The sequence below is a fragment of the Mobula hypostoma genome, chromosome 7 (genome assembly GCF_963921235.1).
Source record: "Mobula hypostoma chromosome 7, sMobHyp1.1, whole genome shotgun sequence".
Classification (NCBI taxonomy): Eukaryota; Metazoa; Chordata; class Chondrichthyes; order Myliobatiformes; family Myliobatidae; genus Mobula; species Mobula hypostoma.
Genome location: NC_086103.1, coordinates 41,465,439 through 41,609,617, shown reverse-complemented (window position 1 = coordinate 41,609,617; position 144,179 = coordinate 41,465,439). Strand labels below are relative to the sequence as shown.

At 40.1% G+C, this 144,179-nt stretch overlaps 1 protein-coding gene across 1 annotated transcript; it reads right to left on the bottom strand.

Moving 5' to 3' along the window:
* Positions 1-27,735: 27,735 nt before the first annotated feature.
* tgfbi (transforming growth factor, beta-induced) lies at positions 27,736-98,692 on the bottom strand. The gene is made up of 17 exons (XM_063053319.1): positions 98,481-98,692; positions 97,916-98,014; positions 69,039-69,103; positions 68,612-68,769; positions 66,666-66,830; positions 66,377-66,523; positions 63,223-63,364; positions 61,356-61,568; positions 49,447-49,584; positions 40,650-40,795; positions 38,054-38,190; positions 37,588-37,718; positions 34,755-34,870; positions 34,562-34,664; positions 32,455-32,537; positions 31,920-31,944; positions 27,736-31,803 (listed from the first exon to the last, which is right to left on the bottom strand). Exons 1-17 carry the CDS (start codon positions 98,597-98,599, stop codon positions 31,769-31,771), a joined length of 2,022 nt encoding a protein of 673 aa, XP_062909389.1. The 5' UTR covers positions 98,600-98,692; the 3' UTR covers positions 27,736-31,768.
* Between the last annotated feature and the right edge of the window lie 45,487 nt (positions 98,693-144,179).

Genomic DNA, 144,179 nt, shown 5'->3' with positions numbered 1-144,179 from the left:
CTCTCCCTAGTAGCTGAAAAGCAAGTAACCACGCACTCTGAGGCCTGAGTCTATCGAGTGCCACCAAAAAAATATGCAGTCAACCACAGCAGAGTTTGCCTAATGCCAAGCAAAACCCTGAAAGGGCAGCACCAACTCAGTTCTGGATGCCACGCCACACCGCACCACACCTGCTGAAGTGCAATGACTTCGTCTTCTCACCCAACGACTGCAAGCAGGTGACACCAAGACTTCAAGCCTAGTTCTTACTATGACCAAGGCCAGGGAGACCCTACTCCATTCACCCTGCTCTCATCCAATAAATCAGCGAATCAAACTTGCGGCGCACCAGATTAACGATGTCCAAAGGGGTCCAGCGATCAGAAGAAAAGCGACCATGACAGCCACTCACCATTTGACTATAAGCCTCCATCGGCTCAGGCAGCAGCATGTTGTGCAGCTCCTTCATTATTTCTACCAGCAAGCAACTCGCTGATGGTGTAGATCCATAGTACTTGAAGTTCTTAATGTATACCGGGATCTTGCAATCATTAGCAGTACATTTTTGTAGAATAGCAGCACCTTTTGTTGATGCTATAGAAACCGCTGTGACCAATTGTGCCACCATCTTGCCAGAAGGCTTTCCCAGGAACTTCCTCAAAAAAAATCTGTAAGAGTGGTTAGACACAACCTACCGAGCAAAAAAGCCCAGGTTCTTGCCTAACCAAATACTTATGTATCCAGTCCCTTACAATACTTTCCAATAACTTAGCCACTACTGATGTCAGGCTCACCAGCCTATAATTTCCTGGCTTATTCTTAATAGAACATTAGCCATCCTCCAGTCCACCGACACTTCACTCACTGCCAAGGTTGTTTTAAATATCTTTGCTAGGGCCACTGCAATTTCTGCAGGAGCATTCCACAGGGTCTAAGGGGACATCTCATCAGGCGCTGGGGATTTATCCACCCAAATTTGCCTCAAGACAGCAAACACCTCCTTTTTAATCTGTATACGGTTACTGCTGCTGCTTTGCCTCATTCCTACAGACTGTGTCCTTCTCCTGGGTAAATACAGATGGAAAATATCTATTTAAGACCTTCCCCATCTCTTTCAGCTTCATGCATAGATGACCACTCTCATCTTCTAATTTTGTCCTTTGCTATCCTTTTGCTCTTAATGTATCTGTAGAAGTCTTTGTAATTCACCTTCACCCTAACCTCATACACTTTAGTCCTCCTGACTTCCTTCTTAAGAGTTATCTGCACGAGTACCTCATTTGTGCGAGTCCAAGACTAGAAGCAGCTGCAGAATATCGTGAACACAGCGCGGCACATCACACAAACCAATCTTCCATCCTTGGACTCACTTTACACCACACGCTGTCAGAGCAGTGCTGCCAGGATAATCAAGGACACGACCCACCCAGCCAACACACTTTTCGTCCCTCTTCCCTCCGGGAGAAGGCTCAGGAGCTTGAAGACTCGTACGGCCAGATCTGGGAACAGCTTCTTTCCAACTGTGATAAAACTGCTGAACAGATCCTGACCCGGATCTGGGCCGTACCCGCCAAATATCCAGACCTGCCTCTTGGTTGTTTTGCACTACCTTACTTTCCATTTTTCTATTTTCTATTTATGATTTATAATTTAAATTTTTAATATTTACTATCGATTTGTGCTCCAGGGAGCAGGAAGCGCAGAATCAAATATCACTATGATGATTGTACATTCTAGTATCAATTGTTTGGCGACAATGAAGTATAAAGAATTTGCTCTTTTCTCTTGCCTATATCTACTATATACCTCCTTTTTATTCAACTTGAAAACCAAGGATCCGAAACCTGTTATCCTTGACCTTTATTCTGACAGGAACATACAAACTCTGTTATCTAAATATCACTTATGAAGGCCTCCAACTTACCAACTACACCTTAGTCAGAAAACAACCTACCCAATTGGCCTTCCTCCAATTTAGAATCTCAACTTGAGGATCAGACCTATCCACTGTTATTATCCTGAAATTATTGGCGTTATTTTGGGAGAACACATTCCATGGAAATCTTTATTTTACATTTACTCCTCCTGAACTTGCCTGCCTTCGTTTAGTACTGGTTGCTGTTGTATATTCCACAACAGTGGAACACTAGGAAGCACATTGTCATAATGGGGTGCTGGGGACGGACCCAAATGCAAGACACAGACACTGAAGTACAAGGAACAGGACTTGACTAAAGTAGGGACGTAACAGGATTCAGACCAGGAGCAGGGACAAGAAAGCAGACCTGGGCTAGGGAAAGCAGGACCAGAACTAGAAACCATGGACTAGGAGGCAAGGCTTCGACTCTGAGCCCAAGACTGGACAAGGACCCAGAACCTGGGTCTTGCCTCAGGCTCAGACCCCAGAACCAGGCGAGGACATGACTTGGCTTAGGCTGGGGTCCTGTGGGGTCCTCGGAGCTTGGCTGCGGGGTCCTCGGAGTTCAGACAGACTGGGAACCAAACATCAACACAGAGCCAGGACTTATCCTAAGACAAGCTGGGACTCATCTTTAACATGACACTAACCTGAGACAGGACAGAACATAGACATAGAGCCAGGACTTATCCAAAGACAAGCCAGGACTCAGCTTCATCTCCACACCAAGGTGGCACAGGTCCCTCCATCAGGTAACAGCAGAACAGCCAGACTTACCCAACAGAGGCAAAGACAAGTCAGATATCCCCCACAGGGCAACAGCAAAACAGCCTGACTTACCCCACAGAGGCCAGGACAAGAAGAGACAACACCAAAGAACAACAGACAGTTCCATCTCCGCTCCGGGGTAGCTCCAAGTCTCAGTTTGGCCAGCAACCTCAGCTGGCTACAGAAACAACCAGATCCCTACCTAGCTCAGAGTAGCTGGCAGCTACTCAGCTGGCCCAGGAAACAGCCAAATCCATACTGCAAAGACAGCTCCTACTACCAACAGCAAGGCTCCATGAGGGTATGATTCCCCAACACGGCATAAAGATGGCAATTGGTTGCTCTAGCCTTACACCAGCAGGTTGCTCCCAGGGGATCTTGACAAGACAAACTAGCAGCCCATACGCAACCCCAAGGCTACTTATATTCAAAGCCCCAAGATGGGAATCAGGTGCCTATGCTTAACTCAATCAAACGAGGGACAGCTGGAATACCCGGAGTCCTGAGTCCTGAGTTCATGGACCGGACCGTGAACCGGAATGCGGACTTCAGGGACCGGACCGTGACACATATTCTGCATCTCCACAGTGTATATTACAAGAGTTCCACTAAACTAAGGAAGATAATGGAATCTCATCTTTTGAGGCACATTAATGTTCTTCGTGATGACACTGATACCTGTATGAGTCTGCTGTCAGATTCTCTCAGTTCAGGTTCCTCAGAAAGAAGGAGCCATCCACAAGAGGATACTTATTATCAGGAAGTTTTCCACAATCAGCTCAATTATCATGACCAGATTCTCTTTTTGATCATTTAAAAAATCTGGGTTATTAATGAAAGCTGCTTTAATCAGTTGCAGCTTCCTGTAACAATCCAGTTTTCAGCAAATTGAGAGCTACTGCCATCTTGACCTTTAGTGATCTGGAAGCAGAAGAGTACCTAAAAGTTGTCCTGTGATATTTCATGTATCTCATAATGACAGCCTTGGAAAAACTGAGTCTCTGGATATGTTGCTCATCAGTCAAGTCCAAATATGACATGTCTCTGAAGATTCTTTGCTGTTGGACCTTTGTAGATGAGCATGTCAGTATTTTAGGATCCAATAACTACTAGTAACTTACTAGGTGCACAGAATACACTGTTTTGCACTCTTTGGAGTCCACCCGTCTTGAGGTACATTAGCACTTTCAAATCCTCTTATCCTTCCCCATAAAGCATCATGTCAATAGACCTTAGGTCGTGACAGTTAACAGTGCAGAAACAAATTGTAGACCTTCAAATCATAGTCAGTAGCATGTAGAATCAGGAGACATGTCTCCGGTGATTCAGCCATAGGCAGATTCATTTAGAATTTAACAATATATGTCCATTAATGACTATGGAGTTATGTCAGAATTAGCTTAATTGTTCCCCTTTGATGAACTCATTTCTATTAAATCATTCTTTCCACTTCAGTGAATGGAAGTGTCCCAGTTTTTACTGATTTAGTTTTGTTCAAAATTTCCAATATCTGTTATATTAATTTTAATCAGTAACAAGACTCTTGAGGCTTAGTCAGTTGCTTTGAAAATGAATGTTGGCATAAATATAATGTTTCATTATTCATTTACCTTACAGTTGCCATGTTTCAAAACTGTCATTAATGCAAAAAGAAACGGCAACAGTCCAGGCTGAATCTTTTGCATTTTATTGTTTTGGCACTTTTATTTAAATATTAAAGACCTGCACATTAAGAAATATTTTAGGTGACCCTAAAAGCAAGTAAAGTACACCCTATTGTGCAAAGCATGAACCCATTTGTAAGTGAACAATATTGTTATCTTTCTAAATCAAGCTTTCATAAGCATCTGCAGTTATAAGATTTGGGGAAGTTTTCCTTACAGAAATTTAAAATTAAATCTACGGATAGTTTTATTCTTTTCAAATGCAATGGTATGTGTAGAAATGCCATAGCAAATAGTCTTTGTGTGTAGCTTTCATAGTGAGTTCATAAAATTTTATATATAATCATTATCGATACTCTTCTATCTTGAACTTGGTTAATTCCCACAGCAGTTTACCATATAATCCCTAAAAACATTTGAATAATCCTTGCATCATTAATAAAATTCATTATTCATCCAATATAGATTTATCGGGTTCTCAGACATAAATCCCAAACTCACTTTCAGGATGTGTATTTGATACTCTGCTTAAACCATTCAGTCTGACTATGTCATTAGCACATAGGAGTAGGTCACTCTGTTCCATCATTCAATAAGATCATGGCCAACTTGTATTTGTTCTCCATCCTTCTGCCACAAACTCATATTCCTTAATACCCTTATCTAGGTGATCTCAAATTTAAAACTATTAATGAAATAACATTTGTTTTCTGGGAGAGAATGCCACATCTTTATCATCCTTTACGTGCAAAGGTGCTTCCAGTCTTTTCTTTGAATTTGATCCTTGCACTGGAGTCAACATTAATTTAAAGATTTTCTTTCAACTAAGTCATTAGTTCCTTTCGAAACCCTAGAAACCAGCAATATTTCTAAGAATACAAACTGTTTAAGTTATCAAATTTCAGGATCCATTCCTTGGAACCCTGATAATACTCTGCTTCATCTGCACTCCACTTCCATGTTTTCCAAGAAATTCTGCCAAGAATCGTACATGATATTCCAGATGTGGTTTGATCAGAGTTTTGTAAGGAATCCATAAGGAAAAGATCCCACTTCTACATTGTAACTTCTTTGTACTCCTGCTTTTTCCTAGTCCATCTCCAACTTGCCCTATCATTTAATTATTCATTTTATTATTAATTTTATTTATGGCCCAATGATCCTGTGCTGCCCAATTCCACCCTCGTGGCCAGTTAACCTATTAACCTATATATTTTTCGCATGTGTGCGGAAACCGGAGTACCTGGAGGAAATACAGACAGTCACAGGTAGAATGTACAAGCTTCTTATAGATAGCACTGTGAATTGATCCCAGGTCGCTGGCGCTGTAAAAGCATACGCTAACCATTATGCTACCATGCCGCTCCCATATAACTGCTACTTGGTCACTGGGATGGAGGAATGTACATTCACACCGTCAGCAGCACGTCTGCTGGCTCGATTGGGCCAATCAACCTTTCCCAGTTGGTCAGTGATTGAAAATATACTTCTGATGGCAATGCCATGATTTCGACTTCATCTCCTCTGACAGCTTTTTCCTATTTCATGCTGATACCTCTGGTGTGCTTAAAGCGTCTATCATTTTCTTTGTCCGCAACTTTCCAAAACATCATTTGGAGGCATAGGTTCATTTAACCCATGCATAAACATAGAACAGCGATTATCAGAGTACAGCACAGGAAGAGCCCATTTGACCCACCATACATGCACCAAGCATGATGCCTGTCTAACTAATCCCATCTGCCAGTACATAGTGAGATCCCTCTATACTCTGCCTGTCCATTGTTTGTCCAAAATTTTCTTAAAGGTATTGTACCTGCTTCACCCATCTCTCTGAAGGCACATTTTCCATTCTCCGTGTAAAATCTGGTCTCACAAATCTCCTTTACGTCGTTCCCTATAGATTGACGTGGGCTGTTTCTATGTTGTACAACTCTGCAAACGCAAAACAAAAATACACGTTCATCTTTCTGCTTGCGTATATCAATTAATCTTTGTTCACTGTTTGTCTGGTAACAAGACCTGGATGAGTCTGAATTTGATTAAGTTTAATATCCATGATATAAAACATTTGTTCCGAGATTGTGTTTGAACTACTTCATTGTTCATAAGGCCATTATCTCAAGAGCACCAGGAGATTCTTGGAATTTAAAGTAAAACACATTTTGTGTGACATCAAAGGAAGGGACATAGAGAATGGCAATAGGTTACTCTGGGCTATGCAGGTATTCTAGAAAACAGCAAAGAACAATTAAACCTTGATAAAATTGGAGAAAATAGAATATGAGAACATTCTAATGAGTTTTAAAGACAGATTCTAAGAGCTTTTGCAACTACATACAAAAGGTTGAGAATAGACGAAGTAAACTCTGGTCCTTTAGAAGTTGAGAATAGGGAATTAATAATGTGAGGGCATTAATAATGTGATCAAGGAGATGGCAGAGACAGGAAACAGGACATTAAGCTTTAACAAACAAAGTGAGATACAGTCTGCCAAAAATATTAGGACTTACTAAAGTACAAGAAAGGAACCAATATAATTCAAGGAAAATACCATGTAAAGAGTAAAGGTTGACAAATCCTCTCGGCCTGATGGCCTGCATCCTGAGGCGTTAATAGTGACTGCAGAATGAAAGCTATTTATTTATTTATTTTATATTTACTTACAGATACAGCCCAGACTTTCAAGTCTGCACCACCCAATTACACCCATGTGAGGAATAAGCCTACCAAGCCGTAGTCTCTGAAATGTGGGAGGAAACCAGAGCACCTGGAGGATTGGAGTGATCTTTTATCATTCCTATAATTGCGGAAAGAACCTAGTCTATAATTGGACGATGAAGCATATCTACAATCCTGGCCTGTGCTCGACACTCAAAGGCTAGTGACAAGGAGAGCATGCAAGCAGGAGGCACGAGGAGGCATGGGGACAGCAATTGGTGCACCTGGATTTTGAGTCTGGAGTTTGGGCTCCCATCATTGGCATCAGTGTCAAAGACTGGAGCCCAAAGCTTGATCAGAAGTCTGGAAGTCAAAGCCTGATGGTTGAAGCTTGGAGATTGGAGGCTGGAAGACTTCCCTGGAGTTGGGGGGAACTGTCTGTGTGTGTGTGGGTGGGTGGGTGGGTGGAAGGAAAGGGACTTATTTTGGTGTTGTTGTTTTGTTATTAGTTGTGTTCTGTGTTGTTCTGTCCAGCAATGTGGTCATGTTATGTTGGTGCCGGAATATATGACAAGACTTGAGGGCTGCCCCCAGCACATCCCTGGGTTGTGTTGATTTTAACACAAATTACACACTTCACTGTATGGTTTGATGTACATGTGATAAATAAATCTCAATCTCATTATTGGAGTTTACTACTTGGAAATAATAAAACAATACTTACAATATCATATAATTGGCCAGGGAAGCTCTGTTGTCTGTTGCTTTGGATGTAACGAATATGGTGTTGTGTTCTTGGAATTGAAACATTTGACAAGGTGCCACATTAAAGGCCATTATTCAAGGTAAGAACCCAGGATACTCAAAGTAATATATTAGCATCGATAGTGGTTTGATCACTGTAGCTGACAGAGAAAAGAGAGTGTGTAAGTAGGTCAATTACAAGTTGGCCAGCTGTAACTAATGAGGTATCACAAAGATCAATAGTCGTCCTTAAACATTTACAATATCTATTAGGGCCTTAGAGTGCATTGTTACTATTTACCGATATAAAGACAGTTGTTGGAAATAAAAATTGAATTGAATTGACTTCATTTCTTACACCCTTCACATACATGAAGAGTAAAAATCTTCATGTTACATCTCCATCTAAATGTGCCATGTGCAATCATAGTAATTTATAATAACTTATAATAAATAGAACAGTCAATGTAATATAAAGTACACTCAAATCAGTGTGAGTTCATCATTCTGATGGCCTGGTGGAAGAAGCTGTCCCGGAGCCTGTAGGTCCTGGTTTTTATGCTGCAGTACCACTTCCCAGATGGGAGCAGCTGGAATAGATTGTGGTTGGGATGTCTTGGGTCCCCATTGATCCTACAGGCCTTTTTACACACCTGTCCTTGTAAGTATCCTGAATTATGGGAAGTTCACAACTACAGGTGTGCTGGGCTATGAACAGCTGGCAAGAAGTGCTGAAATAGAAATGGACAAATTATGTGAGTGAACAAAAAGATGGGAAATGAAGTATAATATTTAGAAATGAGGCTGTACACTTAGTGAGAAGTATAGAAAAATAGAATATTAATTAGATGTTGCGAAACCCATGGATGCTGGTCTTTAGAAATGAGGCTGTGCTTTCAGTGAGAAGAATAGCAAAATAGAATATTAAGTAGATGATGCGAAACCGATGGATTCTGGTCTTTAAAGAGATTGTGTCTCTAGAGATTTAAAACAGAGAAAATTAGCATGCAGGTAAAGTAAACAGGAAACCAAATGATATGTTTAATTTGTCTCAGGAGATTGAAGTGTAGCACAGTAGAAATACGACAGCTCAGTTTTGTTCTCCTTATTAAAGGAAGACTATATGGACTACACTGATACAGGAGTTGCAAGGAATCAGACGGCAAGACCCTACAAAGAACAGTATAATCCACCAAGAGGATCATCAGGGCATCCCTCTCCCCTCTTTGTGACATTTACCAGCACCATTGCAGACAAGGGCCCAAAGTATTGCTGAAAATCACTACCACCCGTTGCACAACGTCTTTGACCCACTACTGTCAGAAAGGAGATACAGAGGCATTGGGACTAGAACTGCCAGAGCAACAGCTTCTTTCCTCAGGCTGTGAGACGAATGAATATCCCACCACCACCGATGTCTTGTTACTAGGGCAGCAAGCTGTTACTGTACTGTTTACTGCTTACTGCTTACTGTTTACATGTGCTGCCCTTTACACATGCACTTTGAATTATATTTTACTAACTTAATATTTTGGTTTACGTGCTATGTGTGGTATATGTCGTGTGGGTGCACCATGGTCTGGAGGAACGTTATTTCATTTGGTTTTATACATATTTACAGTCAGATGACAGATGAACTTGAACTATACTTGCAAAGCAGATTATGCAGAGAAGGTTTACTGAGTTAATTCCTGAGGTAAAAGGATTATTTGATGAGGAATGATGAAGCAGGTTGGACCTATAACTCACTAGGGTTTGGAAGTTGAGAAAAATGACTATATGGAATCATACTGGTTTCTCGATTGCCAGTTTCATGATGAAGGATCGCCTTTTCTGGGTAAAAGGGGAATTTCTTCTCTCAGAGTACCGTGAATCCTTAAAATTCTTAATTTCTGTGATCTGCGGGTGCTGAGTAGTTCAAGAGTGAGAAAAAAGATGTATGAAGAATTGAGAGTTATGAGGGTCAGGCTAGAATACAGAGCTGATATCAACAATCAGATCAGTGATGATCTTATTGAATGGTGGAACAGACTGGACTGCCACTATAGCCTACTCAGAGTCCTATAAGTTTTTTTTCTGTAACCTGTTTCCATGGCAAAACGGAGAAAAATTAGTAATGATTGGAAAATATTGATCACTTCAGATACATTGTTCCGAAGCAGAACTTCCAAACCTTGTGATTAAGGGCGATTCTATTCAATTTCCTCGCTGTGACACTCCACAGATTTTGGGAGTGACAGTAGTTTTCAGGTAATCAAGCAGTCCAATGATACACTGTGAATGTTTGTTACCAAACGTAGTTCTTGGATACAGAATTGGCTGATGCACATAGTTTTCCTATCTTCGTGGCATTGAATAATATGTCTGAACTGACTTTCTGCGGGTGGATAGGTTGCTTCCATGTGGGTAGTCTGTTTTATCGTTCAGGTTAGCTGCCAACAAAAGTCTTGGCTTAGGCCTCCTTTCAGTCTGCACAATAAACTGAACTTGGCTAAACTAATGCAAATGAATGCGGAAAACACAAGGGATTTCTGCAGATGCTGGATATCTTGAGCAAAACACACAAAATGCTAAAGAACTCAGCAAGTCAGGCAGCATCTATGGAGGAAATAAACATTTGATGTCTCAGCCCAAAAACGTCGACTGTTTATTCCCCTCCATAGACAATAGACAGTAGGTGCAGAAGTAGACCATTTGGCCCTTCGAGCCTACACCGTCATTCTGAGATCATGGCTGATCATCTATTATCGATACCCGGTTCCTGCCTTGTCCCCATAACCCTTGATTCCCCTAGCCATAAGATACCTATCTAGCTCCTTCTTGAAGCATCCAGAGAATTGGCCTCCGCTGCCTTCTGAGGCAGCGCGTTCCACACTTCCACAACTCTCTGGGAGAAGAAGTTCCTCCTCAACTCTGTTCTAAATGACCTACCCCTTATTCTTAAACCATGCCCTCTGATACTGGACTCTCCCAGCATCTGGAACATATTTCCTGTCTCTATCTTGCCCAATCCCTTAATAATCTTATATGTCTCAATCAGATCCCCCCTCAATCTCCTTAATTCCAGCGTGTACAAACCCAGTCTCTCTAACCTCTCTGCATAAGACAGTCCGGACATCCCAGGAATTAACCTAGTGAACCTACGCTGCACCTCCTCCACAGCCAGGATGTCCTTCCTTAACCTTGGAGACCAAAACTGCACACAATACTCCAGGTGTGGTCTCACCAGGGCCCTGTACAAATGCAAAAGGATTTCCTTGCTTTTGTACTCAATTCCCTTCGTAATAAAGGCCAACATTCCATTAGCCTTCTTCACTGCCTGCTGCACTTGCTCATTCACCTTCAGAGACTGATGAACAAGTACTCCTAGATCTCTTTGTATTTCTCCCTTACCTAACTCCACACCATTCAGATAATAATCTGCCTTCCTGTTCTTGCTCCCAAAGTGAATAACCTCACACTTATTCACATTAAACGCCATCTGCCAAGTTTCTGCCCATTCACCCAGCCTATCCAAGTCACCTTGAATTCTCCTAACATCCTCATCACATGTCACACTGCCACCCAGCTTAGTATCATCAGCAAACTTGCTGATGTTATTCACAATGCCTTCCTCTAAATCATTGACGTAAATCGTAAACAGCTGTGGTCCCAATACCGAGCCCTGTGGCACCCCACTAGTCACCACCTGCCATTCTGAGAAACACCCATTCACTGCTACCCTTTGCTTTCTATCTGCCAACCAGCTTTCTATCCATGTCAATATCCTCCCCCCAATGCCATGAGCTCTGATTTTACCCATCAATCTCCTATGTGGTACCTTATCAAATGCCTTCTGAAAGTCAAGGTACACCACATCCACTGGATCTCCCACGTCTATCTTCCTGGTTACATCCTCAAAAAACTCCAATAGATTAGTCAAGCATGATTTGACCTTGGTAAATCCATGCTGGCTCGGCCCAATCCTATCACTGTTATCAAGATATGCCGCTATTTCATCTTTAATAATGGACTCTAGCATCTTCCCCACTACTGATGTTAGGCTAACAGGGTGATAGTTCCCTGTTTTCTTCCTCCCTCCTTTCTTAAAAAGTGGGATAACATTAACCATTCACCAATCCTCAGGAACTGATCCTGAATCTAAGGAACATTGGAAAATGATCACCAATGCATCTGTAATTTCCAGAGCTACCTCCTTTAGTACCCTAGGATGCAGACCATCTGGACCTGGGGATTTGTTAGCCTTCAGTCCCATCAGTCTACTCATCACCATTTCCTTCCTAATGTCAATCTGTTTCAGTTCCTAGGTTCATAGGTGCTGCCTAACTTGCTGAGTTCCTCCTGCATTTTGCATGTGTTACTGTGGAACTAAGTATAAGCTACATTGAGCAATAAGTCAGATAACTGTGACCTTAAATTGTTTTCAACTAAAATTTTCTAATTGCTGATGAAAAAGGAGTGTTATTTTTGCCAACGTGCAACTACTCAAGAAGGATTTTCAGACTGAACCCATGTCCTTAGGTACACAGGCGCGAGTAGGCATATTTGTGAAGTTATCAAATGTAACAAAAACAATTTACAATGAAATTAATTACTGTATATTAAAGAAAATATGAATAGTGTAAATTGAAGTCTAGATTTTTTCATATTTTTTCAAAGTTCCTTTTAAATTAGGCCAATTACAGGAGGCAAAGTTGGCATATTAAAATGTTTATCTTTGTGTTAAAGTTATTGTTACTACTCATATACATGTTTGTTTGTTTGTTTGTTTATTTATTTAAAGATACATCACGGAACAAGCCCTTCCAGCCCTTTGAGCCGCACCATCCAGCAATCCACCAATTTAACCCTACCTAATCATGGGACAATTTATAATGATCAATTAACCTACTAACCTGTACGTCCTTGGACTATGGGAGGAAACCGGAGTACCTAGAGGAAACCCACGTATGTGCACACGGGAAGGAACATACAAGCTTGCTTGCAGAGGAAGCCGGAATTAAACTCTGAACTCCAATGCCCCGAGGTGTAATAGACCCGCACTTACTGCTACACTAACATGGCATATACATGGGATATCAATTTTTAATGTAATTTTAACTTTTAATGCACTAAGAGGAAAATATACTCTTGTAAATTGTTTTACCATTGAATTGATTTGGGTCATTCATGGAAGGTGTTAATCTTGAAGAAGGATTGCATTGTGCTGGACAATTGGCTTTCTCTGGAATAGACTGCAATTGACACCATTTACAGATTGTTTTCCACCAAAAAGGAAATGCGGCTATCATCAGATTCCTGCCATCAGTCACCCTGCAACCTTGACCTGACTTTCACATGAGAGACATATGGGATGACGTAGTAATTCCCTTCGCAATGTTCCTTTGCACCTGGACCATATCGCTGTGTCAGCCGCTGTTTGGTATTTCCACGATAACAGGGACCATCAGTGTTGTGTCAATTTGAAAATAAATTACATACCCACTGCATGAAACTTCTCCTCCCCTCCCCCTACTTCAACTCCTGCTACCCCCACTGCACTGAAATGAGCCTACACCCCACTATTCAATGACTCAAAATCCGAGATCCCCTAGTCCCAACAATAAGTCTCTGCTCGTGTTTAGTAAGATATGAATTCCCCCTTCCCTCTCAACTCCTAATTACCCTTTTAAACATATCCAGACTTCTCAACATAGAACTTCCTAGTCTCCTGCTCCCAACCATGATGCCAGCCTCCCACGTACCTCCACATACAGTACTCCTGGATTCCCCTCCCTGAGTCCACTCCTTCTCATTTCCCAACAAACACAATGTGGTTTTGCCATATTGACCCCTCCCCCCAACAACAATCTTCATCCTCCCAGTTTCACTTGTCAGAAACATGAGTGATGATAGCATCATTGAATAGGTGTAGCATTAAATCTCCAGCATCTTTGGAGGTGTGGTTTCAAGTCCCACCACTACCACTGGGTGCATACATATCCTTTTTCACTTGGGGTGGTACGAGAATGGAACGAGCTGTCAGCAAAATTGGTGGATGTAGATTAAATTCTAATATTTAAGGAAAGTTTGAGTAGGTACTGTACATGTGTACATGGATAAGGGGAGTTTAGAGGGCTATGGTCTGGGTGCAGGTAGATGGAACAAGCAGAAAAACAAGTTAGCATAGACTAGATGGGCTGAAGGGTGTGTTTCTGTGCTGTAGTGCTCTATGACTCTATGACAATCCCCATACACCCTGGTTCTTTCTCTCCCAGGCACAATTCATGTCCTTGCCTCTCTTTCCCCAGGGCTTTTGTGCCTTGGCCCCAACCCTCAACCATATGATCTCAAAATATGATCTCAAACCTAGGCTTGGGATAGATGGACTGAATAGTACATTTTCAGCTTTCGGCCTTGAGGAGCACTGATGTTTATTGCAGGAGTTGGTGTGGTAATGACCAAAAGAGTTATTGCCACTCTGTTGGAAAATCTAATGGGCACATTTGAACCATTTTTCATTCGTATCTATGATTATGCAAATTCTATAGTACAGAAACTTGAAATGTAAAATCGCTCTTGAAAATTAGCATAATTTCAAGTATCATTTGCAGACAATTTACTGATTGCACCCATTGCAGAAATCATCCTTCAAATTGTCTTAAGATTGTGTTATAATAACGTGCTTGTCGCGGAGATGTAATATTTGCCATTAACTCTTTAAGAATGTCTGAGTTGTCAGTGCCTCACTGGAAAGAGAAGCATTTAAAAGGAATCAATGGCTTCAAGGATTGCAATGAAAAGACTTATTCTAACCCATGGGTACATGTAAATAGGACTGCACTATAATCTCATGCCTATGAAAATAATTTATACCACAACCAATGCTAGAGAAGTGCAGCTAGAAGAAGAGTGCCAGTATCAGGAATGGGTTGTATGAGGAACATGGAGTATGGAGCAGGCCATTCGGCCCACAATGTTATACTCAACCAGCTAAAAAGCAAATCAAAAACACCCAAATTAATCCCTCCTACCTACATAATATCCATATCCCTCCATTTACCTCACATTCATGTGGCTATCTAAACGGCTCTCAAAAGTCTCTGATGTACTTGCCTCTACCACCATACCAGGCAGCGCATTCCGGGCATCCACCACACTCTGAGTGAAAAACTTACCCCTCATATCCCCTCTGAGCCTATGCCCTGTCATCTTCAATGCACACCCTCTGATGTTAGGCATTTCTACCCTGAGAAACAGATACTCCATGTCTACTCAATCTATGCCTCTCACAACCGTGTAAGCCTCTATCAGATCTCCACTCAGCATCTACTGCTCCAGAGAAAACAGCCCAAGTTTATCCAGCCTCCCATGATGGCAGATGCCTTCTAAACCTGGCAGCATCCTGGTAAACCTTTTCTGCACCCTCTCCAAAGCCTCAACATCCTTCCAATGGTGGAGCGACTAGAATTGTTTCTAATACAATATCCACTGCGTGCGCGGCCCTCCGGTGAAAATGATATCGTATCCGTTAAATAGGGGCCATGGACAATTCTGATTTGATGGAGACAGATGTGAAAGCACAGAGGAACACCTGGAGAAATTTCTGAAACGCAAGTTCGCTGCTGTTGTTACTACGCGATCAAGAATCTTCCGGAGGAAAGGCCTCAAAATCCCTGGCTTTGCCTACTTTTGGCAACCGAGATTGAGGTCGAATCATTCGGATAGAGATGGTGCTCAGTACTCGGTGTCGGAGAGCTGATCGGAGGCTCAAAGTTTTCGGATGACTCAGAATCGGACTGTGGTCGGGCATGGCAGGGAGAGTTTTTCTTCCTTCTCCCGTCTGCGTGAGATGTGGGACAGTTGAGAGACTTTGAACTTTTTACTGTGCTCATGGACTGTTCTTCATCAAGTCATGGTATTGTTGCACTGTTGTAACTATATGTTATAATTATGTGGTTTTGTTAGTTTTTTTCAGTCTTGGTCAGTCCTGTGTTTGTGATATCGACCGGAGGAAATATTGTATCATTTCTTAATGCATGCATTACTAAATGACAATAAAGGAGGACTGCGTGTCTTCATAATCATAATCTAAATACTCCACATGTGGCCTAACCAGAGTTTTATAAAGTTGCAAGGCGGAAAAAGGGAAGCAAGACTCAAGCAGGCAAAGAACAGATGCACTTTCATACAGCTCCCAATCATAATTTACCTCCCTGAAAGAAGCTGATGTGATGAGAAAGTTCCAGTCACCTTTGCCTTTAAACACACGAGTAAACCCATACTGAGTTTTAGTAAAAGGATTAATGACTTCCTCTTTCTTTTAGTAGACAGGGATCACACAGAATGAAGCAAAAGCAACATAATGATTTGTGAAAACAAGAGGAATTCTAAGTTCTTGAAAGCAAAATGAATAACTGAAGGAAGTGAATTCTGATGGGGATTTGGACCAGCTGTAACTGTGGTGTGTTACAGAACCTTTTAAAATGAAGAGTAACTGCTAATTCAGAACAGATGGTAGAGTTCAAAGCTCTAGCTCACAGAGGTGCAGTGCTACAACCTACTGTGTAACATTTTTAACAGTCTTATACGAACTTAAACCTCCTGCACAATATGTTGGTATATGTATCTGAATTGTTATATTATATTTATTCACCTCAAGTACTTATTGAGTATCTGTTAATCTCAGCTGACAGTGCATGAGTCAGGTGACCCAGTTCACTTCACCATTACTCTGTTAGTTCAGGAGATCTTGTGTTGCAGTGATGTGATGCAAAGTGAAATTGCAAATCCGGGAATAGCTCTTACTTTTTAAAAATTAATGGAATGGAATTTAAATTACCATATGACTTATTCTACCAGAAGGAAAATTTGAGTGGATCAAGAGTTGTTGAAATTTACAATCTGGTCCATTCTTCATGACTAATTGCTAACAAAAGCTTCTTCATCTAGATTAGGCAAATGGAGTAATAATTTTTTTTACACACAGCTTTCATTATGTTTAATAAAAGAGAATATATAGTGGGTGTGGAATCAGAAGCGGAAACAATAAGCCCACATTTCTCAGTGTGAACTGGAGCGTAAAAAACCATATGGATAACCGTGAAAACTGCACCACAACATGCATCCAATTCACTCAGTCAGCATCCCTTCCTCATCCTTAAACATTCACCCCCTTTATCTTTGAGCTGTCATGGCTGCAGTGTGCATCATCCACAAGAGGAGAAGCAGAATCGTGTTTAATATCAGTGGCAAGTCATGAAGTTTGTTATTTGTGGCAGCATTACAGTGCAATACATAACAAAAAAAACTATAAATATGTGTGCCCAAGACCTTTGCACAGTACTGTGTATATATACTGTTTATAATTAAATTAAATTAAATATGTAGTGCAAAAAATACTGAGGTAATGTACATGGGTTCATTGTCCATTCAGAGATCTGATGGCGGATGGGACGAAACTGTTCCAAAGATGTTGAGTGTGTGTCTTTAGGCTCCTGTACCTTTTCTTTGATGGTAGCAGTGAGAAGAGGGCACATCCTGGATGATAGATGCCATCTTTTTAAGGCATTGCATTTTGAAGATGTTCTCGATACTGAGGATAGTTTCAATGATCTGAGTTTGCAAACTTCTGCAGCTTTTTCCATTCCCATGCAGTGGTCCTCTATACTATACAGTGATGCTTTCCAATGTGCATCTGTAGAAATTTGCTAGTCTTTGGTGACATACCAACCTGTTCAAACTCCTAATGAAATATAGCTGCTGTTGTGCCTTCTTTGTAATCACATCAACATATTGAGCCCAACATAAATCTTCAGAGCTGTTGACGCCCAGGAACTTGAATCTGCTCACCATTTCCACTGCTGGTCTTTCAATCAGGACTAGTGTGTGTTCCCTCAACATTCCCTTCCTGAAGTATTCCTTAACTTTATTGACATTCAGTGCAAGATTTTTGTCGTGACACCACTCTACTAACTGATCTATCTCACTCCTGTACACCTCCTCGTCACCATCTGAAATTTTGCCAACAATAGTTGTGTCAACAGCATATTTATAGATGGCATTTGAACTGTGCCTGGTTGCACAGTCATGGGTGTTGAGGGAGTAGAGCAGTGGACAAAGCACACATTCTTGATACACTGGTGTTGATTGTCAACAAGGAGGAGATGTGATTTCCAATTCACTCTGACTGGAAGTTAAGGATCCAGTTTTAGAGGGAAGTACAGAGGCCCAGGTTTTGGAGCTTATTGATTAGTACTGAGGGTATGATGGAGTTGAACACTGATCTGCAATCAATAAAGAGCAGCCTGATGTAGGTATTGCAGTTGTCTAGGTGGTCTAATGCACTGTAATGACAACTTATCAAAAATACTTCCAAGGCTTTTCCCAGACCATAACTCTACCACTTGGGCAAAGGAAACAAAAACATGGAACTGCTACCATATCCACATCCCCGTTAAGGTACCCTGAACTGGGAGGATCTTTCACCTTTATTTATTCTTGTTGATTCAAACTCCTGAAACTGCCCACAAAAAAAATCACTTCTTGTCATAAGATATGATTAAGGAAAGACAATCAAGGATGGCATTGTCAGTATGGCTGCATCCTCATGTTCTTGTTTCATTCCATATCCGATGAATGAAGAAACAAGAAATGAAACTGCCTAGCCACTCGACTCTATAGTGTCTAAGCCAACACAAGCCTTGACATCAAAATAATAATTTAAAGTGAAAGATCTGCTCCATGCTTTGCAGTTGGTGTTATGAATTCAATGACTGGATGAAAGCTGTTATGGATACTTATGAATTAGTCACTGGAAACAAAGTAATTACAGTGTGAGAAAGCATAGGCTTAAACTTTTGCTTCTGAAGACAATGTACTCAGATACATGTTTAACACAGTTTACTAGAGAATGGGCAAGGAGTTCTGTTATGGTTAAAATCTGCAATATTCGAAAGCACAGAAATGGAGTGTAACTGCTTGCAAGGTGTAACCTTTCCCACTCACCTGCTTCACTTAACACCTTCCAGCTAGCCTGCTTCCCCTCCCCCACCTGCTTATTTAGTGTCTTCCCTCCTCCCTCTTCCTTCTCCCTTCTCAGTTCTGAAGAAGGGTTTTGGCCCAAAATACCAACTGTTTATTCATTTCCATAGATACTGCATGATTTGCTGAGTTCCACCAGCATTTTGTGCGTGTGACTTTGGATTTCCAGCATCTGCAGACTTTCTTATGTTTATTGTAACAGAATCATCATTTATAAACAATAGGGTTATGACCTTATTGCAGACTTCCTGCTGAGCAATTCAAATCCAGAATATAAGAAGTAAATATTCACATTCTGCATTGATAACTAACAAAGTAAATTTATTCAAACACTGAACAAATTTTTAAATGTATTTGTGTAAAGTGGAATCCAATACTGTTCTCAGATGTTCTACAATAAGCACAGCTTGTTTGTAAATTTTTTAAAGTTTGATGTGGGTTTAGATTTTTAGGAAATTTATATTTGATACCACAGCAGACTCACAATAAATTGAAAAGCCATAATTACAGATTCTCAAGCTGTTAGCTCACAGCAAGGAAGGATGCTGTAGAATCCCCAGATGTGGGATTCTATAGAAGTTAAGCATTGATCACAAGCTAGAAAGTCCCTTGATTATTTTTGGCAAAAAATGGAAGCCCAAATGTTCTGTACATAGTACATAGAACACAAAATAACAATGCAATTTGCCTTGCTTTTCAGATTTTTTCACATATTGTTTCAAAGAGACTGAAAATTAGTTAGCTATCATCTATGTTTGCACAGATTGTAAACTAATGAACACTTGATGCACGGAATATTTTCTGGATATTGAAAGACTAAAATATAGAAACGATTCTGTTAGTTATGCACCAACATGTGTACATTATTTGCATCAAATGTTATGGTTTTTTGGTTTTCTTTTTATGTCTTTCTATCACAAGACTCATCGAAACCAGTAGTATTCAACTATTTTGCTCAAGTCTCTACTTTTTCAATGCAAAGGTAGGCAGAATGTCATCAGTGATCCTATGACAAAGAGAGCGAAGGGGTCCAGAATGGAAAACTCTAAATATATGAGTTTTATTTTTAATCGTTTCAGAAGTTGTATCATTGGACCTCAAGAAGAGAGGCTCTTTGGGTAACCACCTATTTGTGTTTAGTTGGCATAATATGGTCTTGATAGCCTTCAGAGATCCAGTCTGTGACCTGATCATTTATGCCAGAATTTGAGATCAATGCTGAGTAACTGTACTCACCACTGACCTTAGAAACAAGTTCAAGGTGGTGCTGTCTACTTAGTACCAATATAAGGGACATCATAATACATATGAGGAATATGGGAAATGTTGGGAGTAACCCCATTTGTCATGAACATAGACTAGTACAGCACAGAAACTGGCCCTTCAGCCCACAATGTTGCGCCATACCAATTAAATTATTAATCAAAAATAGCCAACCTAATTAATCCCCTCTGCCAACACACTGTCCATAATCTATTTTCCTCACATTCATGTACCAAACTAAACACCTCTTATGTTTCTGCCTCTACAAACACCCAAGAACTTCCCCCTCATATCTCCTTTGAAATTACCCCCTCTCACCTTAAATGTATGCCCTCTGGTATTAGATATTTCAACTCTGCAAACAACATACTATTTGTCTACTTGATCCTTGGCTTTCATAATCTAATAAACCTCAATCAGATCTCCCCTGAGCCTCTGCCACTCCAAAGAAAACAGCCCAAGTTTGTTCAACTTCTTGTTATAGCACATGTTCTCTAATCCAGGCAGCATCCTGGTAAACTTTTCCTGTGTCCTCCCAAAGCCTCAACATCCTCCCTGTAGTGGGGTGACCAGCTGTGGCATAACTAAAGTTTTATAAAGCAGCAACTTAATTCCCTGACTTTTGAACTTAGTGCCTTGACTAATAAAGACAAGCATGTTGTGTGCCTTCTTAACCATCACCCCATCAACCTGTGTAGCCACTTTCAAGGAGCTATGAACATTGACCCCATGATCCCTCGGCTCGTCAATACTTTAAGGGCCCTTGCCCTTAAAATAATATTGTCTCTTCACATTTGCCCTACCACGGTGCAACACTTCACATTTGGCTGGCTCCATCTGCCATTTCTCTTCCCATATCTGTTACTGAACTATATCCTGTTGCATTCTTTGCCAATCTTTTGTGCTATTCACATCACCATCAATCTTTGTATCATCTGCAAACCTGCTAAACCACCCACCTACATTAGCATTCAGGTCATTTATAAATATCACAAGTAGCAGAGGTACTAGCACAGATCCCTGTGGTTAATGCCTCAGAGACTTACAGCATGAAAGCACCATCTTCAGCCCACCAACTCTGCACTGACCATTCGTATTAATCCTACATTAATCCTATTTTCTTCTTCTCCCACATTCCCATCAGCTCCCATTGATTCCATCATTAAACTACACAGTAGCTGAAACTTACTATCGTCAATTAACCCACCAAACAATGGCTATTTAAAATGTGGGAAGAAAGCAGAACAGACTAATAGAAATCCACACAGTCACAGGGAGAAACTGCAAACTCTGCAGGGGCAGCAGCCAGGGTCATGGTATAATCTGAGTTGTTGGAACTGTGAGGCAACAGCTCTACTCGTTGTGTTGACGTGCTGGCCTAATGTTAGAAGAAATGCTGGAAGAAAAGAAATTGAGTGGGGATGGTGAAGGCTATCGAGGCTCTGATCAGGAAAATGAAAGCATGGGTCAGGTACAAGCAGCTGGGAACTTATGAATCCCTCAATGTGTATAGGGGAAGCAGGAATATCAGAAAGGGTCTACTTTGAATAATTTGGAAGAGAAATTCAAGTAGAATCCAAACATCTTTTATCAGTATATCCAGGGGGAAAAATAAAAGGGGAGAGAATAGGGTCCCTCAGAATTCAAAGGGGATATCTGTGTGTGGAGCTGCAGAAAATGGGCAAGGATCTCAATAAGTATTTTTTACTCGTCTTCTTTATACCATGGTGAAAGGCATGAAAACTTCAAAACTTGAAATAGTTTTGGGAATAATCAGCATTACAACAGAGGTGCTGAATATCTGAAAACTACTGTATGAAAGCGGAGAACATATCAAGGCATCATCACATAGATCCAAGAACACTGTGGGAGGCTAGAGAAGAAATGGTAGAGGCTCTGGTTGAGATATATGCATCATCATCAGCCACGGGTGAGGAGCCGGAGAGTAGTTAATGTTTTTCCTTTATTGAAGAAAGGCTATAAAGAGAAACCTGGGAACTAATGACAAGTAAGCAAAACCTCAGTGGTAGGTAAGTCACTGGAGAGGACTCTGAAGACTAAGATGTACCTGCATTTTGAAAGACAGGTATTGTCAGCATGCAATATGCTTTGAAGATCATGTCTCACAAGTTTGCTTTTTTTTGATGATGTAACCAAGAAGGTTGATGTGGGAACAGCAGTAGATGTACTCCATATGGACTTCAGAAGGCCTTTGATAAGGACCTACCTGGTAGAGTGCTATGAAAGTTAGATCCAGGTAGACCTAGCTAATTAGATACACAATTGACTTGATTGCAGAAGGCAGTGAGTATTGGTGGAACACGCACAAAATGTTGGAGGAACTCAGCATGCCAGGCAGCATCTATGGATAAAAGTGCAGTCAATGTTTCGGGCCAAAACCATTTTTCCATAAGTGCCGCCTGGCCTGCTGAGTTCCTCCAGCATCTTGTATGTGTTCCTTGGCTTTCCAGCATCTGCAGATTTTTTCTTGTTAGCGTTGGTGGAAGGTTGTCTTTTGAACTGGAGGCCCATAGCTAGGATTGTGTCTGAGGTGTTACTGCTCGGAACATTGCTATTTAACATCTCCGTCAGTGATCTGAATGAGAATAAACAAAGCATGTGCCCGTACCTGCCTAATTCCACATCATAAATATAGGCTGGATGAATAATTTAAGGAAATGTATTTCTGATGGGCTTAAAATTAACAATGTAGCTTCAAAAATATCTGAGGAATATAAAAAGGAATAGTTTCAATGGAATGTATCTGTGCTGTGACTGTATTTTAATGTGCACCCCTAAATAGAGTAAATTTAGTATTTTTTTAATTCTGGGAGATGTAAAGCTGATTTACATTATATAGGTTCATCTAAGAGACAATAGGAAAATTGCAGAGATAAGGTACATTTGTATTTAATACTCGATCGTAAATCGCAAAAAAGCAGCAAGTCCTAAAGGAGATAAGTGTATAAACTGAGCTGCACACATCAAAAGAACCTTTGATAAATAAGTCAGATCCCAATAGTACTGTATACTGAAAACTATAAAAAAACTTCTGCTTATGATATTTTGATATTTTGTGGGTGTAATTTCCTACAGACCAGCATGTATGTGTATAAATAACCTTTAATCTTGCCTTCCCTTTAATGTTTCCTAACCTCCTTCGTAGGCTGGGGGTTAGTTTCAATATCCTAAGTTAAGTATTCCACAGAATAAAGCTGTCAGAATGGTAATCGAAGGACTGTTCTGATCACCATGGTCTCAAGTATTTATTTTTGAGTTATTGAGATACAGCATGGAATAGGCAGTCTCAGTCCATCAAGCCGTGCTGCCCAGAAATCCCCCAATTGAATCCTAGCCTAACACAGGACAATTTGCAATGACCAATTAACTTACCAACTGGTATGTCTTTGGACTGTGGGAGGACACCGGTGCACCCAGAGGAAACCCATGCAGTCACGGGGAGAACATACAAGCTTCTTACAGGCAGCTGTGGGAATTGAACCCCCGTTGCTGGGACTGCAAAGCATTGTGCTAACCACTATGCTACTATGCCACCCTGAATTACTGTACTCACATTATGAGTGGCACCACTGTTAAGCCAATAAAAATGTACTTGCACTCAAACCTCTGGAAAGACATTTATGGGAGACTTGCTGAATTGGCCAAAAGAAGCATTCATTAAAATTAAACCTATGTAAAACAGATGTAGATTAGATTAGATTAGATTGGATTCAATTTTATTGTCATTGTGCCAAGTACAGATACAAAGCCAATGAAATGCAATTAGCATCTGACTAGAAGTGCAAAAGAATAGTATTATTTACAAAATAACTGCGAATAAAAAGTAAGTGCTACAGCATACAAATATAAAAGTACTGAGACAGTCCAATATGGGTGTAATACTGCTTAACGCTGTGATGTGAGGTTCAGCAGGGTCACAGCCTCAGGGAAGAAGCTCTTCCTGTACCTGCTGGTACGGGAGCGGAGGCTCCAGTAGCACCTACCGGATGGGAGAAGAGTAAAAATTCCATGGCTAGGGTGACATGCATCCCTGATAATGCTTTTCACCCTGCCCAGGCAGCGTTTATGGTAGATGTTTATGTAGTTATCTTATGCAGATGAAAGCAGCTATTAAATAGATAATCCTGCTTTTTTAGCTTCAAAAAGTGGCTAGCTGATAGGGAACAAAGTTTTCTTGGCTTATTTGTGTGTCTCATAAACCACTTCATCGCAGAAGAAGACACATAAGTCAACTGATTTAGACCTCAATGACTTTCAGTGAAGAGACTGAACACACAATACAAAGATTGTTGGTTGTGGAAGATCACCAAGTACAAGGCATCAGTCACCAGCTGTCTCATCATCAAGACTAGAGGGCAAAATGGAGAAAGAAATTCATGACCTTACCAAGAAAACACGTTGGATTCTCTCAGCCTTTCCTTGGCCACCTTGGAAAGCCAGCACAAACTTATTTTACGCTCAGTTAAGTAACCCTTCAAAACAATACTCACTAAGTTGTCTTCAGGATAGAGATTCATGTCTCTTATGAAAATTTCTCAAACTTTAAGTCAGTTCTTCCACATTATTATGTGAATACCACATGTGTCTTACATCAGTTCTCACTTGCTAATTGGAATATTCTTTGACTGCAAGGAAACACGACCATATGTGGAAAGTTTAATAGCATCTTATCTAATACATTGCATTGCTCGTCCCAATACTATATGAATCAGATTAATTTCACATGGGATTCATACATCCAGCAGAAAGCAAAAGATCTAATCACCAGAAAACAAAGGACAATTGTCACCAACAAATCCTCTTGAAACTTGACTGTGAATGATAAAACTACTTTATAGAGTCAATTAACATTTCCCCATTTAAAAATAAATCTTTGAAAATTATATGCAAAACTCAAATATTTACTTCATAAGAAATGACTGAATTTAAAAAAGTTCATTCAGAATAATATTCCTGCAAAGGGATAGAGTGCAGTTAAATTCCAGGAATGGTGAGCGGGGAATTGGCATGGAATGAATAGTTACTTTAAAATAGTTGAGTATTTTGGGCATTTTTCCAGGTCAGTAAGAGTTTACTGTAACTGGGCATTCAGATTGGATGGTAGAAACTGAAATTACTAACTCAGAAAAAATGACACTGTAAGTAAAATGTTGGCAGATACTTCAACTAATATTGGACATTGAAAAGTAATACCAATCTGTGAAATCATGAGTTTTAATAAACAGGTTTGTAACTTTGGATATAGTAGACCAATATTGCACTATAACAGTTCGTCAACATCAACCAAAAAGAAAATTTTTGATTTTTAAAATGGCTGGTTCTTCAATAATCTTTGGCAAATTTAAGGGAGGATCTTGGTGAGACACATTAAACCATAAAGTGTAAAAAGTAAAACAACACAATTAATAGGTTAGTCACAAGTCTGACATTCTTTCTTCTGTCTATGTTTATCTTCTGCTTTGGAAATTTTACTTCACTGAAATTGTTGAATCTCCTTGCACACACACACATCACACAGCTTCCTGCCTTTGATGGCATCCTTCCATACTATATTGCTTTAGGTTCATTTTGAAACTGTTGGCTTCCGATATAGCTCTGCAATTCTCCTTTGATGAGCACAGATCAGAATAAGGTAGTTAGATAATTATCCATGTTAGAACAATCATCTGTCCAAATTTTGTAGTGCAGTGAGAGAAGGTTTCACTGAACTCTCATTGAAGAAAAGATTTAAACTTCCTCAGGGTAGGCATCCCTCAAAGACGCTCGCTGTAGCACAGCTTTTGAAACAGTTGCTTAAGAAATAGGAAATGAATATCATATAGCAACTTACAATCACTTTAACTCCAATGCAACAAAAAGAAACCATTTTGCAGATTGTAATTTTACTTATGTTTCTTTTTAAGTTGTAGACCTTATTTTGATGTGATTGTTGCATATTTTTACATTAAAAAGCCCAAAAGTCCAACTGGCTCACCGGTTATCATTGGGACAGGTATCCAGTCAGGTTATTATAACACAGAAGTTAGTTCTGTTAGGATTCACTCTTGCCTTCACCTTTATAAAAGCACAAGTAAGATAAGAAGAGAGCAATTTTTATAATCTGTACAAAGTTTGGCTAGCCATAATTGAGTCAGGTTCGGCTAATTATAAGCAAGGTACTGGAATACTGACGAATAGTTATTATTGTACCTTTATTTGGAAGAACAGCAGGGATAAGCCAGAGAACTTCAGTTAGTAAGCTTTGCATTAGTGGCAGGAAATCTATTGAAAGGGATTTTGAGAGACAGGATTTATTTAATTTGGAAAGGCAAGGACTGATTAGGGATAGTCAACACAGCTTATGTGGGAAATTATATTTCACAATTCATACAAAATGCTGGAGGAAATCAGCAGGTCAGGCAATGTCTATGGAGAGGAATAAACATCAATGTTTCTTTTGATACCCTTTATCTGGACTGAGCTCCTCCAACAGTTTGTGTGTATTCCTTCAGATTTCCAACATCTGCAGAATTTCTTGTGTTTATATTTCACAAATAGGACTGTGTTTTTTTGATGATATGACTGATAATATTGACAAGCTCAGAGCAGTAGATATTTACTTCAGCTAAGTCTTTGACAGAGTCCAATATGGTAGGCTAGTCCAAAGGACCCAAATTGAGCTAGGTAACTGGATACAGACTGGCTTGGTGGTAGGAGGTGTAGCGTAGCGAAAGGCGGACAAGGATATTGCCTAGTTTGAAGGGCTTGGGCAATAAAGAAAGATTGAATGGACTGGCTCTAGTGTCCCAGGAGTAGAAGAATCAGAATCAGGTTTAGTATTACTGGCATATGTTGTGAGATTTGTTGTTTATGCAGTGGCAGTACAATATATAATAGTAAAAACTGTTAATTACAGTTAAGTATATACGTGTGTATATATATTAAATAGTTAAATAAGTAGTGAGGTAGTGTTCATGGGTTCAGTGTTGATTCAGAAACCTGATGGCAGAGGGGAAGAAGCTGTTCCTCTATCATTGAGTGTGTACTTCTTTCCTGATGTTATCAATGAGAAGAAGGCATGTCCTGGGTAATGGGGGTCCTTAATGAAGAACGTCGACTTTTTGAGGCATCGTTCCTTGAAGATGTCCTGTATGCTATGGAGGCTAGTGTCCATAATGGTGCTGACAGAGTTCACAACTTTGTGGAGCTTTTTTCAATCCTGTTCAGTAACCCACCATACCAGATGGTGATGCAGCCATTTAGAATGTGTTCCTTGGTACATCTGTAGATACGTGTAGTGTGTTTAGCGACATACCAATATTTTGGGCCCAGGATAGATCCTCAGAGATTTTAACACCCAGAAACTTGAAATTGCTCACTCTTTCTCCTCTGATCCCTCTAGATGACTGGTGTCTGCTTCCGCATCTTATGCTTTCTGAAGTTCACAATCAATTGAGTGCAAGATTATTGTGGCAACACCATTCAACCAGCTGATCTAACTCACTCCTGTACAGCTCCTCATCACCATCTGAAACTCTGCCAACAATAGTTTTGTCATCAGCAAATTTATAGATAGCATTTGAACAGTGCCTAGCCTCATGCTCATGGGTGTGGAGAAAGTAGAGCAGTGGGATAAGCATGCATCCTTAATATGTGCCAGTGTTGATTGTGCTACATACCCTGTAACTGGGTTGCCAAACTAGCAGAAATGGACCACTCAGCTGGAGTCTGGATTACTGGAACTAAGAAAGTTTTATTAAAGAAATAAGCAACACAGTACTCTAATAGTAAGGGTATAAATGCAACAGGTTAGCAATGAATAAACACACATGTACACAGAACTAGGATAATAGGGTCAATCAGCTCTATTGCAGTCCAGGGGTAAAATGTTCAATCACAAGTGACAGAGTTCAGTTTAGTTCAGTTCGCAGTAATCGCCATCGTGCCATTGGAGAGAGAAAGAGAATGAATGAATATGCAAATCAGATTCCAAACAGACCTTCGATATTCCTCACAGTTAGCTTTCGGGCGAGCCCTTTGTAATGTCTTCTGAGGTCACCGACTGTGACCCCTCCATTTCAGATACGATCGTTCCTCTGCAGTGAACCCGGCACCCAGGCAAGGGTGGACACACACCAGGTTCCCGCCAACTGTATCTTTCCACCCTGTGCGTCTATGGCTGGTCCCACGAACAATACTCCAAAAACTCCCACCGACTTGTGGGGGCACACCGCTTCCAGGGTCTCATTACCTTGTGGTGTCGTGTGTGGTGTCTTAGCGAACCTGCCCTTTTTTTATCCCCCTGCTGGGGTATCGCCTGCCCATCATACTTCAAAAGGAGCCGGTCTTGACGATACTCAGACCGGTGTCTCCTTCCGTTAAACTCTCTCGTCTCTTCATTAACATTTCCAAATGCTGCTCCATTGTCTTACTTATCTCTATCTCCTGAAGACAGGTGGCAGATCAACTGTTGGGATCTGTTGCAGATCCCACTGGTGCTAGCACAGGACAGTTAACATCTTAGTCTATGTGTACTTTTGTAACCATCTTTTGTCACAATTGTTAGTGGGGTAGAGATATTATTTCCAATCCTCACAGTCACCGGTCTTCTGGTGAGGAAGTCGAGGATCCAGTTGCAGAGGGAGGTACAGAGGCTTAGGTTTTGGAACTTTTTGATCAGAACTGTAGGAATGATTGTGTTAAATGCTGAGCTGTAGTCAATAAACAGCATCCTGACACAAATATTAGTATTGTTCAGGTGATCCAAGGCCGTGTGAAGAGCCAGTGAGGCTGCATGCACTGTAGACCTGTTGTAGTGATAGGCAGTTTATAGTGGGTCCAGTTTCTTGCTGAGGCAGGAGTGAATTCTAACCATAAGCAACCTCTCAAAGCATTCATCACCGTAGATGTGGGTGCTACTGGATGAGAGTCGTTAAGGTAGCTCACTCTGCTCTTCTTGGTGTGATCGTTGGCCTTTTGAAGCAGGTAGGAACTTCCGACAACAGCAATGAAAGATTGAAAAGGTCTTTGAACACACCCAACAGTTGTTTGGCACAGGTTCTCAGAGCCCTACCAGGTACTCCGTCAGGAGATGAGATGTGACATGTTTGAGATACCTAAAGTTACAAGAGGCATAGAAAGCGTAGATAGCCATGTTTCAGGGGTCTATGGCTACAGGGGTAGGTTTAAACTGAGAGGGATGAGGTTTAAAGGAGATCTAAGGATAATTTTTTTGCAGAGTTGCTGATATCTAGATTAAGCTGCAAGGGGAGGTAGTGGAGGCAGAACCATCAACAATACTTAAGAGGTGATTGGGCTGCAACTGAACAAGGCATAAAGGGACATGGAATTAATGCAGGCAAGTATGTTTAGTATAGATAGACATGATGATCAGCATAGACATGGTGAGCCAAAAAGCCTGTTTCTTTGTTGTAAAACTCTAATCCTGAAATTCCACCATAACAAATAACTGGAATTCTGTGGATGACCAAGAAAGGTCACAGCATTCTTCTACAAATAAATTAACTGGGAAGGAATCATTGCTTCACCATTATGATGTTATTATAAATTACTTCAGTTTTCAGACCAGGATGTTGCTTTGGCTGATGTGAGTGTCTAGGAGGGACCATGATAAAACCCATTAAAGATGAACTACCATCAGCTGCAAATGCAGATAGTTGTTTGGTGATGGGAAGAAGGCCTATTGATGCTCAATACAACTTTCAGTCTCGAGTGAAAATAGTTGGAGTTAATTGAGTTTCTGATTTAACCAGGTGGCAAATGCATAATCAATCTGGGAATTCCTCCCCTTCAGTCTGTCACCAACATGGTAAAAAACAAGTTTACATTTTTGTTTCCATAAGTGAAGAGTGGTAACAAGACATGAAGTACTATAATTGTCTGGAACGGAGCAGATTACAAATGGGCCTGAATGCAAAACTCACACTCAGTCCAAGTCATTGAGTATACTTAAAGCAGAGGTTGATAGGTTCTTGATTAGTCAGGGCATCAAAGGTTATGGGGAGAAGACAGGAGAATAGGGTTGAGAGGGATAATATATCAGCCATGATCGAATAGCAGAGCAGATCAGATAAACCGAATGGCTTATTTCTGTTCTTATGTCTTATGGTCTTAATATCATGCTTACTTTAAGTGGCTACAATTCCTGAGATTGTGACAGAATATTTGACCATGCTCATCATATTTAAACAGGTCTGTGATACATCTGGTGAGAGAATGAGGAATGCAGAGTGAGAAACCTATGGGGTCACACTTGGTTTAATCAAAACTTTGCTGCAGAGTGTAAAATACTTTCTAAATATGTAGGTAAATTACACAACAATGGATTTAGTTTGTAAATTGGATGATATCCTAAGCAGCTATCTTCTGTTTAGATTCATGTTGTGTGGCTGTGGATTGCAGAATATGTGATTTTATTGTTTAACTGAAATATCATTGATGTAAAATAGTGATACTTGTAGCAGCCCAGACTTTCTTAAAGCGTACAGTATTTATTTAGCCAGAGGTTGTGGATCTGTGGAATTCATTGCCACAGGCAGCTGTTGAGGCAAAACCATTGAGTATATTTAAAGTGGATATTGATAGGTTCTTGAATAGTAAGGTTGTCAAAGGTTAGGAGAGAAGACTGGAAAATGGGGTTGAGAGGGATAATAAGTCAGCCATGATGGAATGGCTGAGCAGACTCAATGGGCCTATGTCTTACGGCCTAATGGTATTGGTACTGCGTTAGATCTCAAATGATAAATTCAATGACTTTATGACACAAGTAAGAATACTGTTGCTACAAAGTTTTCCGTACATCCAAAACAGAAAAATTATCGTTAATTGACTTTAAAGAAATCAGGCAACCCAATAAATATATCAATATCATAAGACTGTAGACTCCCAAATAACAAAGATTCAAAATTGTAAAAAAAAATTGCTTTTATGATAGCTGCAAATTGCCTCAAGGAAAAAAGCATTTTAAGAACATTTTACAGAATAAATTTTAAGATAAATACATATTTAAAAATGTTTTCCAACATATTTGAAAAAATATATAGTTACCCTTACCAAAGCATTGGTGAAACAGCATTAAACTGAACTGTAGCTTGTGACATGCATAGATCTTAATACTGATCTGAAACAAACACAATCAGCACATGTATCAGAGAAAATACAAACCTAAAAATTAAAAGGAAACAATATGATGTTATACTGCAGAAAATCTTTCGACAGATTAACGTTGGCTTATTTTCAAACAATATTTTGAAACTAAGTCATTTGCAGAAACATTCTGCTGAATGGCACCTATCTAGTGAAATTAAGGTATTTGCTAACACTTAAACACAAATTGGAACATACATATATAAAGGCATGCACTTTGATGCAAAATGCAGATATGAACAATGTGCATGCACATACAAAGCAATTATACACATATGCACTAATGCATAAACTTACAAGAGCATGGAGATATCACACTTTTTGGTATTTAACTGAATTCCTTGCTAAATTGACTGTAGTTTCAAACAAGACTCCATGCCATTAATAAAGCAAAATGCAATCACAAGTGATGTAAAAAAAAAGTAACAATGTAACAAAAATGTACAAACAAGCAAGCAATATGTAATCATGAGGCAATTAAGTACTACTGTCATATAGGCATTCAGGAGAGAAAGATTGTGCCTCAGAATTCAACATTTCTGGATGAAGTTTGGATGATTTATGGTCTGCTTTTCAGTTCATATTATTTGCCTTTCTTCAGAAGAGCACCACTTAAAACTGAAATTTAATAACAAATACATTTTAACTTGCAATACGCTCAACAATGCATAATAGATACATACAATGAGACTTGAGGTCATTAAACCATAAGTACTCCGGAATGCTTGACCTACCTTTCTGAATCCTAGGGTTAGCAACCTGCAACACAAAATGGAGATTCTGATTTTCTTAAGGAATGTCCTTAAAAGAAAACGATCAGTTTCAAAAGATAATGGATCCATCACTTGTGACTTGATCACCTTCAAAGACCAACTCTTTTCAACCCCTTATATTAACATTTTCTCCACCTTTTGCATGCCTCTACATTATACATTAACTGTTGGGTTAATGAACTTATTGAAGATATTCAGTAGGATGTGGTCTAAACACACATCAGAAGCAACCCTTCAAGGCTGAGATTGCTGCCTTTTATGTGGATTTATGCTGTGACCTGACAATCTGAGGTCACTGCTTGGTTAAGAGTGGACTCTACCCAAGAGTAAAGAAATGTTTCTTACTAAAAACCCTCTGCTTTTACTTCCTGAGGCTTTGCATTGAAATAATTGGTACAATTAAACTAGCCTTGAGATTTGATAATATTTCTGCAAGGCATTGATAAAGTGCTATTTTACATAGTTTTGTTAGTGAACAATTTTAACTGAATCATACCCTGGCAGGCCGGACTCCAAAACGCAAGATATCTTCACTGCTGATCTCCATGCCATTTTGATTTTCTAGTGATTGTCTTGCATCTTGTAAATGAAACATAATATTCAATTAAGAGCCAATGTCTTTGTGTAACAGTGAATTCCCAGATAATTCACTGGCCAAAAATAAATTATCATATACCAACTCTTCTGTAATTCCAAATTAATTCCAGGTATTTAACAGTTAAGAGAAGTTGGGATAAATCCATGGATAGGAGTATAGAGGGCCATGATCAGGTGCATGTAAATGGGACTAGGCAGAATAATAGTTTGGCATAGACAAGATGGACTGAAGGGCTTATTTTTGTGCTGTGATGATCTATGATTCTGATTCTGTAACTCAATTTGCATCCATTAGCTTTTTGGTTATACTGTGCTTTATATACTTCTTAGATAAAGCACCAAGAAACTCTCCTTGGTGTCTGTTATCTTTGAGTCTTAGAGTCATACAACATCGAAACAGGATCTTTGGACCAGCAGGTTCATGTTGGCCAAGATTCCCATCTCTAAGCTAGTGTTAATTGGCTGCATTTGGCCCACATCCCTTGAAATCCTTCCAATCTATGTGCCTTTTAAATATTGTTAATCTACCTGCTTAAATCACTTCGTCTGGCTGCTTATTTCACACACAAACCATCCTCTAGGTTTCCATTAAATGTCTCCTCTTTCACAGTACGCCTATGTCCCCTAGTTCTTGGTTTCCCAACTCAGGGAAAAAGTATGAGTGCATTCATCCTATCTATACTCTATCTACTTTATACATCACTCCTCATTCTCTTCTGCTCCAATGAATAAAGTCACAACCTGCACAAACTCTCTCCATAACTCATTTGCTCAAGTCCCATCAACATCCTTGTAAATCTCCTCTGCATTCTTTCAGCTTAATGGCATCTTTCCTATAGAAGGGTGACCAAAACCAAACACAATGTTCCAAAGCAGCCTCATCAAGATCTTCTACAACTGCATCATAACATCCCAAATTCTATACCAATGTCTGACTGATGAAGGTCAACATCCTAAAAGCCTTCACCACCCTTTCTCGGCATACACATGACTGAGGAGCTCACGTGGTCTGCACATACTGGCTGTGTAATGAAAAAAATCACAACAGCATCTCTTTCACCTAAGGCAGTTGAAGAAGTTTGGCTGCTATCCCCAAATCCTAAGGACTTTCTACAGGGGCACAATTGAGAACATCCTACCTGGCTTCATCACTGCCTGGTATGAGAACTGTACTTCCCTCAGTCTCAGGACTCCACAGGGAGTGGTGCAGACAGCCCAGTGCATCTGTAGTTGTGAACTCACATCTACAGAGACAAGTGCATAAAAAGGGCCTGAGGATCACTGGGGTCCTGAATCACTCCAACCACAAACTGTTCCAGCTGCTACCATCTGGGAAACGGTACCACAGCATTAAAGCCAGGACCAACAGGTTCCAGGACAGCTTCTTCCACCAGACTGATTAATTCACATTGATACAATTGTATTCTATGCTATATTGACTCTCCTGTTGTGCATACTATTTATTACAAATTACTATAAGTTGCACATTGCACATTCAGACAGTGATGTAATGTAAAGATTTTTACTCCTCATGTGTGTGAAGCATGTAAGAAATGAAGTCAATACAATTCCTCTGTTCTATAACACACCCAGGCCCCTACCACACATTATGTAAGTCATAGTGTGATTTGTCTTCCCAAAATGCAACAGCTCGCACTTATCTGAATTAAATTCCATTTGCCATTCCTCAGGCCACATATCTGGCTGATCAAGATTAATGGATTTTGACCTTCATTAATTGTAATGTTGCATCATGTTTACAACAGGAAGCTATTAGCTGGAAAGTGTCTTACGATCAATGACCCAAGATATTTTCACATTTTATTGTTCCACAAATGCTACATGGCCTGGGGAGGATTCCTAGTATTTTCTTTTTCATTTAAGATACCCAGTATCCATGGTGCTTTTACCTTTACTTTAGCTGAAGTTTGCCCTGCACTCTAATTCATTGACACACTAGTTACATGACATAATTTGCTGTTCTTTGTAAGTATAATGTTGCTTACCAGAAGGTTGTAAGACCCTGCCAATAGCATGGATGACACCATTGGTTGCCATTATATCAGCATCTTCAACTGGAACTTTATTTACATTGATGATGAGATTTTTCTGAAAGAGAAGACATATTAATCCAACTTAATCAGTGTGTTAACTAAAGCAAAATAGTGGAAGAATTCAATGGTGTAACCAAATACTCACTGCTCCTATTTCCAAGTTAGCACCTTGTAGGGATTTCAACATCATAATCTTGCTGGCAACACCTCCACTAACCAGGATTTGTTCACCAATATGATACTTCCACAAAGTGGGATCACCTGAAGAGGTAAAGAAACCAAAACTTCAGCAACATTAAATATTTTGAAGGATTTAATAACTATATTTTCCTCAGGATAACATATTTATCCAAATGATATGAAAACAGAAAATGCTGGAGATAGCCAGTGGCTCACTCAGAGTTTCCCTCCTTCACATACAGTTTGTTTCCTGACTTTCTATCTCAAGCTTTTTCCCCTTTTTTACCTCGCATTTTCCGTATCGACTGTTTATTTTTCTTTTATCTTTATTTGAATACTTCTAGATTAGCTGAGTGTTATAATTTCAAATTCAAAAGTGACTGCTCATCTGTTTCTACATATTTAAAACATGAAAGTTGGCTTGAATTAAGACTGCCATTGATACTCGAGTGTAAATCCATGTGTTCTGAAATCTGACCATCTGTTGATCTTAGATTCTACAGAGTTTCAAAGTTCAGAAGTTCAAAGTAAATGTATTATCCGAGTACAAAAAATTTACAAAAGACTATGCATAAATAGACAAAGACTTGAAATTAAAGGCAGCCTTGTGTATTTCGTTGTGTTGAAATACTTAATGGTGTCTTGTGTTATGCATTGGAGTAAATTCAGATTACATGATTAACATTTGATAAAAGATGTTGCTTTGATAATCTGCTGGTGGTCGGAAATTCCAGACTGGCTGACGTATGTAGGCTTGGAGAGGCTATCCATCTTAAACCCAGGTTCTTCTGGTAATACTGAACCATGCACTAAGCAGCCGGAATGTACTGTATATCAATGCAATGTGTCTGGTGTAGTGTCTGGGTCAGGGCAGAACCTGGATTGGTGCAATTTATCTGACACAGTGAATCTGGCTCAAAGATTAGATCAGAACAGTCTGTCCAATATAGAATCTGATTCAATGCAGTAAATCAATCCGCTTTGGTGAGGTCACTGCAGAACCATAGATGGTAAGGTGTTCCAATGAATCCAATATGATCAGCATCCCAGGACCTTGGTGAAGCAACTTTACTTTGCACTACACAGTCGTACTATGGAGGAGGCACATTAACTATAAGAAGCCAGCACTTGAAAGTAAAGTCTCATTAACCAACCCGAGACTGACCATAAACCATAGGATATAGGAGCAGAATTAGGCCATTGAGCCCATTGAGTCTGTTCCGCCATTTCATCATGCTGATCTAATTTTACTCAGCCCCAGTCTCCTACCTTCTCCCCATATCCCTTCATGCCCTGACCAATCAAGAATCTATCAACCTCTGCCTTAAATATACATAAAGACTTGGCCTCCACAGCTGTCCGTGGCAAGGAATTTCACAGATCACCTCTCTCCATTCTAAAAGGATGCCCCTTTATTCTGAGGCTGTGTCCTCTGCTCTTAGACCTTCCCACCATAGGAAACATCTTCTCCAGGTCCATTCGATCAAGGCCTTTCACCATTCCATAGGCTTCAGTTACGTCACCCCTCACTCATGTGTTGAGGCTGCCGTTTGAACTGCCTCAGACATCACATCACAGAAAGGGCCATGGACTTGTGAGAAGTTATACCTGAGCAGACCTTGGATGCAGAGGGTGTTTTCGCAACTGAGTGAAGTGCTGATCAAATGGATTTTTATTGTCTTGAATGAAAAGGGAGTTCCTGAAATATTGCTGCAAGCAAATGGAAAAATTTCCTCATTCGTGTCTCACTGACAGGAGGAAGACGTGGAGTCAGGAAGGGATCTATTGTTGACTGTTTTATAACAGTATTCTGTGGCTGGTTCCATTGAATCTGCGGTCAATGGTGATCTCAGCCTGTGGGCAGTGAGGAGGCACTTATCTCTTGTAATATCATTGACAATCAGGGGTGGTTATTTTGATGTCTGGGAGAACTGGTATCATTACGGTGGCTAACAGTACAATAAATAACGACACATATAAGACAGCAAGGCACTGGTATAACTCACATAATTAAGCCAACCATCAAGTCAAGCTGGAATAATATTCCACATCTAAATTAGGATCATTAGGCAAAAACTGAGTTAAAGCCACAGCCAATCCCATCACTTTGTGATAGCTTCATTGGTTGGTGAAAAGATTGTGATTGTGCCAGGACTGCTGAGAGTTTCAGTGAGTCCTGCTCTCTGGAAATGTTAATCAACATAAAATGCTGGTTCACAGAATTAATCCAGAAGGGTTTAGATGGAAGGAACAGGGGATAAAATAAATTAATATTCGACAGAGGGTTTATATCACAGAAGCTACTGGTGATAAATGCTAGGCATTGGGACTACAGACTAAGAGACTCCTGGATGGCTACATGGAGCTTAGAAAAATAGGGGGCTATGGGTGAAGCCTAGGTAGTTCTAAGTTAGGGGCATATTCGGCTTTGTGGGCCGAAGGGCCTGTATTGTGCTGTAGCTTTTCTATGTTTACACCAGCCAAACAATTGAACCCAGTCATTAATGCCAGACAGAGGAGCTATGAGCCACACACACTCTATTGAACCTGGTGGAAAAAGACAAGGTAGATAGACCACACATACACACGCTAATGAAGCCTGTGAGACAATTGTGAAACTGAAGTCTTAAAGCAGTTTCTTCAGAAAATTTTTATCTGTGTTATCTTCCCCTATAGATAGCACACTGTAGATTTCCATTAGTCTCAGTAAGTCATCATCTGTGCTGTGGCATCTGAGAAACAGGGTTAGTCTCCTACAATAACTGAAAGTGACATGATGACTGCTGTCTAGTTTTTACCCATCATTCGGTTCTGTTCACTGCTGGATAGAGACAGGATAGCATCATTGGTTGGGGCAAAGACTGTGAATGTGCCAGGCCTGTTGAGAGTTTCAGTGAGTCCTGCTCTCTGGATGGCTCCCACCAGCATGCTGCAACAATAAAAAAAAAATGACACTTGAGATTTTAAAATGTTAAGTCTTTCCTTTTCCTTTGATCTTCTGAGTATTTTTCAATTCCATATGTTACTTCTGCTGAGAATTTGTGCAAGTAAATGATCGGTAGATGACTGTTAGAGGCATTCTATCATCAACCAAGTTGGTTAGTAGCATTTTTGGTATTTATTTCAAACTTTTGGCATTAACACTATTTCTTCTTGCTTCACTGCAAAATACCCTAATCTTCCATCATATTCTTACTCATAATTTTACACGTTAGAGCTAGTTCAGGCTGCTGATTGACCATTGCATTTTATGTAACTCCATACCTGAACCGATCATCAGCTTTCAGAATGTCCATGATCGTGCCTTCTGGAAGAGTCAGTATTTTGTCCATTATCATCATGGCACCATACCTTCCTCTTTTGTCATGTGCAGCAATACATATATTTTCAACACATAAAGCCTTGAACAGAACAAAGACTCTCTCAGGTAAGAAGGCATTTTCTTATATCCATTTTCAAAGACGTGACAAACCTTAACATTTTTGCTAACTTTGTACCAATATAAATATCTAGGGTTGAAACTCTGATCACCACTACTAATCAGGTGACTTCAATGGTGCAGCACAGACAATTTAAGGTCTAGCATCTACTTTGAACCTAAAATTATTAAAAAAAATTATTCACATTTGGAGAAAAAACAATTAGTATTCTAAATATTAAGGTAAACAATTTTATTTATTTATTTGTTTATTCAGCAATAGAGCATAGAGTAGGCCTTCCAGCCCTCTGAGCTCTGCCACCCCAGCAAACCCCGATTTTCCCTAACCTTATCATGGGACAATTTACAAAGGTCAATTAATCTACCTGGTAGGTCTTTGGACTGTGGGAGGGAACCAGAGGACCCAGAGAAAACCCACGCATTCCACAGGGAGGACGTACAGAGACTCCTTATAGAACAGCGGTGGAATTGAAAGTTGAACTCTGGAGAGCCCCGAGCTGTAATAACGTGCTATGTCACCATGGCAACCCCCACCCCCAGCCCTTTGAACGGTTATGTTAATGTACATTGGTAGTGGAATTTACAGATGGCAATTTGCACTGGAATAAATATTTTTAATATAATGCAGGCATTACTGGCAAGAGAAGAATTTTTTGTCCATCATCAACTGTCTTTCGGAAGTTAGTGCTGAACTGTCATCTTGATCCTCAACAGACCCGCTTCAGTGTTCCCAGGGTGCTGTTTGAGGGGAACTTCAGGATTTACACCTAGTGAGTGAAGGATTGATAATATACAAGTCAGGATGTGGAGGGTATCCTGCAGGAAATAGTGTTTCCACATACCTGCTTAATGGAGTGGGTTGCAGACAGGTGAGGGTCATTTTACTATTGGCAGTCACTGCAGGCAACATGGCACTGGTGGTGGGGAAGTAAAAAATTTGCTGAGTTTATCAGGTGGGCTAATACTTGAATATGCCCTGCTTCTTGAGCTTTGCTGGAGCTGCTTCCATCACCACAAGTGGAAAATGTTTCATTATACTCCGGCCTTGGGAGCCTTAGAAAAGTGTTTCAGGGTAAAAAGCCACATAAATTACTTCTTGCAAGAAACCTAATATCTCACTTGCCCACGTAGTCAATGTTTATAAGGCTTTTTAAAATTTCTAACCAATGATGATGGTAGGATGTTAATTAGTGATGGAATCATTGATGGCGATGTCACTGAACATCACTGGCGGGTAATTAGATGTCCTTCTGGTGGACAGAGCATCAAATAGCACTTGCCTGGTATAATGGCTGCATATTGACCGATATGCCTTTCAGCTAATAACTTTCAGTTAATTAATGGTTCAACGGTTCCATTTAATATCAGACAATGTATACAATATACAACCTGAAATTCTTACTCTTTGCAGACATCTACAAAACAGAAACCCCAAACGTCAAAGGAAACCCCAAAGGAAAATTCTCCTTGGCAGAGATCATATCTTTGATAAAGGAAGATCATTGTGGTTGTTCAAGACCAGCCATCACACCACTGTGACAACCAGAATGGAGTTCCTTGGAGTATGGTCAAAGATGGTTTTGAAATATTCAGGTTTTTCCATTGCTTTTCACAGAATGCAGTGACCATACCCACATGCAGTGAGTTTTAGACAACATTCACTCATGGCCGAATCAGAGGGAAGTTGCTAGAATGACAAAAATGCAATCCTCTAGCAGGATTTGAAATGTAATTAATGCTTTGATTTATGTGCAACTGCTTCCAAATTCCAGGTGTTGGCATGAAATTCTCATCTAGTTCAGAAATATGTGGGTTAATAATTTATATACTCCTTCCAAATTCCAGGTGTTGGCCTGAAACGCTCATCTAGTTCAGAAATATGTGGCTTAATAATTTATATACTCCTGAGTATATCTAAATGTCAATCATAATAAAAAGATGGCACTTGCGTCATGCCACAATAGAAATTGTGTTTCATTAATCAAAATTCCAATAAAATGTGTTATATTTTATTTCCAGTTGCAAATTATTTCTGTCATTTACAGGATATTTTTGGCTCATTATAAGCACACTATGTATCAGACATCTGTCCATAATACAACCACCACCAACTTTATGATCTTTAGTTGTAATTAGCACTATTACTGAGTCAGAACATTTTGTAAATAAGGGTTAAATGGAGGCTCTGTCTGCTCTGACGTTTGGATGAGAAGGACACACTTTGGAAAAAGAGCAGAGAAATTCTTTCTAACTAAAACCACAAACACAAATCTTCTGATCACTTATCCAATGCTATATTTTGGAAGTATGTTACTAGTCATAAAGCTCTTTAGGGAATTGAAAGATCATGAAAAGTCCTCTGTAATACAAATCTTCATTTTCCCACAGAAAAGTATCTAGAAATTAGGAAAAAACACATACGTTACGATAAACAAACACTCTCAGTTTCTTGCCACTCAACGTTTCAAGTATCTGCCCGTGGTATAGATATTTAGAAGAGAGCTGCTCTTTCACAATGTGGTCCAGCAGAAGTTCCTTCATCTCTTCATTAACAACCAGAGATTTTTCTATTATAAAACACAGGAGACAACTTTTGATGAAAATTTTCCCTAAGACAATTATGATTTGTGCAAAATCTAATTGAAAACCCGCTTTTGTCCCTATTTTGGTCACATCTGTAGGAAGAGCATAACCAACTGCGCCTCTATTAAAAAGGCAGCTCCACCATACAATTTCTAGAGATATCAATAACGATAAAAATAGCATGAATCATACTACAATGGTGCCTAACAAAACAGGTTAAACTAATAAAATGGGTTATGTTTTATTTCCACTTTTCAGTTTGTGATCAGCTCTGTTATAACTTTATTAACAATTTGCTGTCAGCTCACCACATGACAGAAACCAGCCTCCCCTCCTGTCTGTGCTTCTTACTGCCCCAGTGAAGTAACCAACATAATCAAGGACCCCACCCATCCTGACATTCTCTTTTCTGCCCTCTCCCATTAGGCAGAAGATACAAAAGCCTGAAAGCATTACCATAAGGCTAAAGATAGCTTTTATCCTGCTGTTATCAGACTATTGAATGATTCCCTAGGACAAGAAGTTGGACTCTTGGCCTCATAATCTACCTTATTATGATCTTTCACCTTACTGTATCTACCTGCACGGCACTTTGTAGCTGTTGCATTATATTCTGCATTCTGTTATTGTTTTACCTTGTCCGAGCTCAATGCACTGTGTAATTAACTAATCTGTATGAACAGTAAGCAGCACAAGCCTTTCAATGCAGCTTGCTACATGTGAGAATAATAAATAAATTCAAATTCCAATTCCAGATTTTCCTCCAGGCCATCCAAGAGAAGGTCACAATGGGTTAATTGGGATGATTTCCTGGGCCATCTAAGACCACGAAAAGAAAAAATCACAAACAAGGACCAAGATCTTGCTTGTCTGCTAGTAAGAGGGGCTCTTTCTGTCAGCCTTCTTGCACATTTGGGATCCCTAGACTTGAGTCAGCTACAAGGAGATGAGACAGTTGTCTACCTCTGTTTGAACTGCAGACCTGCAAAAAAGGTTCTTTACAAAGAAGACACTTTTGCCTGCCCAAAACTCATTGGTCTCCCAACACAGCAAGATGCCTTGAGTGAATGGAGCTACCTTGAACAACTCAGGCTGCAGGAGAAGATGCTATGTGGCACACTGATGATTGGTGCAACCCACACAACAGGTTGTGGGGAAGAACTTCAATCTAAGGCCCCTCAAACACTTGAAGGGTGGGTTGTTCAAAAACAGCCACATAGGCAAAACTGGTGATTTCTACATCAAGTGCATTAACTTCATGATGCTACATGTGTACAGACATGAAACTCTTTGAATGTACAGACTGGCTGACACTATGAATGTAAATAAAGCCATGTACTGTTTTGTATTTCTTGCATACATTTCTGAATTTTTGAAATAAAGAGTACAAGCTTTGAGCGAGAAAGAGACAATACGGGTAATATATATATATGATGAAATTAGGCATCTTTTTCCTTTTGTGATCCCGTATAGTTTTGACAATCTGCAAAGTTTTGTAGTTCATAAGACAGGAACAACCTCAGCTCCAAAAGCTCTGGGTTAATCTCCAAAGTCTTAGGAAATTATATTGCTCAGGTTCCTAACGTGATGAAATCTATTATACAGCTCATTAAAAAATGCTGATAAACCCAGAGGTACTTCCATCTAGTGCCATTTGTGTAATTGTGTATATCCCCAGTGTGCATTGCAGGCAGTTCACCAGGAACTGGAAGTGACTTTGGTGAACAGGGCAGTCACACACGCTCTTAGCTGGTTGGGATGTCTGGAGTAAAATGTGGTCGAGCTGAGGCCATTCTGTAAATCTGTAAATAAAATAGTTCTAGCATTTTTAACCCATGCAAGTCTGTCTTTATTAAAGGACAAACACAGCACAGCATATGATTAGTTCACCCGGAACCGAAAATGACATTGGTGAACAGGTCACACACATGCTCTTGCTGGCGGAAGGACCCGGGTAAAATGTGGTCAAACTGAAGCCATTCTGTAAATCTGTATATAAAATAGTTCTAGCGTTTGTCTTTGTTAAAGAAAAAACACAAGACTATTGAGTGAAAGGACAGGGTAATTGATGGCATTTTCACATTGACATACAGAGAAAATGCATTCAGTGCGAGATTAACCAGTCTATTGCCAGAAGATGCCGTAGGTTGATCGACAAGAGTTGGCAGTTGGAAAGAGTGATCTGATCAGTTATTAGAAATCATACCTTATCAAATTGACACCTCAAATGGTAATAAATATGAGACTCATTCCGTAACTCTGGGGAGAGAGAGTGGGGGTATCAAACATGACTCAAGTTCAACGTACTGCATTGTCACAACCTCACGGTAAATCACCAAAGAATCACAAGCTCCTTTTTTCGTTATTTGTCAAATTTCTGAGTCAGGCTCTTGTACATTAGGGGGTTAGTTCAATCCTGGGAAGTTGTAAACAGAGTAGGAATGGGGGAAACACTTGGTAACCATCAACCACTGTTGCATTACCTTGCGACATTAAACACCCTTTCCAAATGGGATGGGACCATTAGCGATTTCAGAGCTGCAAAGAATGGACTTAACGTAAAACTTCGAAAAGTACAGTTCCGTACAGAGCAAGGCATTCGGCCCACGATGTTACGCCAACCTTTTAACCTGCTCCAAAATTAACCTCACACTTCCCTCCCGCATAACGCACGATTTGTATTTCAACCATATGCCTATCTCTTAAAGATCCTTAATATAGCTACCTCTACTACCATCCCTTGCAGTATTTTCCATGCACTTACCATGCTCTGTGTTAAAAAAAACCTCTGATATTCTCCAATCACTTTAAAATTATGCCTTTTCATGTTAGCCATTTCTGTCCTGGGAAAAAGCATTGTCTATCCACAGTGTCTATGCCTTTTATCTTGTACCTCTATCATCACCTCTTATTCTTCTTCACTGCAAAGAGAATGTCCTCATAAACATGCTCTCTAGTCCAGGCAGCATCTACATTAATCTCCTCTGTGCCCTCTTTAAATCTTCCACATCTTTCCTACAATGAAGTGACCAGAACTGAATACAATATTTTTACCAAGTATGATCTTAACCATAATTTTATAGACTATAACATTATCTTGCAGCTCTCACTTACTTAAAGACACAGACCAATATACCTGCACTTCCCAATTACAACCCTATGACCAACTAGCCTATGCATTTGGAATGTGTGAGAAAACTAGCGCGCCCAGAGGAAACCCACATAGTCACAGGGCGAATGTACAAACTCCTGAAATTCATAAAATTCCTCAAATTGGTGGAATTGAACCCGGGTCACTAGCACTGCAGTGGCATTAAACTCACTGCTATGCTATCACGTTGCCTTACCGTTAGTCTTGAACTCAATCCTTCAACATGTTGAAGGCTAACACACCATACGCCTTCTTAACCACCCTATCAACTTGCACTGCAACTTTGAGGGATCTATGGCCTAGGATGCCCAAGATAATCCACCTCTCTGTGCTGCTAACAATCCTGCCAATTAACCTTGTGCTCTGCTTTCTAGTTGGACCTTCCAAGTTATATCAATTCACACTTCTCCAGGTTCAACTCGATCTACCACTTCTCAGCCCAGCTCTGCATTCTATCCATGCCCCACTGTAACGTATGACTAGGGCAGGAATGGCCTACTCTGCGATGTTATCAATAAATAAATAAATAAAATTCACAAAGAACATTGGTCCCACATCAGATTCCTGCAGATCCACAGCATTCTGCTTGAAACCTCCAGGCGGACTACACTCCACCTACTACCACCCTCTCCCTTCAATGGGCAAGCTAATTCTAAATCCACACAGCCAGGTTTCCCTAGATCCCACACCTCCTGATTTTGTGAACGAGCCTACCACGGGAACCTTGTCAAACACCTTACTAAAATCCATATATACCACATCCACTGCTCTACTTTCTCATTTCCTTGAATTCATTCAAGCTAATAGGGTACAACCTGTCACTCACATGGCTGCACTGACTATCCCTAATCTGACTCTTTCTCCAAATGCTCATAAATCCTGTCTCTAAGAATTCTCTCCAATAGTTTGCCCACCGTTGATGTAAGACTCTTGGTGTATAATTCCCAGGATTATGCCTACTACCTTTCTTGGGCAAAGGAATAACATTTATCACCCTCCAATCTTCTGGTACTACTGTGGCTAGTGAGGATGCAAAGATCATCACCAAAGCTGCAGCAATCTCTTCCTACACTTCCCATGGTAACTTAGGACCTAGGGCATATCCACTCCAGCCCTGGGGGCTTATGTATCTTAACACTTTTCTAAAGTTCCTGCACAGCTTTCTTAACTATGACATGTTCCAGCAATTAGCCTGTTCAATGCTGACGTCACATTTGTCAATGTCCCTCTTACTCGTGAATACTGACGCAAAGTATTCATTAAGGACCTCCCCTACCTCCTCGGACTCCAGGCACATTTCTGTTAATGGTCAAATATCTGCTGTGTGGTAAAACCAGCAGTTACTAAAACAAAGATACACAGTAAAGATCCCAAAAATTCTTGCTCAACTAATGCCTATTATATACAAATCAAATTGCATTTAGTAATTCTTTTACCTTGTTAAATTGTAGAAAGTGTCTCATCCAGTAATTGAACCTCAGTGTTAAAATAATATTTTCATCATTAGATTACCTTAGTTACAGAGGGGGGTTTTTGATCTTTATGTCTTCTGACAAAGCTACTAATAAATTGTGGTGTCTATTTGAAGCAAAAACAAGATGCTAGAGGAACTTAATGGGTCAGGGAGCACCTATGGAGGGAAATAATAGCCAACATTTTGGGGCAAGATCTGTAACCTAAGCAAAAACTATAGTGGGGAGATAGCCAAGTATGAAGAGGTGAGGGGGGGGGGGGAAGAGATGGGGCAAGGGCTGGCGATCAATGGATGGATCCCAGAGAGAAAGGGTTAATTGGCAGATGGAATCATTTGGGGAGGGAAGGTGGAAATAGCAACCAAAGTGGGAAGTGATACATGGAAACAACAAAGAGCTGTAGAATGTGGAATCTCATTAGAAAGGAAGGTGAAGAGTGAAACCAGATAAGGAAGGGAAGATGGACGAGTTGGAACTGTGGCGGGAGGGGTTAGGGCACCCAGTGGGTGATGATCAGATGGAGAAGGGGATGGTGTGAGGGGAAAAAACTGGGCAATAAGGACCTATAGATTCTTTTTCTTAGAAAGAAAGATGTATGTGACAGAATACTGTAAATCAGAACAAGAAAGAAAGGAATGGAAGGGGTGTAGAGTGCCTGAAATTGGACAATTCAATATTCATGTCATTGGATTGTAGTTTATCTGGATGGAAAATAAATTGCTCTTCTTCTACACTACACCACAACTGTGTTCCAATTAGAATGCATTTACAGCTGGCTCAGTTTTAGTTATGAATGCCTTGTGTAAATACAATAATAACTGAGATTATGTCAGGTCAGTTACTGGCAGCTACATGTCCCTTCTTTGCCAAGAGTTATTTTTGACCCCACTGTAAACTGAGCCTGAAAAGGAATCAGAACCGAAACCTAAAACAAATTGGCATGCAACCCCTTCATTGGCATCTTCCACATCAATTCAGAATCATTAGAAATTTTGTTAAATAATTTATAATAAAAGATCTTCAAACTTGGAACTGCTAACCATTGTAAGGCAACGTTACTTATGCTGCAATTTGAAAAATATAAAATATGTCTCATTGTGAACTTTCTGATATCATGATCAAATAGTCAAATTAATATGAACAATTTTTAAACAATCCATCAGGATGACTCATTTTAATCCATAGGACATGATATTTTGACAAAGAAGTATTTACTAAGCAGAAAAGATTACAATTAATATCCAAAACTTCCAACGTCCTGAAACTGTCAACAAAATGATGATTTGCAAAACAAATTTAACACCCCTAAGGAGTTCAAAATATTTATCAAACAAAACTGAATAACAAAAGAGTACAGGGAGAGAGCAGGAGAGGGCAATTTGGATCCTCATAGTCTCTCCCATTGATAGCAATCATGGCTGCTCTTTTACCTCAGTGCCACCCTATTGAGCAAATCCAATATCTTTTAACATTCAAAAGTTATCAACTTCTGACTTTTTTATATTCAGAAACTGTGCCTTCTCAGCCTCTCCGGGCAGGGAATTGCCAAGTTTCATTACCTTCTACATGAAGTGATTTCATCTCTACTCCGATTGGCAGGCTTCTTTAACTGAGACTAAAATCGCTGATTACTATATACCCCAGCAGGGAAAAAAAAGAATTTCGACATCAGCCTTCTCAATTCAACCTTTCCCCTCTCCCCAAAAAATTCTACATTTAGGAAGATCAAAAACTTTGTCAAATTGAGCTTATCAGAAGAGGAAAGTGAGAGTTCAAGACAGGAGGATTGAGGGAGGGCAGTCCAAAAACAGGGCCATGGCTTCTGAAGGCACAATGCCAATTTCCAGTGTCGGAACAAGTTGCCTGAGTCGTCAGAATGGGGACCAATAAATCCTTAGTGGGCTGAACGTCCTGCGAAGAACATGGAGATGGGGAGAGAAGCAGCTCTGCGATGTCATTCATTCTGAATGATATTCAAGAAATTAAAATCACCAAATTATTTCAACTAAAGATTTCTGAATGATTTAAGATTAATTATGATTCACCAAGCCATTAAGGAGAAAATCATGAGTTAATCATAATTTTAATCACACTCTTAAATATCCAGTTTTCCCACTATAAAGACAATAATTAATTTGCACATAACAAATGTAGAAGTATAACTCCAGTTTTCATTTTTGAGGAGCTGTTTTAAATAAATGCTATTTTTCCACAAAGTTCCATTAATTTTCAATTGTTTTTAATGTACATCAATTAACTCAAAAATACTGTGATTTTGGCAGGTCTGATGACAAACTAAGCTGGGATGTGGCTTAGATGCAAGTCAAATTTTCCTTGTGTAGTTTTGTGCATTGAGTAGCTCAGCACCCATACACCCCACTCACTGATGCAACTGTTAAAAATTGCACAAAGCTTTCAACAAAGTCCCACTTGATATACTTTCCAAATAAAGAACTCTTGGGACACAAGGGAAATTGGGAAATTGGGAAATTGGGAAATTGGATGTAAAATTTTCTCAGTGGAATGAAGAGTTGGATCCACATTAATAGATGTGACGAAATGTGAGATTTATAAAATTCTGAGGGGATTAGACTGAATAAATAGCTCATTTCTTTTAGCTGGATAAGGGTGGTGGGAAGAGGGTAGCTGGTTAGCTGCTCGTTGCATGCCATTTTAACCTTTCTTCCCACCCCCACACTAACATGTCAGACCTCAGTCTTCTCTATTGCAATGGAAAGCTCAAACACAAACTGGAAGAACACCGTTTTGTATCCTGCTTCGATGTCCTACAATTAAAATGGTATGAATATTGGCTCATCAAGTATCAGGAAACCCATTTCTCTGGAGCTTTTCTTCTATGTGGAACATTTTGTGCATAGACAGCTTACACATAAGGAGGGCATTAGAAATAATTTGAAGTATTTTAAAAACCAGATACGTAGTATTCAATTCTATTTGGAGTGTGACGAGAATACACATAAAATTAAGATGTTTGCTGGCCTGGGTTAGCATCAGTGACATCAGCAAGTGGTCTGCCACCTGTCCTCAGGGGAAGGAGAGGTAAGGAACAATGGCGCAGCGTCTGGAGATGTGTAATGAAGGGACGGGGGAGAGAGAGCTGTCTGGAGCGGCTCCCCCTTTGAACCCTGAACTGTTTGAAGTGATGGACAGGCGATACCCCAGCAGGGGGATAAAAAGGGACAGGTTCGCTAAGGCAGGACACACACGACACCCGAGGTAATGAGACCATGGAAGCGGTGCGCCTCTCACGAGTCGGTGGGAAGTATCGGACAACGCACAGGGTGGAAAGGTAAGATCAGCGGGAACCCGGTGTGTGTCCGCCGTTGCTTGGGTGCCGGGTTCACTGCAAAGGATCGACCGCATCTGGAGGAGGGGTCACAGTCGGTGACCTCAGGTGACATCACAAAGGACCCGCCCAAAAGCTGCTTGTGAGCAATTATCGCCGGTCTGTGAGTGGAAGCCGTGTCTGAATGATCAGTCGTTCCCGTTCTCTCTCCCCCTCCCCCCACGTTGTCCATCGCCATGGCAATGATTACTGCAAACTGAACTAAATTGGACTGAACTTTTGTGTCACTTTGAAATTGGTCATTTATCCCTAGACAACGATAGAGCTTGATTGATCCTGTTATCTTAATTCGGTGTACATGTGTGTTTATCATTGCTGAACTGTTGCATTTATTATCCTTTCGATTACTGTGTTGCTTGTTTCTTTAATAAAACTTTCTTAGTTCTAGTAATCCAGACTCCAACTGAGTGATCCATTTCTGCTGGTTTGGCAACCCAGTTACAGGGTACGTAACAGGAGAATTGGTCTTGATTGAATTCCTATGCATAGTGCACAATAATATTAGGCTATGCACATAGATTACCAGCAATAGTGATCACTCTGATTGGTTAATGTTTTCTTTGAAAGCTATATTTGCCTGTAGTTTTAAATATTAAAGGAAGAATTCAACTTGCTTGTTTCAAAATGCAAACAGAGTTCACTTACCCTTGAATGCAGAATCCAGAGGAGCAAGAAGTGTCAAAGGTTCTTGTCTTTCCAAATAGGAGATCATACCAGCTCGTCTGAAGAGGTCACCTATCTCGGTGACACCAGGCTTTTCTGTCAATTCCAAGATGGTCTTTGCTGTAAGACAGTTAAATTAAATAATTCAAAATAAGAAATGCAGGAAGTAGCTTGCTTATATATTACATAATGACACCATTCACAAATGTGTTCAGCAGCATGATTTGCAATAGCAGATGCATCATCAATTCTAAAATCATGCTATTAAACTGTTAAGCCACTTTGAATAATATTTAATTAGATAGAAATGCTCATATGCAATATTATAAATGCTTGAATCAAAAATTATTTTTGATGCCAATGGTTTCCCAATGAACCTGGTCATGTAACAGATCTCTCAAACAGTGAAAATTCGAAGTGAAAAGGTCGAAGCGCTCGGCAGAGATGGTGCTCAGTGCTCGGTGTCAGAGGGCTGGTCGGAGGCTCGAAGTTTTCGGACGGACTCAGAGTCGGACTGTGGTCGGGTGCTTCCAGGATGCTGCATTGGCAAGGTTGCGGCGCTGGAAGCTCATGGCAGGGAGAGTTTCTCCCTTCTACCGTCTGCGTGAGATGCTGGGGCTATCGGGACTTTGAGACTTTTTTTACCATGCCCATGGTCTGCTCTTATCAAATTACGATATTGCTTTGAACTGTTGTAACTATATGTTATAATTGTGTGGGTTTTGTCAGTTTTAGTCTTGGTCTGTCCTGTGTTTCTGTGATATCATACTGGAGGAACATTGTATCATTTTTTTAATGCATGTATTTCTAAATGACAATAAACGAGGACTGAGTGTCCTCATAATCTAATCTAATTTAAGAGATAGTGACTACAATTCTCTGACCTTTACCATAGCCTTGGACAGGGAAAGTATTTAATTGGGGGAGGAGAAATTATGATGCTATTAGGCAGGAACTTGGGGGAATAAATTGTGAACAGATGCACTCAACTACACAACAGAAATGTGGAGGCTGCTTAGGGAGCAGTTGTATGGGGCTCTGGATAGGTTTGTCTCTTTGAGGCAAGGAAAGGATGCTAGGGTGAAGGAACTATGGCTGAACAGTGATGTGGAAGATCTAGTCTAAAGGAAGAAAGATATCTATAAAGGGATTAGAAAGCAAGGATCAGGCATGGCTCTAGAGAGTTTCAAGACAGCCAGGAAGGAGCTTTAGAATGAAGTTAGGAGAGCTAGAGGGGATATTTGTAGGCCTTGGAGAGTAGAATTAAGAAAAAAACCCAAAGCATTCTAAACATAATTGACAAACAGGAAGGTGACTACAGTGAGTATAGGACTGATTAGGGATAAAAAAAAGCATGGGCCTAGAGTCAGAGGAGGTAGGGATAGGATATACCCCAGGTTACTATAGGAAGCAAGAGCAGAGATTGCTGCATCTTTGGTGATGATTTATGCATCCACAATGGCTATAGGAGTAGTACTAGAAGATTGGAGGGTGGCAAATGTTATTGCTTTGTTCGAGGAAGGTAATAAGGAAAATTCTAGGAATTATAGACCAGTGACTCTTATGTCAGTTGTGGGCAAACCATTGGAGAGGATTCTTAGTGAGAACTTACAAGCGTTTGGAGAAGTGTAGTCTGATTAAAAATAGTTACATGGCTTTGCAAGGTGCAGGTCATACCTCACAAGCCTGATTAAATTCTGAGGAAGTGACAAAATATACCGAAGACAGAGCAGAGGATATAGTGTAAATGGCTTTTAGTGAGGCATTTGACATGGTTCTATATGCTAATCTATTTCAGAAAGTCAGGATTAATGAGATCCAAGGAACCTTGGCCATGTGGATTCAGAATTGGCTTTACAACAGAAAGCAGAGAATGTTAGTAAATGGAGCCCTTTCTGCCTGGAGGTTGGTAGCCAGTAGTGTTCTGCAGGGATCTTTTCTGGGTCCCCTGCATGCAGTGATTTTTACTTATGACTTTGAAGAGGGAGCAAAAGAGTGCATTAGTATGTGTGCAAATGACATCAACGATATTAGTGTTGTGAGTAGTGCAGAAGATAGTCTTGGGATACAACAGGATAAAGAGTTGGGGTGGAAAGTGTTAAATGGAGTTCAATTTGGAAAGATGTGAAGTTATTGGCTTGAAGGCAGAATACAGAGTTAATGGCACAATTATTGAAGGTATAGAGGAATGGAAGGATATTGAGGTCCTTATCCATAGATCCTTCAAAGCTGCAGCACAAGTTGATAGGGAGGTAAAAAAGGAATGTGATGTGTTGGCCTTCATTGGTGGGGGGATTGAGTCCACGAACTGTGAGGTAATGTTGCAGCTCTCTAAACTCTGGTTCAACCACATTTGAAGTATGGTATTCAGTTCTGGCCATGTTATTATAGGAAGGTTGTGGAAGCTTTAGAGAAGATGCAGAAGAGATTTACCAGGATGCTGCCTGGATTAGAGGGCATGTCTTATGAAGATAGATGGTCTGAGTTAGGGGTCTTTTCTTTGTGAGTGAAGATGTGCAAGATGAAAAGAGGCATAGATCGGTTGGACAGCCATAGACTTTTTCAGGGTGGAAATAGCTAATACAAGAGGCATTACTTTAAGGTGTTTGAAGGAATGTAGAGTGGAGATGTCAAGGGTTTTTTTTTTTTACATAGAGAGTGGTAGGTGCATAGCGTATGCTGCCAGGAGAGGTGGTTGAGGCAGTTAAATTAGGGACATTTAAGAGACTTAACTAGGCATATGGATGAAATAAAAATAGGGGATAATGTGGGTGAATAAGGTTTAGATTGATCTAAGAATAGGTCAAATGGTTGGTACAACATCCTGGGGCAAAGGGCCCGTTTGAACCATGCTGTTCGATGTTCCACTTGAAATAAATATTTTGTAAGTTACCAGAGAAACCAGCAATTGTCAGATGATTACATTAACTCTACTTAGGATTGCAAGGATTTTTTGTTAACCACAGAAACTTAAAAAGTCAAAGATTAAATAGCGTCATGTGCAGATGAGGAACTTAAAGCTACCCATGGTTCAGTAAGCTGAAAGTACATTAAGTTAAAATGAACTTGCAATACTCCTGCAAAAATTAGTGCCATGAACTCCATTTAAGATGCGGAAAACTAAAGACGATTGCCGTAATCGGGTTGGATTTTCTCCTCATTAGTTAGGAAGAATGAAATATCAATGCTTGATTAAACTCTGGTCTTCCATTGTGAAAAGCAGTAGAAAGCTGATGCTTGGTACTTCAGTGCTTCATGAAGAGAATCTCGTGTAGTTGAAAATGGTCGATCATCTTGAAATGACTTAATTCCAAAGAACTTCACTTCAGAATCTTAAAGTCAAATATTGAAGCAAACTGCCAAATGATCCTTATAGAACATTTATTTTTAGAATGTCATAACCCTATGAATTAATTTTGGTTGTACTGTAAGACTTTCAGAGAAACTTGATACTTGTTAATGTGATCTGTTTAAATTAAACATACATAGATGTTCAGGTTTGATTTATGAAGGAACACATAGCAGAGCTTTTGTTCAGCAGTCTTTACACAGGGGGAATCTTTACAGGTCTTCACTATACAGTGCCATCTGATTCTTTTTTAAATTTACTTGGACAGGATTTCAAAATTGCATTTCTTGGCAGGGGTTTTCTGAGCCAGTTAGATGCTAGCGTTCCATGATTGTGGGTTTTGATATTTAATCAGTTAATCTATACGTAAAAAGTGGCCAGAGCATTTATATAGGTTTCCTTTTGCAATCGCATCACAGAAGTTGTTAACTGTCCTTCATACTGCAGGTCTTTTGCATTATATCTAGGATTATGCATGGATTTCTAGTCCTGAACATAACTCACCAGAACAAGAGGTATAAAAAAATTTAAAAAGGCTGAAAGTTTTGACAAATTTTGCTAACTTTTTTGAATTTCTTTTTAAGAATTTACTCTGTTGGGACATTTAAAGTAATGCATTTGAAAACAAATTTGCACAAAATATTGGTAAGATTTTAATAGCCAGAATATTATTTCTAATGACTATTTGTGTATTTAATACTTCAGTAATATTTGAGTAATATTGTAAATATATTGTATGGTTAAGCATTTCTTGTTCATTTAAGTAATTTGTTACATGTCATAAGTATGTGAATGACATACATTATCATGCCACAACGACATATATCTATGCCTCGCTTAAAGTAAAAATGAAGTACACATGCAAATCCTGGCTCTATGCTTCTCTTTCAATTAGCTTTATGTTTTGGAGTTACAAAACATAACAGTGGCAACAATAAATTTTAAACAAACATGAGATGACTACATATCTGTTGAAGTGCTGCGAGAAATTTGAGTTTTTTTTTAAGTGCAACAGGATGTTCAAGTTTTAAAAAAGCACAGAGAGAAGATTTGAGTTCAAAACAAAAAGGCAGGAAATAGACGAATTCACAGGTCCGTAAACAGTGAGTACTGGGTGATAATAATTATAAATACAATTTAAAAAAGAGCAGAAATGGCTGGCTACATCAGAAAGATAGATGTATTCAGCTGCACAGTGGATGACTGGCTGATGTATACTCAGCAGATTGAGTAGTGTTTTAAAGCAAATGGAATAGCCGGAGAGAAACTAGTGCCAGTTTTGCTGAATATTGCTGGGGTGAATATTGCTTCCACCAAACCAGCTGAAATGTGTTTTGCTGATATTGGGAAAGTAATGCAAGAATGTTTAGAAATGAATCCATTGTTGATTGCTGAATACTTCAAATTTCATAAGTGGGATCAAAAGAAGTGGGAGTCCATTCCACCTTTTGTGGCTGAATTGAGAGATTGTCTGAGCATTGTCAGTTCAGCGATGGGCTTAATAATGCACTGAGCAATCGTTTAGTTTGTGGAATCTTACAAGAAAGCATTAAAAAAATAGCTCCTATCACAACTCAACACAACTCACATTTAAAGCAGCAGTTAAAATTGCTGTAGCATTAGAAACTACAGACAGAGACACAATTGAGTTGCAATCAGAAATTAAAGTGAGTGTGAACAAAATTGCAACATCAAAATAGAGACCAGCCTAGCTGAACAAATTGTGTTACTGTTCTGGCAAGAGCTCACATACACCAGGCCAGTGCAGGATTAAAGGCAAAACTTGTAGGAAATGCAATGAAGTAGGACACATAGAAAGAGCATGTCAGGCAGGCAAAAATAAATGGACTGCACAGGGAAGAGAAAAAGATACAAAGTCAAGTTACAGTTTCAAAAGAGCACTTATCCAGATGCTGTTGATGAAAAATTTGATAATGGTGAGAGTGATACAGGACTAAGTAGCCTTGAGATTTACAATGTGAAACTAATCATATGACAAGCAATGTGGCTTGCACCAGAAGTGAACAGCAAATTCACTAGCAACACACATCAAAGTTGCTAGTGAACGCAGCAGGCCAGGCAGCAGCTCCAGAAAGAGGTACAGTCGACGTTTCGGGCCGAGACCCTTCGTCAGGACCAACTGAAGGAAGAGCTAGTAAGAGATTTGAAAGTGGGAGGGGGAGAGGGAGATCCAAAATGATAGGAGAAGACAGGAGGGGGAGGGATGGAGCCAAGAGCTGGACAGGTGATTGGCAAAAGGGGTATGAGAGGATCATGGGACAGGAGGCCCAGGGAGAAGGAAAAGGGGGAGGGGTGGGAAAACCCAGAGGATGGGCAAGGGGTATAGTGAGAGGGACAGAGGGAGAAAAAGGAGAGAGAGAGACAGACAGAGAGAGAGAGAAAGAATGTGTGTATATAAATAAATAAATAACGGATGGGGTACAGGGGGTGGGGTGCATTAGCAGAAGTTTGAGAAGTCAATGTTCATGCCATCAGGTTGGAGGCTACCCAAACAGAATATAAGGTGTTGTTCCTCCAACCTCAGTGTGGGTTCATCTTTACAGTAGAGGAGGCCATGGATAAACATATCAGAATGGGAATGGGATGTAGAATTAAAGTGTGTGGCCACTGGGAGATCCTGCATTCTCTGGCAGACAGAGCGTAGGTGTTCCGCGAAATGATCTCCCAGTCTGCATCGGGTCTTACCAATATATAGAAGGCCACATCGGGAGCACCAGACGCAGAACCCTCCTCCTCTTCATGGACACCCCGCTCTGGACTTCTGCCAGCTCTGGATCTCTGTATTGCTAACTGCCAACAGGACATCAACTGTCTCGACTTCACCGCACCTTGTTCCCATTCCAACCTTACTCCTTCCGAATGCTCTGCTCTCCAATCCCTCCGCACTAATCCTAGCCTTACTATAAAAGCCGCCGATAAGGGGCCTGCTGTTGTAGTCTGGCATACTGACCTCTATCTTGCCGAGGCACAGCGACAACTCGCGGATACCTCCTCTTAATTACCCCTCAATCGTGACCCCACTAAGGAGCAGCAGGCCATTGTCTCCCACACCATCACTGAATTTATCCGCTCAGGGGATCTCCCATCCACTGCTACCATCCTTATAGTTCCCACACCCTGCACTTCCCGTTTCTACCTCCTACCCAAGATCCACAAACCTGCCTGTCCTGGCCGACCTATTGTCTCAGCTTGCTCCTGCCCCACCAAACTCATTTCTGCATACCTCGACACGGTTTTATCCCCCCTTGTTCAATCCCTTCTGACCTATGTTCGTGACACTTCTCACGCTCTTAAACTTTTCGATGATTTTAAGTTTCATGATTTTTCACCATGGATGTCCAGTCCCTATATACTTCCATCACCCATCAGGAAGGTCTCAAAGCTCTCCGCTTCTTTTTGGATTCCAGACATAACCAGTTCCCCTCTACCACCACTCTGCTCCGTCTAGCGGAATTAGTCCTTACTCTTAATAATTTCTCCTTTGGCTCCTCCCACTTCCTCCAAACTAAAGGTGTAGCTATGGGCACCCGTATGGGTCCCAGCTATGCCTGCCTTTTTGTTGGCTTTGTGGAACAATCTATGTTCCAAAGCTATTCTGGTATCTGTCCCCCACTTTTCCTTCGCTACATCGACGACAGCATTGGCTCTGCTTCCTGCACGCATGCTGAGCTCGTTGACTTCATTAACTTTGCCTCCAACTTTCACCCTGCCCTCAAGTTTACCTGGTCCATTTCCAACACCTCCCTCCCCTTTCTAGATCTTTCTGTCTCTATCTCTGGAGACAGCTTATCTACTGATGTCTACTATAAGCATACTGACTTTCACAGCTATCTGGACTATTCCTCTTCTCACCCTGTCTCTTGCAAAAATGCCATCCCCTTCCCGCAATTCCTCCGTCTCGGCCACATCTGCTCTCAGGATGAGGCTTTTCATTCCAGGACGAGGGAGATGTCCTCCTTTTTTAAAAGGGGCTTCCCTTCCTCCACCATCAACTCTGCTCTTAAACGAATCTCCCCCATTTCACGCACATCTGCTCTCAGTCCATCCTCCCGCCACCCCACTAGGAATAGGGTTCCCCTTGTCCTCACCTACCACCCCACCAGTCTCCGGGTCCAACATATTATTCTCCGAAACCTCTGGCACCTCCAACAGGATCCCACCACTAAGGACATCATTCCCTCCCCCGCTCTCTCTGCTTTCCGCAGGGATCGCTCCCTACGCGACTCCCTTGTCCATTTGTCCCCCCATCCCTCCCCACTGATCTCCCTCCTGGCACTTATCCTTGTAAGTGGAACAAGTGCTACACATGCCCTTACACTTCCTCCCTTACCACCATTCAGGGCCCCAGACAGTCCTTCCAGGTGAGGCGACACTTCACCTGTGAGTCGGCTGGGGTGATATACTGCGTCCGGTGCTCCCAATGTGGCCTTTTATAAGACCCGACGCAGACTGAGAGATCGTTTCGCTGAACACCTACGCTCTGTCCGCCAGAGAAAGCAGGATCTCCCAGTGGCCACACATTTTAATTCCATGTCCCATTCCCATTCTGATATGTCTATCCACGGGCTCCTCTACTGTAAAGATGAAGCCACACTCAGGTTGGAGGAACAACATCTTATACTCCATCTGGGTAGCCTCCAACCTGATGACATGAACATTGACTTCTCAAACTTCCGCTAATGCCCCACCTCCCCCTCGTACCCCATCCGTTACTTATTTATATACACACATTCTTTCTTTCTCTCTCCTTTTTCTCTCACTATACCCCTTGCCCATCCTCTGGGTTTCCCCCCCTCCCCCTTTTCTTTCTCTCTGGGCCTCCGGTCCCATGATCCTCTCATATCCCTTTTGCCAATCACCTGTCCAGCTCTTGGCTCCATCCCTCCCCCTCCTGTCTTCTCCTATCATTTTGGATCTCCCCCTCCCCCTCCCACTTTCAAATCTCTTACCAGCTCTTCCTTCAGTTAGTCCTGACGAAGGGTCTCAGCCCGAAACATCGACTGTACCTCTTCTTAGAGATGCTGCCTGGCCTGCTGCGTTCACCAGCAACTTTGATGTGTGTTGCTTGAATTTCCAGCATCTGCAGAATTCCTCGTATTAGCAAATTCACTTAAGTGGAATTGGTACCCCTCAGCTGATTCAGTCATTCCATAAAATCAGTTTGAATGGAATTTCAAAGATACTAAATTGAAGACTGCAGATATCCAACTGAGAACTTATACTAGAGAAAAGATAAGTCAGTGACATTTATAACAGTGAAATACAAAAATTAACAAGCCACATTGCCATTTGTTACAACAGCCAGCTGATCACCAACTACTAGTAAGAAATCACGAACAAGAGAAAATCTGCAGATGCTGGAAATCCGAGCAACACACACAAAATGCTGGAGGAACTCTGCAGGCCAGAGAGTATCTATGGAAAAAAAGTACAGTCGACGTTTCGGGCCAAAAATGGACTGATAAAACAGAAAAACTGATTCAGGATGGAGATAAATTACTGAACATCACACAATTGTCATTTCTCTGAATGTTTTTCTCTAAGTTGAAGGGATCAGACAAAATGATGCAAGGTTTAAGATAATACAAAATATAGAGAATTGAGTCAACAGTGTCCACATCCAGTACATGTCATTTATAAGAGATAATGTAGATAAATGCAGAATCTGCACCAAGTATATTCCATTGTGCTGAGCAAAGAAAAGGCTATAGAAATTTAGAAGCGGACTGGATTTCAGAAAATCTGACAACTACTGCCAATGCTTCCCACATGTCTATGCCGGTCTGAAAACTGAATTACCAAGGTTCTCATCTTCCAAACCTATTTTCATTTTAAGTTTCAGCATCAGAATCAGAATCAGGTTTAATATTACTGATATATGCTGTGAAATTTGCTGTTTTTCAACAGCAGAGCATAATACTAACAACTTTAAACTACAGAAGTATATATATAAAAAAAAGAAAATTAAATTAAATAAGTAGTGCTAAAAGAGAGGGAAAAATACTGAGGTAGTAGTCATGTGCTCATTGTCCATTCATAAGACTGTGGAGGGGAAAAAGCTGTTCCTGAAACAGAGGGTGTGTCTTCTGGCTCCTGTACCTCCTCCTTGATGGTAGCAATGAGAAAAGGGCATGTCCGGTGTGATGAGGGTCCTTAATAATGGATACTGCCTTTTTGAGTCATTGCCTTTTGTATCTTCAATGCTGGGGAGCCCATGATGGAGCTGGTTGAACTTACAACCTTCTGCAGCTTTTTCTGATCATGTGCAATGATCCCTCCATGCTTGATGGTGATGCAACCAGTTAGAATGCTCTCCACATACATCTTGAGAAAAATGTGAGAGTTCATGGTGACAACATCAAGTCCCCTCAAACTTCTAATGTAACCTAGTTGCTGTTGGGCTTCTTTGTAATTCTTTCAATATGTTGGGGCCAGGATAGATCTTCAGAAATGTTGACACCCAAGAGCTTGAAACTGTTCATCATTTCCACTGCTGATCCCTCCATGAGGACTGGTGTGTGTTCCCTCAATTTCCCCTTCTTGAGGTCCGCAATAAATTTATTGGTTTTAATGATGTTGAGTGCAAGGTTGTTGCGACACCACTCAACGTCTAATCTATCTCCCTCCTGTACGCCTCCTTGTCACCATCTGAAATTCTGCCAACAGTAGTTCTGTCATCAGCAAATTTATAAATGGTGTTTGAGCTGTGCCTAGCTACGCTTTTGTGGGTGTAGAGTGAAGCAGTGGGCTAAGCATGCATCTTTGAGGTACGCCAGTGTAGTCTATGTGAGTGAAGGAGATATTATTTCCAATCTTCACTGACTATGGTCTCCCATTGAGGAAGTCAAGGATCCATTTGGAGAGGGAGATACAGAGGCCTAGGTTTTGGACTTGTTAATTATAACTCAGGGCTTAATTGTGTTGAACGCTGAGCTGCAAGCAATAATCAGCAGCCTAATCCAGGTACTGCTATTGTCTAGGTGATCCAAGGCCAAGTGGAAAGCCAGTGAGATTGTATTGCTATAGACCTATTGTGGTGATAGGCAAATTGCAGTAGGTCCAGTTCCTTGCTTAGGTAGGAGTTGATTCTGGCCATGACCAACCTCTCAAAGCACTTCATCAAAATAAATGTGAATGCCACTGTGTGATAGTCATTGAGGCAGCTTACCTTCAAAAATATAATTTTAGTAAAATGAAGTGAAATCATTATTGTAGTTTTACAATAATTCCAGGGAGCCATTGTGACACTATATTATGCCACCCTTCTTTTACTTCTGATGCAAATCTTCAATTTTAATTGGGACAGAATTGGTAGAAAGTTGTCTTTCCATCAAATATCTGTATGATTATTGTTTTCCGATTTCCACCCCCCCCCCCACCTTCATCAACCCATTTGGCCTTCCTAAACACTTGTTGAAATGCATCACATGCTATTTTAAATTAATCTGTCAGTAACATACATATTCTGTAATTTTATTAATGTGTTTTATGCTTTGTTGCAATAGTTCTCATTGTTATCTTCATCAAATATCATCGATATCGTTTAAAGTTGTACGTCCGACAGTCAAACACAAGTTTGAGTCCTTTTAAAAATGAGGGCATGAGATTTCTTTTGACTTTATTAAGTTATTTAAACTGGACATGCTTGGAAGACTTGAATATAGTTTATACTAGAATGGATACAGCCTTGATAAGTTCTTTTCATTGATTAGAGAGCAAACAATTTTTCGAATACTACATACAGTGAAAATGGATACAGGTTAAACATCCAGAATGAGAATCATATTTGTGTCAAAATAGATGGGGGAGAGAAGGACTGTTTGTATGGTACTTTTGTGTGTGTATGTGTGTGCGTGCGTGTGTATGTGTCTCTGTTAAATCTATGCAGCAGACCCTTGCCTGCAGTCTACTTAGATGTCCTTGCCTCCGTAAAGACTGTTGGAAGCTGCCGAGCAACGACAACACCACATTAAAATAATTCCAACAGCGAGTTATCTTCCATTCCTCAGAATAGGAGATGAAATTAGGTATCCTTGGTTCCAAAGGAATGGTAAAGCAGAAGGCATCGATATTATGAATTAATGTGATATCCTAAGACTTGTTTGATCTCCTTTGAGGTACAGTTGTAATGGCAGTTGCCAGAGTTTGTTTTCCCTAAATTGCAATGACATTTTCTTTTTTATTCCTTTTTCAGGAACTTGTTGTGTTATTTAGGAAATGGAGATCGAAGAACATGATGAGCTTGGTTAGAACCTTAAGAAAATAATCATCTGGTTTTCTTAGTACAAAAATATTTGGTAATATTTCCATTATCAATAATCATCTAACATTATTCCTTACTTGTACTATAAAATAAAGTGAAATTAATGTTAGGGATTATTGAAATTATATAGTTTTATAATATTTAGTAAAATATTTTAAGAATTATATTTTCAATTATTTCTATTTACACATGTTACATTAGCTCATCAATATGCAATAATAATAACAGACAACAATAACACTGTGCACTTTGGCTTACCAGAATCAGGAATCAGAAGCTCATCAATCATATGAATGACCCCATTTGTTGCTAGCATGTCCTTGTCAGTGATGATGGTCTCGCCATTGAGTGTAAGACTATCAGCACTGCAGCCCACCTCCAGTGATGAGCCCTCTAAGGTTTCCATGGGTGTGCCTGAGATGATGGCTTCTGCACATTGCACTTTTCTCAAAATATGGTAATTTAGCAGAGCTGTGGAAATAACACAAATACATGATTTTCAGCCTTTACGTTAATGAAATGTCATATCTTCAATTAATATATTATAACTCAGTTAAAATAAACACATAAGTGCTCCACTGATATATCATCAATGTTTATCTTCAATGCAATATTGAGGGAGTGGTGCATTGCTAACTCTCATCCAATAAAGCTCTCTGGTAAATATACCGATGAAATTGTGATTAAAAATACTCGAGCATTAAAAACCCGAAAACCCAAACAGGAACGAGCTATCTGGACCTTCAAGCCTACTCCATCATTCAGTATGATCATGGCTGATCTGAACTAGGCCCTGATCCCAAACTTCTGTCTGATCAACATAATTGTTCACAGTTTACAAATCTCTCTCATCCAGATAGCTCAAAAACGGCAGAGAATTTGTAACAACTACTTTCAGACCTGTACGTTATATTATATTTGTTATATAATAAACTCGTGACCAACAAAATAAATAGAGTTAAGAGTAAGGCCAGAAAATTATGGTGAGGAGGCTAAAGATCTGTCCCTTTTATTAGCACTAATGTAATTTTTTGGAATATATGCATGGCTCACTCCAATTTCAATGGAGTCAAAATGCAAAGTGCAAACATTATTGTCTTACTTATTAAGCCTATTCAATTAAAGACAGCCTGTACTCTGTCAAGAAACCAGCAATAGAATGGATAGCAAATTGGTTACAAAACTAAACAGGCAGTAAGTGTTAAAGCTGTTGCTCATATTTGTAAATGGTGAAATTCACGTCATCTATTTTCATTCATAATTTACACAAATACTTGGATCGGTTTGGATTTTGGAATCAAGTACGTTCAACGTTTGTAAAAGCTTGCAGAATGAAAAGAATATAATAAGTTAAGTGGCTATATTGTATTTACAAGAATACAGATATAATATACTACATGAAAAATGGCAAAAAGGGGAGTTGAAGAGTAGAAGTTGCAGATGCAGGCACTGAAATCAGTTGAACCAGTGATGCTAGCAAATAAGGGTGAAACTGGCACTGCAGCTCATTTCTAGAATGAAGAGAAATAAAGGTACGGAAGTTGTAATAAATGATTAGATCACATTCAGAGTTCTGTGAACAATTATGGTCTCCATATTACACAGAAAAATATTTGCTAGAACAATATCAGAAATGAATAGATGGTTATCAGGAAAGATAGAACAGGCTGAGAGATTTTACCATAGAGTAACTGCTGGGTGATCTAATGGAATTTTAAGAGTATTAAAAATATCCTTAAAATTCTGTTAGGTCACCCAGCGTATAAGAATATTAAAGGGTTTGATAAAGTAACAAAAGTAATTCTGCACTCTAAGGAAGCCAGAACCAGGCTTCTCAAGTATGGAATAGAAATCCAGTTGAAATACAAGGGAAGTGTTTTTCTCAGAGAGAGGTAGAAATGAGCAATTCACCACCATAAATAAGGTTTCAGGTGATTAACAGCACTTAAGGCTGAGCTAGAAAATACATTGGTGAAAAGGAATACAACGAAGAAAGACAGCAGGAGGTTATTGTAGACCTGATGAAATGAATAGTCTGGAAAAGTGTTGTGAAAATCATTTTAGCTGAATCTTAGATTCTTATTGGATTGTATTAACACTGAAACATTGTTAAATGTTAGCTTACATTTCAATGCCTCTGGATCTCCTAAAATCCTGTTCAGAGTAGCAGGCGGTACTTTCCTGAATGCTTCATCAGTGGGAGCAAAGAGGGTATACTCGCCTTTGCTGCTGAGCATAGTCTCAAGACCTGCGGCAGCTATTGCAGCCTAGAGCACGCAGACAGGCAGAAGAAACACAGATCAGAAATCACAATGCAGAGAAAAATAATCATCCTGGAACTCAAATTCACAAAATTATTAAAGACTTAATATGTTTCTTCTGAGTCACTGCATTTAAGAAATGCAATTTGCTGGTGTGGATCTCAATCACAGTAAATTGTCAAAAGGGCCTTTATAGTTTCCTTTCTGATATGTAGTCCAAACATTTAAACATTCCCAGCAGCAAAGTGTGTTTATTGAATTTATTTTTAAATGATTTAAATAATATTTAATTGAACAATCATTAACAGTAGACATATGAGATTCTGCAAATGCCGGAAATCTTCAACAACACATATGAAATGCTGAAGGAACTCAGCAAGTCAAGCAGCATCTATGGAGGAAAATGAACAGTTGATGTTTTGGTTTCTGATGATGGTCCTCAGCCTGAAATGTCAACTGCTTATTTCCCTTCATAGATGCTGCTGGAGTTGTTGAGTTCCTCCAGTATTTGTGTGTGGTGTGATTAACAAAATAACACTTGTATGAATATCCCAACATAATATCAGTTTGTATTAACCAATGGTTGACAACCTTACACAATTATTTGTTTTGGATGAATGGCTTCAACCACTTCTCCTTTTATTATCAGAGGAATTGAAATGTTTCCTTGCTCCTTGCAAGTACTGGCACATTATCCAAATCTGTGTAGAAGAGCTGGGACAGATTAAAAAGCAACATCATAATATTAAAGTGGTCCTCAGTTTAGATGAAACTCACATTCCAATGTAAATTTTGAAAGTGCAAATCTCTAACTTTACTATTCTACAGACTGATGCAAATTGATTTATTACTAGGAAAAGAATTCTTATGAATGGAAATTCAAATGAATTTGATATGGAGTGCCAGAGTGAGTTTCAAATATTTGCGGTCCGCAATCCATGCTAGTACTTATCCAATAACAATGATTTTAATTCACTTTGGCATGATAACCTAACAAATATATTTTTATCCTTTTTTGGTGCATTGTCAGTGTGCAGGGTTTAAAATTGACATGCAGGTGTCAGCTGTAGAATCAGACACTTGGACAAAAACACAGTTAAGATCAATAGGGTGCCTTCTATCCAGAATCATGGGTTAAGGTGGTTCCTAGATGATTCTAGACAGCTGCATGAAGAGCAGTCTCCACCGTGACTGCTAAGTTGCAGAAGAAAAGCTCTCTCCAGGGTAGTCACAGACCAGCTGCAGAAAAGGTTGCCATGGAAGTGTGAGAAAACACTGGGGAAGGGACAAACAGCACTCTCAAGAAAGTGGCCAGTCCGCCAACTTCATCATCAGCCCTGCTTGAGTCTTGTGTCCTGAGTGCTCACACATCACTAAGGATCATAACATGAAATTGCTGCCATCCATCGTAGAAGAGACAGACCACACTGCATACCTAGTGAGAAGTGGAATTCAAGTTCATTACTCTGTGCAAGATCGGTGACATAGTGGGTATCCTTTAATAAACATCTTTTTGTTGATTGACCTGGATTTTGTTCTTTTTTTTGTGTGACAGATAAATGAAGGTCAAGGTTGACACCGAAACCACTGGTTTACTTAGTTTGCTGGGGAATTGGGCACAATTCAAAGCTCAAAACTATGTCACCGTATGCTACCCTGAGATTTATTTTCTTGCAGGCATTCACAGTAGAACAAAGAAATACAATAGAATCTGTGCAAAACTATGCACAAATATTGACTGACAAATAACCAATGTGCAAAAGACAAACTGTGCAAAAACAAAAAAAACACTAACAAATTGATAAATAATACTGAAAACATGAGTTATAGAATCCTTGAAAGCAAGTCCCTAGATAGTAGAGTCAGTTCACTGTTGGGGTGAGTGAAGTTATCCACACTGGTTCAAGAGCCTGATGGTTGAAGGTAATAACTGTTCCTGATCCTGGTAATGTGAGACCCTAGGCCCCTGTACATCCTTCCCCATGGCAGCAGCAAGAAGAGAGCATGGCCTGGATGATGGGGGTCCTTGATGATGGATGCTGCTTTCTCACAGCATCTCTCAGTATGGATGTGCTCAGTGATGGGGAGGGATATTCCTGTGATGGACTGGGCTGCATCCACCATTTTTTGTAGACTTTTCCATTCTTGGGCATAAATGTTTCCACATCAGGCTGTGATACAACCAGTCAGGAAACAACAATTACATGATTAAGTGGGTAATTGTCAGATATGGCAAAGTAAATAGCTCATGGATATACAGTAGCTGAGCCGTCTTCCCCAGTGGTGCCACTTTACCAAAAAGGTGTTTGCTAGCAAAAATATGAAAAAAAAATGGCATGATGATTTGTGCGAGAGGAAACAGGCAGAATTTAATCCAATTTCTAGGCAGGGATCGCACAAGAAATTTACAAATTATGCTGAAAATTTCCTTTAGATCACTTTCAATTTGACTATTCTGAGATAGAAACTAAGTACACTCTATCAAGTTCTGTTAAAAATAGAGTATGTTGGTTACTGCAAGAAAATTTGATGATTCCTAGAAAATAGGAAGACAACCTTTTGTTTCTGGGCATTCTTCAGTTTCCTGCCTGCTACCTCAATAAGACAGTCAGCTCAGATGATAGTATGGTTCTTAGCTTAATATAGCTTCTTTGGGCATTCACCCAGTTCAATCTAGCAAATCTGAAAAAAATGGGGTGGAATATTCCTAAATATCAAATTCCATGCCTTGCTTTATCCTGCATTTATCATAGTGGAAGCACAGCACCTCCCAAGAGATCTGGAATCACTGAGCAAGTGGAAGGAGATAATTGTTGCCTGGTGTTAAAGCCAGGTTTTTTTTTGTCTATAGCGGCAAAATAAACATCAAGCAACATATAAAAACTGGTTGTGAAACTGAACTCTAAAATGAGAAGTTGCAAGAACAGAATCCTAAAATTAACAATAGAAGCAGATAAGCATTTATCACATTCATATATTATCCTTAAACTGGCATTTTAACAGAAGTTTTATACATACTCTAAGCTGCTGAAAGTTCTCATCGATTTCAAGAATATCCTGAATCGAATTTGTAACAGCCATGAGGACTCTGTCAATAACATGCACAACTCCATTGGTCGCAAACTGGTCAGCCTTCATTAGCCGCGCACAGTTGACGGTAACGATCTGTATCGAATATAAGCATATAATATTTAGGCAAGTCTCTAAGATGCTTAAAACAGCAATAGTGAATTGACAAGAAGGAAGACATTAACTAGAAGGTGAAAGACAATGCATTTGTGGAATAGGTAGAAAGGATAAATCTTACGCCGTTGGAATAGTGGTGTACGTATATATTTAGATCCTGGTACATTGAAGGCAAGGCCACTCCATGCTTTAGCTCATCCGTGACAATGCGCTTGTTAATCATATGGTAATGCAGGGCATTGAGCAATTCAATATTGACATTGCTTACGAGGGCATCAATAATTTCCTACAATTGAAATAAAAAGACAAATAGATTACAATACTTAGTCATGAAACAATCTACTAGAAGATTTGTTTTTTTCTCTTGTAGTCTCTGGTAAGTAGCAAAGGCATACAAACAAAGAAATACATTTCTGATCCCATTTGAGACAAAGTAAAATAGCACATATTTCCTTTGGCCTCATATCCCTTTTTAAAATGTAAATAATAATTATTTTCCTGTTTATCATGACTGTCTACTGGCCCTTGGCTGTCAATGTAGCTATGTGTTCCATGTAAAGAAATATTTGCTGTCTTAGCTAATATTTCAGAATAGTCTAGATTTTAACTTGTGAGGTTTGTGGTGTCAAAAAGGCACATGAGACAGCATTACTTTTCTAGGCCTACTGGGAAGCAATACCTTATGTAGGAACAAAGAACTAACTCAATGTGCGTGCTAAAATGTTCCAAATACCAAAGAACAGTAAGGCTCCCGGTTATAGTTCCTATAATTGCTGTAGGACCTAGATTAATAGCGAGCTATGAAAAACAAAGATTCTTTTAGCATTTGGTGGCCAGACACTTTTAAAATGCCACTGATTGCATCCGGCTGCATGGATCATGGAGCTGTAGCCATGCCCTTGATTTCATGCATGTTCCAAATCAACCCTATTACATTTTGGATAATGTTTGTAATAGAGCACTGTAACACCAGCTGAAAAAGAGGTGAACTAGGAAAGAAAATTAGAAGATAAAGAGAAAATGTGATGTATTAGGTCATATTTTAAGATGCTCCCAAATGTTTCAATTAATATTGATCATTTATCATATAATGATTTACAGTGTACATCTTAAGTTTTCATGTGTTAGTAATGTGTCAGTCCTGGTATAGTTGTTCAGCTCTTGACTTTGAGGGATCTGGATGCAAGACCCTTTGCAGAGATTTGAGCACATAGTCTGGGCTGATTTTGAAACAGAGCTGAGGACTACACTGTTACATGGTGCCAACTATTAGATTAGACATTGAAACATTTGTGAGATTCTGCTATGTGGAAGTTGCTATGTTTACCATATTTCAAAAATAGCACTTCAAAAGGACCTCATTGGCTGTCTGCTGTATGCTTTAGGTGCGTCATAACCAAATGACAACAGTCAGAGTCAGAGAAGTACAGCACAGAAATAGCCCTTCGTCCCATCTAGTCCATGCCCAAAACACATTTAATCTACCTACTCCCAACGACCTGCACAGGGACCACAATCCTCCAAATCCCAACTATCCATGTACCTATCCAAACTTCTCAAAATTAAAATCAACCCTGAATGGACCACTTGTGTTGGCAACTCATTCCACATTCTCACAACCCTCTGAGTGAAGAAGTTTCCCTACATGTTCCCCTTAAACTTCTCACCTTTCACCTTTAAGCCATGATCTCTGGACGTGGTCCCACCCAACCTCAGTGGAAAAAGCCTGCTTGCATTTATCATATCTGTATAACTCATAATTTTGTATACCTCTATCAAATCTGTTCTCAGTGGAGATACCACGTTATATCTGTGAGCTGTGTAAATACATTATTCTTTACCTACCTATTGAAAGAAGTAATTTCTGAATTCTGTGAGCTAGACTTTAAATGTTAAGCAATGAACTCGAACCAGTGACATCAATAATGATTTCATCTACAATCACTTACTCCTTTACAGAAGAGACCATATTGGCAGTACAATGCTTTCCGAAGGTGTGCAAGGCAAGACAGTCTATGTCTCACTTTTAAAGAAAAGTAAACTGAAAAAAATACATTGAATTCCTACCGCAGAGAGAGCTGACCAGGCTTCATTACTGGGAGCAAACATTGTGAAGGAGCCAGGTCCTTCGATCTCTGGTCTGAGGTTGGCACGCTCAGAGTACAGTTGAGTGTCACTCGATCCAACATTTCCCAGTGTATTGTAAATATTGTTAACGGGTAATGCTGCAAAAGTAGGGAAGGACAAACGGCATCAGAACATGTCAATAGTTATAATAATTGCTGCATAAACAACTTGAAAATCTACATGAAAAATATGTTTGCAGGAAAGCTATAAAGTATGCATTGATAATTAGGAGATATCTAATCTATAAAAGTTTCCAAAGCATCCAATCTCGGGTGTATGATGTTCCTTTACAGAGTGAAGATAAACTGATTTTCTAATCCTGACAATATTGCAAACAACTACAGAAAATATATTGATCATATCTTACCTACAGGGCAGCCTCTTTCACCTTGCACCTTGGAATATCCAGGACAGCATTCATAGCTTATAATTCTGCAAAACAAATCAAACATGGGTTTCTAATTACAGAAAGTTGGCTTCAGTAGAGTAAACATTAGCAACATTTGCTGAAGATATGCCTGAATAAAAGTTAAAATTACTACATTGACAAATAACATATTTTATTAATTCTTTAATATAGGATCTTTCATTAGCAGAACAATATAGTTCTCAACCATTTTCTGTGGTCCTCTACAAAGTATACTGAATACAAGATAAACACTTACTGTATATACACCTTTTATTTTCTTATCACCTAGAAGGTTGTTGTTTAGCCCATCAAGTCATCCAGATCTCAGAAGAATCCAATCTTCCATTATTTTTCTGTAACTTATTATCTTTCACATACCTGTCAACCCTTCCCTAATTCATAGTGGTCATTCTTGGGATGTAGGAAGTTAACGTTAAGATTTTAGAAGCACCCAGAAGAAATGCAAAATATGCAAATACAACATAGATCATGAACATGCAGTCTCATTATAAACTAAGATGATGTATGTTGTGGATTTTCACTATGTATCTCTAAACTTAATGCTGCCACTCGGTGCAAAACCTGGAAGTGCTTTCTATACCTTTCCATTTTGGTTAAGTTTTTGCCTTGGCTTTATATTAGAAGGCCATGCTCCTCAATAAATGCCTTTAAATTTTGTCTGAATAATGTGCTACACATTATATTCTCAGACTTTTGGGTAAATTGTTAAAATTAGATCATATTTCTCAGCAAATATTTCAAAACAGATTCCCATTGGTACCTTAGTCAAACTCAGCTTACATCACTAAAAATTAAAGTGCTCAATGAGAAAACAGTATCTGAGGAGGGAAAAGAGAAGTTGATGGACCAGATTATGGAGTCATGGATTAAATAATTGTTCCCACAACTGACTCGAAGAAGAAAAAAAATTGCAAAAGATAGGGCTATATTTATAAAGCTGGCTTCCCTCAGCCTGGTGTTAATTAGATTCTGCTGTCAGTTGTAGAGTATTTCCGATTTCTAGCACCGTTCACTTTCTTTGAGAGAAAATCAAGATTTTAACCAACTTACTAAACATTCTAAAAAAGCATTAAGCTTAGGGAGAAAGAAATAGGATTAAATTAGAAGAGACAATTTCATAAGGTGGTGTTCTTTTAAAAGAGGGGAGTAATCTTTAGCTATTTTTATTAAGTATCGAACTTTGAAAAATTAATTCTAAATGAAGTAAACTCAGCACACAATTGCACATTCTGGGCCAACGAGATGTTCAGCGGTAATTATGGCTTACAATGTAATGGAAGTTCAGGTACTGCTCATTAAGCTTCTGATGTACGGAAAATTTGTGGGAGAATGGGATTGTAAAATTAACCGAACAGCCTCCTTTTATTTCTGAGATATAGAGGGAATATGGAAAAGCTCTAGTTAAAATAATGTAAAAATTGTTAAGTAATAGCAGTTTTGCCAATTTCAAAAAAATCCTCTTGTAAGCAATTCAATAAATACTCTATGTAGTGGTAGGATTTTGTATGTAGTATCTACAGGGTTTCCACACTAAACAGCACCTAGCCTGAAACTGCTTTCAGGTAACACTTATTGATAACTTCACAGTCATCACAACCACAAAATCTAGACCAGTGTTTCAAGGATAAATGATTCATGAAAAATGTGAAACAGAAATTCACAGGTCAAGTAGGAAATAGGAAAGAATACTGGTGGTGGTGGTGGTGGTGAGAGATGGCAGTGGGGAGGCGTGTGGAATATGTGGTTAGTAAATGCCTGATGTGAAATTAATGTGACACCATTCTGGGAAATAAGAAAAAAGTGCCATTTTTAAGATACTGAGAATATATGAATATTTGTGTGTACCATATTTTTTTTCTTGCATATACTGCTTATCTGATGACACGTTCCTGTGGTGCTGCTGGAAGCAAGTTTTTCACCGCACCTGTGCATACATGTGCTTTTGCATACAACAATAAACTTGACTTTGACTTTACTTAAGGAGCTAGGGAATTAAAATAGAAACACCAGCGACTAGGAATGGAATGTAGGAAATTGTTTTTTTAAAAAGGCAGAACATCAGCATAGTGCGCTGGATGGGTGCCCCACTCTAAACACCTTTACATTCTCGTCATACTGTAAACAAACATGATATCTTCACATATACAGGGAGGGGGAAAAACTTAACTACACAACCTGTAAAATAACCAGCACTGCAAATAAGAAAAAAATACTTTACTGTGCTGATAGCCCAGTTTGCACACTCGGAACAAATTAATTCCAAATTGACGTTGAGGTATGGACTTCTTGATGTAGTATTTCTTCTACCCATGGCCTGTTGCTCAGTTGTGCAACTTACCTAAATGACAGCATCAGATGTACAACATCCACAATTTATTTCTGGTGAGATTTTGAATCATATTGATGACCAAGGCTTTTCATTCACAAAGTATTTTTTTTTAAACTTAATTTTGAAAGTTGGTGCTATTGAAAGGATGTAATGCATCTCCCTTGCAGTAACAGGCAGAGTGCCACATGACCTTCTGCCAAACAAATTTCAAATAGAATTGATATCCTGATCAAACCCAGCCCTTCCTTCTCCTCCCGCCCCTTCCCAAGTTATTTAGTAGGTTCCCTTTTAAAATGAAGATGCCAGAAATGAATCCTGCAAACGAAGTGGTTCCAAATTGATCTAATTAGAAATAAATAAGAATCAACAGAAAGACATGTGATAAGGGATGAAACCAAGTACCACTCCAGGTTAGGCTGGTAATAGGTCAGACAGCAAGTACAGCACTTTATAGCACCTTCACTTTTAGTAAACAGTTTTTTGATATAACAGCGATCCTGTCAGTACTTTACACAAGTAAACAATTCACACTGACTAGACATTTTAATGGTTGCTCTTTGGACTAATGGGACAGAATGCATCAGCGCTTTCTCTATCACTACTTCCCCTATGAATATTATAGCACTTACTATGACTACTTACCATATGCTTTGCTTACTTAATTTATGCATTTAGTAAAAATACCGGAATATACAAATTTGTACAAGAATAACAAGTGTAACAAGTTACCAATCATTTCCTGGACATTATGATTAATATAAATTGGCAGGGTTATCAAGCCATCACACTGAATTTGATTGTCAGTCCATATCATGTTAAATTTCTTAAGTAAAGCAACATGATTGAAGGCTTATTGTAACTACATTTTCTATTATAGATGTAGATTGCAAAATTGATGCTTAAACACAGTAACTGCTATTTTCTTGTATGCACTTACTGCACACTGATTGCATAATAAGGCCACTTGTTTCTCACAAGTCACTCCTTCAACGTGTCGGAAATTTTCTTCCTAGTTTTTTTCTCAGTAACTAGAATTTGTGATGTTCAAAATAAGAGTCCATGAATGCTAGTTATTCCCCTTTTACCCTATATTTAATTTTGTAACTTGTAGTAATATTTATGTCTTGCACTGTACTAATGCCACAAAACAACAAATTTCATGACATATATCAGTGATAATATGTGCAGTTGGGTTCGCCAGCCATGGTTGGCAGCTCACCTAGGAGAGGAAAAACTCTGATCACAAACCTTGCAGTTATCCCATTCATAGGGAAGGCTTTGGGAGTAAACCCCGATGGAAAAATCCGGAGTTGGAGTCCCTAAGGCAGTCCTACATTGAGTTCAATGTTGACTGGCAACTCTGGTACAAAACCGTATCTGTCTTTGCTGTTCCTTTGGGTCCATCAGATGTGTGGAGATGGGGGGCTTGGTACTTGCTCCCCAAATCAAACTGCCCAGACTTTCATATCTAGACAGCTAGGACACAATATCCATAGTCAGCTCTGACTGACAGTACCCTCAGATCAATGATAATAAACTTGATTCTTATTCTAATAAACTTTTACCCAAAGGCTATAATTTCTACCAAAGTCTAGGCTTAGATCTAACGTTTTCAATCTATAACCAGTATTTTTTGATTGGGATATAGTTTAATTAGCTCAGAGTTTGATCAGAGTCAAAAATTCTACCACCAGGTTCATGTACACTATGTGTCATGATTTCATAGGCCATTCACCCATGTTACAAAGGAACAATGCAGCCAAATTCCACCCTCCAGCATAAGATGCACTACTCTATTGCTCACATCTCTTCCACATTTAAACAGATTGTGGATGCATATTGTTTGTCTCCACCTAACATGATTCCTGCCCTCCAGAGGATTTTTTTAAATCCTCACCATCAGATTCTTCGGCCATTTTCTTTAAATTTGTGCCCTCGGGTCTTTGACTCGTCTGTGAAGAAAAATACATCCTTCTAATTCATTTGAGCATTCTATATTATGTATCTTAATCAATTGTTTTTGTCTTCATTCCCTCTGTTCCAATGAAAACGCCACCATTTCCAACTCTTCCTCTCAGCTACAATATTCTAATCCTGGCAAGATCCTTGATAAAAGAGAACAGAATCATGGAAGAATTCAGCAGGTCAAACAGCATCTGTGGAAGCAAAAAATCCATGCTTCTGTTTCCTCATCACCCAGGACATGCTCTCTGCTCATTGCTACCATCAAGGAGGAACCTCTGCCAACAGACTCCTATCTGGAGATTGAACCCATTGAACCGTGCTATTTATTTGTTTTGTTTTTCCTCTCTTTTTGCACTATCTACAGTATATATATTTTTAATTTAGTTTTGTCTTATCTTTCTTCTGCTATTATATTTCTTACTGTAATTTATAGTTTTTTATGTATTGCACTGTACTGTTGCTGCAAAACAACAAATTTTTGCAACGTATTCCATTGATATTAAACCTGATTCTGATTCAGATTCTGGTTGAGTTTCTGCATCAGGACCAAGAGGGGAGAGGAACTATTACCAGTATACAGTATATCAGTCTAAGTCACGGAGACAGGGGCAGGTAGGTAATAGGTGGAACCGTTTGGGGAGCGGATGATGGGCAGATGGAGCCTGGTTGAAGGAGATGGAAAAGGTGAACAAAGGGAGAAGAAAATTGGATGGACAAGGTGGGGTGTGGATTCACTGAAAGTGGAATCTTCAATGTAGACACTTCAGGAAGTAAGCCACCCAAGTGGAAAATGAGATGCTTTTCTTCCAATTGGCTTTTGAAGACTCTGTAGCAATGGAGGAGGTTGTGGATGGACAGGTTGGTGTGAGAATGGGAAGGAGTGTTAAATAACATGCAAATGGAAGCTCAAGGTGGCTACTGCCAACAGTGCAAAGTGTTCTGCAAAACCATCACCTAGGATAAATTTGCATTCATTAATGTAGTCAGTTCACATTGTGAATACCAAATGGAGTAGCCCAGCGTAGAAGCGCTGTTTAGGACACTGAATGGTAGTGAGGAAGGATGTGAAGGGATAGGTGTTATAGGAGGAGAAAGTGCCAGGGATAGGAACGGATGGTGAGGGATGAGGAGATCAAGGAGTCATAATGAGAGTGGTCCCTGTAGAAAGCAAAAGAGTGGTGGAGATGGATGTGACATATGATGGGATCACATTGAAACTGCTCACTATAGAAAAGAATGATATGTTGGATGTGGAGGCTGATGACTAAGAGAACTCTTCCTCATTCCCAGTTGTGAAAGAGGGGACTTGGCCTGAAATGTTAACTCTGTTCTTCTTTCCAATGATGCTGCCTAACCTGCTGAACCTTGTTTTTGTCTTAGCTTTCTCCTTCTGCTATACTTTGCAGTCTGGTGCTCAAAATATCTTGTTATAAATTTCACTTTAATTTGCTGCCTCATGACATTCCCTTTGTACAATTCATTTACAATATGTAAAGTAGTCAGTGCAAAATGTCAAGGGCAGGAGGTGGGGAAAGAATAAGTTTCAAAAATTGCCAGCATTGCGTGTAATTTGGAATGGAATCCTCAATTGTCCACATAGCAGAAACTTTATCTGAAGAAATTTACAGATAAGCTTGCTTTTCAAAACTAAGGAGAAAGACATATTCATGCAATGAATACTCAATTATAGTTTTCTCATCTATAGGAAATTTTGCCCTGAGGAACTTCCTTCGCTCCTGATGAATGCTCATTATTTCCACAAGCTGTCGTAACATTTGTCTCTCCTCTGGGAATTTGCTCCAAGCTATCCTTCTTAAGGAGGGATATCTTCCTTTCCAGCTAGTCTAATAAAGATTGAGCATCACTGCTTAATTTAGTGAATAATTCTACTTAGAACATCAGTATTCATATCTCCTAAAAAGGTTTCCAATTCTGTGCTGCAGCCACTCTCATAAAAACTAACATCTACAATATTTTTAAAAAAGTCAGAGGTTTGTTCAGAATCTAATTTCTCTTCTACTGAAAGATTACTTGTGTTTCAGTGAAAAAGTATTTGATTTATTCATATGTTATGATTTATTTAGCTGCACCGTTTCCTGATTTCCAAAATATGACCAAGACAATGTATTTTAATCCAAGTTCCCGCTGAATCAGATGAGCACTTTTACCACATTCTCAAAACATGCAAGTTAAAAAAAAAAATCGATTCCAGAAGCTAGTGTTGGAGTTCAGAACAGTGTGTACCACATAACTGCAGAATTTTACAGCACAGAAGAGGGCTAGTCAGCAAATATGTGTCTAGTCGCAAGCAACCCATGAGGCAAATTATTTCACAGTCTAACAACTCTGTAAAGTATTTTTTTCTGAAACTCTGTCCTCACTCAATATAAATTGATCCCTCATCAGCAATCCCAGTAATGGCCTTGTTCTATTTTCCCAATTGAAAGAAAGCTTTATAATTTAGAAAACATTTATTGCATCTTAATTAGCCCTTCCCTGTTTCAATGGAAGTAGCCTTAGTAACTTAAACGTCTCTCAGAATTAGTTTCTTACACCAGTACCCTCTTGATATTTTGGCCTAGATATTAGAGCGTACATAGATGGGTGCACTAAATTTGTCTTGCAGTGAGGTGTCAACAACTATTTCATGACACTTGCACAGATTTTATAATAAAAATGTGGCACTTGTGGTCACAGGAGTCAGCCTTGGCCTTGTCAGGCTTTTGCTGTGGTTGGGGACTAGGGGAGGGGTGGGGTAGAGAGAACCTTGAGTCTGTGCTATGTTCAAAGTGGAGGAAAAGGAATGGAGCCTTTGCTTTGATTGGCATGCATACTGGGGTGAATGGAGCTTGGGGCTGTTGAGTTGTCAAGAACAAAATAAAGGGCCCCCAAAATCATGTCTAAGGACAAGGGTCGGGTGGGAGATTGGAGATGTACTTATGAATTGGGAGTTGAAATGAGACACATGGCCCCTCACCAATTAATAAGATCATGGCTGATCTGATTGCAGCCTCAAGTCAACATTTCTCACAGTAATCTTTCTCATCTTTTGCTTACCAATAATCTATCCACTATATCTTATCAAGAGTCATTCTACTTAAATATATTCATATACTCTGCTTCCTTTGTACATCAAAGGAAAGTATTCTGAGCATTTTTGAGATGAAACAATTGTTCTGTATTTGTGTTAAATGAACAAGGATTTATTTTTAAACAATGACTCCTAGTTCTAGATACTCCAAAAAAAATGGAAACATCCTTTCCTTATCCATCCTGTCAAAAGCCCTCAATCAAGCCACCCCTTTCGCAGTGGACGCAGTCCTGGTCACAAGACAATCTGCTATTCTAGATATCACTTCTGTGTACATTTTTCAATGGGACTACATCCTTTCTTAAATAAGAACAACAAAACTGTATGCAGTGTTGCCGATCTTGTCACTCCAGTGTCCTATATAACAGACGTGCATAACTGTGTCTCACTTTCAGTGGAGGAAACAGTAGCAAGTTGGGAATTGATTTTTAATGATAGACACTGAAAAACAAGCATGATGGAATTAAATTGCTGGGCATTTAATTCTTATTCTTGGTGGTCTTGAAGGTTGTGGATACAGTGTCTGAACACTCGTTAGAGGGTACAATTGGTAATTGAAGTGCTCACATGTTGGTGATCAGGTGTAAGCTTGGACTTTTGGAGAGGACATTTACAGCTAGAATGTAGCTAGAGAGGAAAATGGTTTCAATTGTCAGTGAGAGACAAGAAATGAAAACATTTCTCAATGCAGATCGGGAGATAGTTAAATTACATCTATGTTGGATATACTGTAGGACAAGTAATTTTATTGTAGTATATTATTCAACAAGTATAAAATTGAAACAAAATGAAGAAAAGGCTGATAAATATTATTTTTTATGCTTAATTTCCAAGGCCTACTTCCTTTGGAGTCTGCGGGGTTTCGACATGACATCTAAAACTTTGACAAACTTCTATCGATGTGTAGTGGACAGCGTATTGACTGGCTGCATCATGGCATGGCATGGAAGCACCAATTCTTTTGAATGGAAAGTCCTACAAAAGGTAATGGATTCAACCTAGTACATCACGGGTAAATCCCTCCCAACCATTCAGCACATCTACATGGAACGCTGTCATAGGAAAGCATGATCATCATCAGAGATCCCCACCACCCCGGTTATGATCCCTTTTCACTGCTGCTATCAAGTAGAAGGTACAAGAGCCTCAGACAATGCACCGCCAGGTTCAATGACAGTTACTACCCCTTAATCATCCAGCTCTTGAATAAAAGGGGATAACTACACTCCTCTGTCCTATCATTGAAATGTTCCAACAACCAATGATCTCACTTCAAAGACTCTTTATCTCATTGTCTCATGTTTTCATTATTCATTGCTATTTATTTATATTTGCATTTGCTCAGTCTGTTGTCTTCTGTGCTCTGGTTGATTTTCAACTGTAAAAGTTACTGTTCTATAGATTTGTTGAGTATTCCCACAAGAAAATGGATCTCAGGGTTGTGCCTGGTGACATATATGTACTTTGATAATAAAATTTACTTTGAATGTTTAAGTTTGGAATCTACAATCTACCCTGTGGTCAGCAGGTAAAGGGTTTCTCTGCGCCTCTCAGAAAAGGGAGTGGAATATCTTGGCTTTCTGTCACTTCCATTATGTTCTACTGTGGAAGCTGTGAGGAACAGCAAATAGTTCAGAGTTCCACCAGAATGCACCCTCTCCACTCTTCACCAGAACCAGGACTGCATTACATTTCACTTAAAAAGCCCCTGAAAAACATAAAGGACTCAAGAGTGTTAGAAATTAGTTCCTGGCATGTTATAATCCTGTCTCTTAATAGTCTGCTATAAAACCACAGCTGAGGAAAGGGAAATGATATATGCTGACCCATTTTTAAAACAGAGCTCTCCTCTATAGGAATGTTGTTGATAAATTAATATATAGGAAAAGCGGAGAGCAGAGAGAGAACAAATAAGAAACTGTTGCAGCGAAACTTCCAGCTCCTCCAGCAGCATAAAAATATTTGATGAACAGCTCATTTGTACACATCAAGAAAGTCTCAGGATTTGAAGCCAGTCTGTACTTTGTTAGTTGATGAGCTCCTCATTAAACAAGGGATTAATCAGTCAGACCTTTGGCTGTGAAACCCACAAATGTACATACCCAGAGATGACAGAATTAGGTTTTGATGTAATCTGTGTGATTGACTAACTACTGACACGGCCAAAACTCACACCAGAAAGGCTATCTGATGGAGGAAAGCAGCTGAAAATGGAAAGCAGACAGGGACCAGTGAACTGGCAAGAAAAGGATTACCTTTGCCAAGGATTTTACTGCCCTAAACAAGCAGGCTGGGAGCCATTTTCAAATTGCAATTGATCTATTCATGAATGAATTTCTGTTTGAATTCTACACTACTGGGGACCACATAGAGCCAGCACATCCAATAGCGGATCTAGGGAGACAGATGATTGAAGTTCTGGGAGACCACAGGGGAAAGTCGTACACCAAGTAGAAATGTTATGGCAGAGAAATGGGAGTGTTCTGATAGGGCATGCCATGTACTGAAATTGTGTTGCTGTATCAGTGACTAACTCACCCAAGATCCAATGGACATATATGGCATCTCCTTACAAAGGAAAATTCCCCTTTCCACTCTGATCTGATTGGGGAATTACAGCGAAATAACACCAGTGAGCAGAGATTTCTCAGTTGATCAGGATAGGGTTATGGAGAATGCCAGATGCAGATCAGTCAGCCATCAGGATCCAAATCAAGGAATAAGTTGAGTCAGCAAGACAAAGTTAGGCCAGGAGTTGAGTTTGGTGCTCTAGATATGGGCTGAAGAAGGAAAGTACTGTATTGGAGATTGGGGCTTCCAACTACCGTGATGAGGTCTCGGATTCAGGAGTCTGGGGGCAAATAGAGAGTGTAGGCTCAGGGATCATTCTGGGGTTCTACATTGTACTCAGCAGGCAGAGCATGTCTCAATACTTTCACTGGGAGGAGATACAGAAGACAGAAGATAAACATCATACTTACCTCTGTGAGGGTCACTGTTAGGCATCACACACTAAATTAATTTGGCAAGTGAACAAGACAATCTCAGTAACAGAAAATGCTGGAGGAACTCAACAGGCCAGGCAGGATCTATGGAAAAGAATACAGTCGACGTTTCGGGCCAAGACCCTTCAGCAGGACTGTTGAGTTCCTTCAGCATTTTGTGTGCGCCGCTTGGATTTCCAAAATCCAGAATCTGCAGATTTTCTCTAGTTTGAAAATAATCTTAGTACTCTCCTGCAAGTCAATACGCCTTACTAGAAAGGCTCTACTGACCCTCAGCCAGTCCCACAAGGCAAGCCACATCATTCACCCGCTCAATATCTAGCTTCCTTAGCAAGAGTCAAAGAGAGGAGACACTTCGACAATGTTCTCAAAACTGCCTAGAAAATACACAATATCCTCACTGTCTTGTGGGAAGCCTGTACCCTTGACTGCTCAAAATCAAGGAGTGTCTGGGAGATTATTGAGAACAAGCCTCCTTATGAGAGCATGTCGAAGTCCAGTGATTACTGCTGGACTTCCATCACCTTCCATACCACCATCCTCTTCCCCTGTCACACACCTCCTGCCCTAACTGTTGCAGAGTCTGCTGGTCCCAGATTAGCACATCCATCTGAGACTCCTTAGTATAGGAGTGGAAGCAAGTCATCCTCAGTCTTATGGATAGGTCTCTGTTGTTTATCGGCAAAGTGGTATTTCTTCAGAAATGCTTGTATTCTTTCGATATTAAATTCCATCTTGAAATTGTGTAATATTGAAGTCAGTGGAAGGGTAACAGCATTTACTGGTTGGAATTAAACCAGGTACAAAGGAAGGTAGTTGTTGTTGGCCAATTAATGCCTTTACGAGTTCTTCAGGGTTGTGTATTAGCTGCATCATCTGTAACCTCAATTATCAGGTCAGAGTACAGAATATTCACAGATAATCAGTCTTCAATTTGATTCATAACTGTTCAAATAATAGATTGTGCCTTCTATCAGCAAGTCCCAAATACACTCAGTGGCCACTTTATTAGGGCCACCTGTACTCCTGCTCATTGCTAATGCAAATATCTAATCAGCCAATCTCATGGCAGCAACTCAATGTATAAATGCATACTAACATGGTCAAGAGGTTTAGTTGTGGTTCAGACCAAACAACGGAATGAGAAAGAAATGTAATCTAAGTGACTTTGATCAAGGAATAATTGTCGGTGCCAGATGGGGTGGTTTGAGTACGTCAGAAACAGTTGATCTCCTGGGATTTTCACACACAGCAGTCTCCAGAGAGTAGTACGAAAAACAAAAAACATCCAGTGAGCGGCAAAGGAGAATGGCCAGACTGGTTCAAGCTGGCAGGAAAGTGTCAGTAACTCAAATAACTAGGTATTACAACAGCGGTGTGCAGTAGAGCATCTCGCATCAAAGTGGATGGACTACAGCAGCAGAATTGAGCCTACACTCAGTGGTGCAGGAGGTATCGAATAAAGTTACCTCTGAGTGTATATATTTAAAATTCCAATTAAAGACACCTTGATCTGACCATCTACGACACAAACTGCAAGTCAGATGTCTAAATCACTTAAATTTAACTTAATCTCAGTAAAATATGAAGCACTCCAGTCCAAAGTATCCAAAATTTCAAAAAGGGCAAGCAAAATTACTCCTGAAAAAGCCCTGTGCAGTCCTACTCCCAATAATCATTATGACACTTTTTATTCAATCAAAGTATCAAGAAGAAAGAACATTATCATTTTAACACCTACAGTAATGTGCTTTTCATGGAGTGCAGTCTTTTTTTTCCACTCATCCACCAGTGGTTGTTTGGAATAGAAATCCCTTGTGCCCTCTCTCCATCACTGGAACTTCATTTTACCATCTTCACTATAGGTTGCAGCAATTAACCAGTAACTCAGACATGCATAAAGGTAAGGGCATCAGGGACTTAGAAACATCATCACCTCTGAATTAACCCTGAAAGCATACAACATGCTGATTTTGATTCATTTTACCAATTCTGCAAACTGTGTCCTTATCCATGGTGTTTAGCATTGCTAACCTTCATTTGTCCTCCGCCAGGAACATAACTTACGTTTCAGTTATACCTTCTAACGCTTAGTCATTCAAAGCCACATTAACAGTGATGATCTACATGTTAATTCACTTTACAATGGACAATTTTCAAGTGGATCAATTTGTAGACACAAAAGACATCAAGGTTTACAGAAAGAGAGTGCAACTATGGTGTTGAGATACGGGGTCAAATGTGACTGAATTTCACAGTGGAACAGATTCAAAGGGCTTTCCCCTTCTCTTATTTAGCTGTGTTTCTTTTTTCCTATCCCTTTCTCCTGAACAGTCTGAGTAAAATTCATGTTGAAGAAGACAAACAGTGCTAGCAAATTGCCAGCCCTTTTAACTCTGATCATATTCTTTTCAGAAATGCACACTTTAACCACCTCTAACCATGTTTGCAAAAAGGCCTGGATATGATTGCAAAGGGATTATTCCAACCAAAAAAAAATCTGGGTTCAGTTTAGATGTAGTCATCACCAGAATGAGCGATCAGCCAATTTTAGTAGCTGTTTGTGTGTGTGTGTAGATAGAGCCTTTGCTTTGCAAAATCCGTGAAGGCAGCAATGTTGAATTTTTGTGCTCAGTCATTCCACATGGTTTTCCCACCCAGCACTCAGGATCTGATGCAGATATGTTTAAACTTTGAATAAAAACGTTCTTTTCTAAGACTGCAGAAATAAAAACATTTTTGATGGAACACATTTTCATATTTTAAGTCACAAACAAGAGTAAATCTGCAGATGCTGGAAGTCCAAGCAACACACACAGAATGCTGGAGGAACTCAGCAGGCCAGCCAGCATCTATAGAAAAGAGTAAATGGGCCGAGACCCTTCATCAGTACTGGAAAAAAAAATAGGAGGAATCAGAGTTAGAAGATGGGGAAGCAGAAGGGAGAAACACAAGGTGATAAGTGAAACTGGGGGCGGTGGGGGTTGAAGTAAAGATTTGGGAAGAACTGAGCAGCCTCCAAACTAATGGCATGAACATCGATTTCTCGAGCTTCGGGTAATGGCCTCCTCCTCCTTTACCATTCCCCATCCCCTTTTTCCTCTCTCACTTTGTCACCTTGCCTACTCATCGCCTCTGATGCTCCTCCCACTTTTCTTTCTTCCATGGCCTTCTTTCATCTTTTATTAGATTCCCCCTTCTCTAATCTCTCTCACCAATCAACTTCCCAGCTCTTTATTTCACAACCCCCCCTCGCTCCCCCACCCCAGGTTTCACCTATCACTTTTATGTTTCTCCCTCCTCCTACCCCACCTTCTAACTCTGAGTCCTCATCTTTTCTCCCCAGTCCTGCTGCAGAGTCTCAGCCGCATTGTCGACTGTACTCCCTTCCACGGATGCTGCCTGGCCTGCGGAGTGCCTCCAGCATCTTTTGTGTGTTTCATATCTTAAGTGATTATTTCTTTTCATTTTTAAGAATTTAAGAAAGTAAAATTAGTTTTACTCACACCTGGCCATTGGTTGTTTAAAAACAACACACTGGGAGGGAATTTAGTCTACTTGTCTACAATAAAGCTCTCAGGAGTATTTAGCTTCTAAGAACAATATGCAAATGGTTCCTAGCACCAGGGGATACAGATACCTCCTAAGTGAGAATGTTCTGACTCAATGATCATGCAGCTGTTGTTGCTATCATTGGTTTCTTTGTGCTGATTACTGTCTCTCTTCACAGGATTTATGAAATCTTGCTTTCTTGGCAAATCTGACTTCCTGTAACAAGAGTTCATTCCTGTGGCCTGCACAGACTTTCCATCTCAAGTCAATATTTCCTGTCTTAATTTTGCTTAGAGTACATACTTTATCCAGTGTTGTGTCGCAGTTGTATCCGTGATATTTTTAAATGAGTCCTTGAATAAATGAAAAAGTTTAAATATTATTGTTATCTCTCTTATCAAAGTGTAATGCTAAGAATTAGTATTTTATAAGATATTATCACAACGCATTTAATAGGATGAAAAACCCATTCACTATAACTTTGAAACAAGGAATCAATGTTAGAGAAGACGTGATGTGACATATGCTTAAGTGGACCCAGTTATTCAAGCAACTGTTAAAACCCCCAGTCCTCACTGCTGGTTGTCAGCAAGAACCAGCATGCTGTTTTTGGCTTGATGTAAATTCACTTATTCTATTAAAGAGCACTAAAAATAATATTTACTAGAGGATAACCAAGATTAGCTATTAGCAGACTGCTAATCTCCAGAACAACCATCAGCCTCGGTATGGAAATTGACTGCTCGCTGAAGCATTGAATGAATTGAGACATTTCTTTCCTGAGAATCATACATGTATTAATGACATGAAAAGTTCAAGGCAATGAGGCAGCGGTAGCCTTCATAATCCATTTCCCTGCCATTTCTACGACTGATCTGCCCGATTTCAAACAACATATTGCAATGAATTTGTCTCCCTCATCTCAGTAAGGCCACGTCCTCTTTGTGACATTCCGCTAACACTTACAGGCCTTCCCCGTCTGATTACATTGGAGTTCAAACTGCTTAGCAAGTACGTGTTGAGCATGTCACCACCATACATTCCCACTGTACCATATTGTAAAAGCACACTATTGTACACAGCAACTGCACCTGCATTCTGCATTCCCATTGCACCAATATCCTACATTCGCACTGCCCCAACATCATACATGACTACTGCACCATAGAGGATCTCTGTCAGAATCTCAATATTGCACACACTAATGGCTTTGGGTTTTATACAGACTCAAACTTATATGACAGAAGGTTATTCCATCACATGGTTCAACCATGGAGATAAAAGAAATGAAACTAGCAAGTGCGGTGCCATGGCAAGATTCGGGCCATTCAGTTTCAAAGGGGGGGAATGCAAATGGTTGAGGATGGAATGTTCGGATATACGTGAGGGTCCATTGCAAGCAATTGGTGGTGTGGTGTAGACAGCCTGCAGCCATCGGTCATGATCTGCAAGTGATCAATTGATCTTTGGGTGGGAGGACAGGTGGTGATCATTGGATTGGGTTAGGAAATTGGTGAATGGAAGGAGTTAAATGATCAATGGCAGGAGTTTCTAAGCTGAGCAAGGCTCACTCTTGAGTATATACTGTGGGTGTAGGTCACTACTATGGAAGGGTATTGGTGGACTCCAAGAAAATCTGGGAAGTAAACTGAACACTACTGGAGTCCTGGTTTGGTGTTTGATATTCTATGTGTTGTTCACTCACTTTTTGCCACTTGTTTCTTTTATGGTGCGTTGGGTGTTTGATGTTTTCTTGAACAGTTTCCATGGTATTTTTTGTTTCATGGCTGTCTGCAGGAGGACGAATCACAGAGTCATAGGAAAGTACAGTACAGAAACAGGCCCTTCAGCCCATCTAGTCCATGCCAAATCAATTGTATTCTATATACATACTTTGATAATAAATGAACTTTGAATCTTCAAATGTAAAGGTCAAGATGGTGCTGAGCTCTGGTGTCCATTGAGTTTGTGGCCCAGACTCAGTTTTTTTTTTAGGTTTGTAGTGATAGTTTGGAGATTGTGGGAGGAATTTAGGGGTTAGGTTAAAGTTTATGGACAGGGTTGATGGGGAGTTAGAGGTCAGGGGCATTAAATGAAGAATCAAGGCAGAAACTAGTGGTCAGAGTCCAAGTCGGAGCTCTCCGTGGTCGGAGGCCAGTGCTCTCTGGGGTTCACGTTAGCAGGCGCTGAGGGTGAAGACCAGCACTATTTGTGGTCGAGGATTGTAGTTTGCAGGCCCCAAGGACAAAGGGTGGGTGACCCTTTAAGTCAGAGTGTCCTGGAGTCGGGGGTCCATGCAGGCAGAAGGCACAAGGGCTGGTGATCTGCCCCCAGGTTGACAAGTCCCAGGGTCAAGGTTAGAACGAGCACTGAGGTCGAGCTCATATTTCAAAGTCCGGTGATTGTTGTCCTGGGGTTGATATCAGAGAATGAAGCCCAAAGGTTGAAGACCTGTTGGTGAATCTGGATTTTGGAGGCCCGATGTTTGTAAGTCGGGTCACGGACTGAAGGCCGGAGGTTCTATGCCTGTGAGTTTGAGTGTTCAGGGCCAAGGACTGTAGTCAGAGGTCTGGAGCACAACTGTCCTGGGGCTGAAGGCCTGTAGGTATGTGAACGTGGCTGAGTGCGAGGATGGGAAAAGGACTTGCCCTGCTGTTACTTTGCTTTGTTGCTGTTGTAATTGCTTTTGTTGTTCTGATGAACATTGCGGATATGTTATGTTGATGCCAGAATGTGTATTGATGCTTGCAGGCTCCCTCAGCATATCCTTATGTTGTGTTGGCAGTTAATGCAAACAATGTGTTTCACTGTACATATGTTTCAAATGTACATGTGTTAAATAGATTAATCTGAATCTGAACCTAAAGGGTACCCACGCCTGTCCTGTTGACAGCATCGGACTAGTACCTGCCCTGGGAAGTCCCCTATAAATAATACAGCAGCTGGCTTTATAGGACCTTTGATAGCCCATTTTTACAAGAGTGACTTCCGGACTGCATATGGGACTGTAATGCAAATAAAAATCCCAGAAGTAGCTCCTAAAGAGGCACTGCACATTATTGAATACCAGCAGGATTGTTGCTTCCTTTATGAGTTCAGTGGCAGCAATACCTAGTATTCTAGAACAAAAATCACAGGCTTTGTGAACATTCATGAGTTTCACTCATGATTTACCTTTATAGAAATTTAATTACATTGTGCACATAAGTAATTTAATTTCTCAGCAACCAAATCCTGTTGCCTGCAATACTGATAGAGCTGAATGATGATGTATCATAACCATCTGATGCCATAATTTCAGATGGCAATGAGAGGGCAGACAGGAGCGAGATACATCAGCTCGTTGAGTGGTGTTGCAGTAACAACCTTGGAATCAACGTCAGTAAGACCAAAGAACTGATTGTGGATTTCAGAAAGGGTAAAACCAGAGAACACACACCAATCCTCATGGAGGGATCAGAAGTTGAAAGTGAGCAATTTTAAGTCCCTGGGTGTCAATATCTCTGAGGATCTAACCTGGATGCAACATATTGATGTAGCTACAAAGATGGCACAACAGCAGCTATATTTTATTTGTAGCATGAGGAGATTTGGTATGTCATCAAAAACACTCGCATATTTCTACGGATGTACCATGGAGAGCATTCTGACTGGCTGCATCACTATCTGGTATGGGGTGGCTACTGCATAGGATCGAAATAAGCTGCAGAGTTGTAAACTTAGTCAGCTCTGTCATGGGCACTAACCCCTGTAATATCCAGGGCATCTTCAAGGAGCAATGCCTCTAAAAGGCAGCATCCATCATTAAGGACCCCCATCACCTAGGTCATGCCTTGTTTTCATTGCAACCATCAGGAAGGAGGTACAGGAGCCTGAAGGCACACACTCAGTGATTCAGGAACAGCTTCTTCCCCTCTGCCATCTGACTTCTGAATGGACATTGATCCCATGAACAGTGTTTCACTATTCTTATTTCTATTTTGCACTATACACACACATATGTACACATGTACACACACACGCATATGCACACACACACGTATTTGTTTTCTATTATCATGTTGCTGCAAAACAGATTTCACGAATTATGCTGATATTATACCAGATTCTGAATGTACATTCTGCTGTACTGATGAGTTCATGCATGCGCAATGCAGAGAAGGCATCCTTACTTCTGAGTCAAGTCATAACTTAAAAACATTATTTAAACATGACAGAAGGAATTGTTAAACTGTACAGCAAAATGTTCTGTTGAAAATCTGTGATCAGTGTGAATTATGGTTGTAGTATATAATTACTTGGTAGTTACTTGGGAACAAATTTCTAATCACTACTACATTGTGAGTCATGGAACCAATCCGCAGACATACCCCAGTCACATCAGTCATACAGGAAATATACCAATTAAGACTCTTAGGTTTTTTGATTGGAACATTAGTGCAATATGTATCCCATTAAAAAAGCAAGGCTTCCATTTATATATCTGCTTCATAACTTCAGGACATCCCAAAAGACTTCAAAGTCGGTGTGCTTTTTTAAGAGCAGTTCCTTTTGAATGTGAAGAACTCTGCAGTCAATTTGTCCATAGCAACTCACACTCCTACACAATGAAAGGATAATCTATCGTTACTTGTCTTTTTTGAAGAACAGGTACCAAAGAGAAAATATCAATGATAAAGTACATGAAAGCAGCTTTGTTTACACATTTAACTACATTTTATGAATAAAGAAATATCAGCAATGAGTAATATTATGATGGTGGTGGAGCAGTAGTCAAGCAACCCAATTCATAATCCAGAGGCCTGCACTAAATTTCCAGTGAACTGATTTCAGATCCCACCTTAGGACCTGTGGAATTTAAATAAAGATAATATAAAATTTATGAAGACAACCATTGCTAGGTTTTTGGACTGATGATCACAGAAAACATTGGAATATTACTCTATAAAAACACTTCTGGTTTATTCATGTTACCAAGGAAGATTCTTGATACATATAAAGTTGGATAAATACTTAAAGCCTGACTAGGTCTAATCTAAAACATTGTAGGAACCAAGGGAGGAGATTGCTGGATCCTTGGCAGAAATTCTGGTATCTTTGTTCCTGCTTATCTCCCTCCAGCAGCTATCTCTCATCTTCACATTCCCTCCCCCAACTTGCTCCATCTGTTGTTTTGTCTTTGCCACAGTGAATGATACATGGAGAATCTAACCCAGCCCACCTCCCCAACCTGACACTACCTACCTTAATCTCACACCCCTCCTAAGTCTACCAATCACCTCTGAAGCCCTTCTTGCCAATTCTCTTCTCCTTCTGTCCTCCCTCTCCATTCTCAGTCCTGATGCAAAAGAAATGTCAGCAATTTCTTTCTTCCCATCAATACTGCTCAACCCACTGGGCTCCTCCAGCTGATATCTTCCAGATTCCAGCATCTGTTGTCACTTGTGGCTTTGTATTTGTAACTTTGTTAGCTTCAGATATGGTACCAAAAGAATGTGCCTTTATTTAAAGTGGCAGCAAGAACAAGCCAGGGAATTAGGTCTTTTCGCAGCAGAGGAAAAATTATTGGAAAGGATTCTGAGGACAAGAGCTATTTGCATTGAGAAGTAAGTACTAATTAGAGATATCAACATGACCTTGTGATTGACAAATCAAGTCTCAAGAATTTGACTGGATTTTTTTGAAGAAATGACTAAGAAGATTGACAAGAACAGGATGATAAATGCTGAACTTTATAAAGCATATACTTGAACTTTAGCAAGGTCTTTGACAAGGTCCAGAAAGTTCGAACACATTGGATCCAGGATAAGTTTGACAATTGGATACAAAACTAACTTAGTGTTAGGAGTTAGCAGGTGACAGTGGAAGGTTGCTTTTGCAGATTGGAGGCCTGTGATCAGCTGTGTGCCACTGAAGTCGGTGTTGAGTCCTCTATTGTTTGTTATGTAATGTATATTAATCATCTGGTTAAGAACATAGGTAGCATGTCTGGTAGGTTTACAGATAACTACAAAATTGGTTGTATAATGTACAGTGAAGGTTATCTAAGGTTACAACTGGATATAGGTCAATTCAGAACGTGGGCAGGGGAATGGCAGCTGAAGTTTAACTCAGATTAGTGCAAAGTGATATATTTTGGAAAGTTAAACCAGAGCAGGAAATGCACAGTAAATGGCAGACCTTTGGGGAATGTTGTTGAACAGAGACTTTGGATACACGTACATACCTCGCAAAAATGGGCAGACAGGTAGACAGGGTGGTGTAAAGGATGAATGGCATACCTGCCCTGAACAATGAAGGCAATGAGTACAAGAATTGAGATGCAGTGTTACAGTGGCACAAAACATTGGTCAGACTGCATTTGGAGTATTGTGTTTAGTTGTCATACGGTAGGAAGAATGTGATTAGGCTACAGATGCTGCAGAAAAGCTTCATAAGGGCATGGCATTGCCTGGTCAGGAGGACTTGAGTTATGGGGAGAGAGTGGATAGACTAGCTCTGTTTTCCCTGGGACGAAGAAGGCTGAGAGGAGAACTGACAGAGGTACATAAAGTTATGAGAGGCATAGATAAGCTGCTACTTCCAATAGTAAAGTGTGGATTTAATGAAAAAGGGAGGAGATTTAAAACGGATCTGAGGGGTAAATCTCTCATTTAGGCCCTAAGACCATAAGACCATAAGACAAAGGAGCAGAAGTCGGCCATTTGGCCCATCGAGTCTGCTCTGCCATTTTATCATGAGCTGATCCATTCTCCCATTTAGTCCCTCTCCCCCGCCTCCTCAAAGAGGAAAGAGTTCAAAGAGTTTTTACCTGGACTGAGTAGTTAGAAGTGGTGGAGGCAGGAACCGTAACAATATCTAAAAACTATTTGTATGGGTACTCGAATGAGCAGGGCATGGAGGAATATGGAGCTAATGCAGGCAGGTGGATAGGCATGATGATTGATAGAGATGCAATGGACTGAAGGGCTTGTTGCTATGTTTTGTGACACTGCCGTTCTAACTCAGACTGGTTTAATTCATGTTGCTGACTCATCCGCACTGAAAAGGTTAAATAAGCAACTCACTGAAAACTTCCCACGGGACAAACATGGATGGAGAATAAATACTGGGATGGCTAGCTTTGGCCTGGTCCCAAAACTGGATAAATTTTTTTAAAAACTGTTTTTTTAAAGTTCTTTCCTATTTTAAATTGTTATGATGGATTGCTACACAGAATATGTGTTTAATAACAAATAATTATCTTTACATCATTTAACATACAGTACATTGAATTTGTTTCAAACATTTCCATTCATTGTTATTTTAATCTAAATTCCTTGCTTAACCATAAAAGACCCGAACATTAAACTTAAAAGTTAGCGCCAATTTAGTTAAGCATTGCCTCCAACTAAATGATGAGCACACAAAGAGATTCATAATTTTACAGAGCAGCCATATCATGCAGGGCATATGCAAGTGTGGAGCAATTATAGGCTGAACTTCCCAGGCAGAAGTGAATATTGAGACCACAACAACAAAGAAAATTATCTGTTTGCACTGATCATGTGAACCTTGACTCAATGAACCAATTCAAAGAATAAGGCAATGCAGTTTTGAGTAATGCAATTAAGCAACTAAATATACCAACATTAAGCCAGCTTCCTTCAAGGAGGTGCTGGATAATTAACTTAGAAACATAGAAACATGGAAAACCTACAGCACAATACAGGCCCTTCAGCCCACAATGCTGTGCTGAACATGTACTTACTTTAAAAATTACCTAGAGTTACCCATAGCCCTCTATTCTTCTAAGGCCCATGTACCTATCCAGGAGTCGCTTAAAAGGCCCTATCATATCCACCTCCATCACCATCGCCAGCAGATCATTCCACGCACTCACCACTCTCTGCGTAAAAAACTTACCCCTGACGTCTCTTCTGTACCTACTTCCAAGCAGCTTAAAAATGTGCCATCTCATGTTAGCCATTTCAGCCCTGGGAAAAAGCCTCTGACTATCCACATGATCAATGCCTCTCATCATCTTATACACTTCTATCAGGTCACCTCTCATCTTCCGCCTCTCCAAGGAGAAAAGGCCGAGTTCAGTCAACCTATTCTCATAAGGCATGTTCCCCAATCCAGGCAACATCCTCATAAATCTCCTCTGCATCCTTTCTATGGTTTCCACACCCTTCCTGCAGTGAGGTGACCAGAATTGAGCACAGTACTCCAAGTGGGATTTGATCAGGGTCCTATACAGCTATAACATTACCAAAACATGAGGAATTCTGCAGATGCTGGAAATTTAAGCAACACACATCAAAGTTGCTGGTGAACGCAGCAGGCCAGGCAGCATCTCTAGGAAGAGGTACAGTCGACGTTTCGGGCCAAGACCCTTCGTCAGGACTAACTGAAGGAAGAGTTAGTAAGAGATTTGAAAGTGGGAGGGGGAGGGGGAGATCCAAAATGATAGGAGAAGACAGGAGGGGGAGGGATGGAGCCAACAGCTGGACAGGTGATTGGCAAAAGGGATATGAGAGGATCATGGGACAGGAGGCCCAGGGAGAAGGAAAAGGGGGAGGGGGAGAAAAAAAAACCCAGAGGATGGGCAAGGGGTATAGTGACAGGGACAGAGGGAGAAAAAGGAGAGTGAGAGAAAGAATGTGTGTATAAAAATAAATAACAGATGGGGTACAAGGGGGAGGTGGGGCATTAGCGGAAGTTAGAGAAGTCGATGTTCATGCCATCAGGTTGGAGGCTACCCAGACAGAATATAAAGTGTTGTTCCTCCAACCTGAGTGTGGCTTCATCTTTACAGTAGAGGAGGCTGTGGATAGACATATCAGAATGGGAATGGGATGTGGAATTAAAATGTGTGGCCACTGGGAGATCCTGCTTTCTCTGGCGGACAGAGCATAGGTGTTCAGCAAAACGATCTCCCAGTCTGCGTCGGGTCTCGCCAATATATAGAAGGCCGCATCGGGAGCACCGGACGCAGTATATCACCCCAGCCGACTCACAGGTGAAGTGTCGCCTCACCTGGAAGGACTGTCTGGGGCCCTGAATGGTGGTAAGTGAGGAAATGTAAGGGCATGTGTAGCACTTGTTCCGCTTACAAGGATAAGTGCCACGAGGGAGATCAGTGGGGAGGGATGGGGGGGATGAATGGACAAGGGAGTCGCGTAGGGAGCGATCCCTGCGGAAAGCAGGGGGGGGCGGGGAGGAAAGATGTGCTTAGTGGTAGGATCCCGTTGGAAGTGCCAGAAGTTACGGAGAATAATATGTTAGACCTGGAGGCTGGTGGGATGATAGGTAAGGATCAGGGGAACCCTATTCCTAGTGGGGTGACGGGAGGATGGAGTGAGAGCAGATGTGCGTGAAATGGGGGAGATGTGTTTGAGAGCAGAGTTGATGGTGGAGGAAGGGAAGCCCCTTTCTTTAAAAAAAGAGGACATCTCCCTTGTCCTGGAATGAAAAGCCTCATCCTGAGAGCAGGTGCGGCGAAGACGGAGGAATTGCGAGAAGGGGATGGCATTTTTGCAAGAGACAGGGTGAGAAGAGGAATAGTCCAGATAGCTGTGAGAGTCAGTAGGCTTATAGTAGACATCAGTGGATAAGCTGTCTCCAGAAATCGAGACAGGAAGATCTGGAAAGCGGAGGGAGGTGTTGGAAATGGACCAGGTAAACTTGAGGGCAGGGTGAAGTTGGAGGTAAAGTTAATGTAGTCAACGAGCTCAGCATGCGTGCAGGAAGCAGCGCCAATGCAGTTGTCGAAGTAGCAAAGGAAAAGTGGGGGACAGATAACAGAATAGATTTGGAACATAGATTGTTCCACAAAGCCAACAAAAAGACAGGCATAGCTAGGACCCATACGGGTGCCCATAGCTACACCTTTAGTTTGGATGAAGTGGGAGGAGCCACAGGAGAAATTATTAAGAGTAAAAACTGATTCCACTACATGGAGCAGAGCATTACCTCTCAGCTCTTAAACTCAACCCCACGGTTGATGAAGGCCAATGCACCGTATGTCTTCTTAACCACACAGTCAACTTGCATAACAGCTTTGAGTGTCCAATGGACTTGGACCCCAAATCCCTCTGATTCTCCACATTACCAAGAGTGTTACCATTAATACTACATTCTGCCATTTTATTTGACCTACCAAAATGAACAACGTCACAATTATCTGGGTTGAACTCCATCTGCCACTTCTCAGCCCAGTTTTGCATCCTATACATGTCCTGCTGTAACCTCTGACAGCCCTCCAAACTATCCACAACACCCCCAACCTTTGTGTCATCAGCAAACTTACAAACCCATCCCTCCACTTCCTCATCCAGGTCATTTATAAAAATCATGAAGAGTAAGGGTCCCAGAACGGATCCCTGAGGCACACCACTGATCACCGACCTCCATGCAGAATATGACCCATCTACAACTACTCTTTGCCTTCTGTGGGCAAGCCAGTTCAGGATCCACAAAGAAATGTCCCCTTGGATCCCATGCCTCCTTACTTTCTCAATAAGCCTTGCATGGGGTACCTAATCAAATGCCTGGTTGAAATCCATATACACTGCAACTACTGCTCTACCTTCATCATGTGTTTAATCACACCCTCAAAAAATTCAATCAGCTCGTAAGGCATGACCTTCCTTTGACAAAGCCATGCTGACTATTCCTATTCATATTATGCCTCTCCAAATGTTCATAAATCTTGCTTCTCAGGATCTTTTCCATCAACTTACTACCACTGAAGTAAGACTCACTGGTCTATAATTTCCTGGGCTTTCTCTTCAAGTGACCCGAAGGTGGCTAGAGCAGGGATCCAAGTAAGTACTAGCAGGAAGTGGAGGGCAGAGGAAGCTGTTCAGGAGGCAGAGGCGAGGCTGCGTCACAGGAGGCTGGTGGGAGTTGTCACACGAGGCCGAGCTGGGCTAGGGTCCTTTCCAACTCCCCAAATGGACACCAGAGGGAAGGAAAGGCGTCGTCTAGTTCAGGAGGAGGTGAGAGCAGTAGTGGAGGAGATGAAAGCCTGCAAGGCGGTGGGAATGAAGCAACACGGAGCTTGGACAAGATGGGAGAATGCGGTTGAGAGGAAAGTGACCTGGGCTGATCTTTGGAAAGCCGAACCACACCAATTTCTCATCCAGGCAGTGTACGATGTGCTTCCAAGCCCATCAAACCTGCACACATGGGGCAAGGCAGAGTCATCTGCGTGCTCACTGTGCTCCAAGCGAGGAACCCTGGAGCACATCCTCAGCGGCTGTGCAAGGGCACTTGGTGAGGGACGGTACAGGTGGAGGCATGATCAGGTCCTGAAGACCATCGCTGAAGCCGGCAGCGCAGGAGTTGAGTGGGCGAAGCAGTCCCGACCCTCCAAGCAGACTATTGCCTTTGTCAGAGCTGGGGAGCAGCCAACACCTGCCAAAAGAACATCTGCAGGCATTCTGACCTCTACAAGGGACTGGCAGCTGTTGGTGGACCTCAAAGGGCAGCTGAAGTTCCCCAACCATATCGCAGCCACCACCCTGCGACCAGACATTGTCCTAGTGTCTGAGTCTACTAAGCAAGTGGTGCTGTTGGAGCTGACAGTCTCATGGGAAGATAGCTTGGAAGAGGCCTTTGAAAGGAAGCTCTCCAAGTACGCAGGACTGGTCAGCAACTGTCAGCAGGCTGGATGGAGAGCGATGTGTCTCCCAGTGGAGGTTGGTTGTAGGGGATTCATAGCCCGTTCTTTAGTAAGAGCCTTCAGCATTTTGGGCATCGAGGGAGAGGAGAAGGGGAGAACCATCCGCAGTACCACCGATGTGGTAGAGAGGGCCTCAAGATGGCTGTGGCTCAAAAGAGGGGAGCCATGGAGTCATAAGTAGCTAGCCATCTGGACACAAGCTGGGGTCTGATCAGCCCTGGCTGGGTCACCTGGAGGAGATTGTATGATGTTGAAAGACCTGAAACACCCGATGATTCCAGGAACATCACTGAAGATGTGTCCAGAAGCATCAGTAGATGTATGTACACAGCTACTCCCTTTCTTGAATAAGAGAACAACATCTGCAACCTTCCAATCTTCCAGAACCTCTCCCGTCCCCATTGATGATGCAAAGATCATTGCCAGAGCCTCAGCAATCTCCTCCCTCGCTTCCCACAGTAGCCTGTGGTACATCTCACCCAGTCCCAGAGACTTCCACAACCCAAAGATGGGTAGGCTGGTAGGATAAATGGACACTGTAAATCATCCATTGTGTGTAGATGAGTGGTTGAAGCTGAGAGGATTTGATAGGAATGTGGAGAGAATAAAACGTGATTAGTACTCTTTTGAATTAGTGTAATGTCTGTTTAATGGCTTCATGGACATAGTTTAAATGTGCATTTCTGAAAGCATTAAAGAGGTACTGAGGAAGTTCACCAGGATATTGCCTGGAATGGTTTATTTGAGATTTAAGGAGAGAGTAGAAAGGTTCAGTTTGTTTTCCTTAGGCTACGTCCCCACTAGACCGGATAATTTTGAAAATGCTGGTTTCGCGTACAAATGATAGGCGTCCACACCAGGTGTTTTTGAAAATGCCTCCGTCCACATTAAAACGGGCATTTGGGCGAATCTCCTCCTACTGGGCATGCGCAGGACACATCTACAGAAAACAAGCGAAGAGGAAACGGTATACTATTTCCGTTTCCGCAGTGGCGTTGTACTATTTCCATTGGTCTAAAACTAGAGTACCTGCAATAGCAGCGAAAGAAAGTTTTCAATAATGTCTTTGAGGAATACAAAGAAAACCTCCGCTGGAAAAAGCAGACCGGACTTCTTCGTTTGGACAGACGATGAAGTCAAGCTGCTTCTGCGAGTTACAAACGACTACAAAGTCAGCAAAGCAGTGGAGGACATGGGACTGGGGAGTCATGCCAAACCAAATACAACGATATCCTTGACCGCCATAAAGAACGCTATATGCATTCAAGAAAACAATGAAATCCCGAGCTGCCGCCACCATCTGTTCCGGCACGTCATGACAGCGTTTTTAAAAAGCTCCGGTTACCCCGTACACACTACAACACCCAACCAGCACTTTCAGATTTACACACTCTGGAGAGCGTTTTAGAAAAGCGCTGTTTTCAGGGGAGGAAAATGCCATTTCAGTGTGGACGGAGGATCAAAACGAAGAGAAAAAGCTTCGGTTACAGATTCATCCGGTCTAGTGTGGTTAGAGGGATACAAAGTTCTGAGAAGCATAAAAATATAGCAAACATTTCTAGACCAGGAGACTAAAGTGTAAGGTTAGGAGTAAATTTAAAGTGAAACACTTGATTTTTTTCACCCAGTGGGTGGTTACAATGTGGAATGCACAGCCTAAGAAAATGGTGAAAACAAGTATTCTTACAACATTGCAGAAGTAGCTTGACACGCATTTAAATTATCAAGAAATAGTACACCATGGACCTATGGAATTAGTCCCGCTAGGACTCGAAGCTATGAATTATATGGTCTTCTATTAAAAAAAAACTCAAAATGCTAGCTATTTAAAGTTGTAATTGATGTTAGTGGTTAAAAACTTAAGTATCTTCTCTATATTGACTTACTTAATGCCACATTATAGATAGATACTCCAATCTGATTGGTTTACAGCTGCCACTTCCTTCTGATATTTAATGTTTGCAACAATTAAAATCCTTATTATTTCTGAAGTACTCCATATATAACCTATACAGTTGCAGAAGCTTTGTTTTATCTTTCAACTGGTTCTTAACTTAATAGCTTGATAGATTTTATATATCCAGCCGACATGCTTCCTCCATACATTGTGCTGACACATTGTTACTAATATATTGATCAGTATGTGGGAGTGACATCACCGTGGAATATTTTTCTCATGCCATTTGTTCCTAATTATGATGCCATTGCATGCATATAAACATTAGGTTTAAACGTTTCCTTAGAGAATTAGAAACAAACTGACTTATAGATCTACATGTTAATTTTAAAAGATGATGAAGAATAAGGAACATTGTTCCATGGTACTTCAATGAGAAAAAAAAAGACAATCATACAAGATTTCTTTTACACTGTCTAGACATATTAAATCAATGTAGACTTCAATAATCCACAAACTCAGGTTTCTGTCATTGTTTTCCTTCTCCATTACATGCTAATGTGAAGTAGCACCATATGCCTGTGTGGTATCCAGAGCCAGGTTTAACTTGAAGATTTCCAGCTCCAGCAACAAAGGGAGATTTGTCAAACTTTTATACAACAGGTCACTTACCACAGACTCCCATACATGTCCCAAATGCACTACCTTATTAGGTGATGAGATATTTCGTTTAAAAGCTTTACGGACATTTTAGCATTGTTTCCTTGACAGAAATTCCATTTTGTTACTTAATGCATCATAATTACAACTATAGTGAATATATACAGACAAAGGAGATTTGAAACCTTTCCTTTTAATAATCTGTCTGCGGAAATCAGATCTGGCTGTTCAAAAAAGATTTTCAGAGGCAAACACCCTTTTGAAACATTTCCACTGGTAATGTTCTAATTTATGCACTTTTGCTCATCATTTAACATTCAATCCCAAGATTGTTTGGTGAAATGTAATACTAACAATATAATTTTGCGTAGATCAATTGCCAATACATGTTTCCTAGTCCTAATAGAGGCCTAATCAGAACAGTAGCTGTGGAAATAAATTACTAAGTTATAAAGGGGTGACTTTGAGTCTATATACGAAAATATACTTATTTGCACATATTCACAGTAAAAACGCTAAAAGGATAATAAAATCTGAACAATTTTAAGACCATCACTGACATGGGTAAGAAGCAGTGATATATAATTCTGATGAATATATTCTGTATAACATTGAAAGCAAAGATTAAATTTGATGTTGCTTACGTTGGTTGTCCACAGATTTTCCGCCGATACCACTGTTTGCAGTTGGAGAAATATTTCTTGGAGGATCCTACTACTTGCTGCATTGCACATACATTGGGGCTAAGGGGAACACACATATTTTTCTTTTTAAGTAAAGAAAGCTGAACAGGATTTGCTCAGGAATGAGCAAAAGCATAATCCATCTACCCCACAACCATTCAATGAAACTATGGTTTCAAATTAAGATTAACCAAAAACATCCTTCATCAAAATCAATTTTCTTTATTTTAAAAGCTGAGAAGTTATTTAGACAACACTAGCTCAGGTATTGTACTTGCATTGTTAATCAACAGGAATATTCCAACAACCTTGCCTTTATAAACTATATAAGTTTGAAAGAACAATTCATCCTTGGCTTTGTTTTTAAATTAAGCCCCTGAGCTTTTTCACTCACATTTCAGTGTATCTACACATATGTATACTGCTTGGCATTTTAGAAACTACATTGTACCCAATTTCCAAGCGTATGATTTTAAAGTTAGGAATTTCAGACAAAACTTTTAAAGTTGCTTTAAAAGTTACTTACCCATGCTGCCTGCCCCTGATCCTGCTGTGCTGTAATACTTGTTGGTAGGATGATATAGCATTGGTCAGAGTAATGCAAAAGAAAACTAAAGTAAAAGTAAGGAGAACAAGGTACTTCATTCTGACTGTTCCCTTTGCAAAATCTAAGCAGTCTGCTGAGGTAAAAGGCTGTCTTTTATGCAGCTGCAATTTATAGAGCCCTGAGCAGGAGGGGCGGAGAGGAGCAGTTAGCATGCAAAATCCAACTGATGTAACTTGTGGGCAGGTCAGGACCCTGCAGGCTGGGGGAGTAGCACACAGTTTTGTCAACTGAACTTTAAAGAAACTTCTCTCCTTCTCTCTTGTTTACTTTGGCAGGGTGTTTGCATCATTTCTAGGCTTTGAGACTGAAACAAAGGAAATGATGGTAACTGTGATTGGTTTACACATAGAGTGAACAAACTTTGGAGGAGTTAAAAATCGAAAGAGGTAAAAAGGTTTTGAAATATGGGAATAGATGCAGCCTATTCAGCCCCTCCAACCTGTTCTACCATCGGGAAGGTATCACAATGAACAGCCTGTTCCAAGTAAACATGTAAGTTCCATTTTAAAAGAAGTCCATGTTTTTGTTTGTAAATTGGAAAATTCATTAAATCACTCAATATGGTTGATATGGTGACCAAACCTCCCCAGAACTAGAATAAGTAGCAACAAAATCACATGAAATTGATACTAAAAGCAGTGAGAATGAACATAAGTATGTGCATTGAATTTTTGAAATTAATATTATGGCAGCTCATGCATATGGCGAGGTATTTAATAGGCGGGTGTTTGTACTTCAGGAATTGTCCGTAAAAATGTCTTTATGATTTTTTAATTGGTTCATCAGATCTCTCCATCAAATAGTTAGTCATAGAGTTATCCAGCTTGGAAACAGGCCATTCAACAGACTATATCCATATCAATCAGTGGGCACCCATCATCATACTAATCATTTATTCCAATTCTTGACACATAGTCTTCAATGTCTAAGGCAATTCAAGTGCTCAACCAAATCCTCTTCAGTTGCAAACACAAGGAAATCTGCAGTTGCTGGAAATTCAAGCAACACACACAAAAAATGCTGATGAACGCAGTAGGCCAGGCAGCATCCATAGAAAGAGGTACATTGACATTTCGGGCTGAGACCCTTCGCCAGTCCTGAAACGTCAACTGTACCTCTTCCTATAGGTGCTGCCTGGCCTGCTGCGTTCACCAGCATTTTTTTTATGTGTTGCCTCTTCAGTTGGTAACTCATCTTTCACCATGCTCTCTTGAATGCATTCAACATACACATCACTCTCTTGGTGATTAAAAAGTCCCCCTCAGATCTCCTCTAAATCCCTTCCGTATTTCCCAAATGTATGCCCTCTAGATTAATCTACTCCAATACAGAGAAATGTTTTGTTGCAGGCTACTCCGTATGCACTCTTCACAATTTTAAATATTCCAGTCATACCTCCTCTTAACTTCCTCTACTCTAGATAAAATAGACAGTATTTTCCTCATAACTAAAACATTCTATCTGACGCAACATCCTGGTGAATCTCCTCTGCAGTGTCTCCAGCACTATCACAGTTTTCCTCTTGTGAAGTACCAGAACTGCATGCAGTGCTCCAAATGAGGTCTGACCAATGTTGTATAACATCCATGCTCTTGTATTCACTGCGCCAGGCAAATGAAGGCCAGTTTTCAATATGCTTTCTTAACATTATCTACTTGCGGTACCACACTCAAGGATCTTTTATTTACATGCCAAGTTCCCACTGTTCCACAATATGCCTTAGATTCTACCATTCATTGTATATTTCTTGGCCTCATTAGTACACCTAACACACATCACTTCACATTTATCATTAGGATTAAACTGCATCTAAAATTTCTCAGCTCATTTTCCATCACATCAGTATCACCCCATAGCTTAAAGCTAACCTTCACACTATCAAAAACTTTGCTATTCTCTGTGCCATCCACAAACTTTCTGATCATGCCACCTACATCCATATTTGCACCTATTAAAGACAGTAAGGATCTCAATGCCAATCCCTGTGGAATAATAATGATTACAAGCATCTAACCACAAAAAAAAACCTCTCTCATCACTTTCTGTGTTCTACTGCCAAGTCAATTTTGGATCCAATTTTCCAACTTCCTTAGATCCCCTTTGGACCAATCTCCCAAGTGGGACTTTGTCAAAGATCTTACTAAAGTTAATGTAAACCATATCTATTGCATTGCCCTTGACAATACAATTTGTTATGGCCTCAAAAATTAATCAGGTTGATCAGAAAAGATTTGCCCTTGGCAAAGCCGCACTGATTATCCCTGATCCTTGATCCCTGATCCCTGATTCATGAGTTCTGAAGTCCCTGCTTTTCCAAGTAATCATTAGTCTAGTCCTTCAGAACTTTTTCCAATAACTTCCCTACTATTGATGTTAGGCTCATGTTAATCTCATAAGAATTCATTGCCTCAGACAGCTTGAAGGCCAATTTATTGGGTACATTTAAAGTGGAGGTTGACAGGCTCTTGATTAGAAAGGATGCCAAATATTATGGGGAGAAGGCAGGAAAATAGGGTTGAGAGGAATAATAAATCAGCCACAGTCAAATGAGATGAACGGCCTCATTCGATGGGCAGAATGGCCTCATTCTGCTCCTATGTCTTATGTTCTTGCTGTTTATAATTGTCAAGCTTTGCCCAGCTGCCCTTTATCACACAGCAGCCATCGTCTGAGTGCAGACTCAGAGTGATCACAGCTCTTCAGGACTTCAGTCAGAGAAAGCAAAAAAAGAAAACTCAAGGTTAATTTTTTTTCTCCTTTCCTTCTTTATATCTGCTCAGCTAGGACTGTAGAGATACCACACAGGATAGTGGAATGCTCCTCTTACGGGATATGGGAAGGCAGGGAGACCCCCAGAGTCCCTGACGACTACAACTGTGAGATGTGCATCCAGCTGCAGCTTCTAGCACTCCGTGTTTAGGAATTGGAGCTGGAACTGGATGAACTCTGAATCATTCAGGAGACTGAGAAGGTGATAGACAGGACATTTAGAGAGGTAGTTACACCCAAGGTGCAGGACACAGGAAACTGGGTGAAAGTCAGGAAGGGGAAAGGGGTTAAGGAGCCAGTGCAGAGTATCCCTGTGGCCATCCCCCTCAACAACAGGTATATCACTTTGGATACTGTCAGGAAGGAGGACAGAACAGAGGAAAGTCACAGTGGTCAGGTGTCTGGCATTAAGGGAAGGTAGAGAAGAGGCACACTATGGTGATAGGGGATCTGTCAGGTAGGAGAATGAACAGGAGGTTCTGTGGGTAAGAACGAGATTCCTGGGTGGTATGTTGCCTCCCAGATGCCAGAGTCAGGGATATCTCAGACTGAGTCCTCTAGTGGGAGGATGAACAACCAAAAATCATGGTCCATGTAGGTACTAATGACCTGGGGAGGACAAGTGATGAGGTTCTGTATAGTGATCTCAGGAAGTTAAAGGGCAGGGCCTCCAGGGTTGTGACCTCAGGATTGCTACCCGTGCCACATGTAAGTGAGGCTAGAACTAGGAAGATTATACAGTTTAATATGTGGCTAAGGACTTGGTGTAGGAAGGAGGGCAGAAGATTTTTGTATCATTGGGTTGTCTTCTAGGGAAGGTGGGATCTGTACAGAAGGGACGGTTTGCACCTGAACTGGAGGGGGACTAATATCTTAGTGGGAAGGTTTGTTAATGTTGGGGTTTAAACTAGAGTTGCAGGGGGATTAGAACCAGAGTGCCAAAACAGTTAGTGGAGAGGTTGTGGAGGCAGATGTTGGTAAGACCTCAGACAAAGTTAGGAAGCAAAAGGTTGTGCATGGTGTGACTGGTATCCAGAGCTTCATATATTCAATGTAAGAAATACCATAAGAAAGGTGGATGATAGTGCTGAAGATGAGGTAGCTGGTTTACAAACAGAGGCAATGTGTGGTGAGGAGAGGCTGTTGATAGCACAAAATTGTAGTCAACAGGATGAGTTGCAACGTAAAAGGCAGAGAAAATCAAAAGAGGTGAATACAAGACTGGAGTTATATGGAATAAGGTAGATGAACTTACGTCACAGTTGCAGATTAGCAGGTATGATGTTGTAGGCATCACTGAATCACTAAGTCACAGCTGAAAGAAAATTATAGCTGGGAGCTTAATATCCAAGAAAACACATTTTATCGAAAGGTCAGGCAGGAAGGCAAAGTGGTTGGGATTGCTCTGTTAGTAAAAAATGAAATCAAATCATTAGGAAGAGGTGACATAGGGTTGGAAGGTATTGAATCATTGTGGATGGAACTAAGGAATTACAAGGGTAAAAAGACCCTGGTGGGAGATGTATATACATCCCCCAAACAGTAGTATGGATGTGGGCTACAAATGACAATGGGAGATAGAAAATACATGTCAAAAGGCAATGTTACAATACTCCTGGAGGATTTCAATATGCAGGTAGATTGGGAAAATCAGGCTGGTGCTGGATTCTAGGAAGGGGAGTTTCTACAATGCCTATGTGATGGATTTTTAGAGCAGCTCATGGTTGAGCCCATGATCGGTTATTCTGGATTGTGTCATGTGCAATGAACCAGGATTGATTAGAGAGCTTAAGCGAAGAGAACCATTGGGGAAGTGATCATAATATGATCAAGTCCACCCTGAAATTAGAGAAGGAAAAGCTAATGTCAGATGTATCAGTATTACAGTGGAATAAAGGGAATGACAGAAGCATGAGAGAAAAGTTGGCTAGAATTGATTGGATAAGAACGCTGGCAGGGATGACAGCAGAGCAATAATGGCTGGAATTTCTGGAAGCAATTCAGAAGGCAATGGATTCCAAAGTGGAAGAAGTATTCTAAAGAAAAAATAAAACAACTGTGGCTAACAAGAGAAGTCAAAGTCAATGTAAAAGCCAAAGAGGGGGTATATAATAGAGAAAGATTAGTGAGAAGTTAGAAGTTTGGGAAGCTTTTAAAAACCAACAGAACACAATGAAAAGTCATTAAGAAAGTAAAGATGGAATATGAAAGTGAGCTAGCCAATAATATTAAAGAGGATATCAAAAGTTTCTTCAGATACATAAAGTGTGAAAGAGAGGCAAGAGTGGATATCTGACCACTGGAAAATGATACTGTAGAGGTAGTAATGGGGGACAACGAAGTGAATAATATTTTGCATGTCTTCTCTGTGGAAAACACCAGTAGAATGGTCGGGTTCCCAGTGTCAGGGGTCAGAATTGTGTGAAATTGCTATTACTAGGGAGAAGGTTCTTGGAAAACTGAAAGGTCTGAAGATAGATAAGTCGCCTGGACTAGATGGTGTACACTCTGAAGGAAGAGGTGGCTGAAAAGATCGTGGAGGAATCAGTAATGATCTTACAAGAATCACTAGATTCTGGAATGGTTCCAAAAGACTGGAAACTCGTCACTCCACTCTTCCAGAAGGGAGAGAGGTGGAAGAAAGGAAATTATAGGTCAGTAGGTCTGACCTCACTGGTTACAAAGATGTTGGAGTCTTTTGTTAAGGATGTGGTTTTGGGGTTCTTGGAGACACATAATTAAATAGGCTGTAGTCATGTTATCCTCAAGAGAAAATCTTGCTTCACAAATCTGTTAGAATTCTTTGAAAAATAACAAGCAGGATAGACAAAGGAGAATCGTTTGATGGTGTGTATTGGATTTTCAGAAGGCCTTTGACATGCTACTACACACAAGGCTGCTTAACAAGCTACAAGCCCATAGTATAACTAAAAAGATTCTAGAATGGATAAAGCAGAGGCTGATTGGCAGGAGGCAAAGAGTGGGAATAAAGGGAGCCCTTTCTGACTGGCTGCCGGTGACTCGCGGTGTTCCACTGGGGTCTCTGTTGGGACCGATTCTTCTTACATCATATGTCGGTGATTTAGACGATGGAATTGTTGGCTTCATTTCAACTTTTTTGATGATATGAAGATAGGTGAAGGGGCAGGTAGCTTTGAGGAAGCAAAGATGCTACAAAAGGACAGATTAGGAGAATGGGCAAAGAAATGGCAGATGGACTACAGCGTCTGGAAGTGTATAGTCATGCACTTTGGTTGAGGAAATGAAAGGGTTGCCTACTTTCTAAATAGAGAGAAAATATTTTTAAAAAACAGATGTGCAAAAGGACTTGGGAGTCGTTGTGCAGGATTCCCTAAAGGTTAATTTGTAGGTTGAGTCTGTGTTGAGGAAGGCAAATGTGAAGTTAGCATTCATTTCAAGAGAACTAGAATATAATAGCAAGGATGTAATGTTGTGACTTTATATAAAAATGGAAGAATTGTGAGTAGTTTTGGACTCCTTATCTTTGAAAGGATGTGCTGAAACTGGACAGCGTTCAAAGAAGGTTCACAAAAATTATTCCAGGATTGAATAGCTTGTCATGTGAAATATGTTTGACAGCTCTAGGTCCGTATTCACTAGAATTCAGGAGAATGAGGGGTGACCTCATTGAAACCTATGAAATGGTGAAAGGCCTTGATAGAGTGGATGTGGAGAGGATGTTTCCTAATTGTGGGTGAGTCCAAGATCAGTGGACACAGCCTCAGAATAGAGGGGTATCCTTTCAGTACGGAGATGAGAAGGAATTTCTATAGAGAGGTGAATCTGTAGAATTCTTTGCCACAGGCAGCTGTGGAGGTCAATCATTTATGTATATCTTAGGCAGAGGTTGATAGATTCCTGATTGGTCAGGGCATGAAGGGATATGGGGAAATGGCAAGAGACTGGGGCTGAGAGGAAAATTGGCTCAGTCATGATGAAATGGCAGAGCAGACGATGGACCAAATGGCCTCATTCTGCTCCTATATCTAATGGTCTTATGGTCTTATAGTCTCTATGTATGTTGCTCCAGATTACCAGTATCTGTAGAATCTCTTGTGTTTCTGGTACCTCACTGTCCAGAACGATATGTACCTAAGACTGATTCTTGATCTGCGCTGAAATACTTTCAACTCCAGAGGTGGTGAAACATTACAATTGGCATCACTGCCCTGAATCAGGGAGAGAATCAAAAGTTAAGTTTCTGACACTACTTCATTATAACAAATCCTATTAGAAGTCAAGTTGTCAAATCTATGACACTGGATACATTGGCATGTGGTCATTTTGCTATGCTAGTAATCTAGAATGAGGGATTAGTGATTTGCAAATATCTGTTCAAAAGCTAATAAGATGTGGGAAACTTAAATGCAATTTCAAAGTTCTTGATTGAAAGTCCTGTAGAAGCAATAGTAGTGTCTTAAACAACTGAATTGTTTCAAACCACTATGAAATATATATATAATAAGAATAGTTACACTGCTAGTATTGGCAAAAGACAATTCTACTGTGCATAGTTCCAGGAACCTGAAACTGCTCACCCTTTCCACCTCTGACGCATCAAGGATGACTGGTGTGTGACCTCCTGACTTCTCCTTCCTGAAATCCACAATTGATTCCTTGGCCTTACTGACATTTAGTGCAACATTGTTGTTACAACATCACTCAACCTGCCAATCTGTCTCACTATTGTATGCCTCCTCATCACTATTTGAGACTCCCCCCCCCCAACTCTCCACCCACTCTCCCACCAGCAAGAGTGTGTCTTCCAGTTTTAATATAAGTCTCATTCACTCTAACAATGATCCTTTAATTATATTGTGTAAAGTAAGCTTCTTACAGTAACTTTCTCCATAGAATCATACTGCCTTGGGAAGATTATTCTCTTTAATATTCTATCAACGGAATGAAATGCCATGTTATAATTCTGAGGTAGAAAGAAAACTTGGGCTTCACATTCCTGTCTCACAAGTGCCTATCAAGACCTACGGCAATAGCAGAATATGACCACCTCACCTTAGCATTTAATATTACAATAATTGCTGAATTTTCCATCACAAACCCTGGGTCAACATTGATACAAACAACTGGATCAGACATTAAATCATTGTGGATACAAGGACAAGGGAGATTGTCCATATCCTCACATCTAAGTCCCTAAAACCGTTCCATCATTAATAAATTGCATATCAGAAGTGAATGTGGGATGTTTCCCACTTGACTGAGAAAGTGCTGCTCCAGTTAAGAAGCCTGACCCCATAGAGGACAGCAAACCCTGGATTGGGACTCAATACTGTAAGCACTTGTCTAAATTTCCAAGTTACCAGCAAAGTGTTTGCACTCACCATCAGCGTTATATAATTGTGCTCACAGTTACTGTCACATGGATTTTCCCTTTGTTGGTGTGAGCTTCGATCAGGCTAAAGGGCATTCATAACAGACAGAAATAATTATATCAACAACCAAAATGTACAACAAATAATCCAAATCTTCATAGAAAGTAACTTGTATTTATTTTGTTATACCATTTTAAGCACTTTAAGGTAAGTAAATTAAATATTAGGAAACTCACACAAGATCAAATAAAATCAGTCGTATGTTATATACCTGTTTTAATAATATTTTAATTTATGTGAATTTCTTATCCTGGAATAGAACAATTAATATTCCACATTTCCAAATTTAGTTGTTTCAGACCAAAGAGGTTATTCATCTGTAATTATATTTGATTACTTATTATAGCATTCAACAAGACTTAACAACTTCATTTTTATAATGATAATTAAGAGGTATAAGTGTAAAATGTGCTGTAAGAGAATAATTGTAACTGTAAAGGTTTCAACATCACCGTCTGCAAAGGAATATGAAATGAAAGAAATTATACTCAGATCAGGCATGGTCTTATGAAATGCTAGAGCAGAATTCAGTAGCTAGGAGGCCTACACCAGCTCTATGCATGTGATTGTATGTTTGTAAGCACAAGAAATTCTGCAGATGCTATAAGCCGAGAGCAGCACACAAAATGCTGGAGGAACTCAGCAAGTCAGACGGCATCTATTGGTAGGAATAGGCATTTGATGTTTCAGGCTGAGACTCTTCATCAAGACTGGAAAGGAAGGAGGAAGAAACCAAAATAAGAAGGTGGAGGGAGGGGAAGGAGTACAAGCTTGCAGATAATGGGTGAAACCAGGTGAGGGGAAAGTGGGTGGGTGGGGGAGAAGGGATGAAGTGAAAAACTGGGAGGTGATAGGTGGAAGAGGTAAAGAGCTGAAGATGAAGGAATATAAAGGAAGAAATTAGGACAGTAGACAATGGAATAAAGGAAGGGAGGCCAGACACCAGAGTGAGGAGAAAATAAAGGGTAAGAGGGGAGCCAGAATGTAGAATAGAAAAAAAAGAGAAGGGGAAGAGGAAAAAGAAGTTAGTGAAATAGATGTTTATGTCATCAGGTTGGAGATACCCAGGTGGAAATTAAGGTGTTGCTCCTCCAACCTGAGAGTGGCCTCATCATGATAGTAGAGGAGACTATGGGTTATCATATTAGAATGTGAATGGGAAGTTGAATTGCCTCAGCACACCATTGCATAGAGGATTGTACTGGTGACAACAGACTGATGGAACATGTGAAGGAGTGGCCTGCATACTCCAAAGGGCCTCAGTCTCCTCAGGAAATAGAGGCAATTCTGGCCGCTTTGTGGTAGATGGAGCAATTGTGCACAATGAAATGGTTGCCTAATCTATGTCAAGTCTCACCAATGCAGAGGCTGCACCAGGAACACCGCATACAGTCGATGAACCCAACAGACTCACAGGTGAACTGCTGCCTCACCTGGAAGCAATGGTTGGGGCTCTGAATGGTGGTGAGAGAAGAGTGGTAGTGGTAGGGTTAGCACTTGTTATGCTGGAAGGGATATGTGCCAGGAGGGAGAAGAGTGGGAAGGGAGAAGAGTGGAAAGGGATGAGTGGACAAAGGAGTCACATAGAGAGCAATCCTTGTAGAAAGCAGACAGTTCAGGGAGGATAAGATGTGTTCAGTGGTGGGATCCCGGTGCAATGGCAGAAGTTGCAGAGGATGATGTGCTGGATGTGGAGGCTCATTGGGTGGTAGGTAAAGACAAGGGGAGCTCTATCCCTGTTAAGGTGACAGGAAGATGGAGTGAGGGCAGAAGTCCAAGAAATGGAGGAGATGCAGTTGAGGGCAGCATCGATGATAGAAGAAGATGAATCCTGTTTTTGAAGAAGAAGGACATCTCAGATGTTTTGAAATGGAAAGCCTCATCCTGAGAACAGATGCAGTGGAGACAGAAGAAATGAGAGCAAGGAAAAGCATTTTTACAAGTGTCAGGGTGGGAAGAGGTATAGTCAAGATAGGTGTGAGAGTAGGTATGTTTATAAAAGCTATCAGTAGACAGTCTGTCTCCAGAGATGGAGTCAGAGAGATTAAGAAAGGGAGAGACATGTCAGAGATGGGGCAAGAAAATCTGAGGGCAGGATGGAAGATAAAGGCAAAGTTGATGAGGTTGACAAATTCAGCATGGGTACAGGATGTAGCAGCTATGTAGTCATTGATGCAGCATAGAAAGAGTTGGGACCCCTGTTCTCTCTTTTTCCATTCCCCTTTCTGGTTTGTAAATTGGAATTCCTCAATTTTTTCTGTTAACTGCTTACATGCAGACATTAGACCATGACCACAAATTCCAGGACCATGACTCTTGTGTTCTACAGAGTAATAAATCTTCAATAACAACTGTTCAGAATCTAGAGGCATCCTAATGTGCCAGTAAAAAGTTAGTATGACAAATACCACTGCATTTAATTAGATTACACTGAGCTGAAGCAAAAGAATCAAAATATTTAAAACATGTGGGATTGTACCTCAGAATAAGGAATGGAGTATTGTGCAGGAGTAGCATATGAGACTGTAGTAAGATAAAGAGAGAGGTAATGCCAGCAAATGAGTAGTCAAACCCTAGGCTCACATAACTTTAGTAAATTAAAACAGCACAATTTACCTTTGGCAGTTCGCAGTTACTGGAACCCAGGGATAACAATTCAAACTTAGAATCTTGGCCAGTCATTCTAAATGTGAAGTATAGCAGACTGTCCAAAATTTGATCAGAATCAGAATCAAGTTTAATATTATTGGCATATGTCATGAAATATACTGTTTCCTGGCAGCAGTACTTTGCAATACATAACAAAAACACTATAAATTACAAAAGAAATATATATATATTTAAATTAAGTAAATAGTGCAAAATGAATAGTGAGATGGTGAAATTTGATGGTGGTGAGAAAGAAGCTTTTCCTAAAATGTTGAGTGTTTGTCTTCAAGCTCCTGTACTTCCTCTTCGATGGTAGCAATGTTCTGGGAGATGGTGGTCCTTAATGACGGATGCCACCTGTTTGAGCCATTGCCTTTTAAAGATGTCCTCAGTGCTGGGGAGGTTAGTTCCCATGATGGAGCTGGTTGAGGCTGCAGACTTCTGCAGCTTTTACAGTTGTGTGCAGTGGCCCCTTCATACCAGATGGTGATGTAACCAGTTAGAATGCTCTCCACGGTGTATCTGTAGAAATTTGTGACTTTCCAAGTCTCTTCAAACTCCTAATAAAATATGATCACTGTCATGCCTTCTTTGTACACTTGTATTCATATTTGTGTCAATATGTTGGTCCCAGGATAGATCTTCAGCGATGTTGACACCCAGGAAATTGAAACCACTTACCCTCTCCGCTGCTTATCCCTCAATGAGGACTGGTGTGTGTTCCTTTGACTTCCCTTTCCTGAAGTCCAAAATAAATTCCTTGGTTTTACACACATTGGGTGCAAAGTTGTTGTTGTTGTGACACCACTCAACCAGCTGTACATCATACTCCTGCATACCTCTTCGTTACCATCTGAAATTCTACCATCAGCAGATTTACAGTTGGCATTTGAGCTGTGCCGAGCCACACAGTAATGGGTGCAGAAAGAGTGGAGCAGTGGAATGAGCACACAGCCTTGAGGTGCAGCAGCGTTGATTGTCAGCAAGGAGAAAATAATGTTATTTTTGGTCTGCATTGACTGTGGTTTCCCAATGAGCAAGTCAAGAATTTCTTTTATTTCAGCAGGAGCAGCAGTAGCTGTAAGTTCTACTTTGAATCACATACAAAGAGTGATTATTTTTTAAGTCTTTTAAATAGATTGGCATTTCCTTATTGTAGAGCAAAGTCCAGTATGTCTTACATAATAATAACATGAGGATGGATTTGCCATTTGAATTATAGCGATTCAAGGAAGCAATTCGCCAGCAACTCTTAGGATAATTAGGGTTGAGCAGTAAATACTGACCTTGTTAGGTCTCCATCCTATGTATGAATACAATAAAGTCTGTTGGAGTGGGCGATTTTGATCCAGGCACTACAAGACTCTACTCAGCTCATTTTATTTCTTGAAATTCAAGTTGACAACGGGTTACGAAGGCATCTGGAACTTTGAATTAACAGTATTTTTGAAATCTACTTAGCTCAGCAGCATGATCTTCTCTGTAACATTCTTAAAAGTTTTCCTTAATAGAACCTCTTTCTACTGCTGCATTCAGATAATTTCCCTCTGGCCTGTCAGCTTCTGAGCTCAATTACCAGGGGTTTTACAACTGTGTTGGGCACTAGGTAAAGTTATGTCCAACAAACTGCAGTTCCAGTGAAATCAGAGCACCCTGAATTTGTACAATCTATTGGCCACCGTTCATTTTGACAAATTTTCATGAAGCAGCTAAAATGACCATTAGTAATTCCAGACAGGAAGAAGCCAAGGCCAAGTTTCTGTTGCAGTTTTAATCCATTACACATCCCACATCCTTAGAGTGAATTCCACTGGATTACTTACTTGTCCTAATTTTCCATTGTTCACCAATGTCAAGTGCAACCAACTTGTATAAATGAAAAGTAATCAAGTAAATGTTTGCATTTGTAACTTCTGTTGTTCATTAACTCACAGGCAGTGGATTTAACCCATGAGTGAGTATTTTTGGAGCATCCTCAACATTAATGCATGCAGATAGAATAGGATGACTTAAAAAGGGATACAACTAACTGAAAAATGACACAGATGGTGTGTAAAACTTCTTATTTACTAAACAGCACTGTGAAAGAGCTACATACATCAAAGTTGCTGGTGAACGCAGCAGGCCAAGCAGCATCTATAGGAATCATCTCCGGGTCCAACATATTATTCTCCGTAACTTCCGCCACCTCCAACGGGATCCCACCACTAAGCACATCTTTCCCTCCCCACCTCTCTCTGCATTCCGCAGGGATCACTCCCTACACAACTCCCTTGTCCATTCGTCCCCCCCATCCCTCCCCACTGATCTCCCTCCTGGCACTTATCCGTGTAAGCGGAACAAGTGCTACACATGCCCTTACACTTCCTCCCTTACCACCATTCAGGGCCCCAAACAGTCCTTCCAGGTGAGGCATCACTTCACCTGTGGGTCGACTGGGGTGATATACTGCGTCCGGTGCTCCCGATGTGGCCTTTTATATATTGGTGAGACCCGACGCAGACTGGGAGACCGCTTTGCTGAACATCTACGCTCTGTCCGCCAGAGAAAGCAGGATCTCCCAGTGGCCACACATTTTAATTCCACATCCCATTCCCATTCTGACATGTCTATCCACGGTCTCCTCTACTGTAAAGATGAAGCCACACTCAGGTTGGAGGAACAACACCTTATATTCCGTCTGGGTAGCCTCCAACCTGATGGCATGAACATCGACTTCTCTAACTTCCACTAAGGCCCCACCTCCCCCTTGTACCCCATCTGTTACTCATTTTTATGCACACATTCTTTCTCTCACCCTCCTTTTTCTCCCTCTGTCCCTCTGAATATACCTCTTGCCCATCCTCTGGGTCACCCGCCTCCCTTGTCTTTCTTCCCAGACCTCCTGTCCCATGATCCTCTTGTATCCCCTTTTGCCTATCACCTGTCCAGCTCTCGGCTCTATCCCTCCCCCTCCTGTCTTCTCCTATCATTTTGCATCTCCCCCTCCCCCTCCAACTTTCAAATCCCTTACTCACTCTTCCTTCAGTTAGTCCTGACGAAGGGTCTCGGCCTGAAACGTCGACTGCACCTCTTCCTATAGATGTTGCCTTGCCTGCTATGTTCACCAGCAACTTTGATGTATGTTGCTTGAATTTCCAGCATCTGCAGAATTCCTGTTGTTTCTGTGAAAGAGCTGCTGAGTTTTATTTGTTTTATGAAAATTCAGAAATAATTTAAAAGCATTAATTTCAGGAATGTTTTCTTAAAGTCTCTGTTGTGTTTTCATTCCATTATTTTAAAAACTTTACTTTTAGCTTTAATCATTTGACTTAAAACATACTCAGCATTAAAAAAAACATGGTCTTCATGCTCACAAAAAACTACAGGTAGCAACTTACTCTCAATTGAGATCTTGTGGGCAATACAGACTCCAGCCACTGTACAATAAAGAGAAAGAACGTGTTAAGATAGGGTACCTATTAAGTGGATTGCTTAGTTTTAGATGGTGCCAAACTTCATGAGTGTTTTGCTGCAACCATCAGGCAAATGTAGAGCATCCTATCAAATTCCAGATGTGTGTGCTTTGTGGATGATGCAATGGCTTTAGGATCAGTTCTGCTGCAGGCTTCCTTATAGAAAAGGCAGATATCACTTTGCAAGCTCCTCAAATGAACTAAATTAAATGAATTAAGATTTTCATTATTAGAAGGAGAGCTTGAAAAATAAATTACAAAGTAATTAAATAGATGCCTTTGTTGACCAGCTGCTAAGGAGTTCACCAATGATCATAGGTAAATAGTTTATCAATCCCAAAGGAAATTACAGTGTCAGAATAGCATTATAAGTGCACAGCTACACAATTATTAGAAGAGAAGCAAGAATGAATAAAAAATAAGTTACCTCAAACAGTCCAACAGGAAGCGGTCATCACTTCCTCGGCTATAGTTTGACTCATTACAGAGCCTAATGGCTGAGACTAAGAATGACCTCATATAGTGCTCTTTGGAGCAGCACAGTTGCCTTAGTCAATTACTGAACGTACTCCTCTGTTCAGCAATGTGGCATGCAGAGCATGAGAAACATTGTCCAGAATTGCCAGGATTTTCCGTAGGGTCCTTTGTTCTACCACAACCTCCAGTGTGTCCAGCTTGTCTCTTATAATACAGCCAACCTTTCTAATTGGTTTACTGAGCCTATTGGCATCACCTGTGTTGATGCCATTGCCCCAGCACACCACTGCATAGAAGATTGTACTGGCGGCAGCAGACTGGTAGAACATGTGAAGGGGAAGAATGCACCCCCTCCAAAGGACCTCAATCTCCTCAGGAAGTAGAGGTGACTCTGGCCCTTCTTGTACACAGCCTCGTGTTGGTGCTCCACTCAAGTCTATCATCCAGGTACACCCCTAGGTACCTGTAGGTCCTCAGCACATCTACATCCTCACCATCAATAGTAACAGGGAGCAGTGCAGGCTTAGCCTTCCTAAAGTCCGTCACCATCTCCTTTGTCTTACCGATATTGAGCTGCAAATGATTCAGCTTGCACCATTTGACAAAGGGCCCTGTATTCATCCTCCTGTCCTCCCTTTATACACCCAACAATTGCCGAGTCATCAGAGAATTTCTGCAGATGACACGACACAGTGTTGTAGCTAAAGTCTGAGGTATACAGGGTAAACAGGATAGGAGCCAATACAGTTGCCTGTGAGGCCCCGGTGCTGCTTACAGCCAGGTCTGACACACAGCTCTGCAGCTGCACAAACTGTGGTCTGCCAATCAGGTAGTCCATTATCCAGGACAGATTGGAATTGCCAATCTGCATTGAATGGAGCTGAATGAGGGCTGTATGGTATTGAAGGTACTTGAGAAATCAAAAAGCATGCTCCTCACAGTGCTGCCCTGAACATAAACATGGAATTGTCATAATGTCGCCAATACTGTAGGTCAGACTATTCTACCAATATGAGGCCTCTGATATCCAAAGATTACCAAAATATCCACATTCATGTATGATGTCCAATACTGAAAAACTGGAATACCTATAACAATGTTTGTTCTAAAATTCTCAGCATAGAGCAACCTTATTCACGCATATTCCTTAAAGTGGGAGCCATTTTTAACACTTCCGCCTATTGTTAAGAGATAGCACTTGTGTGTTTGTTCTTCTCATAAGGCATTTAACATTGCACATCGTCACGATGCATAACTATACTGAAAAAGTAATCTTTGTGATGCTCAAGTACGCAAGTTCTTGCATGACATGTATGTATAGAATTATTGACAGAGTCAATGGCTGACTTCTGTGAAGCAGGAGATCTTAGATATCAATTTTCAGAGTTACAGTATTTAAAGATAAAGGAAAGATTGGCTTTAGGTCAAAACATAAAGTGAAATTGGCCTCCAGATCCAACACATTATTTCATCTACCACCCCACCAGCCTCCGGGTCCAACATATTAGTCTTCGTAACTTCCGCCACCTCCAACAGGATCCCACCACTAAGCACATTTTTCCCTTCCCCACCGCTCTGCTTTCCATAGAGATCGCTCCCTACGCGGCTCCCTTGTCCATTCGTCCCCCCCATCCCTTCCCACCAATCTCTCTCCCAGCACTTACCCTTGTAAGTGGAACAAGTGCTACACGTGCCCTTACACTTCCTTCCTCACCACCATACAGGGCCCCAGCCAGTCCTTCCAGGTGAGGCGACACTTCACCTGTGAGTCAGCTGGGGTGATATACTGCGTCTGGCGCTCCCGATGTGGCCTTCTATATATTGGCAAGACCCGACGCAGACTGGGAGACCATTTCGCTGAACACTTACTCTCTGTCTACCTGAGAAAGCAGGATCTCCCAGTGGCCACGTATTTTAATTCCACATCACATTCCCATTCTGATATGTCTATCAACAGCCTCCTCTACTGTAAAGATGAAGCCACACTCAGGCTGGAGGAACACCACCTTATATTCCGTCTGGGTAGTCTCCAACCTGATGGCATGAACATTGACTTCTCTAACTTTCGTTAATGCCCCACCTCCCCTTCGTACCCCATCCATCATTTATTTATTATTTTTTATTATTATTAATTTTTTTTTCTCTCTCTCTCCTTTTTCTCTCTCTGTCCCTCTCACTATACCCCTTGCCCATCCTCTGGGCTTCCCTCCTCCCCCTTTCTTTCTCCCTAGGCCTCCTGTCCCATGATCCTCTCATATCCCTTTTTCCAATCACCCGTCCAGCTCTTGGCTCCATCCCTCCCCCTCCTGTCTTCTCCTATCATTTCGGATCTCCCCCTCCCCGTCCCACTTTCAAATCTCTTACTAGTTCTTCTTTCAGTTAGTCCTGACGAAGGGTCTCAGCCCGAAACGTCGACTGTACCTCTTCCTATAGGTGCTGCCTGGCCTGCTGTGTTCCACCAGCAACTTTTATGTGTGTTAAGTGAAATTCATCATTGGAATCAACGAGCAACATAATCGGAGGACTGTGCTGGGTGAAGCCTACAAGTGGTGCCATGCTTCAGGTGCCAATGTAGCATGCTTACAACTAACTAACCCGGACCGCTATGTCTTTGGAATGTGGTAGGAAGCCAGAGCACCAGGAAGAAACTCACAGAGTCATGGGGAGAGCGTACTAGCTCCTTACAGATGGTGGCGGGAATTGAACTCCGATTGGTGATTGATGGTGCTGTGAATTAATGCACTAACAACTAATCTACCAGCTGCCCTAAAGTTCTTTCTATCCATGGAATTAACTTTAAAGGGTCACAGACATGAGAAAATCTGCAGATGCTAGAAATCCAATGTAACACACACACAAAATGCTGGAAGAACCCAGCGGGCCAAGCAGCAACTATGGAAAAGAGTTAACAGTCAATGTTTCAGGCTGGGATCCTTCTTCAGGACTGAAAATGACGGGGAGAAGTCAGAGTAAGAAGGTGGGAGGAGGGGAGGAAGAAATACAAGGTGAAAGGTGGATAAGTGGAAGTGGGAGAGAGGGAGGGGGCAAATTAAAGAGCTGGGAAGTTGATTGGTGAAAGATGTAAAGGACTGGAGGGGGAGGAGGAATCTGATAGGACAGGATAGAAGACCTTAGAAGAAAGTGGAAGGGGAGGAGCACTAGAGGAAGGTGATGGGCAGGTAAGGAGATTAAAGTGAGAGAGAAAGAAACAAGAAAGGGGAATGGTGATGGGGAGGGGGCAATAACCAGAAGTTCAAAAATTCAATGCTCATGCCATCAGGTTGGAGACTACTCAGGTGGAATATAAGTAATTGCTGCTCCAACCTGAGCACGGCCTAAGTGAACTTGGCCTGGTTGAGCAAGCTTGGCCTTTTCTCCTTGGAGCGACGGAGGCTGAGAGGTGATCTGATAGAGGTCTATAAGATGATGAGAGGCATTGATCATGTGGATCGTCAGAGGCTTTTTCCCAGGGCCTCTCACAAGAGAGCACAGTTTTAAGGTGCTTGGAAGTAGGTACAGAGGAGATGTCAGGTGTAAGTTTTTTCACAGAGGGTGGTGAGTGCGTGGAATAGGCTGCCGGCGATGGTGGTGCAGGAGGATACGATAGGGTCTTTTAAGAGACTCCTGGATAGGTACATGGAGCTTAGAAAAACAGAGGGCTATGGGTAACCCTAGGTAATTTCTCAGGTAAGTACATGTTTGGCACGTTATTGTGGGCCAAAGGGACTGTATTGTACTGTAGGTTTTCTTTGTTTCTATGTAAAGGGAAACTACCATATAACGATTGGTAATTGCCTGATGACCACTTTCACTCCGAATCTGCTACATGTATAATATTGACCAGATGTCACTGTAGACAAACCTGTTGCCTTCAAAATATTACCATAGGATTTTTAATCTCTATTTGTGCCTATGATCCTGTACTGCAATGTTGCAAGTCCTATCTTGTTTCCTGTTTCCTGTAAGGAAAGATGGGAGACAGCCGGTATAAAAAGGTGGGGGAAGGGAGTGGAGCAAGAATTGGCATGTGAATGATGAATCGAAGTGCGGAAGGGTGAAGGTGAGGGAGGTGAGTGGGAATGATGTAAGAACCTGTGAGCAGATGGGTGAAAGTAACAAAGGGCTGAAGAAGATGAAATCTGATAAGAGAAGACTGTAAATCATGTGAGAAAGGAAAGGAGGCGAGGAGGAGAACCAATGGGAGGAATGTGTGGGTGACATGCAGATGGAGAATGTGGGAGAGGTGCAAGAGATGGAGGAATGGGGGCCAGTAGGATCATGAGATAAAAAAGAAGAAAGGACAGGGAGATTGGATACTGGAAGTTAGAGAATTCAATGTTCATGCCATCAAGTTGGAGACTACTAGGGTGGAATATGAGATGTTGTTCTTCTAATGTGCATCTCGCCTCGCCTCTTCAGTGAAGGAAGTTATGGATAAATATGTCAGTGTGGGAATGGGAAGTGGGATTATAATGGCTGGCCAGAGGTTCTGGCTGTTCTGACAGATACAGCAGACATGCTCAACAAAACAATCTCCCAATCAACGTCGAGTCTCATTAACGCAGAGGATGCCACACAGGGAGCACCAGATGCAAAAAATAACACTGATTGATTCATATGGGAATGACAGCTTGGAGCACTAGGTGGTGGTGATGTTAGAGGCATTCAGGCAGATGTTGCCAGAAGGGGAATAGGTGTGAAGAGACAAGTTGACAAGAGAGTCAAGGAGAACACAATTACTGCAGAAAGTGGAGGGGGAAGGAAGGGGAGATGTGTGCTGGAGGTGGTGAAAGTTGCAATGAATGACATGTTGGTATGTGGTAGATGAGGACGAGGGGAGCTCACTCTACCTATTATACGGGGGGAGGAAGGAGGTTGGTGACAGCAAACGTATGGGAGACAGAAGAGAGATGCAGCTGAGGGTTTGACTGACCCCAGTGACGGGGTGGGGGAGCCAGGTTTTCTGAAGGAGGACATTTCAGATGGCTGGCCTCTGTAAATGACCTCAAATGCAGGTGGATGATCAGAGTCAGAGAAAAGCTCGACATATGAGAGAGAATTGTCACAATGTACACTGACAATGTCAGGAAGCAAATGCACAGGAACGACAGACTCTGATGTAAAGATCATGACTAGAGTTTGCTCATAAGAATTCCAAAGAGCAAGACATAACATTCTCAAAACTAGGACTCCGTGATTAGCGCTAATCTGGCATCCACTTCAATAATACAAGTAAAAAGGGATCCCAGAGCCTATCAAAATAAACTTAACAAGTTTAAACTGAAACCTCCAGGAGACCCTACTACAAAGAGTGAGTCACTTGAGAAAAACACAAAGAACTCTAAATGATTAATGACTCTCACTAAGCAACAATTACTACTCAGGTGCTCTAAAGATCTCAGACCCCAACACTCTCCAATGCCCCACACAGGCTTGAAGAGATCATTATAAGAATAGATTGCAGGGAAATGTATAGCAAAGTGGAAATGATGGAATAGCACTGAGAGTTGGTGTAGACAGGGGTTTAATAGACCTCTTTCCTTAGTGTAAGAAAATGTAAGTGTTTGGTGCATTTCTATTTATTTAAAGTTCCTGAAGTTCACATTCCCTTTGTGCTTATCTTTATTGAATCTTTGGCTATTCCACTGCTCGTCTCCAGTGTTTCCCCAGTGACAGCATCGAAGCTTAGTAAAGACTACTAATTTTCAAAAAGAGGTGAGGGATGAAAGACGAACTCAGTCCATTATCAATGTGTAACTATTAGCAGGCTGTTAAGAGAAGTTGTGTCCTCTGCTATCTAACTTCAGCTTTGTGCAGTTGGAAGAAGGTCAATTAGTAAATACAAACTGGATTAGGATAACTCTGCTGCCTAAAATGTTACCACTGGACATTTTATTTCCATCCGTGCAAGCTTAGGGTGGTCCCTTTAACTGCCACCTGAGAGTAAACCTTCATAGGACATAGAATATAGAACAGTAAAGCACAAGTCCATGTGGACTAAGATGTTAACTGTCCTGTGCTATCACCAGTGGGATCATCAGTTGATCTGCTACCTGTCTTCAGGAGTTTTGGCCCGCTTATGATCAAGACTCCCTCGAGGTGGTGGGCCAGCAGTGCTAAAGCACAACCTCCCACTGGTGAGCTTAAACACTTGGCATCTGCCTCTATCAGAGTTGTTGGTCACTTCCATCCAACAGAAACAGTATGTTAACTTAAGCTAAATCTCTTCTGCCTGTTAAACCATCCATATCCTTCAATTCCCTGCAATGTTATGTATCTATCGAACAGCCTCTTAAACACTCTCAGATCTGCTTCCAACTCTACCCCTGGTAGCTTATTCCAGACACCCATTACTCTCTGCAAATAATTCCCCCTGCATACCTACCTTGAACTTCCCTCCTCTCACTTTGTGCATGTCCTCTAGTGTTTGACATTTCCACCCTCAGAAAAAGATTCAGACTCTCTCTACCCTATTAATGCTTGTTATTATTTTATAATCTTTTGTCTGTTGCTTTGTACTGATCAGCATCCGGTTTATAAAATGTGTAGTGCATTTGCTTCCTTTGTGGTAGCAGCGGATGCCCCTCCCAACTTGGAAAACTCAATTAGCCGATACAGTGACTGTTACGTTTCTAGCTAGAAGTGTGTTGACTCCAAATCAGGGTGTAAGTGTTCAAAGAAAATCTTAAAGAATGCTATTCTCAAGAAAGCAGAAGCACACCTCAAAGAGTACAAGTTATATAATGAGCATGGTCCACACTACATAAGCTCCAGTTGGTTGCCATGTGTTATAAAGACAATGATTCATCTTCAGCTGTTGTGATTTTACTTTTCTCATTACTATTCCAAATGAGCTTCGGTCACATTCTAACTGTGGGTGGCTGCAGCTTGAAGTAAGCCCTTTTATTATATTTAACATCCCCTTGTGCTCTAATTCCTTCTGAGTGGGAGGCCGCTGGTAACTCTGTTCTGCAGCTGTTTTCTGGAACACCAATTGTGGTAGATAAGAAGTTTTCCCTCCATCTATCATGAAGGAGCTTTTCCTTTTAACTGGGCTCTGCCTAGAAAGAGATAAATGGGAATTGGTGCTCTCACTTAGTGAGATAGATCGTGATTTTGTGCGATGCTGTAAATTGGATGTTGTTAAATCAACTGTCCGATTCAACTCTTAAAATTTCTATTGACCTCAAGAGGAAAGCATTAAATGCTGTGAAGGCTGATAATTTTCTTTTCTTTTACATTATCACATAAAGTCGAACTTGTTCCAATTACTTTTTAAGGGGAATTATAAATTATGATCAGTGTTATAATTTTTATTGTATACTTACAATGATTTCTTACTTGTTTTTCTCTTTGTTGGGATCCTGCTTACTCGTAGTTTCTTAACAAGATAAATTAGATATTTACGCTTATTCAATCAGAGGGAGGGAAGCAGATTTGCTGCTGTTTTGAGACACTTTTTTGAGAGTAACATGGTGCTGACACAGAACTAAACGGAGTGAAAGACAGCGTGCTATGTCAAAAGCTATTGATCGTATAATTTTCTGAAGAAATTAATAGTTACTAGGTCAATTTCAGCAGCTGTTTGGACAAAAATGCTTACTTCTGGAGAAGACTGGTCCAAAAATTGATCTTTAATTCTCAATCTATAAGCCACAGTATTTCTCAATCTCATTAATATTTTGTTGAAGGTTATAACCGCTTCCAGATGGTGCTGTCATTGATATAAATTTTAAAAACCTGTCTCAGCTACCTGTCAAACAGAGCAATAAAAGTTCAGTCAAGAGCCTTGTCACGGCTATCTCTGAAGGCTTCTTGCTAATGCTCTCAAGCTCTCTTACGCTGTAAGATCTCAACCAAAGTGACTGAATATTTTTATATTTGGCTTTAATTCTACAAATTATATTTGACATTAGGGCAAACTCATTAAAAAATTTCTAAAATGGGAATGAATGCTTGTTATTGTTTATTTTGATAATTCTATTAAGAGAGCAATAGAAACAACATTTCAATATTTTAAGCAGTAAGAGCCCTTTTGAAAATTTGTTCAATACCCAATACCTTTCCCAAGGAGGTGATACACAAAATAAAATTAATTAGTCATATTTCATGGCCTACCTAACCGGGGTATAGGATCCTTGAAGTGATCCATGTTCAGCAGCAGTCAAATTGACTTATAAGCAGGAATTGCAGTGAATACTCAAAGGGACAGGCAGCATCTCTGGAGAGTGAAAGAGAGTTAACATTTCAGGTTTGTAACCATTTTAGCTGAACAAAGAAAAATCAGAAATCCCCTGTAACTGCAGTATATTACATTTCACTGTTTCTTTTAAAAGCTCCTTCTCCTCTGTTTTCATTCAATACATTGTATTTGCATCTCCTCCAGAATGGTGATTAACAAGCCCGTACTACCTCCTTTCATCTGCCACCATTGCCTGTGTCATAGAAACATTGAAGCATAGAAAACCTACAGCACAATACAGGCCCTTCGGCCCACAAAGCTGTGCCAAACATGTTCTTAACTTAGATCTACCTAGGCTTACCCATAGCCCTCTATTTTTCTAAGTTCCATGTATCCAACCAGGAGTCTCTTAAAAGACCCTATCGTTTCTGCCTCTACTACCGCCGCCGGCAGCCCATTCCACGCACTCACCACTCTCTGCATAAAACACTTACCCCTGACATCTCCCCTGTACCTACTTCCAAACACCTTAAAACTATGGCCTCTCATGCTAGCCATTTCAGCCCTGGGAGAAAGCCTCTGACTATCCACACAATCAATGCCTCTCATTATCTTGTACACCTCTGTCAGGTCACCTCTCATCACTCCAAGGAGAAAAGGCCGAATTCACTCAACCTATTCTCATAAGGCATGCTCCCCAATCCAGGCAACATCCTTGTAAATCTCCTCTGCACTCTTTCTATGGTTTCCATGTCCTTCCTGTAGTGAGGCGACCAGAATTGAGGACAGTACTCCAAGTGGGGTCTGACCAGGGTCCTACATAGCTTCAAAATTACCTCTTGGCTCTTAAACTCAATTCCACGATTGATGAAGGCCAATGCACTTCCAGCTTCTCTTTGATTTCATCCTCTCATAAATATTATTCACTCACCCACTCGCCATCAGAGTAATTTAAAATGTCTTTGATTTCTAACATTTCCTAGTTTTGATAAAAGGTCATCAAAAGGAAATTGATAAATTGGTTTATTATTTTCAAATGTACCAAGGTACAGTGAAACATTTGTATTGCATACTGTTCACACAGATCAATTATTACAACAGAACATTGAAGTGGTAGAAGGTAAAACAATAACAGAGTGCAGAATAAAGTGTAACAGTTTCAGAGAGGATGCAGTCTAGGTAGACAATAAGGTGCAATATCTTAACAAGATAAGTTGTGAGTTCAAGAGACCATCGATTGTACCAGTAAACCATTCAATTGTCTTATAATTGCAGAATAGAAGGTGCCCTCAAGCTTGGTGGTACAAGCTTTCAGGCTTTTGTATCTTCTGCCCAGTGGGAGCGGGAAAAGGGAGAATATCTGGAGTGGAGTGTTTAATTAAACTGGCAGCTTTATTAGGGCTCTCAACCCTCTCAGCCTCAGCACCATTGACGTGAACGGGAGTAAATGGCCAGCTCTTTTATTTTGCTGACATCGAGGGAACGTTTGTTGACATAAAACCATGTCATAGGGCATTCTATCTCCACCCTGTACTATGACTCATTATTATTTGAGAACGGGCCCGTGGCAGTGATATCATCTGCAAACTTCAGAATCAGAATCAGGTTTAATATCACTAGCATATGCCAGGAAATTATTGTTTTGTAGCAGCAGTACAGGTCAATACATGGAAAAACAATTTTAAAAAATGAAAATATATATATATATACATATAATTAAATATGTAAGTAGTGCAGAAAGAGTGAGGTGGTGTTCATGAGTTGATTCATTGTAAACAACCTCTCAATGCACTTCATCACAGTAGATGTGAATGCAACTGGGCGATACTCATTGAGACAGCTCACCCTGCTCTTCTCGGGCACCGGTGTGATTGACACCCCTTTGAAGCAGGTGGGACTGTGGCAGTGAGAGATTGATGATATCTTTAAACACTTCCGCCAGGTTGTGCCCTACCAGGTACACAAACAGGGCCTGAGGCCTTGTAAGGCTTCACCCTCTTGAAAGATGTTCTGATATTGGCCTCCAAGACAGAGATCACAGGGTGAGCAGATGCTGATGGCAGATCTAGAGCAGAATCTGGTCACACAGTCCTAAGTATATAGTGAATATAGTAGGAGGCTCAGGACACAGACCTCTATAAATGCTGCCTGGCCTGCTGAGTTCCTCTAGTATTTTGTGTGTGTTACAGCCTTGAGAAGCACCAGTATTAGGATAAGTTGCTGCCTATCCTTACTGATTGTGGTCTTTTGGTCAGCAAGTTATGTATCCAGTTGCAAAGAGAGATGTTGAGTCCCAGGATCTTGGTGTTTGGAGATAAGTTTGCTTGGAGTTATAGTATTGAAGGCACAGCTGCAGTCAATAAACAATCATCTAAAGTAGATGTCTTTGCTGTCAATATACTGCAGAAGTAAGTGTATGTGCTGTTGGCTTGTACCGGCAGTAGGCAGATTGCAGTGGTCGGAAATTGTTTGGGAGGCTGGAGTTAATGCACGCTATGAACAGCCTTCATGATGGTGAATGTCAGTGCCACTGGGCAGTAGTCATTAAGGCATATTGATAATGGTCTTCTTAAGCAGGTGGAAACTACAGGTTTAAGCAGAGAATGGTTAAAAATGCCTGCATGTACCCCCATTAGCTGATCTGCAGAGGATCTAAAGACACTGGCAGGGACACTATCTAGGTCAGATGCTAAATGCTATTGGAAGCTCTCTCTAGACTTGATATATACATTAGTTCTGTGTGAAGAAGTTGCACTTCTGGTCCCTTTTAAATCTTCACCCTTTCACCTTAAACCATGCCCTCTCATCTTTGATTCACTTTTCTTGCATTTATTCTCTCTATGGCTCTCATGATTTCATATTGCTCTAGAAGGTCACCTTCTCCGTTTCATATGCTCTAAGGAATAAAGTTGTTGCCCATCCAGACTCTCTCGATAACTCCGGACATCAACTCCGAGCAACATTTGCACTCTTCCGAGCTTAATGATGTCTTTGCTTTTCAAACTGAAATTAAGAAATTTCCTGCTTTCCAAATCGCTCACTTTTCCCAGCTGATAGGGAAGATGGCAAACCTACTCTTTACAATGTGTGGTAAGCTCTAGCAATCTGAAGAAGGCCTTAGAAAGTCTTTTATTTTCTCATACAATTATTTCTTTTATAATTAATAATTAACAAAGACTTTAGGATTACAATACTAAAGCAGCTTGTTAGGATCTTTAAAACAATGTTTTGCTGATATATTTCTAATGCAGTGAAATTGCTAATATCAACACACAAACTAACACACACTTGTAGTTCTGTTGGACTTATTGTCATAATAACAGTTCTTGGTACCAAATAAGGGTTAATTTTTTTTTAAACAGTAAAAGCTGTGTATTTTCTTGCCTGTTAAAGTTAAAATAACAAAGAAAAAATTATCAAAAACTGTAAAGTGCCAGAAATAAGCCAATGTTTTTAATGTAGAAGCTTCCTAACCCTTCTGTGAGTTGTTAAATGTTGAAAAGGGAATTGAAATAGCCAGAATTTAGAATTGAGTGTTTCACTGTAAGATTCATCTGATTTTATTTGATTTGTGAAGTATAACGGAAGTCAGTTAGAATTATCTTAAGAACATCAGTTAATATTCTTAGAGTAATCTATGCACTGACTTTCAGAGATCTTGTTCCTAGACAGTCAGCATCATTAAGCATAGCTGTATTCTTGCTGTATGTCTCTTCAAGTGTCCCCATTGATCCAGACAGCTTTCATCCTTAGCCAGTAAGCAAGCATTTGATATCAACTTTAATTTGTATAACATGCACCAAAACCCATCTTTTCTTGTTGCAACTATGACCTCATTGGGTATAGTTGCTGAAGGGTTTATTGTAAATAGAATAGGTGAATGGCAAGGTCTTGAAGGTACGGTATTGTGCAAAAGTCATAGGCACATATATATAGCTAGGGTGCATAAGACTTCTGAACAGTATTGTATTTGTCAACGCACAGCAGAGAATGGAAATGAGGAGACATTTCTTCAGCCAGAGAGTGGTGAATCTGAGGAATTCTTTGCCACAGGTGACTCTAGTGGCCAAGTCTTTGGGGCAGTAGTTGATAGATTGTGATTGATCAGAACATGAAGGGATACAGAGAGAAGGTAGGAGATTGGAGCTGAGAGGAAAATTGGTTCAGCCATGATGTAATGACAGAGCAGACTCGCTGGGCCATGTGACCTAATTCAGCTCCTATATCTTATGATCTTATGGTGTTAGTCTAGATTTCCAGCATCTGCAGTATGTCTTGTGCTTATAGAAACTGTGCTGGGGCATTAGAGGGATACACCACTGAGAAATCAAAAGATAATCAATTCCAAAGAGATTTAATTCTGGGACAGCAAGTTTTGTGTCAAAAGATAAATCAAAGATATCCCTTCTCCTGTTGACCTAAAATGCCTCTGGATTCCAAAATGGGCATAGAAGGATGTTAATACAAGTTAGGTAGTACTGACAGTCACCGGCTGCCAGACCATTGTGAATGTTATGCCAAATTCTGCTGCACAGTAAAACAGGAACTGAGATTATCATGAAAACATCGATTGGCAAGAATTTTATTAATTGCTCCAATAATCTGCCTTACCATTACCAGGCAGATAATACCAGGAATGACGACCTTTTACTGCATCCACTTTATATCCTTTCATGTTCAAAAACTTTGGCTTTTACTCATGAAGCTTTGTATTCATGCTATACATCTTGGTGCGTTGAAAGACAGAACAAACCTTGGCATCGAAACCTTATGATAACAAGTCCAATATTTATATAATCAAATTTCTAACCCAAATATTATTACTACATGACTGACTTTCAAGAATGATGACTTTTCACATCCTGAGGAAAATACCTTTCATTCCACTGTTCTGATAGCTTGAAGTTCAAAGTTCAAAGTAAATTTGTCATCAAAGTCAATCAATTTGTCACCATATACAGCCCAAAATTTGTTATCTTGTGGACGGACACAATAAATCCAAGAAACACAATAGAATCAGTGAATGACCTCATTCAACAGAACAATTAATGTGCAAAGGACAACATGCTGCAAATACAAAACAGAAGAAAAAAATAATGAACAAATAAGCAAACAGTGTCAAGAACATGGGATGATGAGACCTTGAATGCGAGCCCATATATGGTGGGAATAGTGAAGGGCAAGTGAAGTTGAGTGAAGTATTCCCTTTGGTTCAAAGCCTGATGGTTGAGAGGTAATAACTGTTCCTGAACCTGGGTGTTGTGGATCGTGAGCTTCCTGTACTTTCTTCCTGATGGCGGCGATGTAAAGACAGCATTACCTGTGTGGTGATGGTCCTTCAAGATGGCTGCTGCTTTCCTGCTACAGCACTCCATGCGGATGTGATCAGTGCTGGGGAGGGCTTCACCCGTGATGGATGTATCCGCTACTTTTTGTAGGAATTTGCTTTCAAGGCTATTGGTCCTTCCATACCAGGCTGTAATGCAACCAGGAGAAGATATGTTTCATCATCAACTTCTCAAAGCACTTCATCACTGTGGATGTAAATGCTACTGGATAATAGTCATTGAGGCAAATTACCACATTCTTCTTAGACGCCGGTATAATTAGAACATAAAACATGGAAATCTACAGCAGATTACAGGCCCTTCGGCCCACAATGTTGTGCCGACCATGTAACCTACTCCAGAGACTGCCTAGAATTACCCTATTGCCTAGCCCTCTATTTTGCTAAGCTCCATGTATCTAAGAGGCTCTTAAAAGACTCTATTGTATCTGCCTCTACCACCGCTGCTAGCAGTGCATTCCACGCACACACCACTCTCTGTGTGAAACACTTATCCCTGACATCCCCTCTATACCTATTTCCAAGCACTGTAAAACTATGCCCCCTCATGTTAACCATTTAACCGTTATTTAACCTAGGTTAATCGTGTTAACCCTAGGAAAAAGCCTCTGGCTATCCACACGATCAATGCCCCTCATCATCTTATACACCTCTATCAGGTCACCTCTCATCCTCCATCACTCCAAGGAGAAAAGGCCCAGTTCACTCAACTGAAGCCTGTTTGAAACAGGTGGGTACTTCAACCTACTGAAGCAAGAAGTTAAAGATATACTTCAACCAACCGAGGCAAGAAGTTAAAGAACCTAGTCACTTGATCAGTACAGGTCTTTAGTACTCGGCCAAGTACCCATCTAGGCTGGATGTTTTTTGTGTGTTCACCCTCCTGAAGGATGCTCTCATATCAGTCTCCCAGACTGAAATCACAGGGCCATTGGGGGCCGTGGAGTTTGTGAAGGTTCCTTCATGTTTTAACATTCAATGCGATCGTAGAAGGTATTGAGCTCATCTGGGAGTTATATATTTAGTTTGAACTTGGTTGTGAAATGAAAAGTTTATGCTATTAGTGTTTCTCAGTTTTATGCAAGTCAAATCATCCAACTTATCAGAATACTCTTCAAAAAGCTACTCACACTCCTCACTGGAACATTGTTTTTCCTTTCATGTATTTATTGAATTTCTCCTTGAAAACACCCACAAAATTTTATCACTCAATTTCTTCATCTCAATTCTAAATCCTTTACCAATCAGCTTGAATCTGAGAGTGTGATTCTCCATCAGTTGAAATCATTTCTGTTTACTAAATCTGCAAAACATCCAAGACTATGAATAAATGAATAATCCTAATTTATCTTCTCTAACTTAAGAAGAGTATTACAAGTTCCTCTGGTAACTGAACCTCCTGAGTATTTTATTCAATATTTCTCCTCTGGCATCCTCTCTAAATTATGGTACACAGTATGGTGCCTAATATTCCAGCTGATCTTGGCCAGTGATTTACTATTGCTTTCCCTTTTGGTCCCAAGACTGTAATTTTAGAAAAGATCATACATTTTCTCTTATAAGAGTTTTATTTCCTGCTCTTCCACAGCCAATGGTAGGGTTGTGTGTAAATGAGGGATTCAAAATATTTAGTGATCTTTTAACAAGCCTGCAATGGGAAAGGTAAATCAATAATTCCTTTTCAACTGATGTGCAACAAGGAAGTTCTACTGAAGTGATTAATATTTGATTTGTAGAATTGATAAATACTACCCAGTTGTTGGGTTTTCAAAAGCCTTCACTAAGATGCCACATAGGAGATTATTAGAAATTAGACAACATGTTGTTGAGGATAACACACTGAAGCAGACCGTGGAATGGTGAATGAACAGATAAGACACAGCAGGAATAACTAGGTCATGTTCAAATTGGATAGCTGTGATTAGTCAGCTGTCGTCAGAATCAGAGTTGTGACCTTAATTGTACCTAACTTAGACAAGTGATTTGGATGAGGATTCATGTGAAATATGCAAATGTGATGATAATGCAAAATAGGGTGGCAAGATTAGTGTACGAGGAGGATGAAAGATGTGTCAAGAGAATATAAGTTGGATAAGTGAATGGACAAGGACATGGCAGATTGAATATAATACAAGCAAGCTGTAAAGTTATTCAGCTTGCTGGAAGAAATAGAAATGTGAAGCATTTATTTTAATGGTGAGAGATTGAATTGTGCTGTTCTCCTGTATCCCCGTACATGAATCACTGAAAATTTACATGCAGCAAGAGAAATATTTTGGTGTACAAAAGGAGAGATTTCGTCCTCCAATTACTATCTAGACTATCTCTACAATAATGCTTCGAAGTCTTATTTTTCTGTAAACTGGAGGATTTACTTGGGCTAGATGGAGTACAGCAGTATGTCTCCAGATTGTTTCCTGCATTGGCAGGTTTGTTATTTGAAAGGAGTTAAATAGATTGGTATTTCTAACAAGGTAATTGCGGGGATGATATCACCTGAGGGAAATAATGGATCAGCCATTTCAGGCAGAAATCAGGATACATTTGCTTCATGGCATGAGTATTTTGTGTATCCATTACACAAAGGGGCTGTGGAAGCTCAGCCCCTAAGTAAAGACAAGACAGACATCAATAACATTTTAGATATTAATGGATTCAAGGGCAAGAGGGTTGGTATTTAGAAAAATGACGATTATACTCAGTGGTGGAGTAGGCCGAGGAGTTGAAAGGCCTACTACTTTTTAATATGGCTATCAGGGTAGTCTGATCCAGAAGATTAAGATACATGGGATCCATGGTGACTTGATAGCTAGGATTCTACGTTGGCTTGCCACAGAAGAAAGAGGGTAGTGGTGGAAGGGTGTTATTTTGGCTGGAGGTCTGTGATAGAGATTAATGCTTGGAATTCTGGTTTGTGATATACTTTATATAAATATAAATGACAGGGATAAAAATCTAGGTGCTGTAAGTGAATTTGTATGTTTGCAGATGACACAAAGAAAGGAGGAGTTGTAGACTATGAAGAAGGTTGTCGATGACTAACAGCAGAATGTAGATCAGTTAAAGCCGTGGGTGGAGAAATCAAGTTTAATCCAGGCAAAGAGGAAGGTATATAGTTAATGACAGGACCCTTAACAGCATTAGTCTTTAGCGGGATCTTGGGGCCAAAGTCCACAGCTCCTTTAAAATGGCCAGGGGAGTAGGAAGGTTAGTAAAAAAGGCATATGGGATGCTTGCCTGAGTACAAGAGTAAGAACGTCATGTGGTAGCCATGTAAAGCTTTGGCTGGGTGGCAGTGGGAGTATTCTGGCCGCCCAATTACAGGAAGGAAGTGGAGGCCTTGGAAAGGGCACAGAAGAGCTTTACCAGTATGTTGTCTGGAATAGAAGGTGCAAGCTATAAAGGGAGGTTAGACAAACTTAGGTTGTGTTCTCTGGAATGCCAAAAGCTGAGAGGAGACCACATGGCGGGGGTGGGGGTGGAGGGGGAATTATAAAATTATGAGAAACATAGATAAGGTCTCAGTTAAAATCTTTTTCCCGGGATAGAAATGTCAAATACTGTACTAAAAGACATGCCTTTAAGGTGAGAGGGCAAAGTTTAATGGAAACATGCAGGGTATTTTTTTTTACCTAGAGGATGGTAGGTACCTAGGAAAGGCTTCTAGGGGTAATGGTGGAAACATACGTGATTGTAGCATTTAAGAGGTTTTTCGATAGGCACAAGAATATGCAGGGTATAGAGGAATATTGATCATGTAGAAGCAGAAGAAATTTGGTTTAATTTGGCAGAGATCTTATGGGCACAAGAGCCCATCCCTCTTATACATTTTATGTTTTACTTCTAATTCTTAAGTTCATATATTCTTGTGGTCTTAGAATCAATGAATAATGAAGCTGGCCTTTTCCCAGAGTATCTTTCCATGTTGATAGATGCCAGATGGTAAAATTACACATCAGAAACAATCAGTTACAGTTTCATTTTTATATAAAGATTTGGCAATAATGAGTCACTAAGAGGTTTTAAAATGTATCTTGGAATTCTGAGTGTAATTAATGAGATAATCATCTAAAGAAATGTGGGATTTTTAAAGCTATGTAATCAGAAATTATACCAGTATGAAGTACACAGACAATGAAGGAATTCAAAGCAGGTTGCTAGACTAAACAAACTCAAACTCATCACTTTTATACCAAGAACAAATTATATTTGTTGTTTCATACAATACGTGACCAGACAATTATTTATGACTGAATGATCAAAATTTAGCAGAGAATGGTCAGACAATAATATTTCTCATTTCTGACATAAACGTATGAATCAGTTTATTTCCCAGTTATGCCTTTTCCTTTTTGCTCTGTTGAAGATTATCTCCAAGCCTCTGTCAATGGTGTGATGAACTTGCCTCTGAGAAGTTTACAAATGTAGGTAAGTGAAACTTACCCTTCAATTAAGACATGCATGACTTTCAATCTTAACCTCTCAACAGCAATGGTATTGAACATGGTATGCTGTGAAATTATATGGCAGCCTTCTTCAGCAACTATGCAGAGTATAAAATGGTGCATATTGGGATTGGAAGAAATAAAATCAATGTACAAGATTAGAAATAGGATGCCAACGCTCACAGTTTACAGTGGGCAAACTCATGCTACCATGCATTTCCTAGGATTTTCTCTGAGGGTAGACTAAAGTCTGATCCAGCAGTAAAGCAAAAGGGAATCCAAACTTTAACCTATAATGCATTCCATTCTGCATAGTGATCAAATGCAACGACCATTAGATACTCCATCAAAAACCTTCCTTCCACCAGAAGGTCCAAAGTGGGTTGTTCATTGCTAGTTTCACGATATTCAGTTTCATTCACCCATTCATCAGTAAATTAACCAGTCCATTCCTGAATGTAACAAAACATTGCAAACAACCAAGAATTGATTAATAAATGGCAAGAAGCACTCAGAGAAATATTTGGCAAAGGCCATCTCCAACAATGGAGATTCTAGTTACTAGTCCATGATATTTAGTAACATTACCATTCCTTGGTCTCTACTAGCATCATCTTGGAGGGAGTCATCACTGGCCAGAAACTTAACAGGATCAGCCACCCAAGTACCATGATTCCTAGATTAGGTTTGAAACCAGGTGACCTCTGTTAAAAGGCTCACCTCCTGATAACCGAAACAATTTCTGCTATGTACGTCTCAGAAGTATGATAAATACTTATCACTTGTCTGGATGCGTGCAGCTCCAGCTATGCTCAAGGAGTTCAGTGTCCTCGAAACAACCATTCCAGTTGATTGAGACTCCTTCCACCAGTGTAAACATGTACTTGTTTTAGCAACAATGCACTATGGATATACTGTCTTCTCTGCACTTTGGGCTGTGTTGAGAGCATCTGCCGTGCACGCAATCCCTACCACAGGCATATGAAACTCCACTGCTTACAGGTTCCTCTTTAAAATCGTACACCATCTTGACAGACAAATACACTCAGAAGCCACTTTATTAGGTATGAGAGTGGAACCCAGTATGGTCTTCTGATGCTATAGCCCATCCACTTCAAGCTTCAATGTGCTGTGTATTCAGAGATGCTCTTCTGCATGGCACTGTTGTAACGCGCGGTTATCTGAGCTACTGTCGCCTTTCCATCAGTTTGAACCAGTCTGGCCATTCTCTTCTGACCTCTCACATTAACAAAGCACTTTCACTCACAGAACTGCTGCTCACTGGACTTCTTTTTGTTTGTTTTTTGAACTACTCTTTGTAAACTCTAGAAAACATTGAGCATGAAAATCCCAGGAAATCAATAGTTTCTGAGGCACTCAGACCTCCCCGTCAAGCACCAACCATCATTCCACAGTCGAAGTCACTTAAATCACACTTCTACCCCATTCCACTGTTTGGTCTGAACAATTCAATCTCTACACCAGGTCTGCATGCTTTTATGCATCAAGTTGCTACCACATGATTGGTTGACTAGATCTTTGCATTTAAACGAACAGGTGTACAGGTGAACCTAATAAAGTGGCTACTGGGTCTATATGGCAGATCCTTCTTTGTCACAGTCTAATTTGTGAAATTCCAACAACGCTGTAAGAGTAATTCACCAGAGGATTTCAGTGCAAGGACGCAATTCATCATCACTTTTTCAAGATGAAGTACTGATATGTTAGCTAACATCTCATAATTCAATAAAAGTAAGAGGCTGCCAATTGATCACTTCTTGTTTTCATGTTCCTTAAGTGTCTATTGGATATTCTAATTATTTTTAATTATCTGTAGCATAATTAAATCAACAGAAGTGTGACAATGTGAAAACTTAATTCAAATCACAGGTGATTTTCTACTTTCAAGAAAAACTCAAGTAATGAACAGAAAGTTAAAATCACATTGAGACGCAATCTAATATTTTTGCAGTTTAATGTGTATTCAAGTATAAGATATTTTGTATACATTAGCTTCAGGAAGAGCTTTTCAGTATTGCCATTGAAAACAATTCTTTTCCAGAGTAGACTTCTCAAAAGCAGACTCTGATACATGACAACTTCTGCACTCACCATTAATCATGAAACAAGACCATCAGTTTTATGATAAATACAAGGGGTGATTGATAAGTTCGTGACCTAAGGTAGGAGTCAATTTTAGAAAACCTAGCACATTTATTCTTCAACATAGTCCCCTCCTGCATGTATACACTTAGACCAGTGGTCGTGGAGCGTACGGATCCCCGCTTTGTACAAACGTTTGTAGAAGTCAGCTCCAGAAAGTGGTCCACAGCAGTGGTGATTGGTAAGTTCATGGCCTAAAGTAGACGGAGATGAGTTATTAACTTCAAACTTTCTGCATCATCACTCAAAGAGTTGAACTGCACGTGCATGTAACGAGAGCTGTATAACTCATCTCCTTCTACCTTAGGCCACAAACTTATCAATCACCCCTGCTGTGGACTACTTTCTGGAGGTCCAAGAGGCCGACTTCTACAAAGAAGGGATCCGTATGCTCCACGGCCACTGGACTAAGTGTGTACATGTAGGAGGGGACTATGTTGAAAAATAAATGTGCTAAGTTTCCTAAAATTGACTCCTACCTTAGGCCACGAACTTACCAATCACCCCTCATAAATAAATTTGTTAACTTAAAGAAAAACAATGATCACTCTGCAATGAATGCTTATTTTATTCTGCCAAGAGTCACCTAAAGTATTTGCACAAGAGATCCTAAGTCAAGCATTTTTTGGGAATATTTTCATAGGAAGTAAATGCAGTATTACAACTGGAGTTTTCAATTGGATAGTAATGCTGCTGTCTTGCTTACAAACACATTAGGCAAATTCCCTAAAGTAAGAAATACTTTACTGCATGTTTGAAACAAAATTGAAAAACTCATCTAATTATTGGACAGTAGTAGATATTGCTTCAATCAATTTTGACAAGGACCTGTATCGGTTGGTTAGTCTAGAAGGTTAGACCTAGGATGAACTAGCCATAAGACAGAGGAGCACGATTAGGCCATTTGGCCCATTGAGTCTGCCCTGCCACTGAATCATGGCTGACACTTTTTTCCCCCTCCTGAGCCTCACTCCCCGGCCTTCTCCTTGTAACCTTTGATGCTGAGTCCGATCAAGAACCTAGCAAGCTCTGCCTTAAATACACCCAATGATGACCTGCCTTCCACAGCTGCCTGTGGTAATAAGTACAAGTTATTACCACAAGCTTAACACCCGCTAGCTAAAGAAATTTCTCTGCATCTCTGTTTTAAATGGACACCATCTATCCTGAGGCTGTGCCCTTTTGTCCTCGATATCCACGCCAAGAGAAACATCCTTTCTACATCTACCATGTCTAGGCCTTTCAACATTCAAAAGGATTTAATGAAATCCCCGCTCATCCTTCTAAATATCAGAGAGTACAGACCCAGATCTATCAAACGTTCCTCATATGATAACCTTTTCATATCCAGAATCATCATCCTGAACTCCTCTGAATCCTCTCCAATCTAAGAATAGATGAGGAGCCCAAAACTGTTCTCAATACTCAAGGGGAGGCCTCACCAGAACTTTATAAAGTCTCAGCATCACATACCTGCTCTTGTCTTCTGGACATCTTGAAATGAATGCTAACAGCGCTTTTGCGTCCTCACCACTGACTCAACCTGCAAGTTAACCTTTAGGGTGTTCTGCACAAGGACTCCCAAGTTCCTTTGCATCTCAGATTTTTGAATTTTCTCCCCATTTAGAAAATAGTCTACACATTTATTTCTTCTAGCAAAGTGCATAACTATGCATTTTCTAACATTGTATTTCATTTGCCACTTTCATGCCCGTTTTCCTAATCTGTCTAACCCCGTCTGCAGCCTACCTGTTTCCTCAACACTATCTGCCCCTCCACCAATCTTCATAACATCTGCAAACTTGGCAATTGATCCATCTATTCCATCATGTAAATGATTGATATACAGCATAAAACAAAGCGGTCCTAACATCAACCCCTGAAGAACTCCATTAGTCACTGGCAGCCAACCAGAAAGAGACCATTTTATTCCCACTCACCGCCTCCTACTAATCAGCCAATGCTCTAACCATGTTAGTAACTTTCCTGTAATACAATGGGCTCTTAACTTGGTAAGCAGCCTCATGTGTGGCATCTTGTCAAAGGCCTTCTGAAAATCCAAATATACAACATTCACTACATCCCCTTTATCTATCCTACTTGTAATCTCCTCAAAGAATTCCAACGGGTTCCTCAGGGAAGATTTTCCCTTAAGGAAAACATGCTGACTTTGTTCTATCTTGTTCTGTGTCAACAAGTACTCCATAACCTCATCCTTAACAATCGACTCCAACATCTTCCCAACGACTGAGATCAGGCTGACTGGTCTGTAATTTCCTTTCTGCTGCCTTCCTCCTTTCTTAAAGAGTGGAGTGACATTGGCAATTTTCCAGTCCTCTGAAACCATGCCAGAGTCCAATAATTTTTGAAAAAGCATTAATAATGCTTCCACAATCTCTACTGTTACCTCTTCCAGAACCCTAGGGTGCAGTTCATCTGGCCAGGTCATTCGTGTACCCTTAGGTCTTTCAGCTTTATGGGTGAAACAGAGACACTTCTTTCTCCATTATTAGGGAGAGAGAGCCTGTGGTATGTCGAATACCAGGTGAATGAGTAGTCTTTGGGGTACTGCACGTCTGTGTCTTTGTTGTTGTTTTGCTGCACACCTGAGTGCTCGGTGGTGGGCTCCAATGCATTTTTTTGCTGGTGGGGCAAGGGGGGGATTGTTGCCTTGCTGCTGCTTAAGCGTGGGAGGGGGGAGCTGGGGTGTGCTGCGGAGTTCTAACATTTAACTGTCATTCATTTTTCAGGGGCACTCCTCTGTTTTCATGGATGGTTGTGAAGAAAATGCATTTCAAGATGTATGTACGCGGTGGTGGCTGATGGAGTAACAGCAATCTGCCGTTGCTCCAATTTTAATTATCTTACTATTTCTAACCTGTCTTGAAACTTCTTTTTTAAGTGTGATATTCTTTCATTATGACTGGACGGAGTGCCAGAGAATGATTTTCCTGCCTCTTTGGATTCTATTATGGATTTGCTGCAAAGTCATGCATGAGAAGCCTCTGAGAAGTTTCAACAATTCAGCACTGAATTTAAACAAATAGATGGTAAATTGGCAACACACATCAAAGTTGCTGGTGAACGCAGCAGGCCAGGCAGCATCTCTAGGAAGAGGTACAGTGGACGTTTCCTAGAGATGATGCCTGGCCTGCTGCGTTCACCAGCAACTTTGATGAGTGCTGCTTGAATTTCCAGCATCTGCAGAATTCCTCGTGTTTGCGAGATGGTAAATTGGACTCTATTCAACAAACTCTTAATGAACACGATAAACATATTAAAAATAATGAGGAAAATTTGTTGGCTCTGGAAATGGAAGTGGATGAATTGCAGAAGCTTTGTGAAAAGCAATCAAAGTCCAACGAAAAGTTAAGACAGAAGATTATTGACCTTGAAAGTAGAAGTAGAAGAACAACCTACGGGTTCTGGGTCTCAAAGAATTAATTGAAGGTAACCATCTTATGGAGTTTTTTGCAAACTTTTTGCAAGAATTATTTCCGGAGATTTTGAATTCTGTGCTTATGATCAATCGAGTTCACAGATCTCCTGCATTTAGACCTCCTAATGCTCAGAGACCAAGATCAGTAATAATCTGTTTCAATGAATTTAAAACAAAGGAACGCTTAATTCGTGAACCTCGTCGAAGAGGCATGATTGACTGTAATGGTCGCAAGATCAGAATTGTTGAAGATTATTCGCCTGAGATTATGCAGGAACGTGTTAAGTTCAAAGAAGTTACGTCCAAGCTTTTTAATATGGGTTTCAAGCCTTCCCTTCGCTACCCAGTCCGACTCAGAATCACACTTAAAAATAGTTCTTTTGAATGGTTCCGCTTGACTGTTGATGCACAAATGTTTTTAAAATCCAAAGGTTAAATCTGAAGGCTAAGTGTTTAGTTTCTCCTTACATGAAGACACAAGATTAAATGAGAAACTTCTAATGCGCAAATCCCATCGAAGGGGCATGATTGGTTATAGGGTGGAATATTAAGATTCTCGAAGATTATTCACTTTAGGTTATGCAGGAATGTGCTAAATTTAAACAAGCTCTGTTGGAATTTTTTTAACAAGGGTTTTAAACTGTCCCTTGGCTAACCAGTTTGACTGAGAATCTCATTAAAGATGGATCCTTCGAATGGTTTTGTTTGAATACTGAAGCACAAAGATTTTTTAAATTTGAAGGCTAATTGCTTAGTCTGTTTTTCCATGAAGATATAAGATTAATGTTCAAGTCTATCTGTATGAATAATTGTATCTTCTACTTTTGGTAAACCTTTGTAACTAATTTCCTTCCATATATTTAATACTGTATTTTTGATATACGAGAGCTGAATCTCTTGTTCAGGTATTGCTTAGTCTAGGTTGGAATATAAATAACCTTCAAACTAATTGGAGCAATCACCAGGTTCTTTGGGGGGGTTGTCCGTAGTTTGTAGATGCCAATTTTTGGTTGGTCGGTTTTCTTTCTTTGGAAGGTGGGCGGGGTTATGTTTTTTCCCCCAGAAGCTGTTTTCAAATTTTTAGCCAACTTGTTGCTTGGTTACCATTTCTCAAGGTTTATGGTTTGGTTTTTAACTTACATTTTAACCCTTCCTTTAAGTAATATTAAAAATGGACGAAACTATTAATTTACTCAGTTTTAATGTGAAGCGGTTAAATCATCCTGTTAAATGTAATAAGATTTTTGCTTATATTAAGAAATTTAAGATCCTTATTATTGTTTTTACAAGAAACTCATATACGCAAATATGATAATCTACGTTTTTTTAGCTGCTGGAACAGACTTTGTTTTCAATGTTCTTTTTAGGCCAAATCTAGAGGAGTTTAGATTCTTATAGATAATACACTTTCCTTTGTGAAACATAAAGTAGTGTCTGATACTAATGGACGTTTTGTTATAGTTTCAGGAAAACTAGATAATAAATTAATAGTATTTGCCAATGTGTATGCCCCAAATGTAGATGACCCAGGATTCTTTGAACGCCTTTTTTCATTTTTACCAGATCTGAATCTTTATTCTTTGGTGATGGGAGGAGATTTTAACTGTTGGCTAGACCCAATTTTAGACTGATCATCTTCTAAACCAGCGTCTCTTAATACATCAGTTTTGTTTATTCAATCCTTTTTATTGAAGTGTGGTTTAGTTGATGTTTGGCATTTCCTTTACATCCTTTAGATAGGGAGTATTCGTTTTATCCCATGTTCATCATACATATTCCAGGATTGATTATTTTTTATTGATAGTCAAATGATTTCATCATTTCGTTCCTGTGAATATAAAGAGATTGTTGTTTCAGGTCATGCTCCTATATTTCTATCTTTAAAACTCCCTGGTCTTCTTCAAACCAACAGATTTTAGCGTTTTGATACAACTTTCTTATCTGATAAGGAATTTTACAAATTTCTAGAGAAGCATATTATTTTGTTTTATGAAGAGAATAAAAACGAACAGACTTCTAATCTTATTGTATGGGATACTTTCAAGACCGATATTAGAGGACAAATTTTTTTTTGTACTGCGAGTGTTAAGAATAAAGCTAATAAAGAAAGAATTGAATTAGCCAATCAATTAAAACAATTAGATCAAAAATATGTTATAGCTCCAGATCCTGTTCTATATAAAAGACTTGTTGAAGTTAAAACCAAATATGAACTTCTGTTAACATATCCATTTGAAACTCAACTTCTTAAAGATAAAACTCAATTTTACATTCAGAGATAGATCAGGCAAAGTTTTGGCCAACCAATTAAAAACTTCTGTAGTTAAACAACAAATTAAAGAAATTTGTAAAACTAATGGTGATAGGACAACTGATTACTCTGAAATAAATGATACCTTTAGAGAATTCTATTCTAAACTTTATAGTTCTGATTCCCCTAAAGATGATACTGTAATGAATAATTTTCTAGATCAATTAAATATCCCTGCACTTTCTGCAGATAATTGCAAACAAATGGATCAACCTATTTCTTATGAGGCTATAAATTCATTACACTCGGGGAAGGCTCCGGGTCCAGATGGATTTTCTGGAGATTTTTATAAGACTTTTTCTTCATTAATTATACTGCAGTTACACTTAGTCTTTCTGGTTTCTTTCAAATTAGGTAGTTTGCCTTAATCTTTTTATGAAGCTTCTATTTCACTTATCCTAAAAAAGAACAAGGATCCAACTGAATGCTGTTCATATAGGCCAATTTCATTACTTAATGTAGATACTAAAATTCTTTCTAAAGTTCTGGCTCATAGGATTGAAAATATTTTACCTTCTATTATTTCTGATGATCAGACTGGATTTATTAAAAACCGACATACCCATTTTAATATACGCCGTGTATCTTCTCAGGAGATATCAGAATGTTTGATATCCTTAGCTGCTGAGAAGGCCTTCGAACGGGTTGAATGGAATTATTTATTTAAAACCTTAGAAAAATTTAATTTTGGACCAGATTTTATACTTTATTTATCTCCTTCTGCCCGGGTTCTTACTAATTTTCAAAATTCCAAACCATTTAAACTTCACCGTGGAACTAGACAAGGCTGTCCGTTGAGTCCTTTGCTTTTTGATTTAGCTTTAGAACCCCTTGCCACTGCTTTTCGAGAATCTAATGATATTTGTGGTATTTTAAGGAGAGGTATCACCCACAAAATCTCACTTTACGCTGATGATATATTGCTTTTTATCTCTAATGTTGAGGCCTCGTTGCCTTGTGTACCTTCTTTACTCTCCCATTTCAGCCAGTTTTCGGGACATAAATTGAACCTATATAAGAGTGAATTATTTTCTTTAAATAATTTGGTATCAATTAATACTAATCTCCCTTTTAAAATTGTAAGAAATCAATTTACTTATTTGGGTGTAATAATCACTAAGAATTACAAACACCTGTTTAAAGAAAACTTTCTTACTTCATTGAACCATGTAAAAAAGATATTATTAAATTGGTCACCTCTTTCAATATCGTTGATTGGATGAATTAATTCTATTAAAATGAATATTCTACCTAAATTTATGTATCTCTTTCAGGCTTTACCTGTTCTTATTCCTAAATCCTTTTTTGACTCTCTCGAATCTATTTTATCCTCCTATTAACTGTATGGGAAAATAAACATCCTCGTTTAAATAAAGTTCATCTTCAAAAACCTAAAAGGTCTGGAGGTTTAGCCTTACGTAATTTTAGGTTTTATTACTGGGCAGTTAATATACGATATCTTATATTTTGGCTATATTATATTAATTGTGTAGACCGTCCAGTATGGGTTTTTTTAGAAGCTAATTCTGTTGATAAATTTTCTATTATTTCTCTTTTTGGACCCTCATTTTCTTTATTTGTAAGTAAACTAACTGATAATTTAATAGCTAAACATACTCTGAGGATCTGGATACAATTTAGAAAACATTTTGGTTTATTGAGATTTTCCTCTTCTTTTTTTAAACCCTCCACGACTGATTTAGTTTTTAAAGAATGGGACAGGTTAGGTATTAAATGTTTTTGGGATCTGTTTGTTGGAAGAAATCTTTTTTCATTTGAGCAATTGTCAGCTAAATATAGCCTACCCAAAACTCACTTTTTTAGATATCTACAAACCAGAGACTTTCTAAGATCTCAATTATGCACATATCCTATAAGCTCAGATGAGAACTTACTAGATGTAATTTTTAATTTGACACCTTTTTATAATGGTTCAATATCTAATATTTATGGTATGTTACTGGAGACAAGGAATGTTCCTTTAGACAAAGTTAAGAATCTCTGGGAACAAGAGTTACAGACATCAATATCTGAGGAAACTTGGAATGAAAATTTTAAACTGGTTAATACTTCATCGCTATCTGCTCGCCATTCCTTCATACAATTTAAGGTGGTACATAGAGTCCATATGACTAAAGATAAGCTATCTCGCTTTTAATCAGATATATTTCCCTACTGTGACAGATACAATAATGGAGAAGCTTCATTAATTCATATGTTTTGGACTTGTCCATGTCTTGAAAAATATTGGAAGGAAGTTTTTCAAACTTTTTCTTTACTTGTCTAAGTCAATTTTAAGCCTAATCCTCTGACAGCCTTATTCGGTATTGCTGCAGGACAAGATATCAAGTTGAAGACATCTGATTTACATATTTTGGCCTTTAGCTCTCTTATAGCTAGGAGGGTGCTTTTGCTTAAATGGAAAGATCTTTCTCCTCCTACTCATGCTCAATGGTTCTGCAATATTATATCACAAAAACATAGAAACATAGAAAATAGGTGCAGGAGTAGACCATTCGGCCCTTTGAGCCTGCACCGCCATTTATTATGATCATGGCTGCTCATCCAATGCAGAACCCTGTACCTGCCTTCTCTCCATACCCCCTGATCCCTTTAGCCACAAGGGCCATATCTAACTCCCTTTTAAATATAGCCAATGAACTGGCCTCAACTGTTTCCTGTAGCAGAGAATTCCACTGATTCACCACTCTCGGTGTGAAGAAGTTTTTTCTCATCTCGGTCCTAAAAGGCTTCCCCTTTATTCTCAAACTGTGACCCCTCGTTCTGGACTTCCCCAACATCGGGAACATTCTTCCTACATCTAGCCTGTCCAATCCCTTTAGAATTTTATACGTTTCAATACGTCTCAATCTTCTAAATTCCAGAAAGTATAAGCCTCGTCGATCCAGTCTTTCATCATATGAAAGTCCTGCCATCCTAGGAATCAATCTGGTGAATCTTCTTTGTACTCCCTATATAGCAAGAATGTCTTTCCTCAGATTAGGGGACAAAAACTGCACACAATCCTCCAGGTGTGGCCTCACCAAGGCCTTGTACAACTGCAGTAGTACCTCCCTGCTCCTGTACTCGAATCCTCTTGCTATGAATGCCAGCATACCATTCGCCCTTTTCACTGTCTGCTGTACCTGCATGCCCACTTTCAATGACTGGTGTATAATGACACCCAGGTATCGTTGCACCTCCCCTTTTCCTAATCGGCCACCATTCAGATAATTCATGCTTAGATTTAAAGAAGATTCATTGTTCAACTTCTGAATCTCATCAAGACTTTCAAACATTGTGGGGACCCTTTCCAAAGTATTTTCAAAACTTTCAAAACCCTCAATTCATTGTTTAAATTTAGGTGTTGGCTATTATTAATTTTTGTTATACGAGGAGGTATTTTACCTTTTTTTCTCCTTAATAAACAGCTTCGGTCTTGGTAGGGGTTAGACTTTTTTTTGTAATAAATTGGTATATTTCAATATAACTTTGACTAATCTACATGAATACGGGTAAATGAGATTGTTATTACGAATAGATATAATGTAATTGGTAGTTTTTTTCGACCTCTATATATACTTTCTTGTACTCTATATTTTTCTATGTAGATACTAATAAAAATATTGAAAGAGAAAGAGGATGTATATGTATTGTATACAGTTCTCTGACATTAAATGTACCTTTGAAAGCTTTGAAGCCTTCTCCCTTGTAATTGTAACTGTACTCAATTCTCTTTCCTCACACCCTTCAACATCTGGCTCACTGCTAGTTCTTCCATAGTGAAGACTGGAGCAAATTACTCATTTTAGTTCATCTGCCATCTCCTTGTCCCGCATTATTATTTCACCGGCCTCATTTTCTAGCGGTCCTATATCCTCTTTTATTTTTTAAATACTTGAAAAAAGCTTTTACCATCCACTTTGATATTGTTTGCTAGCTTGCTTTCATATTTCATCTTTTCCCTCCAATGATTCTTTTAGTTGCTTTCTGTATGCTTTTAAAAATTTTGTAACCCTCTGTCGTCCCACTAATCTGTGCTTTAGTATATGCACTATCTTTGGTTTTACATGAGCTTTGACCTCCCTTGTCAGCCACCATTGTACTACATTACTATTTGAGTATTTCTTTGTTTCTGGAATACATCTATCCTGCATCTTCCTCATTTTTCCCAGAATCTCAGGCCATTGCTGCTCTGCTATCATCCCTGTGAGCATCTCCTTCCAATTCACTTCAGCCAACCCCGCTCTCTGCTGTACCACTGTAGTTTCTTTTACTCCAATGAAATATTGCTACATCTGACTTTACTTTCTCTCAATCAAATTTCAAGTTGAACTCAATTATATTATGATGTCTGCCTCCTCAGTGTTCTTTTACCTTAAGTTCCCTAATCACCTCTGGTTCATTACATAGCACCCAATCCAGTACAGCTGATCCCCTGGTAGGCTCAATGACAAACCACTCTAAAAAGCTATCTCATTGGCATCCGACAAACTCAATCTCTCAAGATCCATTACCAACATGACTTTCCCAATCAACGTGCTTGTTGAAATCTCCCATGACTATCATAACATTGCTTTTTTGACACACCTTTTCTATTTCCCGTTGTAATCTGTGGTCCACATCCCAGCTACTGTGGGAAGGCCTGTATATAACTGCTGTCAGGGTCCTTTTACTCTCATAGTTTCTTAACCCAACCCACAAGGATTCAACATCTTCTGATCCTATGTCACATCTTTCTATTGACTAGATACCATTCTTTCCCAGCATAGCCACACTATCCCCTCTGCTATCTTCCAATTGAATACAAAATGGACTCAGTGGAAGGAGTCAGGTATGTGTAGTGGAGATCTGTTTTCCAGATTGCAGGTTGGTTACTAATGGTCTGATGCAGGGATCAGTTTTGGGTATATTATTGTTTTTCATTCATATTAATGATTTGGATGTTAGTAAATTTGCAAATGAAA

Excerpts from the sequence above, each read along its gene's own strand:
- tgfbi (XM_063053319.1), bottom strand. The coding sequence starts at position 98,599 with ATGAAGTACCTTGTTCTCCTTACTTTTACTTTAGTTTTCTTTTGCATT. Across the intron at positions 34,871-37,587 it reads TGAACAGAACCGAATGATGG|GTGATCCCACTTTGTGGAAG; the intron begins GTAAAAACTAGA and ends TTACCTCTTCAG. Across the intron at positions 31,945-32,454 it reads TTGGAGTCCGGCCTGCCAGG|GTTGCTAACCCTAGGATTCA; the intron begins GTATGATTCAGT and ends TTTGTGTTGCAG.